The sequence below is a fragment of the Papio anubis genome, chromosome 6 (genome assembly GCF_008728515.1).
Source record: "Papio anubis isolate 15944 chromosome 6, Panubis1.0, whole genome shotgun sequence".
In the NCBI taxonomy this organism is placed as follows: Eukaryota; Metazoa; Chordata; class Mammalia; order Primates; family Cercopithecidae; genus Papio; species Papio anubis.
The window spans coordinates 128,013,713-128,157,891 of record NC_044981.1 but is presented as its reverse complement, the minus strand read 5'-3'; the positions used below and the strand labels follow the sequence as shown (position 1 = coordinate 128,157,891).

Below are 144,179 nucleotides of genomic sequence, written 5' to 3'. Positions count from 1 at the left end.
GAGCAGAGGCATGAGCTGCTCAACTGAGTATACTTAAGTTATTTCTTGATGATATGCTAAACAAGGGGTGGGTTATTCATGAGTTTTCCAGGAAAGGGGCGAGTATTACTCAGAATCGAGGGTCCCTCCCTATTTTGGACTACATAGGGCAATTTCCGAATGTTTGCCATGGCATTTGTAAACTGTCATGGCGCTGGTGGGAATGTCTTTTAACATGCTAATGAATTATAATTAGAATATAATGAGCAGTGAGGATGACCAAAGGTCACTTTCATCACTATCTTGGTTTTGGTGGGTTTTGGCCGGCTTCTTTACCACATCCTGTTTTATCGGCAGGGTCTTTGTGACCTGTATCTCGTGCCCACCTCCTATCTCATCCTGTGACTGAAAATACCTAACCTCCTGGAAATGTACCCCAGTAAATCTCAGTCTTGTTTTACCTAGCCCCTGTTCAAGATGGAATCACTCTGGGTCGAATGCCTCTGAAATATTTCCCCCCTCCCTTTTACAAGGGAATCCTTAACCCTAAAGGTGGTGAGAGACAGATACATCTTCTGTATCTTCTTCAGGTTGAATAAGGCCAATGATATAGCAGAATGAGCTTTTAAAAACAAATAACCTGATACATTTTCTCTTATGTCTATATATACAAGTTTCTAACTGACATAGTTATAATCTCCTTCACATAAGTTATAATATTCTGTTATTGTTGTAATGCTATATATGTATGTGTGTAGTATATCTCTCTACCTACATCAGTAATATTGAGTAACTGTTAGGTTTGGGGGAGTGCATGGCAGTGGACCTCTAAGTCATTAGAATAGTTTGCAAATATTCCTATTGCCCTTCTGGACATATAGAATTGAACTTCCATGCTTCTTTGTCCTTGAAACTAAAGTATGGCCATTTTCTTGCTTTGGCCAATAAAACGGGAAGAAAAGTGACACATGCAACTTCTGGCAGGAAAGCATCAATAGCAACCACAGCATTTACCATGTTCTCTTTCCTATATCTTGGTTCTAGGTCCCTGAATGACTAGGGGAGCTGAACTCCCTATGGATGTGAATTAAGTATAAATATGGGAGGGAAATAAGCATTAAGTATAAGTATGGGAGGGAATTATGCAAAGATATTGTTTTTTTTCTTTTTCTATCATATTACTAGTAGGTTATCCCCACAACTACAATAAAATTCCAAGTAATGTAAGAGTATGTCTGCTGGCCGGGCGCAGTGGCTCACACCTGTAATCCCAACACTTCGGGAGGCTGAGGCGGGCAGATCACAAGGTCAGGAGATTGAGACCATCCTGGCTAACATGGTGAAACCCCGTCACTACTAAAAATACAAAAAAACTAGCCAGGCATGGTGGCAGGCGCCTGTAGTCCCAGCTACTAGGGAGGCTGAGGAAGGAGAATGTTGTGAACCCTGGAGGCAGAGCTTGCAGTGAGCCAAGACTGTGCCACTGCACTCCAGCCTGAGCAACAGAGCGAGACTCCATCTTAAAAACAAAGAAAAAAAAGAAAGCATATGTCTCCTGAAGTTCTGAAGCCCCTTGTATCAAGGGAGTAATAGAAAGTTAATGATCTCAAATACCTAAGCTAACTAAGCACTGCTTATGTATATATAGACCCTCCTAGGTAATACATACTGTGATGGTTAATACTGAGTGTCAACATGATTAGACTGAGGGATACAATGTGTTAACTCTGGGTGTGTCTGTGTTGGTGTTGCCAAAAGAGATTAACATTTGAGTCAGTGGGCTGGGGAAGGCAGATCCACCCTTAATCTGGTGAGCACAATCTAAGCAGCTGCTAGCAAATATAAAGTAGGCAGAAAAATGTGAAAAAGAGAGATGGGCCTAGCCTCCCAGCCTACATCTTTCTTCCATGCTGTATGCTTCCTACCCTCAAACATTGGACTCCAAGTTCATCAGTTTTGGGACTCGGACTGCTCTCCTTGCTCCTCAGCTTGCAGACAGCCTATTGTGGGACCTTGTGATCGTGTGAGTTAATACTTAATAAACTCCCCTTTATATCCTATTAGTTCTGTCCCTCTAAGAGAACCCTGACTAATACGCATACCAATCCCAGGAGCGGTAGCTGAAGACTTCCTCCTCCTGTTTTCACACTTAAATAAGAGATAATTAGTTGGTTTAAAGTTATTTTTTTCAATTTCAATTTTAAAACTTAGGCCAAGTACACAGAATACTTGAAACCTCTTTGGAACATCCTCTGGGCTCTCAAAAATACATGAAATTTTCAGGAGGACACCATCTAAATGTGCAAGATTGTTTAAAGGATATAGTAAAACATTTAGTTCCTTGGTGGTAGTGGGATCAAGCTATGAAATAACCAAAAGAACCTAATTTTAATATAGTCCTTCTATTATCTCTATGTATTTATTAAATACCACTATTTTATGACAAGTTGCTTTTTTTTTTTTTTTTTTAAATTGAGACAGAGTCTCGCTCTGTCACCCAGGCTGGAGGGCAATGGCGCAATCTCGGCTCACTGCAATCTCCGCCTCCCGGGTTGAAGCAGTTCTCCCACCTCAGCCTCCTGAGTAGCTGGGCCTGCAGGCATGGACCACCACACCCAGCTAATTTTGTATTTTCAGTAGGGATGAGGTTTCACCACGTTGGCCAGACTGCTCTTGAACTCCTGACCTCAAGTGATCCACCCGTCTCAGCTTCCCAAAGTGCTGGGATTATGGGCATGAGCCACCACACCAGGCTGACAAGTTGCTATTATTAATTTTTTCTTAATCTAGGTAAACTTTGGATGATATTAACCCAGGAAAATGTGTAGAATACAGGTAGTTCATGTTAAAATCAGTTTTTCCAAGAGTTTACATATAATATTGCATGTATGCCATTTTAAATAAAAATCCTCTAAGAGTTTCTCAATTTGTTTCATTTCACCACTTCACCTTTTGACTATTCACATACAAGGGAATTATGGATGAGGGCAAAATTGATCAATAAGGGATCACTCAAGTAAATGAAATCTTTCCAGAATACTGATGGGATCTTCCATATGTCCATATCTTTCCTCAAATGGTTACATTAGCTACATTTTCCCAGAAGATTTTGAGAGAACTCTTAGATAGAATTTTTCAGCACTCTGAAGAACATATGATATGTGTCTTAGTCAGCTCAGGTGGCTTTAACACAGTAGCACAGACTGGGTAGCTTAAACAACAGACATGTATTTCTCACAATCATGGAGGCTGGGAAGTCCAAGATCAAGGTGCCAGTGTCATTGAGTTCTGGTGAGGGCTCTCTCCTGATAGTCACCTTCTGGCTGTGTGCTCACATGGCTTTTCTCTGATGCATATACAGGAAGATTGAGAGGGAAATTTCTCTCTTCCTCTTCTTTAACCCTTTTCCCACTTAGAAAAAAAAATGCAGCTTGCTGCCAGTGCTCATTGAATTTTATATAAACATGCTCTTTGAGACTGAAGCAAATCTGATTTTCAATGTGAAAATAAAATAGAAAAACTGTTCTTGGAGTTATTTCTAAACAGAACTAACATCAGAATCATCTGAATCATCAGAATTATCTATTTCGGAAAAATCAGTTTCATCAAATGAATCTACGGCCAACAACTGCTTGAGAATGATGTTAACATCACGCGTAGGAATGCTACGTTTTCTAGGATTTGACATTTTCAGCAATCGAGAATTACTATATTTGTAAATAGAAGTACCACTACTACAAACAGAATGCTATAAAAAGAATGATGTCTTTTGTTTCCAAAGTTGATATACTAGAGCAATGCAAAAATAACAATAAAAGTGAGATCTTTCGTGGCAAATTATCTTGGGGTAAATGTAGACACAAGCACTTCTGGTGAGTATTCTCAGGGCAAATGGGAAAAAGGTTAAGAATACTGACACCATTATGAGGATTCACCTTCATGACCTAATTTAAACCTAATTACCTCCCCAAAGCCCTGTTTTCAAGTATCATCCCACTGGGGGTGAGGGCTTTAATGTTGGTAGGGACACCAACATTCTGGTCATAAAATGGTATAACAGTCTTTAACAGTCATATTGTAGATCAACGTAGGCATTGTGAAGCAAAGAATTTAATATCTAGATAACTGAGGTAAAAAAAATACTTGAAAGAAAAAGTTGTCTTCTTTTTGTCTGAATTATTAGATTGCTTACTTACAATAAAACATATTGAATAGGTAATAAGCCAGCTCCACAACGAACCCATAAATGTGTGCAATAATAAAAAGGGCCTAGACAAGAAAGTTTCCAAACCCTAGAACTAGATCGAATGAGCTACATATGAGGGTATGTGGTTAGGGCAATCTAACCACGTGCAAACTCAACCCATAATGTCTTTTCTCATTACACAATTAAAGAAATGTTGCATAAAAAGTATCCATAATACAAAAGCTACCGTTAGGGAGCATGGTAGAACAATTGGTTTTAATTTAAATAATGCATAAGCTTATTATTAGAAATGAATCTTTGGTGTTCTGACAATTTATTACACTGTACTTGGTATTTGGTCCAATATACAAATTTCCTTTCTCTAGAAGATAAACAAGTCATTTCTCAACAAGGGATAAGATAGTGGACAAGATTCCATTCTATGGTGGCCCCAGGAAAATGAATAGACAGTCATGGTACAGCTACTAAATGCTCGAGGAGGGCAAATGTCGGGAGTTATGGACACATTCAGGGGGCACCTGACCCTGTCTAGAAGTTTTGGGAAAATCTTCCTGGAGGGAGTGCTATGCAACTGAGTATGGGGTAGTCATGTGAAGAAATGGGGGTGGGAGTAGGGTGTTCAAGAGGATGGCTGGAGTATTCTAAGCAGAAGAAAGGAGATAAGGCAAGTGGAGGGGAAGATCCCACACACTAAGGGAAAAGCACATGGTTGCATACTCCAGGAGCACAGCCTGAGAGCGGGGGAGCACCCAGAGATGAAACTGGAGGTATCCCATGTAAATGGTTCCTGTACATTCATGTTTGGTTTTTCAACATATCTAGGGTATTAGCTGAGTCATCCAATAAACTTTTGGTATTTTTAAAATGCTACCTTGATCTCAAGATGGAGGATACCAGAGGCTGAGGGGTGGGGGAGATTGAGGAGATGTTAGTCAAAGATTACAAAATGTCAGCTAGACAGGAGGAATAAGTTCAAGAAATCTACTGTACGTCATGGTAACTGCAGTCAATAACAGTACATTATATACTTGAAAATTGCTAAGAGAGTAGATTTTAAGTGTTCTCACACTCCAAAAATTATAAGGATGTGAGGTCATGCATATGTTAATTAGCCTGATCATGAATATGTTAATTAGCCTGATTTGGCCATTCCATAATATGTGTAGATATATCCAAACATCATGTTGTACGTTATAAATATGTAATTTTTTGTCAATTTAAAAAGATAAACATTTCTTAAAAGATCGAGAGTAGCTTCATTTTACTTCTATAACCGTAATATATTTGCCATTTAAAATCTGTCTAGTTTTTCTTAATAATATTTCCATTCATGTCTCAAGAGTTTAGGTACTAGTCTTTGATTTTTGTTTTTGTTCTTGTTTAATTTAACCCAACGTTATTGACATGTTGGAGCAATTGATCAACTGTCAGCTATAAATACTTTCTAGGTCTTAAATTCACATGAAATATTTAACATTTTATTGAATATCATCAGTAGTTGGTACAAAACAGAGAAAGAAAATATATTTATGTATTCATTCAACAAATATTTAGAGTGCTCACTATGTGCCAGGCACTGTGCTAACACCAGAGAAACAGCAGTAAACAAAAAAGAGCGAAATTATGGAGTTTACTTTTTAGAAGACAAACAAAAATATACAGACACACAAAACCAGGATTCATGAGTAAAATATATCATATGTGATGGCAAACACTATCTTAAGTATGGGATCAAGATGAACACCACCAGTGATATCACGTGGCTGGCAGGGATGTCCTGCTGTCAAGTAATAAGAAAGGGCACTTCACCACTGTGCTAGCTTTCTAAAATCCAGAGCCCCAGGCTAATCATAAGAAAATACACAGACCCAAATTGAGGGAGGTTTCTCAAAATACTTACTACTCATCAAAATTGTCAATGTCATGAAAAACAAGGAACGATTGATAATCATAAATCTCAAATCTTAAGAGACTATGGAAACATACAAACGTAATGCAACATGGTATCCTGGGTGGGACTCCGGAACAGAAAAAGGATAATGGAAAAATGGGTCAAATCCAAAGAAAGTCTGGGGTTTAGTTGAAAGAAATTTACTAATGTTGGTTTATTAGCTTTGACAAACATATCAGGGTATATGTGAAATAAAATTAGGGAAACTGAAGCTGGGTGAGGAGAGTCTGTGAGAATTCTCTGTACTATCTTCACAACTTTTCTATAAATCTAAGCCGTCCCCAAAGAAAAAAGTCTATTATTCCTATACAACCTCTACAACATAAAGAAAAATATATAATAAAAGAAAAAACATAACAAAAATGTACAAGATCACTATGAGAAAATTATAAAACTATCAGACAACATTAAATATGACCTAAATAAATGGAGAGAAATGCCATTTTATGCATAGAAACTTTCAATGTAATAAGAATGTCAATTCTCTCTAAATTAATCTATAAGTTCAATGTAATTTCAATCAAAATACTGATAAAATTTTTCACAGATCTCAAGAAACTGATTCTAAAAAGCATATGAAAAAGCAAAGAGACAACAAAAGCCAATTCCAATATCAAAGAATAGAAGTGATCATAAAGCTGCAGTAAGTAAAGCAGTGTGGCATTTTTTATAGATGTTAGTGAATAAAACCAGTAGAACAGAACTGGTGCTGTGGCTCACACCTGTAATCTCAGCATTTTGGGAGGCCGAGGTGGGTAGATCACCTGAGGTCAGGAGTTAGAGACTAGCCTGGCCAACATGGAGAAACCCCATCTCTACTAAAAATACAAAAATTAGCTGGGCCTGGTGGTGCACGCCTGTAGCCCAGCTACTCAGGAGGCTGAGGCAGGAAAATCACTTGAACCTGGGAGGCCGAGGTTGCAGTGAGCCGAGATTGTGCCACTGCACTCCAACCTGGGTAACAAAGCAAGACTCTGTCTCAAAAAAAAATTACAAAAATTATCTGGGCATGGTTGAGGGCTCCTGTAATCCCAGCTACTCAGGAAGCTGAGGCAGGCGAATTGCTTGAACCCAGGAGGCAGAGGCTGTAGTGAGCCGAGATTGTGCCACCACACTCCAGCCTGGGTGACAGAGTGAGACTCCATCTCAAAAACAAAACAAAACAAAATAAGCAAACAAACAAAAGCAAGTGGAACAGGATAAAAAGACCAGAAACAAATATGTATATGCATACATACATGAATACACATATAAATATATGCACATGTATGGCGAGAAAGCAGAGAAATTTAGATTTGCTAATAAATAAATAAGAGAAAAGAGGGTATGCAGTGGAGAAGGGGTGGAGGCAGGAGGTTCGATGGCAAGGCCAGGGAAGGCATCGGAGAAGGTGACTTGTGAGGAGAGACCTGAGTGGAAGGAGGTAGCCATACACAATGATCTGGGGGAAGAGCACTCGGGCAGAGAGACCAGCAAGTACCAAAGGGCAGAGAGACCAGCAAGTACAAAACGCCCTGAGGCAGAAGCTTGCCTGCTGTGTCTGAGGAACAGCAAAAAAGACAGTAAGGTTGGAGAAAAGTGAAAAAGGAGGAGAGAAGTCACCGAAGAGTCAGAGAGGTGGTGGAGGAAACCAGCCATGTGGGGTCTCACGGGTCAGACCCTAAGTGAGGCAGGAACATTAGAAGGCTTTGAACAGAGGAGTGACACGCTCTATCAAAATGTATTCCAGCTGTTATTTTCAAAATAGACAAGGGCAAGTGGGGAAGCAGAGTTGGTCCAAAGTAGCAGGAGTGATGAGAAGGGTTAAATCCTGATGACATTTCAAATGTAGAACTGACTAGATCTGTTGACAGACTAGATATGGGAAAAGCAAGGATGACTCTGAGCATTTTGGCCTCAGCAGTGGAAGAATGAAATTGCTATTAATGAAGAGGTGAAAGAATACTGGAGAAGCCGGTTTAGTGGAAAGAATGGAAGCTCAGTTTTGAACAGGTTCAGTTGGGAATGCCTGTAAGACACCCATATGAAAATGTGGATAGGCAGTCAGATGAATGAGTCTGTATTTTACCAGAGAATTTGACTAGAGATATAGATTTGGGAATCAAGTAAGCAAATAAGTGGAATTTAAAGCCATATGATTCCATAGCATTAGAGGGTGATTATAAATATTAATGTGTGAATGGATCACCTGGGAATCTTACTTAAATGCAGATTCTGAGTCAGTAGGTCTGGGGTAGGGCATGTCTAACACTCTACAAGGTGAAGCTGACATTGCTAGCTCCCAACTTTGGCTAATAGGAAGGACCTAAGAGGTGAGAGCAGATGAAGAAAAGAGATACATACTCTGGCCGGGCACAGTGGCTCATGCCTGTAATCCCAACACTTTGGTAGGCCAAGGTGGGTGGATTGCTTGAGCCCAAGAGTTTGAGACCAGCCTTTGCAACAAGGTGAAACCCCATCTCTACAAAAAATACAAAAGTTAGCCAGGCGTGGTGGCATGCACCTGTACTTTCAGCTACTCAGAAGGATGAAGTGGGAGGCTTGCTTTAACCTGGGAGGTGGTGGGTGCAGTGAGCCACGATCGTGCCACTGCACTCCAACCTGGGCTGGGCAATAGAGTGAGACTCTGTCTAGAAAAAAAAAAAAAAGAGCGAGAGAGATACTGAATCTGAATTCTGAGGTTCTCCCGCACTGAGAGGTTGGATAATCAGCAACGGAGATCGAGGATAAAGAGCCAGAGGCAAATGAAAAAGCAAGTATGTGCATTGTCCCAGAAGAAAGAGGAAGTGATCCACTCTGCACATGCTTCTGATAGGTCATGCAGGATGAGGACTGAGGACTCTGAGAACTGATCACTGGGTTTGGCAGTGCGTTTAAGTCATCAGTGACTGACAAGAACAACTGCAGGGGCGCATCTGATTGGGATGGGTTCAAGACAGAAGGGGAGAGGAGAAATTGGAGGCAGCTGATACAGTGACCTCTTTCAAGGAGCTTTGCTGTAAAGGGAATAAGAAAAATAAAGATATAACTGAAGGATAAAGAAAAGTCAAAATAAATTTTTTTTTTTTTTTTTTTTTTTTTTTTAGACAGAGTCTCACCCTGTCGCCCAGTCTGGAGTGCGGTGGCGCCATCTCGGCTCACTGCAAGCTCCGCTTCCCAGGTTCAGGCCATTCTCCTGCCTCAGCCTCCTAAGTAGCTGGGATTACAGGTGCCCGCCACTGCACCTGGCTAATTTTTTGTATTTTTAGTAGACACAGGGTTTCATCATGTTAGCCAGGATGGTCTCGATCTCCTGACCTCGTGATCCACCCACCTCGGCCTCCCAAAGTGCTGGGATTACAGGCATGAGCCACTGCGCCCAGCCCCAAAATAAGATCTTTTAAGGTGGGAGGAAAAAATATTTTTATGCCAATGGGAGCAATCAGCAGAGAGAAACATTGATGCAGGGAGACGGGGACAATGCTGGGACAATGTGCTAGAGTGGGCAAGAGGAAAATGGGAGCTTGTGCTTGAGTGGAGGCACTGGCTTTACCAGGTGAACAGCAGGCCATAGTTTCAAGCAATCTAGAATTCACAGGCTTCTAGACAGGTAGGTGAGGAGATTCAGGCAGGATGGGAGCAATCTCCTCTGATTGCATCTTTTTTTCTTTCCGTTGAAATAGAAGTAGGATTATTAGCTAAGAGTGAGAATGGGAGAGGTTTGAGGCTAGAGAAGAAGGAATGAACTACTCACCTTAGAGAGTGGGAAAATGACTGGATTAGAGAAATCCGGTGTGCCTACTGGGCAGGGCAGCATTAAGTGTCCACTTGAGGTTAACAGTTGGGAATTTAAAGTGAGGCCAGTCAGACTGGCTGTTGTTCTTCTCCAGCCACATTCAGCCCTGTGGGTCAAAACACAGAGAAAGCACGGAGCTGGGTCAGCAAGACTGTGGTTTAACCACAAAAATCAATTTTAAAAGTCTCATGTGAGTCAACAACCATGCCAGACACTGACATCACAATAATATAATAATAATAACAATTAGAGAACTTTTCCTGTATGCCAAACAACATGCTGAGCTCTCTATCAAAAAGAATATTCACAAAATAAAGCCTATGACAGAGAATGAATGCTATTAGCACCATTTTATAAGTGAAGGAACTGAGGTTAAAGTGAACAAACAGCTCGCTCAAACTCTTATGTTTAGTAACAGAAATAACTGAAAGTTGAACGCAGTTCTTGGTCAGCTCCGAGACTAGTGAGGACAGCCACTAGAAAAGGGGTTGGAGTCCTGAGCAAAATATGCTACAGGAAGTCCAGGAACACAGAGCAAGCTACTTTTATTTTAAAAACTAAGAAAATAAAACAAAAACCAAATTCATACATTTGTAGAAAAATCGGTGGATCTGAAGATTTAATGGAAAGTGCACATTTCCATATGTATGAATATATTAATCATTTGTGCTCTAGTTGAATGGCAGTTACCCCAGATATGACAGGAGGGATGCCCTCCCCGCACCTTGGGAGTGACCCAGAATGACTGTGCTTCTTATGCAGCAATTTCAGGACTCCACGACCTTGGCCACCCATGCAGGCTTCCCACAAATTCCCTCCTCAAAGATATTTTGGGAGAAAACAAATTTCAGGACTTCAAATGTGTGCCTTTATCTTGATGTCACTTCCATAGCTTTAGATACCAGAGCCTATAATGAGTAAAATAAGTGAAAAGAGGTTTTCTTATGTCAGGTTTATTTTAGGGATTCCTAATACAAAGGGTTGGAAGGTCCTTTCTTGAAATGGCTCTTATGGAAAGGAAACCCAGAAACTAATTCTGTAATGCTTTCTTTGGAAAAGTGGCTACTAACTTCTAGCACAAAAGACCAGACAGGTATCTGTATGTTCTGTTTGGGCCTATGATGTACCAGCTGGGCTAGCCAGTTTACAAATGTGTTCTTCTTTAGTCTGCTCATCGGCCCTGGGAAATGGCATTTGCGGCTTGATAAATTGCCCAAGGGCTCTCAGGTAGAAGAAGACTGAGCTAGGATTCTAACCCACCACTTAAATAAAGCCCTCAGCCAATCAACAGGAGACAAACTCTACCTCGATTAGCTTTTTTTTCCCCCCATTCCTTCTCCTTCTTCTTCTTTGCCTAGCAGAATCTCCTCTCAAAGCTTTAGAAATGACTCAACTTTTTCAACATAATTCAAAAATATGCTTCAAACCTTTACTCTTTTTCCCCTAAATCAGAAAACAAAACTTTATTAGCAGGTGAGTTTTCTCCTAGGCACTTTGTGGACTATAAATGAGGCCACGAATAATAATAATGGAAGAGAAAACAAATAGATAATGGCAACTGCCCAGGCTGCCAGGCAGCATGCAGTGGCCAGTTGAGCCTCGCCATTCTTTAAAGATATAGAGTCTTGCTCTCCAGATGCAGGAAAATTAATAAATACCCTTGGGGTAATTAAAGGCTGCTCCACTCACGTGATAAAGGGGTGCCATGAATTTCGTTCTCCAGGCCTCTCACCTAAGACACACTTACACTAGGTGTTCCATAAAAGTTTTATGAAGCTAATTCCCGTTACAAAGAAAGCTCCTGCAGATGGACAGGAATGTAATAGTGCTTTAGCTAAGATACCATATTCAAGGCAGCACACGGATATGTAAATTTATGCTTCCTTTGGGCAAGGCAAATAAAGCCATGATGCCATAAAGAATAGAAATACGCTCTGAAGGCCGAAGGAATCCCAGAAGTTCCTCCAGTTTGTCCGGAGCTGCTTTCCTGGAGTAGGTCTTTCGCAGTTCACAGGTGTGCACATTCTATGAACCTGAGAGTACTCGCTGGTCAGAGAGCTCCGGCAGCCCTTTCTACCAGGAACTGAGTTCTCCCCTAGTTCTTATAGACCTCTGAGTCAAGCCTTAGGGTAAGTCCAGGTGCCAAGAACATCCAGTCTCCACAGTGGGGAAATCACATCCTTAACATAACAAGATTAACTAGGAGGACAGGTGAGGTAAGCCATGCATTTGTGCCAACCTGGTGTACTAAAATGCCCTGCCCAGCAACAACTCTGATGCCATGTCAAACTGACTGGAGCTGCTTCCTGGCAGAAGTCCTCAGTGACTCAATTCAGAAGGAAGACTAACATAAGATGAGAGAGAAAAAGTCAGTTTCCAAACCTTCTTCAGGGGATCAAGAAGCTGAAGTCACAGAGTGTTAATAAAGCCCTTTGGGAAATCACAGAGAGCACAATAAACAAACAGGAGAGTCAGAGTGGAGTTTTCTTTTGCTGGTGTGTTTCAGTGTCATTGAAAAAAACCAGAGCCCACTCTCCAGGCACTGACAACCAAGGACTGACCCCCATGAGTCCACAGTGCACAGTGGCCAGCTTGCTATTGAGTTTGCGCGTCTTCCCCTCTGGGATTCCTGTGTGTCTGCCTGACTGACCTCCAGCGGAGCCTTTCAATCAGTAAGGTTCTCTTGATGAGAAAGGTTCCCTTGTGCTGCTCAGGATCTCAGGCTCCCAGGCGATTCTTGGTCTGATCCTCCCTAGTAAACTCATGTGACTGGGAGAACTTGCTAGCTCATTTTGTTTTCACAATAGGACAGCTTTCTCACAAAAGCATCCCAAAGACTCAATCATTTAGGATTCCAAGTTTTTATTCTTAAGGAGAATGGCAGCCCTTTAAAATGTGCCTTGCATCAGAGAGAGGTGACGAGAGAGGTGAGGGAGGTAATGGTGGGTAAAACCTTTAAAAAATGGACAAGTAATTCCATTAAAGTAATTAGGGCAAAGGTCCTAAAAGAGACCATGTTAAGAAACCTGATTCAAGTGCTGTAATTTAGCTAAGTGTGTTGCTAAGTAATTCCAGGATTACTCAGCAGCTTACTATCCTCTTCTGGAGTTTCCCTTGATAAGATGTTTCCTTAATGAACTTGCAGGTGCTCGTCTTCCTAAACCTGAGAAGGTCGGGGAAAAAAAGGTATCACAACCAGAGACAGTGAGATAATTTTCTCTGCTTTTACCTCTCTGTAAGAAATATCCCCCCACCCATCACCTCCCTTACCCTTTAGATACCTCTTCATTCTAGTTTAACAGTCTTTGATTTCAAGGAACAGAGATCCACTGAAATTAATTCAAACAAAGACAGGGAGAAGGAGAAAGAGGATTACATAAGATAAAAGACCGCCCACCAAGCTCAGCAGAATCACCTGCAAATTGGAACTGGAACCTCAGAGGGTCTCAGAAATGGGACTGCTCCTCTGCCCCCTCTCTCTGCACCACTGTGTCTTGTATTTCTGCTTCTTGTGCACATCCCTTCCATTCTCCTCACTGCCTCTGCTTCCTGAGCTTCCTGGGAGACAGAATAATGCCTGCAGATATTTCAAAAACTAGCTTGAGAATTGCCTTAGCTGCTCTGCCACTTACCAGCTGTGTGACCTTAGGAAAGTGATCGCATCTAAGACCTGGTTTCCTCATTTTCTATTGAAGATAGCGCTATTGCCCACCTGATAGGATTAGTCCGGTGCTTGGCACACAGGAAGCATGTCAGAAGTTGCAGCAACTAGCGTTATCATTGTGGCTGCTGCTGACAACATCTTTCTTTCTTTTCTTTCTCTCTCTTTCTTTTCTTTCTTTCTTTCTTTCATTCTTTCTTTCTTTCTCTCTCTCTTTTTCTTTCTTCTTTCTTTCTTTCTCTCTCTCTTTTTCTTTCTTCTTTCTTTCTTTCTTTCTTCCTTTCTTTCTTTCTTTCTCTCTCTCTCTTTCTCTTTTTCTTTCTTGCTATCTTTCTTCTTTTTGACAGAGTCTCACTCTGTCACTCAGGCTGGAGTGCAGTGGTGAGATCTCAGCTCACTGCCACCTCTGCCTCCCGGGTTCAAGCGATTCTTCTGCCTCAGCCTCCTGAGTGGCTGGGACTATAGGCACACACCACCACACTCGGCTACTTTTTGTGTTTTTAGTAGAGACGGAGTTTCATCATCTTGGCCAAGATGATCTCGAACTCCTGACCTCATGATCTGCCTGCCTGGGCCTCCCAAAGTGCTGGGATTACAGGTGTGAGCCACCACACCCAGCCACAACATCCTCTTTCTATACACTGGTTTCTTATATATGATCAGTACTTGGCTGTGCCCACACTTTCTGCTCACTGATCATAATGGATGCTTCACTTAAGTATTAAACCCAGAGCTCAGCCACATTTCCCCCTCCAATTTCCCTGATTTAAGTAGCCTGTTCAGACGTACTCTAACCGCAGGTGCCCACAGTGCTCTCCTGCACCTTAGTTACTCTTGACTTCGTGGCCACAGCTGACAAACAGCACCTGAACCTAGGATCATGGCAACTTAGAATGTTTGAGTCAGTTTCTATTATATTCACAACTACGGAGATGGTTAAAAGGACAGAAGCCTTCAGTGGGCAGTTGGTGTGGGGTGGCCTGGGCATTTTTTTCACTATATCAATATTCAAGAGATTTAAATTTTTTTAATTTAAAATTGAGATAATATGCCTACAGTAAGGTTCACTCTCTTCAGGGTACAGTTATCAGATTTTGACATCACATACAAGTCATGTAACCACCACTATAACAAGATGCAGAACAGTTTTATCACCCAGAAATGTTCCCCCATACTCCTTTGTGGCAGACACTCTATTCTAAAACACTCCCTAGGTGATTGTGACGGGCAGCCATGCAGGGGAATCACTGATATGACCCCAAACCTTTTATAAATGGAAAAGTTTCATGACTTGCCCAAGATCATGCTGCTTGACAGCTGGGGCTAAGACAGAACCTAGGTCATCATTTCTCAATTTTACTTTCTTCCAACACACACCACTTATTCTAAAATATCCGGGTCCATGGTGGTTTCTCCAAGTAAAAACATACCTATGAAATAAATAATAAAATAAAATAAACACAAACTGAGATGAAGAAACCCCAAATTAAAACAGAATGAAATAAAACAACCACAACAGATAATCCTAAGATTCCTTAAATTTACCTGAACATACTCAGAAGCAATAGCAAGATAGGAAAGAAGGATTGTACCTTATTTCCAGCACAAAATGCTGCTCTTTTCTTTCTTTTTCTCTTTGCAAACACTGTGTGTCCTACCCAGTGCTAAAACATACCTATGGCAAGTCACCTCTGGGTATAATGTGCAGAAAACTGAGAAACTGTGGGAAAATTAAAAACTTAACTACACAACTTAACTTCCTTCTTCTCTTTTTATGCCTCTAATCTGGACAATGAAAAGAGGCACACTTGGAGAAAAACATGCCACAAATATCTGAGGATGACTGGCAGACAGTCCTGATCCAATTATGGCCCTAATGATCAGCCTATAAATAAAGCAGCTTTGCCTCTTTTAGATGAGCTTGCCAAAGATAGAAGTCATTTTGTCTTGAGAAGCTCACAGCCCTACCCAGGGGTTGGGCCAAGTAAGGCCACAGAAGTTTCAAACCCTCTGTGTTTTTCAAGGGAAAACCACCAGAGCTTCAGGTGGGTGTGCCCACATATGGCAGGACAACGTGTGGGAAAGACCCATCCTGGGGGTAAAAAGCATTTGCTGCTTTGCTGTGTGTGTGCCAGAAGCCAAAGTCAAGAATCACTTGAAATCCTAGGCATGGACTCAAAAGAGAACAGCAAGCAAGAGTCATCACTTCTAACAATGTGAACCTTTCATGAAGTCTGAAGTAATTTTCCACCTGGAGATTTTTTTTTTTTTTTTTTTTCATCTTCTCTCCTGTCTGCCTCTCTGCAGGAAATGCCCCAGGAGGGCTCTCCATTCCCATGGGTCTTTAGGTGTTTCACAGAACCTCAGGCCTAAATCCTAAGCAGTTTGCTTTTCTTTCTTTTGTCTGTGACGCTACCAGCCCATTCCTGAGGTTAATGGCGATCTTATAAAGCCATGGCGGGAGACCTTTCTGTGACCTTGAACACAGAGTAGTACTCATTGAGAATTAACTTCCAACCATGTGCTGGCTCTCTCTGGCATTCGAGTGCTGTACCTGGATGCTAGCACCAAGCTACCAGGGTCTGAATCCTGATTCCACTATGTTTCTTTAAAGCATGTTAGTGGACAAGCTATTTAGCCTCCTTTGGGTCTCAGTTTACTCATCTGAAAATTGGGTGCAATCATATTACCAACCACAAAGCGGGGTTGTATGAAAAGGAAAATACCCAGCAAACTGAACACTATTATCTTGGGGGAAACTTCAAAAACTCTAGTCCATTCTGGCTTCCTTAAGTAATACTGTATTTGAAGTATATCTTGCTGGGGACAGGCAACTGAGAACAAACAGTTACAAGGAATTTATGAACACTCTTAAATATTTAACTTAAAAATCATTTTTTCTGTGCTTCACCAAACTATTCAAAAATATATAAAAATGAGCAATTTGCCCAGAATTTTAAAGAAAATGGCTAAAGAAAAACTCTTCTGAATGCCCATGCCCATATGTTTTTGCCGTTATTCAACCTACGAGACCACATCACCATTCCCAACATTCCTATCAAACTACGGGTTAATTTTAGAGTATCAGAGTTTAAAAACAGAGCATTTTTCCCCATTGTCCTTCCTGCCATTAACTGTGCCACACCGGACAAATGTGTTCCCCATCTGTGCTGATGAGGAGCACGTATGTGACTGTTATGTTTGTGCTATTTTTAATTTCCCTACAGTTTCTCAGTTTTCTGCACATTATATCTCAAGAATACCTAAAGAGGTACCTGTATGGAATGAAAAGCAAAACTTGCCCATCTTCAGGCTCTGCTTCTCCTTCAAAGTTGGTCTGAGAAGGGGAGAATCAGTTGTGCTATCAAAGCCTGGCAATTCTTGGTGAGGATGTGTTTCAAGAAGCACCACGTGAGACAACTGTGCAGGATGAGCTCTGTGCTCCGTTTTTCACCTAAAATTTCTTGCATTGCATCTTACACAACAACAGCATAAAGAGATGTGTGAAAAGTTTCAGAAGTGTCCCACAATGGACACAGCTCTGCCAACAACTAGCTGTATGACCTTGAGTAAGAAACATAGTCTCTCTAAGTCTCCGCTCTATCAGCTGTCAAAGAGTTTGCAGGACTGTTCCGAGCATTGACTAGCATATGTAAAGTATTGGCACATGTAAGTGCTTACAAAATTGAACTGTTTATTATTATGAGACTCCAACTCAGTCCACTAGCATCAAGCACTATTTCATAGGTATCAAGGGTTTTAACTACAAAGAAAAAGGCAACAATCTCTGTGTAGTTGGGTTCTTTCTGCTCTAACACAAGGGCAGAGCTAAGAGTGAACAGCTCCCAGGCCAGATTCACCATAAAGAGCCCAAGGGAAGGTTTTGTTTTGCTTTTGTTTTTGTTTTTTTGTAGTGGAGATGGCCACATATGAACAGACAGTAGCAAATAAGTATATTACAATTTAATTGTTCAAATATGTATTTAGAATTTCTGTATAAAGTAATATCCCTCTCAGAAAGAGACATAGGAATTTATTAACTAGATTGAAATGCCTTTTATAAAATCATCATCGACTTTTTAAGCCTTAAAGGACTTGTTGCTTCGCTTCTTCCGTTTTCACTTGACTTGGTTCTTTATTTGATCAGACTGCAAGCTAGTTGGAGCTGGTTTTCTAAGAGCTAGTACACCTTCCTACATCAACATGGAAAAGTGAATTAATCATGAAAGCTCTTTGAGACATTGTGTAGGCACCAAGTGAGAAGACCTGTTTGCTTAGTCAATGCCAAAGACCCATGTTTTTATGTACACTTGTCTCTGTATTCTCAATATCAATATTATCTGAATTCCTTTAATCCGGCCAAGTAATATAGAAGAGACAGGAATTCCAGGACAAATAGATGAATTGGTATAGTGTTTAAATGCACAAGCATCCCAGCTAATAGATGAGATATAAGGTCAATGTATTGCAGATGAGCAAACAAGTCTAAAACTAAAACTATAATGATGAATCCTGAGTACTTACTCAAAAATAAAATTTTGTTTCTCTTGGGGTTTATTCGATACTATCTGAAGAAAAGTATAACATTCATGCTATAGAAGAATGGGAAAATTACTTGGAGGGGAAATCTTATCTATAGTCAATTACAGAATTTTTCTGGCATGTTACTGGGCTCCACAAAGAGCTGTCAACAATTAACTTGACACACTTAGGGATCATCTAACTTTCAGTGCAGATATTCAGTATGCTAAATGTAAGACTCATTGTCATTACAACTCCACAAATGCTTATTTTGCAGTAATTACAGACGTAGGTGTTCAGCAAAGTGAGCAGAGTGGTGAAGATGAATATATGTTCCCAGCTCCTAAAGCAGCCCAAATCATGTGCTGGGAGATAAGGCCAACACGGAAATGGCAAAACAAGGAAGCAGGGAGCAGGAATAAAACTGGTGGAGAAGGCCAGGCACGGTAGCTCCAGCCTATAATCCCAGCACTTTGGGCGGCCAAGGCGGGTGGATCGCCTGAGGTCAGGAGTTCAAGACCAGCCTGGTCTTGACATGGTGAAACCCTGTCTCTACTAAAAATACAAAAATTAGCTGGGCGTGATGGTGGCCACCTGTAATCCCAACTACTTGGGAGGCTGAGGCAGGGGATTCTCTTAAACCCAGGGGTCAGAGGCTGCAGTGAGCCAAGATCGTGCCATTGCACTCCACTCTGAGCAACAAGAGAGAAACTTCGTCTAGAAGAAAAAAAAAAAAAGGCGGTGGAGAAAGTAAAAATTGGCATTAATCATACTTTTTCGGAATCTATCAGAATCCTTTAAAAGTTTGTACCTTTTACTCAGTAATTCCATATTTATAGAAATTTACAATAAGAATGATGATGTTTAAAACTTCACACACAAAAATATTTTAAACAAGGACAAATATTGAAATATAAAAATATTTATGTTTATATTATTATTATTAATTTATGCAAATATAAAAACAATTATAGCAAGGACAAATTAGAAACAATTAGAATTTCAAACAAGCAGCCATTAGTTAAATAAATTATGTCACATCCTAAAAAGGAATAGTATGCAACCTCGAAAAATTATGCTTCAGGAAAATATTTATTGACTCGAAGACAATATGATATATGTTTAAGGAAATAATATGAGATATAGAACACACTGTACTGTACACTATTAATCATATAATCCATAAATAAATATAAATATGATAAAACATATGGTCATAGCCTCAATACTTCTGAAGGACGCTGGATGAAGATGATGACAATGAACCATTAAAGGGATTTCATCTCCTTTTTCTGGCTCTGTGAGACCTGAAAACCAGGAACATAAATATCAGAAAGACTATACATAATTTTTTTTTCGCTTTTTTTTTTTTTTACTTTAAGTTCTGGGATACATGTGCAGAACGTGCAGGTTTGTTACATAGGTATACATGTGCCATGGTGGTTTGCTGCACCCATCAACCCTTCATCTAGGTTTTAAGCCCCACATGCATTAGGTATTTGTCCTAATGCTCTCCCTCACCTTTCCCCCCACCCCTGACAGGCCCCAGTGTGTGATGTTCCCCTCTCTGTCTCCATATGTTCTCATTGTTCAATAGAAAGACTATACATTTTTTTTTACAGATACTAAACGATTACAGTAGTGTCACCTTCTTAGTTCCCAGATTAAATAGATACATTTAAGGTCATAAAACATGTGCAAAAAGGAGGCCGTAAAAGAATAGCCCAATGTACTCCTGACATCATCACCTCACCAAAATTAATTTTGTACTGTAGGAACAATATTAATTACCATGACGTTTAACTGGAAAATAAACATGTTATTTAAAATCTAGGACATCTGTTAGGAACGCAAATTGAAAAAGTAAGCAGGCTAAGGGAAATGCCAAGATGTGCCCAGCTCTTGCCAAAGAGATCTTTAACCTTTATGTACAAACTCAAGTTCACGCTGATCTTTGATGCAATAAAAAATGTACTGTACACCATGAGACGAATCACCATAAACATTGTGGACTGTCATCCTGTGGAAGTGTGGGAGGCCACCTGTTCTTTGTACAAAGGACACAGACACTGGTGCTGGGACCTGAAACTCAGACGAGGAAGAGAACTCAATAGGGACGTTGCCCCAGACCCTGCCCGGCTGATTTTTGGTGCAATAAAAAATGTACTGTACATCATGAGACGAATTGCCGTAAATATTGTGGACTGTCATTCTGTGGAAGCATGGGAGGCCACCTGTTCTTTGTACAAAGGACACAGATGCTGGTGCTAGGAACTGAAACAAAGAAGAGGGAGAGAACTCAATAGGGACGCTGCCCTAGACAAATGTCAAATCATCCAGGACAGCACCAGATAACACAATCCTCTTATTGCTCAAGCTCCAGGGACACTTGCCCAAAATTAGAGCCCACAGTCAAATAGGTGGGGGTTCGGGAAGGACACTGTACTATAGGCTAAATGACTATTATCCTTGGCCTTCCAAGTCATCAGTAACTTTCCAAGGAGGAGAACTGAGAAAGAGCAGGAATATTACTACTGTATTGACAGTGGTGCTGTGTAAAGCTGCAGGCTGTTAAGACACAAAGACTTGGTCCAGCTCAGTCATTTATTAGCTGTTTGAGGACAAGTCTCTTGTCCTCTCTGAATGCATTTATTTGATCCATAAAACTGTGAATTATATCTCTTTGGCAAGGTTTTATGAGGATTAAAAGAAATGTTATAGGTAAAATGCCTAGAATAAATGCCTAGCATATAATAGAGGTTTAATAATAGACAAACTGTTTCTATTTCTCTCTTTTGAACTTCTTTTTTAGGTATAGTTCTATTTCTTAGTTGCTTTAAAATAGCAAAAAAGTGAAGGAGGAGGAGAAGGAAGAGAACAAAGGGAATTATTTTAGTGGGTTCAGACATTATAAAAATTGCTTAATAAAATAACAGGTTACTACCAACTCTAGTTTATGTCTAGGTGCCAGTTAATGCCATCTCTGTGTGTGTGTGTGTGTGTGTGTGTGTGTGTGTGTGTCTGCCTCTTTGCAAGAATTATGCTGTTCGCAGATTGTTTAACTGCAAATATTTCTGTGCATGTGTTTTGTGTTGACTTCTATATGTTCATTTTAATTTTGTTAATAGAATTAAGAAAATAAAACTTGGAAACCAAATTTCTAGGCATTTTCTAGAGATCACAAGAAACTTGAGACCTGTTGTTGTCAGTAAAACTATATCAGAACCACCTGAATAGATGGTTTAGTTTCATTTAATTAATTTGCATTAAAAAAAATGCACAAGGAGAGATTGGGAGAAAGTATATGTTTGCAAAAGGGTCCTAGAGCAGAAGACCTACACAACACATTCATTCGTTTACCAAATATTTGTTGGAAAATTTTCGCAGGACATGGATATTTCCCATGCTGCTAATTGCACATGGTCTCCTAAGTGAGGGCTGCAAAAGCCCAGAGTCACTTTTTAGCTGCTTTTCTGCTATTTCCCAATAAGTGTCAGATTGGGGACTAACCAAACCAGAAGTTTCCAGAATGTAATGCTCCACAGCTTGTAATGAGTAGCAACTAGAATGAACAACTGCAAGTTAGTCACTTTTACAAGCAATGAGGACTACAGACCATGCAACAATGTAACAAAGTGGTGGCTTGTTCTGGGGAAGACACAGTGAAATACACTCACCCAGTTTGAGATACATGTGATAATCTCAAATCATGACAAAATGTGTTTTCATGTTACCTATCCCTCATTGGAATGCTCATACAATGCGCAGCTGACCCTCTACACCAGTGGAAGATTTTTAAGCAAAGTGAGATATTTCTACACAACACTTACCCATTTTGTAAAGAAAACTTCTGTACATTGTCCAAATTTCTTATAATTATACCTGTTTTCCTGCAACTAGAAGTTGTCGGCATAGTAGTCAGGTAAATTGCAGGTAACATTTTCATGGACAGAAAATGTATCTGGCTTGTTTTTCCCATTCCTTTGGTCATGAAAGTCTGGCTTGCTATTTCTCTGTCTTTAAATATATGTTACCCTCTCTCCCTTATCTTTTTAAGTAGTATGTTGTAGCAAGAGTTTTCTTTAAAAGAAAGCAACTACTATGATTTGATAAGATGGAAAATAAGAGTTATGAATAGTCACAGTCTCAGAAATAATTCTTGTTTTTCTTTCCTTTTAGAATTTTTTTCAATGGAAAAATAAACAAAAAGAAAGCATTTTGAAAAATTAGTCATAATCCTAATCACTTCACCTAAAATACTGTTAACATTTTGGTGCATGTAGTTCTGGCTCTGTACATATACAAATTGATATGTATTTCCTTTAAGCTATATATTTCCTGTAACTCAGGCAGAGTCATACTCCCTGTCATGTTATATATCCTATTTCCCCACATTATTCAATGTTCTTCTACATCATCATTTTTAATGGCAAAATAGTACTCTACTATATTATGAATATTTGACCAATTGAGGCAAATATGTACGGACTCAGGAAAAATAATGCTTTTAGATCTTCAACTTTTAAACCACTTTCCTCACATTTGGTTGTCTTTGGAGTTATATTCTTCGCTGGTGTCTGAGTTTGTGCCTCTGCTGTCAGCTAACATATAGTCAGTCCCCAGGGTTAAACTTCTGGGAATTAATGGAGATCAAGAGTCTGGAACTCTCTGGGTGACCTAGTGTCATTTGGAAAGAAGAAAACTACAGCATATGTTAGAATATAACTTCCTTCTGACCAGAGTGAGATGAAAAGTGTGAAATTTAAGAGTCGATTTTCATCATTCAACGCATATTTATACAGTTCCTGCTACATGCATCAGTCGTCCTTCTATTATACATGCTAGAGACGCCCTGGGGAACTCAATGCTGTAGCCTTTTGGAGCCTATGTTGTGATGGATTCACAATTTTGAAAAATTAAGAAAACCAAAAAGCAGCCTCAAATCCTTTTTGTTGATGTTGTTGTTGTTGCATTACAATGGGGTATCATGTACTATAAATATACTATATTAGACACTATCACAAAAGATCTAAGATTCTTTGGTAAACTCAGAATATTCCATTTTCTAGTGAAGATATTATATTATCTGTATATCATACCTTACCAAAAAGACAACAGTGTCCAGAAAATATATACTCTAGCCTTAATTATGGAATAAAAAGGATACCTTAGGACGGGTATTTTAATTCATAGAAAACAAATTTCCTAGTGGCTTGGAGACATTTGCCCAAGGAGTGGATTACATCTTTTGGACATGGCCTGTCCTAGTTATAAAAAAGCAGAAGTTGATTGCAAGAGGCCAGGCAATGTGTTGATTAAATAAGAAGCTATTTAGAAGACAGTGGGAACCTGAGTATTCACTGACGTGGGAATGGTTGAGTAAATTATGATATATCCATTATAGGACTATTATGCAGCAATTAGAATAAATAAGCTGCATATTTACTGACTTGGAAAGTTGTCCAACATAAGTGAAAAAGCAACATAAGTGAAAAAACAAAGTTGCAGAGTAATGTATGTAGAATAATGCTGGTTTTGCTTTAAAAATAATACAGGTGAATACTGTGTGTGTGTCCATAGCTTGAATACGCTTGTATGAACATGGAAATAGATGTGGAAGACTAGCTACCTAACAGCATTAATTATTTTAAATATATAAAATGGGGCAGAGGTGGGAGATGATTATTTTATACTCAGGGCCTTTTTACGATGAGCAGTATTGACTCAGCAATTTTTTTAAAGTAGGAAAAATACAAATGTTGTAGGGTAGGCCAGGGCTGAAAGTATATCCTTGTAACCACCTTATTGTTATATTAATCAGCATTTATTCATGGAGCACTTACTGTTTGCAAAGATGAGAACACAAATATTGGACTTAACAATCTACCAGAGGGCCAATAATTTGACTGGGGAGGTAAAACCTCTTCACAGGAAAATAAAAGTATGTTCACGATGAGAACAGAGCTGGCTAATTTATATTTGCTTTTTGAAATGAATGTAGTGGAAGTGGTGTAATGAGTACAACTCAGACCTGGCAATGATTTCACTCTGCTACATACTTGTATAAACTTAGAGAAGCCTTTTAACATCTGTAACACCATCTCTCAGGCCCTCTGCCTCTGAAGTTGAGAAAGGAAACATCTGGATGCGATGCAATTACCAATACATTAATGGGCATGAAAGGATTCCCTCCCTTCCCCACTCCAGCCTCTATGTCCCACCTCTATCCCCCAACCCCCTGCCCAGAGCTTGAAATTCATTGGGGCTGTTTCTCCGAAACATTATTTGAAGTCGAGCCCTTAGCTCCACAGTCATTAGGGAGGCCTCTGAGAACCAAGTCAGCCCCAACAGCCAGTTCAGAATCTTGACTAAACATGAGCCCTTGTATTCAACGGTCAAAATGCAAAACCAGGCAACTTTTGCTCATAGCGCGAAGTTGCAAACCATCTGTCTCTAGTCTCTAGCGAATGCTATTGGGAAGCATCAGGACAAAAGTTGTCATCCAAAAATTCCAATTCTAGTTTTCTCTTGGTCTGGGCTTACAGCCAGAGGCGATTCTCCATAGGTGGCATGCCAGTGCCATCTGACTGCTGACATCTTCTGTGTGGTGGTTGAGAAAACTGGAGAAGAAAGAGCCAGGGTAGTCAAAGGACTGCTTGTTAATTTTAAGATGCGCAGGATGAAGAGGAGAAGAATGCAAGGGCAGGCACTTGGGAAAATTTGTGTTATTGACAGCATCCACCAAAAATAACCAGCTGGCTCTCAGCCAGGGAGTTCCCCATCCAGCTGCTGTGTGAGCATCACAGGTCTAAAGAGCGCCCACAGCCCACAACACTGATCAGTCTGAGTCTCGGTCTGTCCTGCCGTGGGTTGCAGACCATGTTTCATGGGCCTCCTATTTTAGAAGAAATGTTGAGGAGAAAGAAAGTTACATCCAGTCCTTCTGTGTCACCTGATATATTTAACAGCAAGGAAGGACAGGAGGAAGGGAGGGAAGGAAAGGAGGGAGGGAAGGAGGGAAGGTGAGGGAAGGAGGGAAGATAAGGGAAGGAAGGATCCCAGTACTTTGGGAGTCCAAAGCACAAGTATTGCTTGAGACCAGGAGTTTGAGACTAGCTGAGCAACATAATGAGACCCTGACTCTACAGATTTTTTTTTTTAATTAGCCAGGCATGTATGGTAGTACATGCCTCTAGTACCAGCTACTTAGGAGGCTGAAGCAGGAGGATAGTTTGAGTTCAGGAGTTCAGAGTTACAGTGATCAAGTCACTGCATTCCAGCCTGGGAGACAGAGTAACAGTTTGTTTCTAAAAATCATAATACTAATAACAAAATGAAAAGAGCAAATTTTGTTTCTTAACTGTTTCGTGGGCCTGTGTTGTCTACTTTCCCTCCATCCTCAGTTTTGTATTTCACAGTGTTAGGTGATATATGGAAAAAAACGAAGACACAGTTCTTTAGAAATTGCCAAAACTCCTATCTAAATGTGAGCGAGCAATGGAAAATAAGATACATGAAATATGAGGGCTGAGAAAGTGTGTTTTAGGGATGGGGGTGGGAGCTCCTTGTACTGTGTGGGTAGACTAAAGTAAGCTGCCAGTCAAGATCTCCTTAAGATTATTTAGCAGAGGGAAGGAGAGAAGAGGGGGCGATCACTTAGTGAGTTGAGTACAAGAGGAATACCTTGCAGCTTTAGAGAATGTTTCGAGGTAGAAGCGCGAGTGGGCAGCCGACATTTCTTCTTCTCCCACTACCGCCATCACACTATCTCCTTGTCTGCTAAAATTTCATTATTTTTCCATCAAGCACTTACTCTCCAAATTAGGCAATCCTAAAATGCATTTAATTCCATACACCTAGGATCTGTTCAGTAGGCAAATGCTCTCACAGAAAAATATTTTTGCAAGAATTGAAACTTGACTGTCTAATCAGGCCAGTGATATTCTCGTAAACTAGTCTGTGCTTTCCATTTAAATCGTACCCAGAGAGGAAGTATCCTGTGGTGGAAAAAGCATTCCCCTGAGAATCTAAAGACCTGCCCTCTAGTTCCCCATTTCAGACTCAGAAATTCTGTGACCTTGAGTAAGTTTTGGCCCTTAGTGTCTTCACTGGGATAAAATAATGGAGAAAAGTCACCTTTAAAATCCCTTCTCACTTCAGAATGCTCTGTTTTGCCAAACCTATTAGAGGAGAACTAACATTTTAATACGTCAGTTCTATTGAGTCAGCACATGTTTATTGAGCATCTAGTGTTATGCCCTAGTGGCTTAAAAGCATCCAGGTCATTGATAAAAGTGCATTCTTAGAAACATGCAATGCACTGGGAGAATCCTACTCATTTTATGAACATGCTGTGACGGTGTTTTTACCTAATCCACAGACCATGAAACCTCCCAGGCAGGTAGCTCAGTGTAGTGGCGGTTTTAAAATGACAAAGACCTCTTTCTTGAAAACTGACTCAGCTATAATCAGTGTGCTTGTGACAAGACACCTCACTTTTCTTGGTCTTGATTTTCTTCTCTGTGGATCTGGGACAATGAAGCCCACGGTAAATGGCTATGGTGAGGCACAAGAACCCTACCTTTCAGTAGAACAGCTGAGCAGAATAATCTAGTAGGAATATATGAAGTTTTGAGCTCAGCAGACCAAGTTCAAGGGCTGGCTTTATGATTTCTTAGATGTGTTACTGTTTGAAAGTCAGTTAATTTCTCCAGGCCTCAGCTTCTTGTGTGAGATGGGATAATAACATTTACCACACACAATTACTGTATGTGAAGAGTTTAGCATAGTTTGTAACACTGGGTAAGAATTCGCTTAATAAGAACAATTACTGTGAATTACCTACAAATTCAGAATCTGCCTATCCAGACACAGTAAGCAGCTGGAGTTTACTTTTGTATTACAAAGGGAAGGAATCATGTTAGAATAGAGTATAAATGGGCTAAGGGCAGTGGCTCACGCCTGTAATTCCAGCACTTTGGGAGGCCAAGGCAGGTGGATCACTTGAGGTCAGAAGTTCGAGACCAGCCTGACCAACATGATGAAACCCTGTCTCTACTAAAACAAAACAAACAAACAAACAAACAAACAAAAAATACAAAAGTTAGCCGAGTGTGGTGGCAGGCACCTGTAGTCCCAGCTACTCAGGAGGCTGAGGCATGAGAATCACTTGAGCCTGGGAGGCAGACATTGCAGTGAGCCGAGATCACACCACTACAACAGACTGAGCAACAGAGTGAGACTCCACTTCAAAAAAAAAAAAAAAATAGAAAAAAGTATAAATGGTAGTCTAAGAAAAAATTCTAATCTACCTAAAAGATAAGCTATTGTTACATAGATATAACCAACTCCATGTATTGAATTTACACATAAATAATGATTGCGATGAAAACAAAGGTCAACATTGCTTTGATTTGCAAATTATTCTATTTGTGACAAAGACTTCTACCTAATCTATTATTTGTGAAGTTATTTCGGTATTTGAAATATAGATTAAAAATATTGTATTTTCTTGGCATGATCCAAGTTTGGAGGGGTTGAAAGTGAATTTACTTTGAGGCATTAGGTTCTTTGGTATGGGCAACTAAGATTCAATTTATTAGAAGGATATTGGTGAGCACAACACATCAAACTAATGGAAGTCTGGAGAAGCAGTTCCAGAAGTAGAATAGGAACCAGGAAAGAGACTTTTGGCAGGGACAGTTTCTTCCCTCCTTGTATCAGGGTTGAAAGTCCAGTTGACCAGGCTTAGATCTTAGAAGGCCTTCCCTCCAGATCCTTCCCACAGGAAGAATCTATCCAGAGGCTACGCTGGGAACCTCTTTACCTTCACTGAGGAAGAACAGATTATCTGAATTTTCTGATCTGCTAGGACTCTCCACAATGGGGGAAAAGCAAATCATCCAAAGGAAATGGAAGACGTTGATAGGAAGTGGAGATGGATGTTGGGTGACCAATATTAACACAGGTCACTACAGAGTTGGACAGACTTGTTTCCACATCTGACGCTGCCACTTGCTATACAAATTACTCCACTTTCCCAAGTCTATTGTAAAATGAAGATAATAGTAAATCCAACTCCACAGGATTGCTATGAAATATAAATATAGCAATGTTTATAAAGTGCCCAGCATAATAACTGTCACATAGTAAGTATGTCTATTAAGTTTCAGTAAATCAAACTTTCCTTTCTTATTTCAGTGATGCCTGTGTTAGGCTTTCCTATGTTAGCTCCATGTATATTTACTTATATATTCCTTACATTCATGTGTATTAGTATTTTATTATCAAAGTGCGTACTTCCAGAGAAGAAAGATCACGTCTCACTTTAACCATTGCCATGTGCTTTTGATGATGACAACGACAATAACAATAATAACAGGGAGGCATTGACCTAGTAATTAGTTTTAAGTACTTTCTGAGACTTTAAAAATATCTACATAACATGATATTTATACACATAGTCAATGCTTATAGTTATGCTTGACATATAGGTATCCATTTTCTTTTTCATGGTCACGCTGAGGGACCCTGATGACACATAGACCATATTGCCCTTACAAGGCTCTTGATGACAGAATGGTTGGCACAGCCTTACTTTCCTAAATAGTTTGCTGATTCACTTGTTCCATTTTTAGACATCAGCAGATTGGCATTGGTGACATCTGCTCATTATTTGGTTTGACTTGTGGCTGGCATGAGACTTCCGTGTGCATCAATCAGTAAGACATGATCAGTGTGAGGTTAATACCACCCAATCCACGACCAATTTGTTGTAATGAGAAGCCTTGTTTATTTTTCAGTTTTCCCCAGAGGTAATCATGTGTTGGAAGCATAGCTGCCAGAAGTCGCATTGTCTTTGTATTAATAGCTTATCAACTCTCAAATTGCATTGACCCACCCAATTACATATTTAAGACCTTCTGCATCTCTCTTAGGGTTTCCAGCTCTCATTTCTATCTGGAAACAGTCTTGGAAGACAGCTGAAGACTGTGCTTTTATGGTTTGTCCTTCCTTGTTTCCTTAGTACAATATTTTGAGACATCCCCTCAAATGGCCCTCTTCTTTCTAAACCATCATCATGTGACGGTCACAGCTTCATTAAGACATGTTAGTTACGCTTCCTGGTTTAATTCAGAGTGAATTAAATCATACTCCATAAACTCACCAAGAGTTTTGTTGGTTGCTTGTGTAATGCTTGGCTAAGATTAGAAAGGCAATGGCCTCCAATCATGGTAGTGGCTAATTCCTTGTTTAATTCTTTAGGTCAAAGTGAGTGCACATTTCACCATTTTGTGGTCTACCAGAGCAAACACAGAAGAATACTTTCTGCCCCCTGGTGCTCATTGTCTGCTACTGCAGTAGATGAGTCAGCTGAGATACGTTCCCCGACAGAAGTAGAAGCATTTGTGTCTCTACTGCTTATAGCACATGAGCAAAGCCACAACTTTTGAGTGTGTCACATGTCAGATACCTCCTAAATATGCAAGTGTCAGGAAAATGAATGAAGAGAATCTCTCAATTCTGTAACAGGAAGCACCACTGGGGAGAATGGCAGAGGCTCTGGGCTCTGGCTCTTGTTGCCTCATTAGCCTCTCATCTGGGAGCCCTCTGGGGTGCTGGCTGAGCCACCCAGGCCATGTCTGGGTCTCTTGATTATGCCAGGTTATTCCCTGACTCAACACACTGACACTTGCTTCTCTCTCTGCCTAAAAATTTCCTCACCCCCTTCACCCACTAAATCGTGTCTCTGCTTCAGAATATAGCTGAAGGGCCACCTTCACAGGAAAGTCTCAATCAGGACCCCCTTAAATCTTTCCATACCACCTGATTCTTCTCCTTCAAGGCACCCATTATGATTGTAATTGAATAACTAAATTGTTTAATGAATGTACGATCTGCTAAAATGTAAGCCCCTCTAGGGTCTTATTTACATTTGCCTCTCCCGTAGGCGTACAACATAATTTTTAAATGAATGAATGAATTCTGAAGTGAAAACATAACATTCTTAAATTTGACAACCCTTTTGTTTGCAGATAAACCAAAGCCAGGCTTATCCTGGAGTACAATTTGAAAGATAACCAGGGGAAGAAGAGAGGAGAAGATAGGGAAGGAGTGGGACTGAACTGGGTCAAGGTTCTCTTCATTCTGTCTCACCAAGGAATAGTTGTACGCTAATGTAATGAAATGCCAAAACAAGCTTGCAGATACTTTTCTCTTTTCTCAAAGTTCTCTAAATTTACAAAGAGTAAGCATGCTTTTCAAATCCCACTTATTTTTTATCTTTTGCCTATAATATGGATCCACCCTCCAAGACTCTAAAAGTTTTTAATTGTGATATCTGTGCATGGAACATAAGCTTAGTTACTAAGGCAATGCCCATTGCTTTGTAGGGCCATGAGCAATGCTTTTCTTTACTGGGCATAAAGTACTGTGTGGTTATTTTCTCTAGAGCCTTATATTGGAATAAGCAATAATTGTAGTTTGTTCTTTACAGCTGGAGGCAATAAGCACAGACAGATCTGGAACCCTTGCCTACTGTGACATAGAGCCCCAGTAGCAGCAAGCCTGGGTCAGCTCCAGAGCGGCATTGGAGGGAAATTCCCAGGACTCTGGGTCTCTTGGAAGTTTCCAAGGCCTGCAACTGATCACAGATCCTGGTGTTCCTCCCATTGGCTAAAAAGATAATAAATACAAGTTACAGCTTGATTACTGTCTGAAAAAATGTTGTAGGTTAATAATGGAAAGAAGAGAAAGTCCAGATGTTTGTTGTCTTCCCTGCTTAGTGTGAGTTGAACGCTAACTTGAGACTAGGTCTAAAGTAGATCAGAAAATGCTTTCTCTTCATAAGTCAATTCATATCAGAAAAAATGTAGGACCCAGACAATGCGCAATAGTTACACTGGGACATGGAAAAGGAGAGGAAGGGGAGTAACACTTGTGGGGTTGATATTGTCATTTCATCTTCTATCTGAACTATCGCACAAGGGAGGGAACACTGAAACAGTAAAAGCCACATACAGATTCCACTGTTTTTAATATTACATTTGTTTCTCATTCATTTAACTTTCAATAAATATTTATTGAAAACTGGCAATATACTAAGCTTTGCAAACACAACAAAGAATACAATGAAGCCCTTGGTCTTTTGGACTTTACTTTTCATGGGCAGGGGACAGACAGAGAACAAGGGGGAATAATGTGGCAATGTAATTGAGAGTGGCTGGAGGTGGGGGTTTGTTTTAGATCTGTGCTGTCCAACACAGTAGCCACTAGCCACATGTGCCTCCTGAGCATTTGAAATGTGACCAGTCCATGTTGAGATGTGCTGTAAGAGATGAACTGAATTTCAAAAACTTAGTGTGAGAAAAAGAATAGAAAATTATCTCATTAACATTTTTATACTAGTCATTGAAATGAAAATATCTTAGATATCCTGGATTAAATAAAAATATCATTAAGATGGATTTAACCTCTTTTTATGTGTTTTCACCATGGTTACCTGAACATCTGAAATTGCCCTCACACTTGTTCTTTACCTTTTTTATACTGGGCAGCACTGTGGATGGATAGTGTGGTCAGGGTAGGCCATCCAGCCACTTAAGAAGATGATAACACACTTAGGAGGAACTGGGCATGCAAAGGTCTCAGGGCAGAGTAGTGCAGGCAAGGAGAACAGCAATTGCAAAGAACCTGAGGTGGGAACCAGCTTGGTGAACTGGAAAAGAAAGACAGAAAGCCAGTGTGCCTGGAGAGAAGGCTAGGAGAGAGGGAGATCAGAGATAAGGTAAACCCCCGAGACCAAGGCTTGCTCATGCAGGGCTTTGGAAATGAGAGTAAGAAGTTAAAAATACAAGGCTGAGCACAGTGGCTTGCACCTGTAATGTCAGCACTTTGGGAGGCTGAGGTGGGAGCATCACTTGAGGCCAGGAGTTCAAGACCAGCCTGGCCAGCATGGCAAAACCCCATCTCTGCTAAAAATACAAAAATTAGCCAGGTGTGGTGGCACACTGCACCCCTGTAATCGTAGCTATTGGGGAGGCTGAGGCAGGAGAATCGCTTGAACCCGGGAGGTGGAGGTTGCAGTGAGTGGAGATTGCACCCCTGCCCTCCAGCCAGGGGGACAGAGCTTTCTATAAAATATTGAATATTAGAGCAGATTTGTTCCTGTGTAATTTCCCAGGAGCTGTTCCAAAATATTAATATTCAGCATGAAACCCTGGTTTAAAAATGCGAAGAAACCCATTCAGCTTAGAACAGCTCCATGCTAATGAAGGTTTAGACTGGAATATGCATTTACTAAACTTGTTTATTTTCGTATAATCGTTACAATGTTTCTGTATAGCTGCTTCCTTGTAAGGAGGAAGAACTTAGGTAAATAGAGAATGTACTCAAATTAATTAAATAAGAATCTCAGGTTCATCTTTTTCTGCTTTACTCATTGCAAGCTCAAACTCTGAGGGTGTGTGTAATAGAGGAAGGCAGGCAAACCTGAGTCTACCCAGAAAGTATAGGGTGCAGGTTGGGAGATAAATATTAAAGTTTTCCCGTCTTTACACATGAGTGTGTCCACCATATACAGATTTTCTACTGGGCTACTCCCAGGAAAAAGAAAATAAACTGAGTATGTTCTTCTTTCTTTCCCTGGGGGAGTGGTTCAAAAAGAAAAAAAAGTAGTGAATCATTTAATAATCAAATATTTCTGATGTATTTTAGAGTTCATACAATGAATGTATTTGTCATAAAAGCAAAATTTTGAGTTTCACAAGTAGAAACACTTTGTTCCCAAATCTCAAAGTGAAACTGACATCCATAATTATCACGCAGCTCTCTCTCTCGCTCTCTCTCTCTCTCTCTCTCTCACACACACACACACACACACACACACACACAAAGGCAAAGTAAAATGTGTCCTCACAAGGGATATATGGTTACCAAATTTAAAGGGAATGGCCCAAGTATTTGAGATTATCTAGGAACAATGTCAAGACTGGTGCCTTGTCAGAATATGTCCAACTCTGTATGTCACTGGTTGTAAGTCATCAAAAGCAGGGCAGAGCTCTTGCTGCACCCAGGTCATTAGAAACTCATGTGTGGGCAGAGCTCTGGGTTACAAGGCACAGGTGGGGCAAGGTGAGTCAGCCAGGTATGTTCCTTTTCTTTGAGAGTCCTTACTCGACCAGGCACAGTGACTCATGCTTGTAATCCCAGCACTTTGGGAGGCCGAGACAAGTGGATCACCTGAGGTCTGGAGTTTGAGACTAGCCTGGCCATGGCAAAACGCCGTCTCTACTAAAAATAAAAAAAATTAGCCAGGTGTAGTGGCAGGCACCTATAATCCCAGCTAGTTGGGAGGCTGAGGCAGGAGAATCGCTTGAAACTTGGAGGAAAGATTGCAGTGAGCCGAGACTGCGCCACTGCACTCCAGCCTGGGTAACACAGCAAGACTCAAAAAAAAGTCAGAGTCCTTACTCTCTGATATTATGGATGGATGGGGTCACAGTGCTTTGTTCTCATTACTAAGATTCTACATTCACAAGTAGTCTGCAGACCTAGAACCTAGATTTAGACTTATGGATGTTTCAACAACAAGTGAACACTTACGAGTTGTGATGGCTTAAATGAATCCTCAGTGCATTACTGACTAAACTTTCTCAAAAATAAAAGCCTCTATTTAAACAAAATAGAAAAAAAAAAAATGTGATAGCATAAATCAGTGCCTGGCACACAGTCTGTAGTCAATAAATCTTTGCTGAATGTTAGAATGTACAAATATTACTTAAGATTTGGGGGAGACTTATCATGAGATGATGCCTATTTTGGCCTAATCAGTTTCTCCTAGTGAGCTTCCTGGGGAGTTATACATATAAAGAACAAAGAAAAGTGGAAAATAAAAATACATGTTATTTGCAAGCAATCCCAATGGAGGCCTCTCTGGTAAGTTGAACTGGAGCCCTTGTTGTAGGTTCCAGCTCGCCATGTTCATTACATCTCTGAGTCCTAGTTTTCCTACAGGCTAACTCCAGAACCTGAAGAGATGAGTTCTCCGGAGCTCAGAAAGCTAGTCCTACAATAAGAGACAGAGAAAACAAGACAGCTGGGCCTACACTTTTGACACAGTGACCCTACCAGACAAATGGCATGGCCTAAACGGTGCCCTTCAGATCAACAATCAGATTTGTAACTCCTCCTTTCTGGGACATGAGGGTTCCAGGGATAACAATGGCCTCCATAGGGAGAAAACTAAAATGGAAATCAAGAATAGGTAGGCATGATCTGTAACCGACAAATTTGAAAACCTCAAGAATGAAAACGAATGCAATTTTGAAAATGTGGGTGCATATGGTAATTACCATTACTAAGCATAAACCCTGCAGATTAAGTTTTATGCAACCAATTTAAAATTTAATCAAATTGAGCCTCATGCTAGTTAAGCCACTTGCTGGGGCCCAGTGGTAACCAAGTGGAGGAGCAGATATTTGAGCCAAGACTGTGTTACTTCTTCTCTGCTATACTGTACACGGGCACATTTCTGTGAATTGAAGTAATAGCAGAACACTTTTACCAACATTAGTTGTGAAAGTACTGATGGAATTTTCCAAATAAGAAATTGCTTGTTGATTACATTTTGTGTTATCCATTACTGTTGTGAATATAAATTGCATTAATTATACTTATGAAAACATAAATAATGAAAAGTAGAAGACACAGCAAGAAGCAAGCATTCATAATTTAAGAATTCCTCCAGGCCTATGGAAAGGAAAATAACTGTGTTTGGCTTGTGGTCTCATTTCTCAGTTTGTCAACCCCGAACTTTGTAGAGACTTCTTCACTTTACAATCAATATCCATCCATAAAATCTGGCTTATTAACTTCTTTCCCAATATGGTTCACCTTTTAAGTCTCTGTTTCTGTGTTTGTCACTCTACTCTTGCAATGACCCAAGCAGCCCTAGAACCTTCGTCGTAGTTCTCCTTTCCATTGATACTCAGTTGTCTAATCCCACCAACCCTAATGCAAAGATTTACTTCTGGGTCCCATACGTTTGTTCTCTACTACTTCCCTTCTTCTTCAGCTCTAATTCACAAACTCTTATTACTTTCCGCATTAGTGTGAATGCTTTCTGCTGCATATATCATAAAATCTCAACTCATGTTGATATAGACAGTAAGAATATTAATTATCTCATATAACAAGATGTCTGAAGGGAAGGCAGTTCCAGGTTTGTTTAAATCATAATCAAGGAATCCCGTTCCTTGAATATTGGCTTTGTCCACAGACTAACTCCTCCTATCATAGCAAAATGGTGGCATGGTATTTCAAAGTGTCACATGGAGACAACTTCCAGCAGAAGAAAAGATGATCTCTTTTTTTGTTTCCCTTTTTCAAAAGGAGAAGACACTTCCAAGAAGGCACCTAAAGGACTTCCTTCACATCTCATTGGCTAGAAATAGACTCTAAGGACTCATCCTAGAGTGGATTCCTCCTCTGGGCAGGGGATGGTGCCTCCTCTTCTGAAGGCTATAGCTAGGAGGAGATGGGGGTACCATGGACTAAAGTCTTTCTATAATTTACCCCAGACTTCCCTACTCCTGGTGTCATCCCATGCAAGATACTTTCTCTTGAGGGTGCCTTCTCTTTACTACCCACCCTTGCCATATCTCATGAATTTACCTCTATCCTTTCAGCAAAGTGATATTCCTAAAAACAAAAATCTAAACTGCACTGTTGTACTTAACTTGGTATAGGATTCGTTTAAATTCCTTAGCAGGGCATACATAGCCTTTTACAAATTAGTCCCCATATGTCTTTCAAGCTAATTTTTCTATTAAACTTCATTTTCTCCCCACCCTACCCCAACTCCAACCACAAAGAAAGGTCTCACCCTTCCCAAACACATCACTGTCTTTTATGTCTTCATGCCTTGTCCTATGTTATGCTCACTGCCTGGAATATATTTCTCATCTTTTTTCCATCTGGTAAAATTCCATTCATTATTCAAAGCCCAGATAAAAGCTCATTTCCTTCATAAATGCTTTCCAATTCCCCAGACAGAACTAGTTTCTTCCTCCCCTGATGCTTCCAAAGAGTTCTATTACAGCCATCAACACATTGTATAGTAATGATTTGTTTATATCCATGTCCTCTACCAATGTATTTTTCTATGAGACTTTTTTATTGTTATAATTATATTATTTTTTCCCCCAGTTGCTGGTACAGAGCAAATCCTCAATGAAAGATTGAGGATAATTTATTTAGAATGACCCTTCTGTTTAAATTCTACTCATACCTCATGGCCTATAATCCCAGCACTTTGGGAGGCCGAGGTGGGCGGATCACGAGGTCAGGAGATGGAGACCATTCTGGCCAACATGGTAAAACCCCGTCTCACTAAAATACAAACAGTTAGCCAGGCATGGTGTTGTGTGCCTGTAGTTCCAGCTACTTGGGAGACGGAAGCAGGGGAATTGCTTGAACCCGGGAGGCAGAGGTTCTAGTGAGCTGAGATCGTGCCACTGCACTCCAGCCTGGAGAGAGAACAAGACTCTGTCTTAAAAAAAAAAAAAAAAATTTTACTCATACCTCAATGCCCATCTCAAATGCCATCTCTTATAGGTCTTTATTTTTATTCTCCTACTGATGAGCAGTTTTCTTCATTCAAATCGCCATAACTGATTTGTGTGCTTAAAGGCTTCAATCGTGTCTCATCTTGTCTCAGGATCCTGTCCTCCTCTCCTGGCCCCTTGCCATGATGTCTGTCTGTAAGGCTTGTGTTTTATGGTTCTGTCCTCTGTTCCACTGAACCCACTGGCACACGCACTACTAGTAGTGGCACCAACTCATAACAGTGTGGTTTGTTAGCACATGTTCAGATATCATCAGGGAAGAAAAGTTGTGTGTCTCTTTTTTTTTTTTTTGAGACAGAGTCTTGCACTGGCTCACTGCAACCTCTGCCTCCCAGGTTCAAGCGATTCTCCTGCCTCAGCCTCCTGAGTAACTGGGATTACAGGTGCCTGCCACCATGCCCAACTAATTTTTTGTATTTTTAGTACAGACGGGGTTTCACCATGTTGGCCAGGCTGGTCTCGAACTCCTGACCTCGCGATTCACCCGCCTCGGCCTCCCAAAGTGCTGGGATTACAGGCATGAGCCACCATGCCTGACCCAGTTGTGTCTCTTTTATCTCAGCTTTAGGGTCTATATTATTTGGGGATTCTTAGGAATCTTTAGAAATTCTATAAGAATTTTTAAAATTTGCTATATTATATAGACAATAATTTTTTTAAGTACACATTCTTGGTCACATACACACACACACACATATATATACACATATATATATATATATATATTTTTTTTTTTTTTAACTGAGCCCTATGACAAGATTCCTTTCTCTCAATGACATTGCATTTGTGATCTTGTTGATGCCGGGAGATACGCTCCATAGACTTCCCTCGAGTTTAAAGATAAATAGGAACTAGCAATGGATATTTTTCTTTCAGGGGGTTTAAAGATTTTATTTCCTTCCAAAACCAACATTAGGCCTAAATGCCACAAGACCAGTTGCATTTTATTAACGTAAGTGGTAAGTTTATAATCACAAGTGATTATATCTATCTGACATAAAACAGTAAATGGACTTGTTTGATTCAGTGAAAAAAATCAACCAACAATAGTTCAAGTTTGAGAAACTCTGAAACTTTGCACTTCCCAGAAATCAGTGGTTCCCAAGTGTCTATCATTAACATACCACATGCCCAAAATGAACTGTATCTGTGTGCCAAATGCCATATATCATGCCATACACAAGTAAACTTAATACTTGTGATAAACCAATCCCAAATTAAATGCCAACATAGTTTATCATAAATAAGAGGTAATTATTTTAAAAATATAAAAGCATAATGAGGTGATTCTAATTCCAGCTGGAAAGTAGGAAAGCCTTGGTGCCTGAGGCCTAATCGCTGTCTCTTTTTTTTTTTTTTTTAAAGCGAGATTAACAAATGTTAAAGAGTTGGAAAAAAAAAAAAACGTTAGCGCTGGCTGGGCATGGTGGCTCACGCCTATAATCCCAGCACTTTGGGAGGCCGAGGTGGGCAGATCACAATGTCACAAGTTTGAGACCAGCCTGGCCAATATGGTGAAACCCTGTGTCTATTAAAAATACAAAAATTAGCCTGGCTTGGTGACGGGTGCCTGTAGTCCCAGCTACTCAGGAGGCTAAGGCAGGAGAATTGCTTGAACCCGGGAGGCGGAGGTTGCAGTGAGCAGAGATCGTGCCACTGCACTCCAGCCTGGGCGACAGAGTGAAACGCCATCTAAAAAAAAAAAAAAAGCACTAAAAGAAAAGATGAAAAGAAATGTTAAAAGCACGTAGTTTTGTCTCTGTGTAATTTATTTACTATTAACCATTTTTATTACATTCCTTAAAAAATCACCTTTATACCATGGATGGCACCAGACTACATTTAAGAATTACAACCAGGTCAGGCACCGTGGCTCACGTCTGTAACCCCAGCACTTAGGGAGGCAAAGGTGGGCAGATCACAAGGTCAGGAATTCAAGACCAGCCTAACCAATATGGTGAAACCTGTTTCTACTAAAAATAAAAAAATTAGCCGGGCATGGTGGCACACTCCTGTAATCCCAGCTACCTGGGAGGCTGAGGTAGGAGAATCACTTGAGGTTGCAGTGAGCTGAGATCGCGCCACTGCACTCCAGCCTAGCGACAGAGTGCGAGTCCATCTCAAAAAAAAAAAAAAAAAAAAAAAAAAAAGAACTACAACCACAATCAAAACAATCAACTTGTGGACTAAAATGAACATTTTAAGTCAGTGTTCTGATTTATGACCATGTGTTTTGCTTTGTGACAACATGTTTCACTAAAGACAATACTTCATCATTTTTAAAGGATTTATAACATCTGACTAAGTAGGTAACTTTCAGAAGCTAAAATACGAACTCAACAGTATGAGAAAAGTTACATTTAAAGAACTTTTGAAGAAAGAACAATGAAAAATGTAGGTGGCTTTAGAAGATCTCCCCATTTCAATTTACACTTTAAGACTATTTCTCTCATTACTGGGCACTTAATGGATTACCAACTGGAGCCCTACTTCTGAAAGATAAGTACAAAAAAAATTAAATAATGCCTTTTAATCTCCTTTATTTCTAACAGAACCTATAAAAAATTCAAAGATGATTACTTGAAGATCTCTTTGGGGAGTATATTTTCATGCATCAGCCCACATTTTAATCATTCTGAGATTTTTTCTTTTAGTTCAAACATTCACCTCCAAAGAAATTTCTTTCTTTCTTTCTTTTTTAAAGAGAATATTCAAAGCAGCAGCAGCAATTAACTATGACATTCTGGGAACAGAGACCTCCAGAGACTTCACTCAGCATCCAGGTGGGCTAGAAGAAAGTAACACTAGGTGCTCAGGACAGCGTGGTTAGGGCTTCATGGCTGTGGACGCTGAGATGGCAGAGCATGGTTTACCTGGTGGAGTCAGACAGTAGGGACAGGTCTCTACCGCTAACTTATGCCACAGAGCGACCCAGGCAATCAGAATTTCAACTTGCAGGGAGAGAATTAAGAATAATAGAGATCCTTTCTTCATTCAACCAAGTTACTGTGTCTTTTTAACTTGGCAACTTTGGGCCAACCTATGCCCTAGACTAGGGAATAGTAGATGACTCGTAGGTGCCCAAACCATTTTGTTACTTAGTACTCAGTTAAGGACTCAGTAGGATGGCTCAGCCTTAGAGGGGCCAGGAACAGAAAACAACACATATCCAATGGAGTAAGTTAAGTTCTTAGGGATCAGACGCAGGTGTAGGCAATGGGAGAAGACCAGCTAACATCCTGAAGGTTGGAGATAGGCAGGAGAGGAAGGCATAGGCAGCCAGTAGACGACAGCAGGACCAGCAAAGTTCCAGCATTACAGGAGGCAAGTGGAGCAAAACAATGGAAGGTCTAAGCTCTTGCAAGCAGGTGGACGGGTCAGAGACAACCATGAGCAGGGAACAAGGTCAATGCTACAAAGGTGGGTTTCTGGGTCAGGAATTGACTATACACGGGACAATTTACCTAGATGTGTCTAGGAATGGTGGTTAGAACAGGGCAAAGCTCAGGTCTGGGAGGAAGTGAGTGCTGGGCGGGTTATCAAGGCAGTCCCGGGTATGAGAAAGCAAGACAGAAACCCCCAGAAGAGGTACAAGTGTAGAACTCTTGTTTAAAGAGAAAAGCAGCGAAAACCATTTATCAGAACTGGAGCAGGACTAGCAGTAAATGGAAGGCAGTAGAAAAATAAAGCCATTTTCTAAATGATCTGAATTTCTGATTTTTGTTTCCTTTTCTGTTTATATACTTGATTTTTCTGTTTCATACTAGAAGCTTTCTTGAAATGGCTGATAATCCCTGCCTATTAATTAACATTTAAGAACAATGCACTAAAAAGTTCTGTGTAAACATGAGCTTATTAACTGATGAGACTAGTAGAATAATCGGATGGGGGTCAGATACTTGGAATGAAACTCCCAAATAGTAGGATGCGGAAATCAGTCTCTCCTTAGATGGCATTTATTTTCTTCAAACAGGAACCCTCTGTCTTCTGCCTAAGAAGTAAATGTCTGGAACATAAAAATATAGTGCAGGAGGGAGAAGGCTTCTACTATTCAACATGCAGACTCTTTCAATCCTTCCATGATCAGCCCAGTATTTCATCCCATCTTTCTGGTGCATCCATGTCTGAAGTCCTCCTATTTAATGCTGCTTGAAACTAAACCTCAGATTTTTTTTGCCTGTGATGGGGTGTAATTTAATCCCAGGTTATATGTAAGTACAAAAAGAGGCGTAAGGGTCCAGTCACTAAATAGCATGACTTACAGCCAATTCCTTTGTTTTAAGTTCTTGTCCTCTGCAGAACCTGGTATCTCTGGTGTTAGACCTCTTAAGAGTTCCATGATAGGAATAAGCTCATTTTTCATTAATACTCGACTTTAGAGGCCATATAAGTTATAGCCCCCTACTCTCTGTTGAGTCAGTTACCACTTCATCCTCTTTCCATCTCACAAAAAGGTTGAGATCTTACATTTCCTGATTTTTCTTCTCCTGTGTTTATTTTATTTTTTTTAATCTTTGAGACTTTTTAGTTTAGTTTTTTTAACTAGCATATTATGATATTGCTGAGAAAGATTCAAGGAGTCATCTTTAAGGAAAAATTCCTGTAAGTTACTATTGACAACATGAAAAATGGGGTGCATATTTGATACTTAGAATGTCAAAGGTAGCCTTCTGGCTGGGTGTGGTGGCTCACATCTGTACTCGCAGCACTTTGGGAGGCCTAGGTGGGTGGATCACTTGAACTCAGGAGCTCAAGACTAGCCTGGCCAACATGATGAAACCCCATCTCTACTAAAAATACAAAAAATTCGCTGGGTATGGTAGTCCATGCCTGTAGTCCCAGCTACTCAGGAGGCTGAGGCAGGAGAATTGCTTGAACCTGGGGGTCAGAGGTTGCAGTGAGCCAAGATTGCACTACTGCCCTCCGGCCTAGGCAACAGAGCAAGACTCCATCTCAAAAAAAAAAAAAAAAAAGGAATGTCAAAGGTATCAAAGGTAACCTTCATATATAGATAAATTATTGTAACAGGTCTTGATGGAAAGAAAGGAGAATGACTCATAATTATCCTGATGGTTTACAGAGAACAGGAAAGATAGTACTCTGGAGTCTAGTTAGTGGTCTTAATTTAACTCTCCATTTGGGGGTGAATGGGACTGAGCTTGCTAAGCAGAACTGACTCAGAAGTTTCTCAGATTAGTTTTACCCAAATTACCAATCTATCTCGCCTCTAGTTGACACATTCCATTTCTTACTTTTGAAATCATGTATTCTCTCCCCCCCAAAGCAGTTTACCCATCATCTGCTAATTATCCATGCTTATGGTGAACATTGCTCTCACATTAAGATGAATTGTATATCTGGCTCATTTGTTGATGAGTGATTCCCAAATGTGGCTGGTGCCAGGTGCCTGGCAGGCTTTGTGTGAATAACTTAGGGGGTTTGCTTAAAAAATAATGGATTTGCAGATCCCACCATCACACCTTGAGGAACCAACTCAACTGGTAGATTAAGGAGGGTCTGATGAAGGTAATTCTGTGTTATTATTATAGAATAGTCATTATAGTTATTTATTTATTCTATGTCTATCCATATCTATTTGCTTACATGTATACTGGCCACTTGTAGTTATCTAGTACGGGAAGCATATGAAGATGTAAAAATGAATAGACAGTCTTGGCCTTTGAAAAATTAAAATTTAGGCTGGGCACAGTGGCTCATGCCTGTAATTCAGCACTTTGGGAGGTTGAGGAGGGTGGATCACCTGAGGTCAGGAGTTCAAGACCAACTGTGTGAAACCCCATCTCTACTAAAAATACAAAAAATTAGCTGGGTGTGGTGGCACACAGCTGTAATCCCAGCTACTCGGGAGGCTGAGGCAGGAGAATCACTTGAACTCGGGAGGCGGAGGTTGCAGTGAGCCGAGATCGTGCCATTGCACTCTAGCCTGGGCAGCAGGAGCAAGACTCCGTCTCAAAAAAAAAGAAAGAAAAATTAAAATGTAGTAGATGACATAGACATAGAATTCTAATTAAAGTCAATAATGTGACTCTAAAGACAATGTGAATTATCTAAAGTGTAGAAATTCAGAAGAGTCAGAAGTGACTTTTAGGATCAGGGAAGGTCTTACGAGGATGTAGTCACTAAGTTGGGTTATGAAGAATGGGTGAGATTTCCAAGGGCAGGAATGGAGGAGAGCATTTGAGTAGGTTTTCAGGCATTTGCCTAAAATATCCAAAATCAAAATTGTGGTATACTAGATTCACTTTAATTTTGATATATTTTGTGTCAAACATAAATAAATATTCTAAGTTAAATATCTAAGTTTGTTGATAGGGGCACAATGAAATATTTTCAACTGGCTTAATTAGTACTAATAATTGTTATCATATATTTACTAAGTACCTGCTGCGTATTGATATTTAACAGGTATTGGGCGAAATATATCAATAACATAAAACTCACCTACCTTGAAGAAGCTAAAAAATATAAAATGTGGAAATATTAAGATACAAAATGCTCAATATTTCTTAATAGATATATTGATAATGGTCCATATTCTTTCAACTTGATTTACCTCCCTTCTAATTAATGTATGGTTTGAGTCTTTGCATAGGTCAGTTTTGGGGAAAAAATAAAGAAATGTTTTATTTCTATTTTGAACACTTAGTCTTAGCCAAAAGGCCAAGAAGCGACGTGTTTCTATTTTAGTATCATCAATCAGCAGTACTTTCTTGTGTAATAATGGGGAAACAGTTTATTTCTCCTTTCCTTGTTCTATTTATAGCTGAAAATAATTTTTAAACTTACTTTTTCTTCTCAAATATTCCATTTTATCTCTTGTGTTGCTTTTTCAACTTTATGTTAATATGCCTTTGCTGTTTCTTGGTAATCTTCATTTTCCTATTAGTTTCAAATATAATGTGCTCTTTATATTCGCCTCAAGCTCTTCTTTCAGTTAAAGTACAAAATTAGGTTGGAATTTTTCCAGAATATTTTCAAGAAAAATGTTAATAATAGCCATATGCTGCACTCTGTATATTGTCTTTAAAATGATTAAAACTGTTATAAAGCACCTATTTGTGCTCAGTGGTTTATAAAAAGATGGAAATTATTGCTACTCTCCAGGGAATCTAATATTGAGGAAGATCAATCAGTAAACGACATAAATTACAAGCAGCAGATACAAATACATAAAGAAACAAGGTGACATAGAAGATAAACTCTAGACACTAATAAAGAGATCATGTTATGATCATCATCTTCTTCTTCCCGTTGCCTCTGAGCCACATTATCTCCTTCTTTTCTCTACGTTCTGCCCTCTTTGTTCTTCCCATTTCTTACCCATTTCTTTCTTTTCTTTTCTCCAATTTCTTAGTTTAATGGAAGAAGAGTTCCTCAGCCGTTTTCTGGTCTTACAAAAAGCATTTACTTATCTCTTGGGATGGTTCTTGCCCAGTAACACTAAGGACAAACAGCCCTCCTTGCTCCTAAATGGCCACTTTGGATATGACTGGTCAGTCTCACTCTCAGTTGGCTAGGATCTCTGCCATGGCTCTCCCAGAGGAGATCTGTTCTTCAAAGAGCACCACCGATTCCTCATGGAAAGCATGAAAGATTGACATCACGGGAGTCAGAAACAGTGAGCTATGTAGGCTCAGCTCTGTCACGACTTGTATGGTCTTATACCAACGTGGGCATGAAATTTCTTGTCTGTAAAATAGGGAGATTTGTGGCAAGCTAAATAATGAACCCCTAAACATGCCCGGTTTCTAATCCTTGAAACCTATGAATGTTAACTTATGTGTCAATAGAGACTTTGCAGATGTGATTAGCTTAAGGATCCTGAGACAAGGAAGGTATTACTAGACTAGTTGAGTAGACTTGATGTAATTATGACTGTCCTTAGAAAAGGGACCCAACTGTCCTTATATAAAGGAGTCAGAGTCAGAGAAGGCAATATGATAATGGAAGCAGGGATTGGAGTGACGTGATTTGAGGATGAAGGAAGTGACCACAAGCCAACAAAGACACGCATCTGCTAGAAGCTGAAAAGGTCAAGAAAATGGATTCTCCCCTCAGATTATCCAGAAGGAACTAACCTTGTAGACACCTTGACTTTACCCCAGTGGAATTGATTTTGGACTTTTAGAACTATGAGAGAATAAATTTGGGCTGCTTTAAGCTACTAAATTTGTGGTAATTTGTTACAGCAGCAATAAGAAGCGAATACAAGATTGTACCCGGTGACTTCTGTGGTTGCTTCCATCTCTAACTGCTGCTTCACAGCTATGACCCAGTGCTAAATGGCCTAGACTTTGCAACACTAGAGTGCACTAAAGGATCTTGTTAAAAGGAACATTGGCAAGACTTTTTGTTGCTGTTGTTGTTGTTACCTTTTTGAGACAGGTTCTTGCTCTGTCACCCTGGCTGCAGTGCAGTGGCACAGTCATAGCTCACTGCAGCCTCAAACTCCTAGGTTCAATCTCTCTTCCCATCTTGGTCTTTAAAAATGCTGGGATTATAGGCATGAGCTGCCACACCCAGGCAAGACTGTTAATCAGGTGTTGCTTGTTCTAAAGAATAAGTGAATTTGAAGAAAGGCAATTGAAGAAGGGTCTCTGCAGTTTCATGTGAGGTTTTGTTCTAAAAACAATTAGTAGTAGGAGAAGAGCATCAGTCTTCCAGCATTAACCCCAAACTACGATTCCAACTTCTTCTACTACATCCTACTCTCTAGCCCCATCAGTTTTCTCATCAATTCCCAAATGGGCTCCTCTGTTACTCAATTTCATTGTCAGTGCTCATCAGGAAATGCTGTTTGCCAAATCTGTCCTAAGCTCCAACCCCGTGCAAAGTCTTCTCAAAAGCTCTCCTGACCACTGAGTCACACTTAATCGTATCTTCCTGTATTTTCCCCAAGCATATAATTTGTCCTACTTCCAGTCAGACACTTAAATCCACCTTCTGTGTTGTGCTATGTATGTATCTGTCTCCTCCCTTAGACAGAAGAATTGTGAGGGGAGCGTCTGTAGCTTATTCATTTTGGTGGCTCCTGAGGCCTAGGACAAGTACCTACATGTAATTGATGTTTCTTGAATTAAAGTCACAGAGGACTAAGGAATCTAGGAACCAAGGAACTAAGTATCTTTTCTTCTCATAAAATTTTGCATATTAGTGCAAAGAATACTGCAAGAATTTTGCATCTTAGTGCAAAATTCTTCCATAGGAAAAACTGCAGAGGAACATGTATTCCTAAGTGCTCCTCAACTTTTCTCCTTACTTTCCACAGTGTTTTACTTTAGTATAAACCTCCTAGGCTTTCCCGTCCTCTGACATGCCACAGACAAATAGGAAAATGTTAAACACATCTTACTTGCACAATTTTTTCCAGTAAGAAGGTCAAAAGTTAATTCAGAGCCTAAAGTGGTTTGTTAACTCACCCTACATTGCAATTTGTAGGAAGGGCATAATCCATTCTGATTTACCATCACCCCATTATTCTTTCTATTCTTTGAAATTCAGGATTCGATGTATTTTAAGAACTTAGAAACTGTTTAAAAGTGTCAGGAATAATCACTAATAATGCCTCTTTACCACCTTGTTCCCAACCAAATCCTAATTAGGTAAAGCTCTTCCGTATGTGAACAGTAAAGGCAATGTATTCGATCTGCTTAATATTAAGCCGTATCCAAGTATGAATTTCATGATGAAGAACTGAAAGGTAAAATCAGTTCACTCCAGAAATACCTTCTGGTGGTAGAATGCCTGTCACTTTAGTCATTTCCTTAATGATAGTTGGTGCTTATGCCAAACCTTTCATTTGGATAACTAAGGGAGTTTAACTCCTAAATCCTCTGTATACCAAAAAAAAAAAAAAAAAATAGGTAGTTCCAAAGTGCCTATTACTGTTATTTTTCAGACAGGTAAATAGGCCCAAAGGTCAAATTCTCATACTTCTGTCTGTGGAAGAACCATGAAGAGAATGAAGCTCATAGATGCCCAATTTTGTGTTATCATCACTTGCCCAATCTAACATGTTTGACAGAAAACCTCTGCCTCATTTGACCAGAATTAGATGGGCTAATGAATATTGGATTCAATTGGCAATGATACTGGAGGAGATTCTACGTAACAACTGCTTAGATTTGGCAGCACTATAAGCAATTTTATCTTTATAAACAGCAAACGGATGCTGGTTCTTTAAAGAAGAAAAAATTTGCTAATTCCTCTGTCTGAAAAAGAACATCTATGGTATGCTCCTATCTACAAGTAAATCAACAAACCTCCCAGGCGGAATCCAGGTCATCCACACACGCTAATGTCTTCTTTCATTATTGATCCTCAGGGACACAGCGGATGTTCTACAGGGTTTTCCAGGCTCTTCTCCATCTTTAGGATATAGCTCAGGACACCACAATCACAATAAGACTTGGGTAAATATGTTTATACTGCAGTTCCCAGTTTCCATTAAACAAATTACAATCACATTACAGTCTGAATATTTTTGGAAAAGACACAGGGGGAGAGATCTTTGCTCCAAAAAGAATTGGTAGCTAAAGCAGGATGGAATAAAGAATGCCTACTTCAGAAAATTCTGGCGAATTCAGTGTTCTGTGTAAAATTAAGTACATGTGTTCTCTGCCTAAAAATAAAAAATGTAGTAACTGGTTGTACATAAAACTTTTGAATAAAGATGACGCCGGGCGTGGTGGCTCATGCCTGTAATCTCAGCACTTTGGGAGGCCGAGACGGGCGGATCAGGAGGTCAGGAGATCGAGACCATCCTGGCTAACACAGTGAAACCCTGTCTCTACTAAAAAATACAAAAAACTAGCCGGGCGTGGTGGCAGGCGCCTGTAGTCCCAGCTACTCGGGAGGCTGAGGCAGGAGAATGGCGTGAACCCAGTAGGCGGAGCTTGCAGTGAGCCGAGATGGCGCCACCGCACTCCAGCCCGGTGACAGAGCGAGACTTCGTCTCAAAAAAAAAAAATTTTTTTTTGAATAAAGCCCAGATTCTGGGTTAGTTAATTATTAGATTGCTTTTGAATACTTTATTTTTTGTTACTTTTATAGAGAGAGAGTTTTGCTATGTTGACCAGGTTGGTCTCAAACTCCTGGCCTCAAGCAATCCTCCCAATTTAGCCTTCCAAAGTACTGGGATTACAGGTATGAGCTACCATGTCCACCCTTGCTCTTGAATACTTTAAAGGGCAAATTTAAAGTAAACATTTGATTGTATATTTTGAAGATGGAAAGGCCAATAGCTGGGATAGGAAACTTCCAGGCTAGATTTGGTTCTTGGCAAAATTTCACTTGGCTATGGGCTGGTGTTCTAAAATTAAGTGTTCCTTGCTTCTATCCCTAATTATTTGGATGAATCGAATTTTAGAGAAAATAAGCATGTCATCTCAGACTTCATAATACTGGCTGTAGTCAGACATGTAATTTGCAATAGGAGTACATCTTAAACTTTTGTACAAAGTACAAACTGAAGTCAGGCCAAGGTAAATTCAAATTCTGATTGTGTTACTCGGTCTGTATGCCCTAGGACAAACATCTTAAACTCTCTGTACCTCAGTCTTACCATTCATAAAATGCAAATAATAAGCTGGGTGTGGTGGCTCACGCCTGTAATCCCAGCACTTTGGGAGGCTGAGGCGGTTGGATCACAAGGTCAGGAGATCGAGACCATCCTGGCTAACATGGTGAAACCCCATTTCTACTAAAAATACAAAAAAATAGCTGGGCATGGTGGCTGGTACCTGTAATCCCAGCTACTTAGGAGGCGGAGGCAGGAGAATGGTGTGAACCCGGGAGGTGGAGCTTGCAGTGAGCCAAGATCGAGCCACAGCACTCCAGCCTGGGCAACAGAAAAGAGAGTGAGACACCATCTCAAAAAACAAACAAACAAAATAAAATGATAGTAATTATTTGTAATGATGTAATGATAAATAAGATGAAATATGTTATCAAGTCCACCATCTGTCGACACTTTAAAAATGGTGGCAATTATTACTAGTTAAGGGAAAAGTAGCATTATTTATCTAATTGATATATAAAATATCCTGTAGAATACTGTAAATTCCAGGAGATGGATTCTATTATACTTCCTTGAATATCCCTTTCAAAGACTGGTGAACCTCATATCTAATAGGCCCTGATTAAATATTTGTTAATTTGACTTAAATATATGTTTTCTGCAAAATGAACAGGTTATTCCAGCTTTCCTCCACAGCTTCCATTTCCCATGATTATTTATTAATTTCACGGATGTCTTTTGAATTAGTTTGCCACTAAATGGCAGACAGCTAAAGAATGGGAGGCTCAAAAAAAAAAAAAAAAAAAAAAAAAAGCACAAAACAAAAAACTAAAAACAAAACCACTCTGACCATAGAACAACAAATGAGCCTCAATTGAACAGAAAAGGAGACTCTAAAGCAGGCAAACCAGTTTCCAGAAGGTTGATCATGGCTGTCTGGGATACTGTGTTGAGAAGGGATGGGAAAAGAGCATGGTGTGGCTACACCTGCAGTTGGGAATTGTGGACAATGTAATTGTAGAGTAATTTCAAATTCAACCCTGAGGAAGTCATAACTAGTTAGTAGCAGAGCTAAATCTAGAACCAAGTTTATCAAATTTGCATAGTAATGGTTCAGCTAACAGGTTACTCACTATTCATAGTGTTCTAAACTCTCTACCATTGGGTCTCCAGCTGAGAACTTCGAAAAGTTCCTTCACCTCTCCAGCTCTGTTTCCCATCTGTAAATTGGGAGTGTTGGACTTCATGAACTCCCAGGTCATTTCCAACATTAACCATGTATGAACATATGCTTCTGTAAAGTACTATTTGGTTACCTCGATTATATGACCTTACATTCCTGACAGTGCTTTAGTGCTTACCAAAACCTTTTGCAGTAATCATTCTATTTGACCTTCACACTTACTTTGTAAGTCATGCATTCTCATCCCCATTTTACAGGTGAGGGAATGAAATCAAGAAATCTGGCTGGGTGTGGTGGCTCACACCTGTAATCCCAGCACTTTGGGAGGCTGAAGCGGGTAGATCATGAGGTCAGGAGTTCAAAACCAGCCAGGTCAACATGGTGAACCCCCATCTCTACTAAAAATGCAAAAAATAGCTGGGCGTGGTGGCAAGTGCCTGTAATCCCAGCTACTCGGGAAGCTGAGGCAGAGAATTGCTTGAATCCAGGAGGCAGAGCTCTCAGTGAGCTGAGAGTGCACCACTGCACTCTAGCCTGGGTGAAAGAGCAAGACTCCATCTCAAAAAAAAAAAAAAAAGAAATCAAGGAAGTTGGCCAGTGTCACAAGATTTGCTGGCAATGGAATTGGGTCCAAACCCCATACTTCACAAGAAGCTTTCTGAGAAGTTTAGTATTAAAAAAAAAAGTATATAATATTTATATTTTTAAAAGGGTGTAAGTAAGTAAGATAGAAGCAGGGGAGGGGGAGGATGGCACAAGTTGAAATGGAGGCTAGAGGCCAGAAGCATGTGTGCAAATTCCCAAGGACAGGCAAAGGCTTTTTTTAAAAACAGAAGAAATAGACCCACTGCTTGAGCAGATGGCACAAAATTAACAGATGAAAAATGACAGAACTACTTCCTTCCTGTTTTGTTTCTGCCTTTGAAAGAGAATATCTTCAAACTTGAAAGTATAGAACAAACATGGTCAGGCTTTGGGATTAAAATAGTAAAGAAAATAATAAGTTCATGTTTTAATCTTCCTTACTGATCCAGCAACAAGTTCCCAGGCTCAGATGAAGTAACTCAAGCTTCTGAAAGGGTCCACATTTTGATTGAAATGCCAATTTCAGTAATTTCTGCATTAATATAAACAGAAGAGAGGTTGGAAACCCCGAGATGAACAAACATCCTATCTTTTCAAGAAGGCAGCTTCTAGAAATTACAGATGAAAGAGGCTGACATTAATCTTTAGCAAATTCATCCAAGATGGGTTGATTAAACAGATGCAATTTAAAACTTAGAAAAGGAAGGGCATGGCTAATTAGCCTCATATCCTTATGTGATGAAATTATTAGAATATCAGTTTAGAAATGCTATAAATGTGATACATATTTAAGGTATTTAACAAATTTTTCCGTATCTTCCTAGAATCACCTACATTATAGTACAATTACTGGATTCATAATAACTTGAACAATCCAGAGAGAACTGATAAATACTGTTTGAGTAATTGGATTTGCAAGTGACTCAAAACTGAAAAGAATAGCCAATATGTCAAAAGGCAGTCGGACCTGATGGTTGTCTTGAGAAATCTGAACATTTCTCATGTAGTGAGAGCTTCGTGACCTTCAGCCCTGAGTTCTTCTATTACATGAAGTGTAGTTGCATACCTATGCATAGAAGAGTACCGGTGCTGAGAGCCACAGAGAGCCACAGGTTCCACTTTCTGTTAAGGACTGCTGACTGAGATACTGCACTCCCCAAACAGAGGGTCAAGGAGACAGCCAGCAGTAAATCCTCACCACGGGTTTTGGTGGTGAGACTTTTTTTATTCTTTCTTTCTTTCTTTTTTTTTTTGAGACAGAGTCTCTCTCTGTCACCCAGGCTAGAGTACGGTGGCATGATCTGCACTGGATAGGCTGGAGAGTAGAATGGGCCTGTCACAGGATGAGTGATGAAGGTCTGTGGCCTCTGTTAGAAAATATGCCCATTCTTCACAAACAAGAGGAAGATTTCTGTCGGGAAGAAAAGAAGAAAGTGATAGCTGAGGACAGGGTAAAGGTATCAGGCCTTTCCCCTTTCCCTAGGGTGTGTTAGTAATCACCAGAGTGGGTGAAAGAATACCCACCATCCCACCATCTTCTAGAAACCCAAACTTTAATGAGAAGGCTTGCTCTCTCGTTTCAACACTCCCTTAATATTGTCCTTCAACTCTCTGACCCTCAATACTTTGGACTAGTTGTCTTTGTTTTTGTTTCTATTGTTTTGAGTTTTTTTTCAATGTAAATAAGAGTTTCTAAGTACAGTACTCAGTGTTCTCCTAAAAATGTTTGCTGCTGGTACATATTTTATGTTGACATGTTTGTGGGAGGTAAGGCCAGTGAAGCTGTGATGTGCCGAGTGTGGGAGTCCCAGCGAGAACTAGGCTGGGTATCAAGGTCTTGTACCATCCATAGCAGAGGAGTGCATGGGAGGCCAGTAATTCCCAAGAAGACAATAAGCACACAGTGTGGGAGGAACATTTGGTGGGTATGACTCTATGTTTACAAAAAGCAGATTATATATTTTATTTCAATGTATAGTAGTAACTGTGTTTGCTTGTTCTTCCCCCAATAGAGAAATCTGACCAAAAGATCCCCAGGGAAAAGCTACAGGCGTATTTATATAGATGAGGAATCATCTTCATGAAGGATCAGAAATAGAAAGTGTTTACAAAGTTCATTTCTAAGACTCTTCTCCCTGTGGCTGTTTTGGAGGTCATGGGATCTGCCACTTTGTAAACACACATAGAAATGCCCACACATAGGCATACATACCACACATATTCTCCTTATGACCATCCATAGATTTTATTTATGTTTAAGTGTCCTAAAAATCTAATTTCATAACCCAAATATTTCAAATTTCAGGATATAATTAATGGCACTGCCCAATATACACAACCGTAATAAATAAATGTGTAACTACAAAAACTTGGAGCTATACGAAAAGATGAAATAATGAGAAATTAATTCAGTTTTTTCTTTTTAAAGCCATGGTGTCCGGTGAGCAGGAAATCAGAATCAACACCCTCCTATGACTCAGACCTTGAATAATAGTGAACCCTTGCTCGTACAAAAGTACTAGCCTACCTTTCTGTTTTCGTTTTTTCACATATGCTGTGCAACTAGGAAATAAAATACAATTCATACTTTTCGATTAGGAATAATTACATAAAGACAGTATTTCGAACAAAGCAAAAACCAAACAAGGAGTAATTTACAGCAATTAGGCTGAGAAAAGTGTACATATAACTTGTTTTTATTTATTTATTTATTAATTTTTGAGATGGAATCTTACTCTGTCACCCAGGCTGGAGTGCAGTGGTGTGATCTCTGCTCACTGCAAGTTCTGCCTCCCGGGTTCACGCCATTCTCCTGGCTCAGCAGGCTAATTTTTTGTAATTTTTAGTAGAGACGGGGTTTCACCGTTAGCCAAGATGGTCTTGATCTCCTGACCTTGTGATCCGCCCGCCTCAGCCTCCCAAAGTGCTGGGATTACAGGCTTGAGCCACTGTGCCTGGCCATGCGTAGCTTGGTTTTCAAGATTTTATAAGGTTGTAGTCATAGAACCAGATTCTGAAGGCATCCTTTGATCTTTAGGGCTAAATAAAATTTAGGTTAAAGGTCCCTTCATCTACTACCTGTGTCCTTTTTATAATCAACCAAGACAAACGTTATCAGTTATTCTAAAGTGAAACCCACAAGACTGTAAAGAAGCTTGTCTAGTTTGAAAGGGTAATGTTTGCAATAATTGCTGGAAGAGGGAGGGGAAGGGGATGGGTTTTGGTGGAAAGGAAGAGAGAAGATTTAGACCAGTAGTACAAGGGAATGTGTACTCATCAGATGATACCAAGGCTCACACAAGAATGCTGATTTTGGAAGAGTTGCTAGGTGACAAGATGCCAGGTTAAGGTGAAGTTCCTTTGGGCTCCTCAAGCCTCCCATCATTGGGATAGGTTTATTGTTTATAGGCTGTCTTCATTAAGATCGTCACCTCACAAGTGAAGGTACAGTAAATGCTCATGTCTACTTGAAAATATGTAATAATTAGTCTTGAAATTACATAATAATCAATTTGTTTTGGTTAATATCTGAGTGCAGGACAAAAGCATCAATTGTGCCAAGAGTTCATCTTGCTTCCTCTCTGCCAGATGGACAAGAATTGAATCAGTCAATAAGACAGATATCTGCATGGTCCTTCCTGAGATGGGGGATAACCAGTCAAGTTACCCCAAGCAGGAATATCTCTCTTGCAGTGGTTCAGGATTCCCTGGATCACATCGATACTCCGTGGCATATGCAAGCTTCCCCTTCTGTCTCTGGGAATACAGGGAGCTTCTCAGGCTGCCGTGGCCCTCACACCCAGCCAACTCCAATCTTCTCATGTTAACTGAGCCTGACACAGGTGGCAGAGTGACTCAGTGACTCCTTCTGCACACATTGCAGCCCGTCATGGAGAAGAGGGCTTTGTCCCTCCTCTTTAGGCAGAAAGCACTAGAAAGAGAGCTTGCTCCCTCTCTGCACCCCCTTACCAGCACTTCCCACAGGAGGCGAAGCTCATCTGATTGCTCAGCATGTGACATTTGCTGGGACATATTTCCTCATGGAAGTCTGTCAGATATGAGAAGTGTCCCCTTCCCTTCCTCTTTGCTTTCCTATGATCCGCAGGCCCTCTGAGTCCGAAGAAAAGCTGGGAGGAACCTCCCTGCAGGCAGAGAGGAAGTCCCTTCTCACTGTCTTTGCTAGCTTTACTCTTATGCGTGGGAGGGCGAGTTTGTGTCTGCCCTTTGGTGTTTCCAATTCACAGAATATGGAGTAGGAAGACCCCCTCTGGCCTCAGGCGTACACTCTATTAACCAACACAGTTTACCACAGTTTAACTAAACTGCCTTGCAGTTTAGGGATTATAACATGCTTTCCCAGATTAATAAAAAGGAAGCTGAATGTCTACTTGACTAGAAATTTGTTTGTGTGCTCCCCTAGCCAGTTATCCAGAGGGAAACAGAGTCTCTTGAACCCTGAAGAGACAAGTAGGTCAGGACTTTGAATCTGGGTATTTTGCCACCTGCAGAAACCTGGGTCTAAAGGAAAAAGGAGGAGAACCAACAACAACAGTACTAGGATTGAGAATGTCTCAAATATGCCCTCGTCACTAATAACCCTGTGACCTTTTCATTTCTACCAGCCTCTGAGGTGGCCTTCGTGTTATGAAGAGTAAACTGAGTCTTACACAAGGAGGTATTTCAAGCCCAAATCACATTCTCATAATTGTTTCTCTATATGTGTTTTGATGAATACACCATTTTTCTCTTTTAAATAATAGGCCATTAGCAGGGAATGGTTGATGTGTGCCTGTAGTCTCAGCTACTGGGGAGGCTGAAATGGGAGGACTGCTCAAGCCCGGGAGGTTGAGGCTGCAGTGGGCCATAATCATGCCACTGCCCTCCAGCCTGGGCAACAGAGCAAGACCATGTCTTAAAAACAAACAAACAAAAAAAGAGACAAAAACCAAAACCAAAAAATAAACAATAATAGGCCAGATGAGGAAGAAGATAAAGAATGTGTGAAAATTTTCCATCAGAACATTGCAGTAGAATTACATTGTATGTTTCCGGTGACTTTTCTCATGTACTCACTCTTCAATATTATTGGATGCTCTATATCAGGTTTATTTTCTTAGGTACTATTTTGGCTGCCATTGCCTAGGAGTGAACTTTTTTTTAATGAAGAGAGATTTTTCTAACCAGCCTTTTACTCATTCTCTTTAGTGCATGTTATTCCTTCACTCTTAACCTCCCCCCCCACCATACACACACCCCAGAACACATACATGCAGATTCTGCTTGCAGTTTAGGGCCCCCGACAAGTTGGGGAGGCTTGGAGGTGCGAGTTAATCATAGTGGAACAATCTAGCAAGTGCATCTCTCAGATTTGCACAAGGTATCATTATGTTTGTTTATTTACTTTATTTTACGTTTAATATTTTATTTTAGACAGGATTCCACTTCCATCACCCAGGCTGGAGTACAGTGGCACAATCTCAGCTCACTGCAACCTCTGTCTCCCAGGTCTAAGCGATTCTCTTGCCTCAGCCTCCCGAGTAGCCAGGACTACAGGCATGCACCACAGCCCCCAGCTAATTTTTGTATTTTTGGAGAAATGGGGTATCACTATGTTGCCCAGGCTGGTCTCAAATGCGTAGGCTTCAGTGATCCTCCCCCCTTGGCCTCCCAAAGTGCTTGGATTACAGGTATGAGCCACCATACCTGACCTATTATTGTGTTTTTAAAGTCTAAGCAGTTCCTTCCAAGTGGATCATTTTTTCACTGCCCTTTTGTCCACAGGCTTCTTTTACAGGTATGGATTACCTGGTTGGTGCAACTTTCAGATTTAAGTATGCCTGTGGTCTCTGTAAGAGTGAGGAAATTTCCTATTTGGGTCCAGGTATGTGGTCTACCTCCTTGCCATCTGAACCAGTGTGTCCTTGGTTTTTCCCACCTTAAGAAATCTAGTTTCTCTCTTTCCCTCAATTTAATTTCATGGTCTATAGAAGACCCTCTTTAAAAAATTTATTGAGACTTGCTTTAAGTGTTAGAACATCATAAATTTTCATACATGTTTCATATGTGCTTGAAATAAATTTCCATTTGCTGGTTATTGGGTACAGTGTTATATAAATGTTCATTAGATCAAGTTTATAAATTTCATTATTCAAACATTGTATATATTTACAGATTCATTAAATAAATCAGTAGTTAAGAGTATAAAAGTCTTCTCCTGTGATGATGAATTTGTCTATTTCTTATTTTAGTTCCATGAATTTTTGCTTATTTTTTAAGGCTATGCAATTGGGGTATTAAAGTTTCAAATTGTAATTTCCTCCTGGTGATTTACTTTGATAGGCAACTAGAAATCACTGAAGTTTGCAGAGCACAGAAATAACAGGATTAGAACCACTCATCCCTATATAGCCTGATTTAATAGAGACATTCTTTGTTTGCATTTTCATTAATTTGGTTTTCATCTGTTTTACTGGCTTAGTAAGTCCGGTTTGGGAATGAGATTATTTCACCTTCAGTTAGTATTTTGAGACCTAATTTTTCTGGCTTCAGGGAAAGAACCAAACTGATTTGGTTGCTAATAACTTAGACTTTGGATTTGAAAACTGTAAAGTTTCATTGTAAAATGAAAGATAATAGGTCTCATTGTGGTAGTAGTACTGGTGGATGATAAAGGGGTTACAGGATGAGAGGACAAAGAAGTTTGATTTTTGTTTTTTCTGCTTTGGTTTGTGAGGCCAGAAAGGAAATCAGTAGATAAGAATTCAGTTTTGTACACATCACTTCAAGGCTTGAGATACTCATAAGATATCCAAGCAGCACTATCCAGCAAATAGTTAAAATGTAGCAGAAGCTTAGGGGAAAGTTCGGGAAAATTACAAAATCAAAATAACAAATATTTTCTTCTACAATGATCGTTAGTAACAATAATGAGGACAGCAGTGACTTGGAATGTGGGTTGGACATAGCCAAATTCAGGTTTTAGGAGGAATAACTCTGGCTATAGGGTGAAAGAAGGCCTGAGATGGGAAAGAATCTAGAGGTGGGAAAAGCACGTTATTACAAATGTCTATCTCAAAGCAGTGAGGAACTACATTCAGAAAATAGCCATGGGAATAAAGTGGGGTGGTTGAATTCAAGGTTTATTTTAAGGCAAAATTTCTATGTTGTGGCAATGAAAATATTAGGCTAGGAAGTAACAGAAAGAGAAACTTGAAGATGTTTTTAAGATTCTAACTTAGGAGACCAGGTGGTACACACTATTAATCAGCCTGGGGGCATGTCAGGATTTTTCTTTATTTTCTTTGTTTTCTCTTTTTACGTGTATACCACATTCTCCCTAGGCTCTGACAGGTTTCAAAGATATTGGGCCTAACATAAACTTGCTGGTAAGAAGAGACTAAATCACTTGCCTTTTAGGTACTTACAATTCCTAGTCCATGAGTAAATTTTTTGCAGCAGTTGAAAAGGAGATTTAATTAATTGCATCCTGAGACAGAGAGCAGTAATTCACTACCAATACTCTGTTGTTTATTTAACTCTATCACTCATTGACTCATAAACCTTCGCAACATCTCTTACAGCTCTCTACTTTCCTAAGTGGAAGGTAATACAGGTTGGCTCCTTCCACTCCATTTTAGCCTATCCATCTCCACTCCAACCCCCTTGTGGCAGATTTTGTAGCATCTCAGAGGCCAAAAAGCTGAATCCCTTATGCCATTTATCAGATTTCTTATAGCACTACTTCCTTCCACCAAGCAGATCTAACCACACAAGATTTAGAAGGCAGAGGTGAAAATCACAATGTGAAGACCATTCTGCCACCTCTGCTATTTCTCAGTTTTGTTGTGTTTTCTGCAGTGATTGTTGCATAGGTCCTGTCATAGGTTGAATTGCGTCCCTCCAAACTATTGAAATCCTAATCCCCTAGAAATTCTTAGGTCATATACCTATATATGTGACCGTATCTGAGAATAGAGTCTTTGCAGACAGTCCAGTCAAGATGAAGTCAGTAGGGTGGGCTTTAATCTACTATGACTGTTGACCTTAAAAAAAAAAAGGGAAAATTTGAGCAGATACAGACATGTGCACAAGGAGAATGTCATGTGAACATGGAAGTAGAGACTGGGGAGATGCATCTACAAGACAAGAAAAAACAGAGATTGCCACCAAATCACCGGAAGTTCAGAGAGAGGCATAGAACAGACACTCCCTCACAGCCCTCAGAAAGAACCAACCCTGCCGACACCTTGCTCTTGGACTTCTAGCCTCCAGAACCAGGAGACAATACATTTATGTTTTTAAGCCATGGCATTTGTGGTACTTTGCTACAATAGTCCTGACAAGACAATACAGGTCTCATGGTCTGGTCCCCAGCTATGTAGGTGTTGAGAGGCAGAGGATGGGGACAGAGTAACATCGATTTTGATGATGCACATTATAGCCTAGTGGAGTGTTCCTAGAGTCAGCAGTTATGATTTCAGTTTCATGATTTCCTCTCTTTCTTATCTTAAAGTCAGCAGCTACCTACGTATGTCTATTCAGTGGTGGCTTCTTAAAACTCAGCCTACAGATCTTGCTCTTGCCCTTCCCCAAATTAAGTCCCTTTCTGCTTAAACTAGGTCCAGTGAAGTCTGTTGCCTGCAATCTGTGTCCTTTGTCCCGACTAAAGAACACAATGGCACTCCAAAGTGCATCAAGGATTCTTGCCCAGAGAAAACTAACACAAATTCTATTTTTTTATTTGAGCAATGCAAGTATGTGAATCCATCGTAAGTATGAAATAAACAAAACAGAGTGAAATTAGGTAATGGACCTAATTGAAATTAGGTCACAAATCTCTAAATAAAAATCTACTCCCTTTATAAATGTCCGTATTCATAGAATGAACTCTGACTTGACTGCAGCAGTAAGCTAGCTGTTCTTCACTAACTAGGTGAATGCAGGAATTTAGACAGACGGAAGGGTGGGTGGGTGGTTAGAGATGGAATTTGTAAATGTGAGCATAGACATTGTAAATTTTGCTGGTCAAATATTTTTGGCAGTCTAATGATTTTGGAAAGCTCCTTTTAAGACTATGTAATATAAAATTTCAAAGAGAAACAAATCACTAAAACTCAGGCCTAAGTCCTACATAATTCATACTCAACTCTTTATAAACAATGTGAATGAGGTACAAACTAACACTTATAACACTATTGTTAATAATCACAATCACAATAATTTAAAGTTGGTTTAAAAAAAGAAAGGTCACAGTCAGGCACAGTGGCTCACACCTGTAATCCCAGCACTTTGGGAGGCTGAGGCAGGTGGGTCACCTGAGGTCAGGAGTTCAAGACCAGCCTGGCCAACATGGTGAAAACCCATTTCTACAAAAATACAAAAATTAGCTGGGCATGGTGGTGGACACCTGTAACCCCAGCTACTCGGGAGGCTGAGGCAAGAGAATGACTTGAACACAGGAGGTGGAGGTTGCAGTGAGCCGAGACCATGCCATTGCACTCCAACCTGGGCAACAAGAGCAAAACTCCGTCAAAAAAAGAAAAAAAAGAAAAAGAAAAGACCAGGATGCAAAATGCTTACTGAGTTCAGATCTTTTCTACTTCAAATGGATGAACTAAGTTTCAGAGAGACTAAGTGACTTACCCAAAGTCAAGCAATAGTAGTTTGATTATTTGAAGGACAAATAACTAACCCTGTGTAAGAAAATAATTCTTTTCTAGGACATCCTCAGAATGTATGTTTAAAAAGCCGGTTGTACATTAAACTCTGATAGACCTACACAGAGAAATTTGGGCAAAGTCCCACTTACGTAATAATGCTGGTAGCACTGACTCAGACGAACAAAGAACGTTGTATAGAAAGTTAAGCCAAGTCTCAGAAGGCGGAGGCAAGAGAATCGCTTAAACCTGGGAGGCGGAGGTTGCAGTGAGCCAAGATCGCGCCACTGCACTCCAACCTGGGTGACAGAGCAAGACTCCATCTCAAAAAAAAAAAAAAAAAAGAAAGAAAGAAAAAAGAAAAGAAAGGTTAAGCCAAGCCTTCAAGTCTTGCTCAAATGCCATCTCTGTCATGAGCCTTTTCCACTCTCTCAGAAGACATGTCTGCCTCTGAACTTCCAGAGAACTTCATTTATTTCTCTGTTAGGATAGTTGTCACTTATTTGTTTAGGAAACTCTTATGTAGCACTTACCAATCACTGTTCCAAGTGTTTCCCTCAGAAGAATCTCATATGATAGGTACTGTTATTTTCCTGATTTTACAGATAAGAACCTGCAGGGTAGAGATGGGAGATAACTCTGACGAGGTAATACAGAATTCAAACCAAGGGAGTCTAGGGCAGGGTGCAAGCTCTCACTTCCACCCTGCACCCTCTAACTGTGCTAAAGCTATAGGCCTCCATACCCAATCTTCTCATCTATGCTGATAGTTCCTGGAGAATAGAGTTCATTCTGATTCATGTTTATATTCCACGTAACACTTATAAACAGTGCCTGCAGGCCGGGTGCGGTGGTTCACGCCTGTAATCCCAGCACTTGGGGAGGCCGAGGCAGGTGGATCACCTGAGGTCAGGACTTCGAGACCAACCTGATCAACATGGCAAAACCCTGTCTCTACTAAAAATACAAAAATTAGCCGGGTGTGGTGGCAGGTGCCTGTAATCCCAGATACTTGGGAGGCTGAGGCAGGATAATCACTTGAACGCAGGAGGCGGAGGTTGCAGTGAGCCGAGATCATGCCACTGCACTACAGCCTGGGCGACAGAGTGAGACTCTGTATCAAAAATAAATAAATAAAGAGTGCCTGCAGAAGCTTAGAAACCAATCAGCAACTAAATAAATGAATAAGTAAATGTGAATAAGGTGGAAGGACATCTAGGGTTAGTCAGTGAGAATACATCTGTGGCAAACGTGTCTGGTGCTGAGCTGGGAGAAAGAGCATTTTTTCTCTTTGCTCACTTCATTCCCAAGTATCCTCTGCATGCTCCTTTGCTCAGGCTGCTGTGCTAAGATTTGTTAAATGAATAACTTGTAGGAAAAAGCAGTCAATTGCAGGATGTGAGCTGGCTCTTGATGAAACTCTGAAGAAGAAACGGGAACTTGCAGCTCTCTTTCTTCCCTGTCTTCCCAGTAATGGGTGCTTCACTAGGGCTCACTTAATGTGGTTAGAGAGGTCACCACGGGGCCTACAGGAAGAGAACAGTCTGAGTAAAGCACTGGGACAATTATGTTAAGAATCTACAAGCACACTCTATAAAATATATATTCACTCAGACCCATGATTCAACCTCTCCAATGTTCCCCTTAGTTTAGATTTGTACATTTGATTTGCCCTTTCTTCATAACCATCATAAAATCGCACTAGTGCGTGACTCTCTTTCATTTACTCACATTTCAGTCATGATAATTAACCTTCGCTAATAGCTCTCTTCACTGGAGTGACTCAGGGATTCCTAAAAGCAACAAGCTCACTTAATAGACGGGAGAAGATGGAGACATGAAATGCAATTTGGCTCATATACTCTTGCATTATAATCTCATGCACTCTTATTTATTAGAGCTCTCTGTTGGGAGACCCCTCTGTTGGTCAGAGGTGGGGGCTCTGGAGTTCAAGTTCTCGATTTTGGTCAGTCTCCAGATAGCAGCAGTTCAATAATTGGCAGCTGGGACAGAAAGGCAAGACAAAGTATAAAAATGTTTTCTTCTTATTGTATTTTATGATAAAATAATCTATATTATTACTTTTGCCTTAAAATTGCATAATTTTCGGCCGGGCGCGGTGGCTCAAGCCTGTAATCCCAGCACTTTGGGAGGCCGAGGCGGGTGGATCACGAGGTCAGGAGATCGAGACCATGCTGGCTAACATGGTGAAACCCCGTCTCTACTAAAAATACAAAAAACTAGCCGGGCGTGGTGGCGGGCACCTGTAGTCCCAGCTACTCGGAGGCTGAGGCGGGAGAATGGCGTGAACCCGGGAGGCGGAGCTTGCAGTGAGCCGAGATCGCGCCACTGCACTCCAGCCTGGGCGACACAGCGAGACTCCGTCTCAAAAAAAAAAAAAAAAAAAAAAATTGCATAATTTTTCTTTGAAAAGTTAAATGTAGAATCACCATATGACCCAGGATTTTACTCCAAGGCATCTACCCAGAAGAACTGAAAACAAGTATTGAAACAGATACATGTACGTGTATGTTCAAAGCAGCATTGTTCACAATAGCCAAAAGATAGAAAATGCTCAATGTCGGTCAACAGATGAATAGATAAACAGTTTGTGGTAGAAAGATCATGCAGCAGAAACTTATCATAAAAAGAAATGAGTACTCATACATGCCATAGCACAGATGTACCTTGTAAATATTATGTTAAATGAAAGACACCAGACACAAAATGTGAGCGATATATGGTATAATTCCATTTATATGAAATACCCAGAATAGGCAAATCCATACAGACAGAAGGCAGATTAATGATTTCCGGGGGTTGAGAGGAAGAGAAAATGAGGAATGCCTGTCTAATCGGTGCAAGCTTTCATTTAAGATGACAAAAATGTTTTGGAACTAGATAGAAGTGATGATTGCATAACACTGTGAATGTACTAAATGCCACTGAATTGTTCACTTTAAAATGGCTAATTTCACAAAGGCTTGTAGCAGGTGAATTGATATAATACAATTTCTGCCCAGTGCTCTGAATGTCAACATGAAGAAATTCAATGAAGGGTAGGTAAACACGTGGGAGTAACTTTGACTCTCTTAAGGTAGCTAAATGCCTCATCATCTAATTAGTAATGCACATGAATGGATGAATGAGATTCCCACTGCCCCTACCTACCGTCCAGGGTAATGGACAAGAGAATGGACTACAGCCAGGAGAATGGGCTTGGCAGAGTCAGCAAGGAAAGAAGGCCCTGTTGAGCTTGGTGATGGACATGTTAATTAGCTTGATTGTGGTCATTATTTCTCAATGTATACATATAACAAAACATCTTTTTATATACCTTAAATATATACCATTTTTCTTTGTCAATCATACCTCAATAAAACTGGGGAATATGTATAATCTGAATCTCACCTCAATTTTTAAAATTGCATGTTTTCCAATAGATATGTTGTTAATACACTAAATAAAATGGTAAATTTGTTGTTCTTCTGCAAAGCAGGGTAGTACAAATCCTACCATTCAAGCATGAGGTTCAAAATATTTAATAACCAGCAAGAAACACGGGCCCCCCCCAATCAGAGATAACACCTGCCATTAACAACGAGTGGAAGCCATCTGAAAGTGCCCCCTGCCAGGCGTCAGGCAGAACACCACTCAAGAGTCATTGTCTCCAAGCGCTACACGCTGCAGGTGACCACTCATGATCTCACTGAATCCAACAACCTCGACACATATATAAAGGGATATTTCTCCAGTTTTGTACAAGAAACTAAACTTCAGAGGTACTAAGTGATTTACCCCAGGTCATGCACATAGTAAATGGCAGAACCAGGACTCACATTTAGATGTTCCTATTTTAAAACAAGAGCACTTTCCCGCACGAAAGTTGTTTGCCAAGACAACTTGCAGCAAACCAACTCGACTTCTACAGATTTTTGGCAAAGATATTGGCCTTCTAAGTGCTCTCACAGATTTTTAAATTATTGAAAGAAGGAGGTAGAAAACACCAAATGAAAAACAGACCAGATTTCCCATAATAAGACTTAATGGTATAGTCATATTAATAAAAGTAGTATTTGACAATTTAGTATTTTGCAGAAATATGTAACTTGGCTATAAAGGCAGCAACAAAATGACACACACACACGCCACCAACAAATCTGATGACAGTGCAATATCCAGGCCAGCCTTCGTGAACATACAACCTGTCCCTGCTCCAGGGGCACTGTGCTTGATTTAATGCTCTATCATTGCCTTCTTGAAATTCTTAAGCGTTTCTTAACAAGGGGCCCTGCTTTTCAATTTTACACTGGGTACCACAAATTATGTAGCCAGAACTGCCAGCATCCAACTTATTTCAATCCTTATCTTACCTACCTAGAAGAGTTATTACGAAGATCACATGGTGTAATATTGGGTAACTCTTTATAGTTTACAAGGTACTATCACATAAAAGTCATTGTTCTTCAGTTAACTGGTTAGTAATTATTTAGATTTGCACATTGCTCTGTTTGCCTCTGGGGAAATTGATGAGAAAGGGTAGGAGACCTGTAGAGTCAGAAGCCATATCCCAGCAAGGTACCTACACCTAGGTCTCCTGATGCCCAGGGAAGGGTACTTCCCATAGCTTTTGCTGCTTGTCACCCTTCAGCAGTAAGCTCCAGTGACAGCTCCCCAGGGAAGCTTCACTTACTCCTAAACCATATGAAGAGCTCCATTCACTCACTCCCACTCACACTCTGTCATGTCACCCTATTCATATCCTTCATAGCATTGTCACACTCTGTAATTATTTCTTTTTTGTTTGTTCATCATCTGCCAACTCTACCAGAATGTAAACCCTACAAAGGCAGGAACGTGTCTGTCGGTTTTGAGCAGTGTGTATTCCTAGCACAACACCTGCCATGCCGTAGGCACTCAACAAGTTATTTCTTGAATGAATGAATGAGTGAAAGAATATTCTTTTCCAGTAGGCTGGAAAATGCTGCTTTCTGTGCTGACTCTAAAGCACCGAAATGTCCTCTGGTCACATAGCCAATGGGTGAATTTCGTTGGAATGCATTGGTTTACAAATGTTTAACTATACACTTACTTATCTACCTACTCTGAAAATGAGATTCTAAGTGATTAAAAAAAAATGACTTTGGAATTTGTACTAAGCCAACTGTGCACATGGTACAGAATGTTCTCAGAAGCACCAAGACTCATGAATAATAAGGCAGCCCATTTCCTGGACTTTACAGCCTTCCTTGCCCAGTGTGCTCCCTCACCCACAGCCTTTGGCCTGCTGACGGGAATCTGGATTCACTTCTCCCAAGTGAGATACCAGATGAAATGCAAGGGGGTTACCTTTATCCTGAATTTTGGCTGTCACTTGTACTCAGCCCCCCTCCATACATAGAGTATTGCTATTTTATGGAAAGAATATAATTAACACCATATACCACAAATCTGGCTACCAGCAGAGACTCTGACCAAAGCAGCGTTTTTCCATTCAGACTGTGAATGCGAGATTGCTCCAGATGGCAAAGCTGAATCAACAGACCCCAGCAGGAAGGTTGGGTTTATTTCACAGCAGGTAGGAATGTGCAGTTGCAGCACAAACAGAACATTTCTCTGGCCTTCCATGAATTATGTGCTTGTCATGCTTAATAAAATGAAGATCCACTAGGCTATGTGTTCCAGACACAAATATTTTTTTGATTAAAAAATCTGTATATAACATTACTTATATGAACTGGTATCATTTACACATATACATATGCACACACATGCACACAAAAATCACCTAAACACATGCTCCTTGTAAAAAAATCAAATAGAAAAGTATATGGAATAAAAATGTAGGGGACATCTTTATCTATCTCAGCTTGCTCCCCTCTCCCAGGGGTATGCTGTTAACATTTTCAAGTATATTTCTCTCTGAACTGTTTTAAAGTATGTAGTTCTGAGACATTGTGCATTAAAAAACATTTATTTAAATGCATGTATAAAAAGCATTTATAAAAACATTTATTGATTTTAAAATACATATGTTTTCACATATGAACATTTCTGAAACTAGGCTGTCTTACATTTGATGGCTTGCTAGATTCAGTGAAACTCCAAGTTTTTAAGTTTTTAATGAAATGGCTTGTACGTTATGTATTGTTCTGAAACTTGCGTTTCAAGAGAGCCTAAATAAGTTATTTACATAATATTTAACATTCTCACTGCATTTATATCCACATTATTGTGTGATATTTTTAAGCTGCAAGATATATGGCTATAGCTCTCACATCTTCAAATCGCTTCTAAATTTATTCCTGACCCTCCCACATTGCCATGAGCATAAATGTCCAAGTTCTTTACAAAAGCTTTATGCAGGTTAGATAAAGGATTTGGATCATACTCTTGGAAGTATCTACATAACTTGTAGCTAAAATGAATACAAAATAAAAATATCTTATAACACTGAGGGTAATAGGTGTGTCACTTGACTTACACACTGGTTTATTGATGGTGTTTTTTTGTTTTGTTTGTTTGTTTGGTTGGTTGGTTGGTTGGTTTTGAGATGGAGTCTCGCTCTGTCACCCAGGCTGGATCGCAGTGGTGCCATCTCAGTTCACTGCAGCCTCCACCTCCCAGGTTCAAGCTATTCTTCAGCTTCAGCCTCCTGAGTAGCTGGGATTATGGGTACCCACCATCATGCCCAGCTTTTTTTCTTTTCTTTTCTTTTTTTTATATTTTTGGGGAGACAGGGTTTCACCATGTTGGCCAGGCTGGTCTTGAACTCCAGACCTCAGGTGATCTGCCCACCTCAGCCTCCCAAAGTGCTGGAATTACAAGCGTGAACCACCGCACCCAGCCTTGTTTTCTTTAGGGATGTGCAATTAAGAATGTTCTGCTATGTCATACCTCAAATAAGAGTTGTGGAGTCATGTAGTCTCTCACCATTTCTCCTGATGGGAAGTGGGGAAGTGAGATGCGCTAACTCCATCCCGCTTTCCTTCACAGCTCTCCCAGCCTTCGGTTACACTCCCTCCCCCAGCGCCATCCCATAGTCATTATGCAGCCTAGATTCTCTGGAGCTATTCCAGGAGGCTGGGCAGGAATTCAAGACTACAGCCACATAGAATAAGACTGCAGAGAGAGGTGGACTCTGACCTGGACTCAGGTTGGCTTTTGTTCACAATAAGCCTTTGAGAAGAAGATTCACTCTAAAGCCTCACGAGGGGGAGGTCCCAAAGGTTTGGGTGAGGTCAGGACGCCTCAGTGCTGTGTGGAACTAACTATATTTTAGGCCTAGAGATTACTCAGCATTTTTGCCATTTATCTTCTCAGGAAAAAGATGCTACAGTGGCTTTTGACCCAATAGCCTGTTCTAAATCTGTCACATAGCCAGTCAGAATCCATGAATCTGCCACAAATATCCTAGCTGCCTTCTACCTCCAAATGGACCCTCAACCAGTCCACCCCATCATCTCCTCTGCAAGCTGTCGCCATGTCTGACTTAGGTTCTTGAAGTGGCCTCCTGTTGGTTTTCTCCATTCTGCAGTTAACTTCTACCAATGAATCTTCAAATGTAAGCCAGAGTGATCTTTGAAAACATAAATTCTCTTAAGGGAATATGTCACCTCACCCTGCCCCATTTTAAAGCCTTCTATGGCTTTCTGTTGCATGTAGAAGAAAACCTAAAATCCTTGGCTTGGACAACAAGTGCTTAGGCATCTACCTTCCAGAATTTTCTATATGCCACTCTGTCTCTTACATGGAATGTTTCAGACACATCAACCTTGAACATCCTGAGTTCTTTTCTGTTGCAGAGCATGGGTTGTTGCTTTGTGTCTGGACAATCTTCACTTCAGTGATGAGGCTGGCCTACTCCCTCTTATCCTCCAAGTCTTCTCTCTCCAAGCCCAGCTAGCTTTTCCATGGCACTGTCTATAGACTACTCTCCTGTTACTCTATCATATCATTCTGTTTATTTCTCTTTTAAGGGCACTATCTATAGACTCTATAATACTCGTGTGGTAACGTGTTCATCTTCATTTTCTGCCTCCCTATATAAACGTTTAAACTTCTAAGAATAAGAAGTTTAAACTTCTGTGTTCCCAATTTCTGTGTTCTGTGTTCTGTGGTGTTCCCAATTTCTCATCTAGAGCATTTTCTGAACAATTGGACCAACAGACATTTTTGAATGAAAGAGTGGGCATTACCTACATATTTAAAATTAATTGAGAAGTGCTGCAGGCCTGCACTAGCCAGAGCTGCCTGTACCAAGGTTGAGTGACAACAGAATAAAGCAGCTGTTCACCACTCAGGTGCCCACCAGTATCACAATCTGAAGGCCCACTCTGACCTGCCAATCACAGTCTCTTGTGGCAGGTCAGAGTGGGCCTTCAGATTGTGATACTGATGGGCACAGTCTCTTGTGGCATCCTTGGTTTGGAGGTGCCATGAGGGATTCCGATGCATCTGTGTCTAAAAATGTCTAGGAGGAGCCTGTCCCTCGCCTTGGAAATCACTAGTACCCAAAGTGGACTGTTGTGGGATGGGGGGGATGACATGTGTTTAGAGTCAATGCTTGCCATGTCCTGCCTTAGAAGAAGCAGCAAACGTGGAGCCACCTAGCAGGCGAGAGCAGAGTCTCGGAAGAGGTGCTCTGCGCACAACCAAAGCTTCCAGGAAGTTTATGGAGTCAACCTGAATCAAAGCCTTGAGCTTTTGTGGAAGGGTGTGTGTGTGCGTGCGTGTGTGTGTGTGTGTGTAACACCTCCTTTTATAAAAGTAAAACAGTGTGAAATTTGGAATATGCAGAATATAAAGAAGAACTTAAAAACCACCTGTGAATCTACTCAAAGATCACCATGTTAACATTCTGATTTTTAAAAACTACCATGGCCACTAATACTTACTGAGTGCTTATAATCTACCAGGCATTGTCATGCATGACATGAATTTACTTCTTGAACCTTCACAACAACCCAGTGAGGTAGGTGCTATTGTTCTTGCCCATTTTACAGATGAGAAAACTGAGGCACAGGGAAGGAGGCTAGAAAATTTGTACCAAATCATACAATCCTAGGATTTTAATTTAACAATCTGCCTCCAGAACTGATGCTCTTAACTACTGTGCGATGAAGACTTGCCTTCCATGGATGTCTCTTTGTGTGATTATATATATTTATATTTGTACAAACACACACACATGTATGTAATAGGGAAAATGGTTTAAATATTAACAACTTTTCTTCTTCTCCTACTGAGGAAGAAAGCTCATTATTGGCTATCAGATTTCTGAGAAATAAATAAAAATTTCAAGACTCACTTTTTTCCAATTAAGCGATCATCTTTCTATTGCAAGAAGTTTCATTTGTTGGTTTGTTAAACCATGAACAGGTGCATTTTTAGTTTGTTTGTTTGTTTGTTTTTGAGATGGTGTCTCACTCTGTCACCCAGGCTGGCGTGCAATGGCACGATCTCAGTTCACTGCAACCTCTGCCTCCCAGGGTCAAGCGATTCTCATGCCTCAGCATCCCGAGTAGTTGGGGCTACCGGTGCCCGCCACCACACCTGGCTAATTTTTGTGTTTTTAGTAGAGACAGGGTTTCATTGTGTTGGCCAGGCTGGTCTCGAAATCCTGACCTCAAGTGATCGGCCTGTCTCGGCCTCCCAAAGTGCTGGGATTACAGGCATAAGCCACCACACCTGGCCGGGTGTGTTTTATCAAATGTTTTTTCTATGATTGTAGAGATGCCCATGTTTCCCTCCCACTTCCCACCTCCTTTAACCTACCAGCTAAACTAGACTTTCTATTTGGCCATGATTTTTTCCCTAAACAATGGCTAAATTTTGTTTGCTGATATTTTCTTTCAGATTTTTGCCTCTATTGTAAATAGTCAGGTTGGCTTTCAATTCTTTTCTCATACTGTTCTTGTCTGATTTTGGTATCAGGATAATAATAGACATCGAAGGAGCCAAAGAGAGCTCATCTCTGTTCTCTGAAAGAGTTTAAGTTTGGAATTACTAATATCTTGAACTAACCTATAAAAGTAAGCTGGGCTCAGCAGAGGTGGTGGCACACACCTGTAATCCCAGCACTTTGGGAGGCCGAGGTGGGCAGATCCCCTGAGGTCAGGAGTTCAAGATCAGCCTGACCAATATGATGAAACCCTGTCTCTACTAAAAATACAAAAATTAGCTGGACGTGGTGGCCTGCACCTGTAATACCAGCTACTCACTAGGCTGAGACAGGAGAATCGCTTGAACCCAAGAGGCTGAGGTTGCAGCGAACTGAGATCATGTCATTGCACTCCAGCCTAGGCAACAAGAGTGAAACTCTGTCTCAAAAATCATAATAATAATAATAATAATAATAATAATCTGGGCTCAAATTTTTGCTCACAAGGTGATTTTTAATTTTTAATTCAATTCCTTTAACGGTTATAGCACTAATCAGGTTTTGTCTTATTTCTTGAGTCAGTTTTGATAATTTTTATTTTCTTAGACATGTATCCATTTCTCAGAAGTCGGTTGTTTTGTTTTGCTTTTTTCGTTATTGTTGTTGTTTCTGAGATGGAGTCTCTCTGTGTTGCCCAGGCTGTAGTGCAGTGGCTTAGTCTCAGCTGACTGCAACCTCCGAGTTCCAGGTTCATGTGATTCTTGTGCCTCGGCCTCCCAAGTAGCTGGGATTACAGGCGCCCGCCACCACGCTCGGCTAATTTTTTTGTATTTTTAGTAGAGACAGGGTTTCACCATGTTCGCCAGGGTGGTCTCGATCTCCTGACCTTGTGATCTGCCCGCCTCAGCCTCCCAAAGTGCTGGGATTACAGGCGTGAGCCACCACGCCTGGCCTCTCAGAAGTTTTAAACTTATTGGTATAAACTTGTTTTCTCTCATTTATCTCATCTCATAATGCTGCATGTATAGTAACATTCTCTTTTAAATTGTTAATATTATTTGTTTGTGACTTCTTTTTCATCTTGATAAATCTTCACAGAAACGTGCCATTTTTATTACTCTTTTAAAAACAAATTTTATTCCTATTTGCATTTGTGTCTTTGATTTCTACTTTATTGATTTTTGTCTCTTAGAGTTTCTTTGAACTATTCAGTGAGTTTCTTCCCCTTACTTCTAAAATTGAATATTTCGTTCATACTTTTTTTTTTTGAGACGGATTCTCACTCTGTCTCCCAGGCTGGAGTGCAGTGGCGCAATCTCCGCTCACTGCAAGCTCCGTTGCCTCCCGGGTTCATGCCGTTCTCCTGCCTCAGCCTCCCGAGAAGCTGGGACTACAGGCGCCCGCCACCAAGCCCGGCTAATTTTTTTGTATTTTTAGTAGAGATGGGGTTTCACCGTGTTCGCCAGGGTGGTCTCGATCTCCTGACCTTGTGATCCGCCCATCTCGGCCTCCCAAAGTGCTGGGATTACAGGTGTGAGCCACCGCGCCCGGCCTGCTCATACTTTCATATACAAGAATTTAAGGCTATAATTTTTTTTGAGAGGGAGTCTAGCTCTGTCGCCCATGCTGGAGGGCAGTGGCATGACCTCAGCTCTCTGCAACCTCCGCCTCCCAGGTTCAAGTGACTCTCCTGCCTCAGCTTCCCGAACAGCTGGGACTACAGGCACGTGCCACCACGCCCAGCTAATTTATTTGTATTTTTAGTAATGACAGGGTGTGCCATGTTGGCCAGCCTGGTCTCGAACTCCTAACTTTGTGATCCACCTGCCTTGGCCTCCCAAAGTGCTGGGGTTACAAGCATGAGCCACTGTGCCCGGCCAAGGCTATAAATTTATTTAGCAGCACAGTCTTAGCTACATCCCAGATTTGACATACAGCATTTTTGTTATTACCCATTTCTAAGAATTTCCTAATTTTTATTCATTCTTCTTTTATTTAGAAGTGCGTTTTTAACTTTCTGAATGTATAGAACATTTTCAGTAATCTATCTTAATTGCATTGTAGTGAGAAAATATAATAGATATATTACCAATCTTTCAAGAAAATTTTGAGATATTCTTTAAGGCCTAATATATTTAATAAATTTTCAGAAATGTCCCTTTTCTTTCTTTCTTTCTTTTTTTTTCCCCGAGACGGGATCTCGCTCTTTCACCCAGGCTTGAGTGCAGTGGTATGATCTTGGCTCACTGCAACTTCCACCTCCCAGGTTCAAGCTATTCTTCCACCTCAGCCTTCCAAGTAGCTGGGACTACAGGTGCTCACCACCACGCCCAGTTAATTTTTCTTTTTTTTTTAGTAGAAACGTGGTTTCACCATATTGGCCAGCCTGGTCTCTAACTCCTGACCTCGTGATCTGTCTGCCTTGGCCTCCCAAAGCGTTGGGATTACAGGCGTGAGCCACCACGCCTGGCTCCATGTTTATTTTTTTAAATGTAAATTTTGTGCCCATAACACCATGGAAGTCAGTTTCAAAATGTTTGTCAAATATATTTTATACAAAATTTTTACATGTGCTAGACTATGAAGGGTACTTACTTTTGGAAATGAAAAAATCTATAAATTTAATAGGAATTATTTTCTCTCTTCATGCAATTTTGTCTCTACTGTAGCTCTGATGATATCATATTATAATTGGGTAGTCAGAAATCTGCTTTCTCTTTTGACATTAAACAACTTGGAGGAAATGCCTGTGTCATGCTCATTTTGTAAGCCTTCCCTTGCCTCGAATTGAATTTTATTAATAAATTTATCTTAAATAGATGTAATTCATCAGTAGAAAACCTGCAAATGGGTAAGCTCCTCAAGACAGACCTTCTTCTCCATCTTTGTGCTCCTCTGAACCCAACATGGTAACTTCCACGCAGTAAGGGCTCAAGGGTTCCACTGATCAACCCAAGAAAAGTCACTTTTCAAATCTGCTTAGAGGATATTTATATTACAAATACTAAAGAACACATGTGAGTCAGCCTTTGAAACATTTAATTCTGTGGTTTGTTGGGAAACCCAAAAGGAAGTCTGAATTTATTTCCTGAAAGCATTTTAATTGGGTTCAAGTGTCTAATTCTTGCTGCCTCTCCAAGTACTTTTACTTGAATTTATTAAATAATTCATTTCTATATTTCTAGAAATAATTATCATAGAAACTAACATATAGAATCAAACTTCTAATACTTGGCATTCTATGTAACAACATAGAATTATAAATTTTCTTTTCCGTGAGTCAGATTATGCATGTCAGAATCCAAGAAACTCAATTGTGGTGCACAGTTTCTGAAAATTTGTCATTTAGTGAGGCATTGCTTGAAGTCAGAGTGGTGGACCACTGTTCCCTTTTCTGCTGAAATTATTTAGTTCCTTAAATTAGCTCCCAGAAAGAGAAACTTGATTTCTCTTTTAGCCGTACTAAGCCTAATATAATTGAGTGGACACTCTACAGGACAGGGATCCAAAACCCCGAATACATTTTTCCATTTATTCAACATGTATTGAACTCTTTATGTATAACACTGTACATCCTCGGTTATCCATTGAGCTGTCATCTATCATTTTACCTTCTTTTGAGTTTCTATCACTCTTCTTTCATCCATAATATAGGCATGCTGAAGAGCAAGAGCATCCTAGGTCAAAGCTAAGGATTCATAACTCAACAGCCAGGAGAAACATACCAGATACTTCCTCCAGTAAAATGTGTTACACTGTTAAATCTTATTAAATGATTACACAGAAAAAGGGTCTACTAACTCAGTAATTAAAGCCATAAAATAGAAAAGCTGTGTTTATTATAAGAGAGAAATTATCAAATGAATGAAAGGCTAGTGTTTAATAGTTTGCCTTGCACTGTCCAGTATAGATTAATTAAAATGACTTAGAAAGAAAGATTCAATTAATAAGTTCCTAGCCCTACACTTGGTTTCAGGCAAAGATGTAAAAACTAGGTTTTTTTTATAAACTAAAAATATTCATTTAGGGGAACTGAGAGGAAGTGACTTATATCAAAAAAAAAAGGAGGACCATAAGCCCATATCTAATCACAAAGCTACATTTATCTTATTTCCATAAAACTATGCAAAATGAATATCCCAAAACTAGGAACCTCAGAAGTAGGGGAAAAGTCAAATATATTTGATTTTAGGTTGGCTGAGTTAACTTGGATTAATATTTTTCTGCAGCCATTTACATAAATATTATTGAAATAATTTTCCAAGAATTTTTATTCCATCTAAAGATAGAGACATGCTGTTCTTCCTGTCCAAGATTTCATTGCCAAGACAGCTGAAAAGGACTTTGGATTTTATCCTTTTGTATTAGCCTTGATTTTTCTTTAAATTCTATTTTCAGGCTGACTTCAAATGATGAGAAATAAAACGAAATGTATGAGCTTAGTTTACAAATCCTAAAAGAAAAGAGGTATAGCTCTGGCAATTCAGGGAGTCAGGGAAATCCACTTTCCTTGACTTCCAAATGACTTTATCATGATAGAAAAGCCATTTTACAGTTTCTTTTCTAAGTATAAGTGTACTTGAGACTGGATTTCTAAATATATCCATTAAAAGAAAAAAGTCTACTGCCAAAAAGAGTGGGTCATGTCCTCTGGCCCTGGCGGACTACAAGGGTAATATCTCCTTTCTAAATTGACAATTGCTCACATCCCCTCCATCAATCTCCTCCATCTGTGTGGGTGTGTGGTGGATTCAAGAGCTTGTTCGTACTCCCTTTAATAATTGACTCAGGGTTATTGCTCTCCTGCAACACCCCTTACCTCTTTCTGCCCATTAATAACATGTGCTCAACAAAGCCTTGGGGAATGAATCACCCCGTAGTGTAAGATGGTGACATCCTGGGAAGTGGAGATTTTGATTGGCATACTGCTTGATGGCTTTCTGAGTTCATCTGAATCGAGTTCTTACTTTATTCCAAAAGAGAGTTTCATTGCCATAAATTATCCATAGCAACCAATTTTACTGCAATAGCAATAATAATAACACATTTAGAAATAATACATACTTGAGAATGTATCCTCAAGTAACTTGCCTCCCTTTTTGCTGCATCTGTTACTCTTTGTTATGCAAAACATTATTAGTGTACATAGGCTACTGTCAAAATATTTATACTGGGCAATGAAAACATGCTTAGGAAGTCATAACTTGTAAATTCCTGCTTGCCTAATGATAGATATTTTGGGGTGCTGAGACACACAATTCCAAACTCTGGATTATTCAGGTAGAGTGCTGGAGTACACTTTCTTAAAGGAATAAAATAATTACAGCTGTGAACACAAGGACCTTAAAAGCATCAAGTCATAATTGCCAAGCTCTCTGGTCCTGGCTGAGACATATGTACTTTCATAGTGGCCTTAAATAAAATGCACTGACTTGATGATTTTTTTTTTTTTTTTTTTTGACAAAGTCTCACTCTGTCGCCCAGGCTGGAGTGCAGTGGTGCAATCTCGGCTCCCTGCAACCTCTGCCTCCCTGGTTCCAGCAATTCTCCTGCCTCAGCCTCCCAAGTAGCTGGGACTACAGGAGTGTGCCACCACACCCGGCTAATTTTTTGTATTTTTAGTAGAGAAGGGGTTTCACCACATTGGCCAGGTTGGTCTTGAACTCCTGACCTCATGATCTGCCCTCCTTGGCCTCCCAAAGTGCTGGGACTACAGGCGTCAGCCACCGTGCCCGGCCGATGATGGTTTTAGAATATAGTGTTTATTTTGACAAAATCCATCTATTATGTTGGTAATTTTTTTTTTAATTACAGAAGTATTGCATGTGTATTGTTATATATATATGTGTGTGTTTCTATATATGTGTGTGTGGTCTATATATATTTATATTATATAGCATATTATATATACCATTCATATATAGTATTTTATATAGTATATGTAATATATACTATATATTATATATACCATATTATATATACTATATATACATACATATATTATATATTACATAGACACTATACTATGTATAGTATATTATATAGTAAATATATAATATGTAAATATATGTGTATATTATATGATATATAAATATATGATATATAAATACATATTGTATATAATATATTTATATATTATATATAATATATGTGTTTTATAAATAATAATATATAATATATTGATATAGTTTATATATGTATATTATATATAAAACAATGGTATAAAATAGAAATAAATGGTATAAAAAGGAAAATATGTAATTTTTGCCTTCCTACATTCTACTTCCACCATTATTTACCCATCCCTAAACATGTGTACACACCACACTGCTACACCTTGTAAAGTATATATGTGTTCACATACTTGTATGAACATACAGTATATATATGTAGATTGTTTTTACCAAAATGGAATTATGATTTACATATGGTTATGTAATTATCCCCACTTTTTTCAACATGGACATTTTTCTAAGTCAATACCTCCGCCTTACTCGATTATTATATACTGAATAACATTTGACTGAATATATCATTGTCTATTTAACTATTTCAAATATTTAAATTGTTTCTAATCTTTCCTATTATAGACAATATTGTAACAAACAACTCATTTTCACCATGAGTACACTTAGTTTAGAAGAAAGTATATTGTTCAATTTTACCTTCCTTAGACAGCAAATTCAACAATCCCCAAATTACCAGAATCCGAAAAGCTGGAAACCACTTTTTGAACTGCCACTGATTCTGTCATATTGCAAATCAAATCAGGTCATCGTTGGAAAGCATCCCTACTCAGCCACCCCTCTTTCCCCTACAGGAACAATGGAGGTCTATATTATGTATTAAGCTTGTCTCTTTTAACGTTGTTACAACTTGTTTCCATTGTATTAAAATACTTTCTTTTGCAAGGGAAATAAAAACATAAGCTTTAAAAAGTCATACAAATGAAAGAACTGCTACATCTATTTCTTCATTAGAATGCTATTCAGGGTGTGGTGGTACCAGGAAATTAAGAACCCACCCAGTTAAGGTTACTGAGTGACCGGTTCGTTAGGAATTTCCAACAATTTAATGAATTTCGTCTAAGAATTTGAATGTTCCCCTGAAAGAGAGTAATCAGGCATCAAAAACACAATGAAACCTGCCCATCTCCCCAGAGAAAAATGAAAGTTGCTGGTGAAGACAAGTAATATCAGAATCACATCTTTTCTTCACCTATTTCTGGTTTTCAAAAGGGACAGTAAATTCCTAAAAGCTAAGGTATCAGGAGCAACCTGATAAAAATATTTGCTGTTTCAAATTCTATAATCTGTGAGGCTATAAATGATTTTATTAGTCTATTCCCAAGCAAGTACCTTAAAAGTTTTACAAGCAGAGAAGTGGAGACTGCACTGTGTGATGAATCAGTTGCCCAGGAAGAGGTGCCTGTCTCAGCCTTCCCAGGCTTTGCTAATTCCTAGTCATTGCCAGTTGCCCCACCATGAGACAAGCATGACTGAGATAAAGTGTCCTTTCACAGCCACTGAACAAACCCAACGTTGTCCCTTCCAGTCCTTAGAACGTGCTATTTTTAATTTAGCAGACTAGCCTTTATCTTGCTAAATGGAAGGTATTCTATACACCCTCCGGAATTTTTTTTTTTCTCTTGCAGTTTCTTCTCCCAGGAAATTGAAAGATTTTTTTGAAATGATATCCAAAGGATACAACTTTGCCTATTACTTCCCCTGGAGAGGAAACAAGGCTCAGAGATTCAAGCCATAGTTTTCTTTACACTTGACAAGATTTCAAATGCCCAGGATATTCTTAAAAGTGTGGATACTGTTACACCGTACTAAGAATGCCTAGCCATGGCAGGGTGGCGGGGAGCGCTGGCACTTGGCAAAGGAGCTGGGGTTTTACTAATGTCAGATCCCAATAGCAGGAGTCAGGTCAGCTCTGGCTGCATGCACTGCCCTGGGGCCCTGGGACCGGAGGTACCTCTGCCAGGCTCCAGCTCTCTGCCTGCCAGCACACAGTCCTGTGATGATTGAGGATTAAGAAGACCAGGAACCCAGGAACCACAGATCCCAGAGAGATTCTGAGAGTGGGAGGAAGACAGCTAAGAATGGGCTCCTTGCAAAGCCTTTCTTGTTGCCCCCTCCCCAGTCCCCTCCCACCCACTCGACTGCTGCCCCTATATACTTAATGAGTACAGCAATGAAATTGATCTACCGTACTGCATACCCTGAGTAGATTCTTTCAGGAAATGTTTAATCCCAACTGACCCCATCCTGTATCTCTGATTCAATCGATGCTAACTCCCATGGCCACCATCACCATCCCCTTAACACCCCTCCACCTGCCTCCACCCCCAGCTACCTGGTGGACTTAGTGGTAATATTTTGTCTTTCTCATCACACAGCCTTCCTGGATGGAATGTACACTCCCTCATTTGTGTCTCTTTTGTGTTCTGTGCACACTTCTATTGTGCACCTGTAATGTTAGTCTCCCCTCTTCAAATACAGAGACTGGGTCCTGTCTACCTCTGTCTGCCCCGTCCCTGCACCAGGAACATGGCACTCAGTGAACGAATGATTGCTGACTGACTAAAGAATGATTACGTGTCTGGCCAGTGCTGGGAGGAGCCAAGCATATGAGCAAGACGTCTTCCTCTCCAGGCATTCTCTCATCCCAGGTTGGCCCCTCTGTTATTGTAGCTACTGCTGTTGTGGTTACGGTGGTGGTTGCCGCAGATGTCCTCAACTCTGCTGCCTCCACAGCCCTGCTCAGTTGTCTACTGTTAAGCTTGTGCTCTTCTTCTTAATACCTTGGCATGGGCTTCTCAACCTTTGGAACTCTTACCTCTATTAGAATCAGCTGGATCACTTTTACAAAATCTGTACAGATGTCCAGGCTCTACCCCAGACCAATTAATCAGAACCTCTTGGCTGGGCATGGTGGCTCACACCTGTAATTCCAGCACTTTGGGAGGCCAAGGTGAGCGGATCACCTGAGGTTAGGAGTTCGAGATCAGCCTGGACAACATGGTGAAACCCTGTCTCTACTAAAAATACAAAAATCAGCTGGGTGTCGTGGCAAATACCTGTAATCTCGGCTACTTGGGAGGCTGAGGCACACGAATCACTTGAACCCGGGAGGCAGAGTTAGAAGTGAGCCGAGATTGTGCCACTGCACTCCGGCCTGGGCAACAGAGTAAGACTCTGTCTCAAAAAAAAAAAAAGAAGAAGAAAAGAGGAGGAGGAGGAGAAAGAAGGAGGGAGAAGGAGAAGGAGGAGGAAGATGAGGAGGAGGAGGAGGAGGAGGAAAAGGAGGAGGAGGAGGAGAAGGAGAGGGAGAAGGAGAAGAAGCTCTTGAGGGAAAACTCAGGCACCATGTATGCATTTTCTGAGTTCCCCAGGAGATGCGAGAATACAGCCTGGGTTGCCTGTATTGACTTAGTGACTCCAGGGGCTACCAATAGTGGGACAGGGCAACAAGATGATCCATAAGACCGCCTATGTAAGGAACTGAAACACCAAAGCATACCACAGTGAGTTCTGTGCCGAGTCAAGGAAAAAAAAAGTGGCTCAGAAGTTTTCCTGCCCCTGAGTTCAATGCAAAAGAGATGACTCACGTGGTTTCTGGGTGGGACTGTGTTTTTTCAGTTTACAACACATATTTCTGGTGCCTGGACATAGACATCTCTACACTTCAAATCACTGTTGACACTCTTACAGATAGGGGTATAATTCCCCAGACATTGCTTCTTCAGGACAGTTCAGTCTATGAGATTCACTTGTTTGTTCACTATGTAGTATTTGATCCTGCCATTTCATAAGCTAGATTTTCCAGGGCAGTTAACAGCAAGCAGCTTTACACTCCCACTAACAGCATATATAGGTCCCCTTTTCTTCACATCCTCACTAACATTTGTTATTGTCTGTCTTTTGGACATAAAACATTTTAACCGGGGTGAGATGATAACTCATTGTAATTTTGATTTGCATTTCTCTGATGATCAATGATGTCGAGCACCTTTATATTATGCCTGTTTGCTATTTGTGTGTCTTCTTTTGAGAAATGTCTGTTCAGATCTTTAGATATTTGTTGTTGTTGTGGTGGTGGTGGTGGTGGTGGTGGTGGTTTTTTTATTTTTTTCGAGACAGAGTCTTGTCACCGAGTGCAGTGGTGCGACCTCAGCTCACTGCAACCTCCACTTCACGGGTTCAAGTGAGTCTCCTGCCTCACCTCCCAAGTGAGGGAGACAACATGTGCACACCATGACGCCCAGATAATTTTTCATATTTTAGTAGAGACAGGGTTTCACCACGTTTCATTTTTTTTTATTGGATTGTTTCAAAATACAAAAAGATTCTTCTTGTGGCTCTAATCCTAATCTCCTGAACACAGTCCTTCTTAGAAAACCAAAATGGAATTGTCCTCCCTGAGAGCTAGTTTTCTCTGAAGGTCTGAAATGCTGAACTCAAGACAAGAGATCATAACTGATCATCTACCATGGGCACTGGCTAAATATCCGGGGGTGAAAACACTCAGACATGGTCCCTACTTTCCAAGGAATCCCTATTAAGTGTACTAGAAAGACACATACAATAATATTTCACATCAGATTATGATAATAAATATAGGTTTAAGAAAGTACAATGTAGGTAAGGACAGAATGATTAATTTTGACCAGAAGAACAATAGATTGATATATTACTTATATTTGTATCTAAATATGGTTTCTGAGAAAATAAATATCTTTTAAGATAAATTTTGTTCCTCTTGTCTTTATATATTTCTTTTCTTTCCTATCACATAAACAAACACACATCATATCACAATCATGGATTTCCTTTGGAAAAGCACCATGAAGAACTTGCCATACAGGGGATGGTGGGAGGGTAAGCATTCAAGCAGGTTAAAATTAATTTTTAAAGAAACCTCAGCCTCAGGGCATCTACAGATACACAGAGCACACAATCTGTTCAGAAGGAAAGTTACCACTGTTACCTCCATCTCTCAAACATGTCTTCCAAAGGTACAAATCAGGCTATGCATTATTGTATATGGGGAACAAATTTTTTAAAAACCTAGTGAGAAAATCATCCCCTTGTAAGATTAGCTATCCACATACATACCGTTTATAAAGTACTGGACACTGGAAATATTTTTATGTAGTTTCATTCAAGGAGACAATACCCTTAGATGTCCACATATAACCAGCTCTCTTTTGGACAATAATTGGCTTATGTGAAATGATTCTGTAATATAGATGTACATCTACTTTTTCACTTGGCTATAACCAAGAGGCAGGATCCCTGTCTTGCATATTCAAATGACCAGTATAGCAGAGCATCAAAGTACAAAGTACACAGGGTCCACCGGCATATCTGTCTCAGTTCATTGAAATGCCTAAAAATATCCAGTTATTTAGTAACTAAAGATATGTGAAGATCAGTTTTTCTTCTTTCCTTCCTTCCTTCCTTTTTTTTTTTTTTTTTTTTCTGAGACGGAGTCTCGCTCTGTCACCCAGGCTGGAGTGTAGTGGCACGATCTTGGCTCACTGCAACCTCAGCCTTTCAGGTTCAAGCGATTCTCATGCCTCAGCCTCCCAAGTAGCTGGGATTACAGGCATCTGCCACCTCGCCGAGCTACTTTTTGTATTTTTAGTGGAGACGGGGTTTCATCATGTTGTCCAGGCTGGTTTCGAACTCCTGACCTCAAGCAATCCGCCCTCCTCAGCCTCCCAAAGTGCTGGGATTACAGCCATGAGCCACCGCACCCAGCCCCAGTTTTTCTATAACAGGACAAGGGCAGGAACAAAGAATGTGAGCAAAAGATACACTGTCTGGGATATGGACAGCATAGACCAAAATGCTGAACACTGTTCATTATATTTTACTCAGAAAATCTGAGTAAGTCAGATGGCTATTTTGCTCTGACTGGACTGTATTTTTTTATTTTTAATTTTTGTAGGTGCATAGTGGTATATATATTTACAGAGTACGTGAGATATTTTGCTACAGGCATACAATACATAATAATTACACGGAGTAAATGGAGTATCCATCACCTCAAGCATTTATCTTTTCTTTGTATTACAAACAACCCAATTATACTCTTATTTATTTAAAAATGTGCAATCAATTATTGTTGACTGTGGTCACCCTGGTGTGCTATCAAATACCAGATATTATTCATTCTATCTAACTATATTTTTGTAGCCATTAACCATTCCTCCCACCAACCTTCCCCTCGCACCCTGCCACACTACCCTTCCTAGCATCTGGTAACTTTGTCTCCATGAGTGCAATTGTTTTAATTTTTAGCTCCCATCAGTAAGTGGGAATATGTGAAGTTTGCCTTTCTGTGCCTGGCTTATTTCAGTTAACATAATGACCTCATGTTGTTGGCAAATGACAGAATGTCATTCTTTTCTATGGCTGAGTAGAACTCTGCATATATAGAGTTCTATTGTTAAATGCTGTGTGTATATATGATATATACATATATATAGGCATATATATCATATATACACACACATATATAAATGTGTGTATATAAGATAGATACACATATACATACACCTATATATCTCATATATACACACATACAACATTTTCTTTATCCATTCCTTGGTTGATGGACACTTAGATTGCTTCCAAATCTTGCTATTGTGAATAGTGCTGCAATAAACATGGGAGTATGGGTATCTCTTCAATATACTGATTTCTTTTTTTTTTTTTTTTTTTTTTGGTATATACCTCGCAGTGGAATGCCTGGATCATATGGTAGCTCCATGTTTCGTTTTTTGAGGAACCTTCAAACTGTTCTTCATAGTGGTTGTACCAATTTACATTCTCACTAACAGTGTATGAGGGTTCCTTTTCCTCTACATCCTCACCAGCATATGTTATTGCCTGTCTTTTGGATAAAAGTCATTTCTAACTGGGGTGAGACAATATCTCATTGTAGTTTTGATTTGCATTTCTCTGATGATCAAAGATGTTGAACACTGGTTCATATGCCTGTTTGCCATGTGTGTGTTTTCTTTTGAGAAATGTCTATTCAATCTTTTGCCCATCTTTAATTGGATTATTAGGATAGTTTCCTAGAGAGTTGTTTGAGCTCCTTATCTATTTTAGTTATTAATCCCTTGTCAGATGGACAGTTCATAAATATTTTCTCCCATTCTGTGGATTGTCTCTTCACTTTGTTGATTGTTTCCTTTGCTGTGCAGAAGGTTTTCAACTTAATGTGATCCCATTTGTCCATTTTTGCTTTGGTTGCCTGTGCTGCTGGGGTATTACTCAAGAAATCCTTGCACCATCCAATGTCCTGGAGAGTTTCCCCAATGCTTTCTTTTAGTAATTTCATACTTTGAGGTCTTATATTTAAGTCTTTAATCCATTTGGACTTGATTTTTGTAAATGATGAGAGATAGGGGGCTAGTTTTATTCTTCTTCATATGAATATCCAGTTTTCCCAGCACCATTTATTGAAGAGACAGCTCTTTTCCCAATGTATGTTCTCTTTGTCAAAAATGGGTTCATAGATGTATGGATTTGTTTCTGGGTTCTCTATTGTGTTCCATTAGTCTGTGTGTTTGTTTTTATGTCAGTATCATACTGTTTTGCTTACTACAGCTCTGTTGCGTAATTTGAAGTCAGGTAATGTGATTCCTTCCCTTTTTTTTCCTCAGGAAAACTTTGGCTATTTTGGGTGGTTCCATATAAATTTTTGGATTGTTTTTGCTATTTCTGTGAAGAATGTTATTGGTATTTTGATAGGGATTGCATTGAATCTGTAGATTGCTTTAGGTAGTATGAACATTTTACCAATATTGATTCTTCTAATCCATGAACATGGAATCGTTTTCCATTTTTTTCATATCCTTTTCAATTTCTTTCATCAGTATTTTACAGTTCACATTGTTGAAATCTTTCATTTCTGTAGTTAATTCCTAAGTATTTTATTTTATTTATAGCTATTGTAAATGTAATTCCTTTCTTGATTTCTTTTTCAGATTCTTCACTGTTGTCATATAAAAATGCTACTTTTTGTTTTGTTTTGTTTTTTGAGATGGAGTCTCGCCCTGTCACCCAGACTGGAGTGCAATGGCACAATCTTGGCTCACTGCAACCTCCGCCTCCCAGGTTCAAGCAATTCCCCTGCCTCAGTCTTCTAAGTAGCTAGGCTTATAGGCATGCGCCTCCACACCCAGCTAATTTTTTCTATCTTTAGTAGAAATGGGGGTTTCACCATGTTGGCCAGGCTGGTCTCAAACTCCTGACCTCATGATCTGCCCACCTTGGCCTCCCAAACTGCTGGGATTACAGGCATGAGCCACCATGCCTGGCCAGATATACTACTAATTTTTTATATTGACTTTATATCCTGCCACTTTAATAAATTTTTAAATCAGTTCTCATAGTTTTTTGATGGAGTCTTTACATTTTTCCAAATATAAGATCATATTATCTGCAAACAAGGATAATTTGATATCTTCCTTTCCAATCTGTATATCTTTTACTTCTTTCTCTTGTCTGATTGCTCTAGCTGTGACTTCCAGTACTATGCTGAATAACGGTGGTGAAAGTAGGCATCTTTGTTATGTTCCAAATGTTAGAGGAAAGGCCTTCAGTTTTCCCCCCATTTAGTATGATACTAGCCATGGGTCTGTCATATATGGCTTTTATTGTATTGAGGTAAGTTCCTTCTATACCTAGTTTTTTGAGGATTTTTATTTAAAATGATGTTAGATTTTATCAAATGCTTTCTCAGCATCAGTTGGAATGAGCATATGGTTTTTGTCCCTCATTCTATTTATATGATGTATCACGTTGGTTGATTTGCACATGTTGAACCATCCTTGCATCCTTGGGATAAATCCCACTTGGTCTTGATGAATGATCTTTTAAATGTGTTGTTGAATTGGGTTTGCTAATATTTTGTTGAGGAATTTTTGCATCAATGTTTATCAGGAATGTTGGCCTGTTGTTTTCTTTTCTTCGCATTTTTAAAAAAAATTTTAACGTGTCTGTCTGGTTTTTCTATCAGGTAATACTGGCCTCATAGAATGAGTTTGGAAGTATCCCTCCTCCTCTATTTTTTGGATTAGTTTGAGTAGGATTGGTATTAGTTCTTCTTTAAATGTTTGTTATAATTCACCTGTGAATTTTCTCTGCTGGGAGACATTTTATTATGGCTTCAGTCTTATTACTTATTATTGGTCTGTTCAGGTTTTGGATTTCTTCATGGCTCAATCTTGATACGTTTTATGTGTCTATGAATTTATCCATTTCTTCTAGGTTTTCAAATTTATTCACACTTAGTTGCTTATAGTAGCTTCTACTGAGTTTCTGCAGTATCCTTTGTAATGTCTCCTGGTTTTTTTTGTTTTGTTTTTTTTGGTTTTTTTTTTTTTTTGAGATGGAGTCTAGCTCTATCATCCAGGCTGGAGTGCAATGGGGTGATCTTCGCTCACTGGAACCTCCGCCTCCCAGGTTCAAGCAATTCTTGTGCCTCAGCCTCCCAAATAGCTGATATTACAGGTGCATGCCACTACATCTGGTTAATTTTTGTATTTTCAGTAGAGACGGGGTTTCACCATGTTGGCCACGCTAATCTCGAAATTGTCTCCCTTTTTTTATCTCTGATTTTATTTGGGTCTTCTCTCTTCTTTCTCAGTCTGGTTAAAGGTTTGCCAATTTTGTGGCTGGCACGGTGGCTCACGCCTGTAATCCCAGCACTTTGGGAGGCTGAGGCGGGTGGATCACGAGGTCAGGAGACAGAGACGATCCGGGCTAACACGGTGAAACCCCGTCTCTACTAAAAATACCAGAAAAATTAGCCAGATGTGGTTGCGGGCGCCTGTAGTTCAGCTACTCGGGAAGCTGAGGCAGGAGAATGACGTGAACCCAGGAGGGGGAACTTGCAGTGACCCGAGATCGCGCCACTGCAATGCAGACTGGGCGACAGAGCCAGACTCTGTCTCAAACAAAAAAAAAAAGTTTGTCAATTTTGTTCATCTTTTCAAAAAACAAATTTTTCATTTTTTTTTTTTATTTTTAGTGTTGTTTTCATTTCAGTTTCATTTATTTCTGCTCTGATATTTATTATTTCTTTTCTTCTACTAATTTTGGATTTGGTTTGCTCTTGCTTTTTTAGTCTTTAGAATGAATCATTAGGTTATTTATTTGAAGGATTTCTAATTTTTTTTCATCTAAGAAGAGACTTTTTTGATGTAGGTGCTTATAGCTATAAACTTTTCTGTTAGTACTGCTTTTGATATATCCTATAGGTTTTGGAATGCTGTGTTTCTATTAGCATTTGTTTCAAAAAAATTTTTTAATTACCTTCTTAATTTCTTCATTAACCCACTGCTCATTCAGGAGCATATCACTTAATTTCCATGTGTTTGTATAGTTTCCAAAATTTCTCATTATTTATTTATTTATTTATTTTTGAGACCGAGCCTCGCTCTTTTGCCCAGGCTAACGTGCAGTGGTGCGATCTCGGCTCACTGCAAGCTCTGTCTCTGGGGTTCACGCCATTCTCCTGCCTCAGCCTCCCGAGTAGCTGGGACTACAGGCGCCCGCCACCACACCCGGCTAATTTTTTGTATTTTTTTTAGTAGAGATGGGGTTTCGCCATGTTAGCCAGGATGGTCTTGGTCTCCTGACCTCGTGATCCACCCGCCTCGGCCTCCCAAAGTGCTAGGATTACAGGCGTGAGCCACCGCACCCAGCCCAAAATTCCTTGTTATTAATTTCTAGTTTTATTCCACTGCAGTCAGATATTAGACATAATTTCATTCAAAAAATATTTTTAAGACTTGTTTTGTAATCTAAAACATGGCCTATTCTTGAGAACAATCCATGTGCTGAGGAGTAGAATGTGTATTCTCCAGCTCTTGCATGAAATGTTCTGTAAATATCCCTTAGGCCCATTTGGTCTACAGCACAGATTAAGTTCATTATTTCTTTGATTTTCGAGGGAAAAAAAAGGGGGCCATTTTTAATCCACTTAGAAGACACAGGGGCTCTTTCAAGGTATGTGAATAATGACCCCAGGCTCTCTGACTCAACGCCAGGCACACCCGGCCAACAGGTCTCATCTGCAGAAGTTAGTGGTGGCCACTAGAAAGCCAGTGCTGAGGGAGATTCTGAGTGAACACACAGGTGACATGAAGAAGCCTGTCATAGTGACAGCCAACAGCAGGGGGAGAGGCCACGAGGGCATAATGACTCTTATTCAGTGTATTTTTCTTCCCTGGTCTGGTCTAGCACCTAGTATCTCTCATGCACAATTTTTTAGTTTCATGAGTGAAAATGAATGTCATACTTCACTAAATACTCTGAAGAATTATGTTTACCCACTGACACCAACGATTGTTCTATCTTTCATGATTTTTCCTTCATAGTTACAGGAGAAACTATAGGGCTATAGGATGATAGTTATGTGTTTAATGACATTAAAATGTCTCCCTTCAGCAGAATATTGGGAATGCTTTAATATGGAGATATATAGAGATGAGTAATATGTGGTTCCTGACCTCATGAAGCTCACCACCAAATGCAGAATAGACACACACATGGAGATTAATTGCATTATGTAGTGTGTTTTGTGCAATGTTAGACCATGGGCACCAAACACAGTCCAGTGAGGGGAGGTCGGGAGGAAGTGAGGGCATCAAAGAAAGCTGCCTGGTGGAGAAAATGCATGAACTGATCTCCAAAGAATGACTGTGTATTGTTCAAGAAGAGACCAAATCCTTTTCCCAACTTTTGAGGTCCTGTGGGTTCTAGCCCTGCCTCCCCCATCAGACTGGGCTTTTCTTGCCTCTTTTCTTGCTCCAGCATCATTGTCATTCTTAGCTTCTCCAGCTCTCCTTCATACTGAAGGACTACCTGGAATGCTCCTCCCTGTGCCCAAAGCTTCTCTCTACACCAGGTTAACTCTTTTTTTCTTGAGACAGAGTTTCTCTCTGTTGCCCAGGCTGGAGTGCTGTGGTGTGATCTCAGCTCACTGCAACCTCTGCCTCCCAGGTTCAAGTGATTCTCCTGTCTCAGTCCCCCAAGTAGCTGGGATTACAGGCGCCCCCCACCAGGCCTGGCTAATTTTTGTATTTTTAGTAGAGACGGGGTTTCACCATGTTGGCCAGGCTGGTCTCGAACTCCTGACCTCGTGATCTGCTACACCAAGTTAATTCTTACCTATGCTTCAAAGCTCAGCCCATATATTAACTTCTAAAGGAAGAATGTTGGGGGCACGGTATGCTCTCTAGCACCCTTTGTTTTGTCTTTAATGCATTCTTCACCACTGTAATAATGAATTGTGTAATTGGTTGTTCACTTTGTTTTCCCCACGGAAACTATAAGCTCCATGAAGGCAGGCACCCATGTGTATCTTTTCTCACTCTATTTGAGCACAGAGCATAGGATAATACACAAGGCAGACATTCAACAGCTATTTCATGGTATATCTGTCTGGAATAGAGAGGATGAAAACTAGGGCAGTGGGAGTCAGGAGGGAGAGAGAGGAGACACTGGAAATAAGTATGAAATGCACATTGGTGTGGCCAGGTTGTACATTTGACGGGAGAGGAGGAATAAAGGATGGATTATAGATTTACTGTCTCACCTGTCACTTTTACTTTCCAAAGATGAAACAGTAGTGCCTTATAGACCTCTGTACTATTTCACTGAAGACACGTTCCACAGCAATTTACTTAAAGCTTTTTGATGCTGCACATGGAGATCTGAGAGCTAAATGTAAAGTTATCTATTAAAAAGTGAATCTTCAGATGGAAACATCCTATCTTTGCATTGGTCCAAATGCAAATATTCAGTGGCTTGACAACCTTCTTGCTGTGACCATCAGTAGTGAAGGAATTCATAGTAATCCCAGGCACAGTATGGGGGGACTTAGAACAATGCTCTGTGAAGCTGCTCCCTCTCCACCTTATGCACCCATCCTTATCCCTTCTCTTCTCACTGTGCTCCCAGAATGTTCCACCTTCTTCCTGGGAGGGAGCTAGAGCTGTGACTTGTGTCCCTGTCTGAACGCAGAACAGGACTAATTCCACTGCCCACTCCAACCCCAGGCTTCGCGTAATGGGGATCTGCAGTTTCTCCTTTCCCTTCCTCAATTTCAGGAGCTCCTCAACCAAGAAAGAAATTCTTCTCACGTTAAGAGTCTACCTTCATTTATTATGTTTAGATGCAAGGAAAGACTGAATAAAAGTTGAAGCTCGCAGTTAATTCATTACACTGCATTTTCAAGCATTTGAAACATTTCTTCCTAAACTATATTCTTTCCTGCAAACATCTAAAGCTCTAGTATTTTTTAAATTATATATATGCATATACACACACACATATATACATACGTATGTGTATATACACTCATCTTTTTCCTTTATAGACTTGATTAATACCTTGATTCTCAAGTAAAATTGTCAGTCTTCAGAGGAGCATCTTGTCACATAACACATGCTTTCTTTGTTTTCACAGCCTCACCCATGATCCTGGAAAGAATGTCAAGAATCATATCTGTAACTAGAGAGATATCCCAAGGACGAAGCTTATCTCCTTAAGGAAAAGAAATCTGACTTGCTTTCAGAGCCTTACATATAACCACTGTTTAGCTATGTGGAAAGAATTTATATGTTTGACCTAATTGATAAAGAACCCCTGGAATGCTCCTAAATCCCTGAGCAACTACATTCCAGAGTGCAGGAATCACTTGGGAATTCATTTGAATTGTCGTATCTTAACTGCTCGAGTCTATCCACTGAGAAACCCCTGGTGCATCTCAGTAGCTGCATCTTATTGTGGTCATATTTTGTTTCTTTTATTGCTTCCATTGCCCTTCCTCTCTCCCCCACTATCTTACCTCTCCCCTTCTCTCTATTTTCCTCCCTCTCCCGCTCTCTTCTCTTCTCCCTATCCCTCTCCCTCTCGCCTTTTGTTCTCTCAAATGCTTCTTCATGTTTTTATTCCAGATCCTCAGTAATTCTTATTGCAACATGCCCAGAACTAAAAAGGCTGCTGACCAGTGCTAGAACATAGAGTCTAGGACCTGTAAATCCCATATAGCTCCTCCTACAGAGCTCTAGGTAATGCCCAAGCTGAGGAGGTAACCACGGTGATGACCTGGATCAACAAACAATGTGCAAAGAGGCTTAAGCAGCAAGTTATGTAACTCTTCATGTGGGTCTAGAGGCGAAGCTCTACTTAGATTAAGGGATAAAGGTTCAAGGTTCATGTTACCTAACAATATGTCGTCTAGATACAAACACTAGTGATTTATTTCACTTACATGGTAAGATTTTATGTGCTTGGCACAAAATGGCATTGAACATTGCTAGTTGTAAGGTGAAAGAGTAGAATCAATCAACAATGGAGAATGCTGTGCCTAGAAGACACCCCACCCACCCTGCTGTTGTATTATCTAATACTCCTTGACTTTGGAGGAACAGCTTATCATCTCAAAGTTCCCCCACCTTTGACTTTGCTCCTCTGATGTGGAAAGTACCAGTGACCCTGTTTGTTCCAGGTAACTTTGCTGTGAAGTTCAGTTCTCCCTGACCTTTGGCCAATAGCAAGGAGTTCAGGCTGTTTGTCAAGATCATGACTATTACTTATGAAAATCAGAAAAGTATTCCCAGATACTAACCCACCGTTGCCCTGCCAATCCATGCTAAGAAGCCTGCTGTAGAGAAATGTAATGCAAATTATCAAAACTAAGTGGGTATGACAGCCTCTTTCCTCATCCATGCACATCCTCAGGCTTCTCTGATGTGATTTTTCTTGTTCTTCAAGGCTGCTTTTGCTATATGTTTTATTTTGTCTCACTAGAATAAGGGTATTACACAATACAGGTTACTTCATAGCTGATTTCCTCCCCATGTTCCCAGAATAGCCCAGAATGAGATTAAGAACCAAGCAAGTAATAGAGGCAAGAGCATATTTAGGGCATGGAAAGCTCTGGGTGGCTTTGTCTTTTGCTTTCATTGCTATCTCATCAGCTATTCTGTCCTCCCCCCAAGAATAAATTGAACAAGGATGTAACCGAGGAAAATCAAATTCTCCTCTATTAGACAATTCATTACATGTGAATAATTTTTGAGAAACAAGAAACCTCTTCATCCTCCAGTATATACATTTTTCTTTTTTTTTTAATTTTAGTGGCATCAAGAAATGCATATCTAATATTTTTGCAAAATAAACCCAAGGTCCATTCAAAAGGAAGGTGACCTCTGGATGATAGTCTCATTGTGATGAGAATAAACGTGAGATGTTACAGATACCCAACAAATATACAGAGGACAAGATTTTGCACTGCTTTTTTAGCAGGAAAGATAAATCGTAACTCATCCACCCACCCTCCATTGCCTACTTTTCACTCTGCACATGCTCAGTGAAGAAGGTTGCAGTTTTCAATAAAGTTTATATCATAAAATAGTGATGTGCTTGCACTGAGGTACATCAAACCTCTCAGAGCTAACGAGCTCTTACCAAGATCAAACCAAGGAACTCTCAGTATTAGGTCCCAAGCCTTAACCACTGACACTCCAGTCCTAAGAAGGGAATTCATGAAAACACCACTAGTAAATCACTTAAAAAGAAGAAAATATTGAATGCATTCCAGATTCTTGTATAACGAGTATTACACTTCTCTCTTCATTTCTGAAGTTCGTCATGAAAGGGCAATAATATTGGTAATCTCAGTTTTCCTCTTTCTTATGGAAAATTGCTTTTTCTCAGAATCATAGGAGCACAGATGAGAAGGGATCTTAAAAGCCATCGAGCCCCACACTACAGCAACTACAAAAACAAATCGTCTTTTTGTCACATCCGAGGATCAGCGCCTGCTCTCAGCCTCAACCACCCTAGCAACAAGGAACTAAACTGCATCACAACATTGCATTTTCTGTTCCATTTTTGGACAAGTAAAATTGATGAAAAATTCTGTATCTTGTATGAGCTTAAGACTTTAAAAACCTAAGCATTTTAAAAAATGATGATGCTCCCTGCCTTTCAGGCAATATGTCATTCAAAATTTTAAATTACCAATTTATAAAATAGGAGAAAAAAACTAAGATTCTGAATTTCGTCATAAAAACATTTGATATTTTCTTTCTAAATTTCAAATGGTAGACTCTTAAAAAAAAAAAGCAAATAAAAAAGTCTTCCTTAGTTTCTTTCTGGCCTTTGATGTGCTTGCTTGCTGGCATCTTGAATCCATGGTTAATTTCATTACCATTCTACATCTTCCATTTTGCAGGTTAAACATTCTCTCTTTTCACTATTCCTCAGAAATCATAGTTTCTGGCCGGGCACAGTGGCTCACACCTGTAATCCCAGCACTTTGAGAGGCTGAGGAGGGCGTATCACGAGGTCAGGAGTTTGAGACCAGCCTGGTCAATATGATGAAACGCTGCCTCTACTAAAAATACAAAAATTAGCTGGGCATGGTGGCACGCACCTGTAGTCCCAGCTACTTGGGAGGCTGAGGGGCAGGAGAATCGCTTGAACCCGGGAGGCAGAGGTTGCAGAGAGCTGAGATCACACCACTGCACTCCAGTCTGGGCAACAGAGCAAGACTCTGTCTTAAAAAAAAAAAAAAAAAAAAAAGTCATAGTTTCCAGATTTTCACCTTTCTCTTCTGTTGTGCCCTAATTTACTACTGTTCTTTTCTCCACTCTCAATATGTCCAGCTCAGCTTGAACCAGACACTAACCACCCTTGCTCAGACATGGTGCTTTGGGGAATGCACTCTCCAACTCTTGGCAACCACACAGTAGCAGTCATTCACTGAGTTCCTAGTTAAAAACCTTAACTTGCATTTTTTTCAAGCATACACCTTTCTGCTTTATGGCACCTTTCTGCAAATTAGGAAGAGGTGCCGTCTTTGTATGGACAGAGTCCTTACTCAAGCCCTCAGCCAGGAACCTGTATGCAGCATGCAAACTGTGGAAGCCCACCAGTGGGATTTGCAATCTGCCCACCCCTCCTGTGTTTGTGTTGCTAATTTTCTGGAACTGAGGGCAACCTTTATATATCTCCCTTTTACTTTTTATCCTGTTAGATTTGGTCCATTGTTCCATCCTGTCAAGTTATTTTGGGTTCCAACATATTTGCCCTCCCACCCAGCTGCAGAGTCATCAAGAGACCATCTTCATCTGGCAGCTCAGTGGCCCTATCAAAAGGAAATGAGATCTGGCAAGGGAGCTATTATTCATCTCATTCTGACTTTAGTGATGGCCTCTTCCCTCTCTATTATTCATCTCGTTCTGACTTTAGTGATGGCCTCTTCCCATGATGGCCTCATCATGACAATATATTTCAGAGTTTTTTCAGCATCAATATCAAATTTTCTGTTTTGTGGACTGAAGAGTCTAAACTTCTTCCCATTTCTGAAAACTAGGACATTTTCTGATCTCCATCCAGTCTCAGGACGCATCTCCTGTGCTCCACAATTCCGTAACCATTACTGACAGCCATTTTCAATTGAAATCACACAGAGCCAAGGGCAGAGGTCTCATGAAATTTCTTTTGAAGTAGTTTAACTGTGGATTTTTACAGATAAATGGAAAAAATTCTATAATACAGTTTTTTTTTTTTTTTTTACTTTTGTTTTACTGCAGTTTAGAAGTTTCTTTATTCGCCTTTTTCCAGGGCAAACTGCCATCTTTTAGTTTAACGTAAAATTTTTTTTAATGCAACAATAAAATTCCAGCAACTACAAAAAGATGATTCTTTAAAAATATATATAATTTTCTATTCCTTTTCATTTTTGCCATATGATTTTGCCATTCACCATAGGATCTTTTCTCATTTGGAACTTCACACTATTAAAAAATATAATTAATATCCCATTTTGCACGTGGGTTAAAATTTCAGTACAAAAATCTTATTTGTAATTTTACATAACTATATAGCTACAGTTATACAACACTATTATCTATGAATTATTTTAATCTGTATTTTAATGTTTATTAAAAAGTATAGAGTATACTAAGTTATTTAGATCAAAGTTGTATCACTAGATAGAAAATCTAGTCTCTATTTAGCATTGTTTCTGACTGGCATGGAGAAAAATGTGGAGATACATGGTTTTTTGCCATATATGAGCTCTGTCAGACTTTTTAAAAGAAGTATTATACCTACAGAAAGAAACCATTTCAGCCAGCACAGTTTTATTTTCCACACTTACATTGTCAAAAGCCATACTATCTTTCCCATTTTTGCATTTCTGTGATTGTCCAATTTGCCTAAATAAGAAAGTGTAAGCATCTGCCAGCACCCTATATAGTCAAAGCCTTCTCAGCGGATTCCATTTGCACAGGGTCTGCAGATTTAGAGACAGCAAGAAGCCAAAGGAAGGGATCGGCAGTTCAAACAGGGAAGAATCTTTCTTCTCCAAAGTTGGCATGGGATGGAGACTCAAGCCTAACCTGGGAATAAAAACTGAAAATAGAATACAGTGATTAGAAGAACTAGGAAAGGCCTGTAAATTAGAACAGAACTACATAAAGGAGAAGCTGAATGTTTAATCAGTCCAAGTAATATGAGACTACTGAAACTACTATTGATAATATTATCATGCTTACCTGTCCCAGGCACTGTGCTAAATTCATTACATTTTATAAGTGTGATCCTAATGAATTGTCTTCCTGACACTATCATAAAAACACTAATGGAATCTGCATTTCACAGATGAAAAAACTGAAGCTCCAAGATGTTAGGTAACTTGCTCAAGATGATGAATTGAGTAAGAGGCAGAGTCAGATTTTAAACCTGTCGTAACCCTGTACTTCTGACTTCTTTCTAAATTTCCTATATGGTTCACCTCAGAAATAAAAAATGTTCTTTGTTTTTGCTCTTCAACACTAGACTCAGGTGGAGAGAATGGGATTGATCATAATTAGATTTATCACTGATAATATATAGCCTGATTTTATTGGTTTATCAGTAAGTTATCTCTAAAAAATTATCATAATTACCCACAAACGCACCACCAAAACCAAAGGCCAGAACCTTGACAACAAACTCCATCTAACCCCACAGTCTCCGGCATCCCAAACCCAAGCTCAGCTCATCCGGGATAAATATTATCCTGAATCCTGTGTTCCTTACTTCCTTGATTCATTTTAAAGTAGTATTTGTTGCATCTATATGAACTATAAAGGACATATTTTTAGTTCTGTTCTTTTTAACTTTGATTCATCTCTGTTGTTTCATGTCTCTGTAGTTCATTATTTTTGATTGATGTACAATATTCCCCAGTCTTGTTGATGGGCATTTGAGCTATTTCCTAGTTTGTTTGGTTTTTTTTCTATAATAAACACTGCCACTATACATTTTAAATCTTTGTATCCTGTTATTGGTATATAACTTTCCTTTGAGTATCTACTCAGGGGCAGTATTTCTGGGGTGTAGGAGACATAGGAGATGTTCAACTCCAGGAGAAAATGTCAAACCAATACATGAACCTATCAACAGTATTGAGATCCTGTTGATTCTTAATCATTTCTAATACTTGATAATATCAGACACTAAAATTTTTGCCTACAATCTAAGTATAAAATAGTATTTGTTGGCCGGGTGTGGTGGCTCACACTTGTAATCCCAGCACTTTGGGAGGCCGAGGCAGGTGGATCACAAGGTCAGGAGTTCGAGACCAGCCTGGCCAATATGGTGAAACCCTGTATCTACTAAAAATACAAAAATTAGCCAAGCGTGGTTGTGGGCACCTATAGTCCCAGCTACTTGGGAGGCTGAGGCAGGAGAATCACTTGAACCCAAGAGGTAGAGGTTGCAGTGAGCTGAGACTGTGCCACTGCACTCCAGCCTGGGTGACAGAGGGAGACTCCATCTCAAAAAAAAAAAAAAATAGTATTTGTTGTAGTTTGGATTTGCTTTCCCTGACCACTAATGATGTTGTGTATCTCATCATTTATGTATTAGCTAAATATTTTTCTTCTTCTGTGGAAGACCCTAACCCTGTCCACAGAGGAGGTAAAATTAAAGGAAAAAAAAAAAAAAAGAATAACCTAACCCAAGGGCCAAATCCTTGCCAGAGAAATTGACCTTATTTTAGCCTTGGTTTTTAGTAACTCAAGAGTTAATTCAAGATCTAATAGAAATGGGATGGTAATCCTATTTTATGACAACATCTAATACATGCTTAAGGGTTGACTTACTGCCTTTAATTTTTTTTACTGTCTTTTTGCAAAATATCATCCCCATATGACATAATCAGACACAGAGGACTCTTTTACATTGTAAAATTATATTGCAAAGAATCCTCACTTCTTAGTACCAAATTTCCCCAGAGCACACGAATTTCTAGGGGCTGCAGCAGTCCTGACTACCTGTTGCACAGATCAGAAGCATGCTGCCTGACTACAAAGGCTAACATGTGAAGAAGGGCTTTTGCCTTTATAAGGATGTCATAAGCAGTCTTTCATATAACAGGAAGTTATTAGTGCATACAAATGCTATTTTAAAGTCTGGGAATATTTAATCATACCCTAATCTTTATTATTTATATTTCCCAATGCCAGTGTCCACAACTATTGTCCAAAGTGTGACAGAAACAAATCCTGTAGCAGGAAGCCCAGAGCCCACTCATGGACACCTGTTGCAACTTGAATCGCAACCAGTACTTGCAAAACAATGCATATATGTGAACAAGTAAGTGTAGCCACTGGCCCTGCCTTACTAATATAGAAGGAGATTACAACTCCACCTGCTGCCCCTGATATTTTAGGTGACTCTGGAAGCAGAGGAAGAAATGGAAAAAGGACATAGGTAGTAAGAAATATTAGTGGCGGCAAATCCATACGGATCTGCAACAACCTCAATTCTTGCTTCCTCAGAAGAAAGAATTCGACCAAGGGGCATAAGGCAGAGGGAGAGTCTGAAGAAAGTTTTAGAGGAGGAGTGAAAGCTTATTCGAAAGTTTTTAGCAGGAGTGAAAAGAAGCACAGTACCTGGAAGAGGGCCAAATGAGCAACTTGAGAGATTCAAGTGTGTGCTTTAGCCTTTCACTTGGGGTTTCATACGTTCGCATGCTTCCAGGGGTTGCGTCTCTTCTCCCGTAAGTCTTCCTTGGAGTAGGCTGTCCGCATGCGTAGTGGCCTGCCAGCGCTTGGGAGGGGCCGCATGTGGTGTGTTTACTAGGGTTGTGCACATGCTCACTTGAGTAGTTCTTCTTTCACCAATGGAATGTTTCCAGAGGATGGTCATATGCCAGTTAAACGCTCCCATTTTGCTCCCTAGTGCGCATGCGTGAGCCCACTTGGCCAACTCCTGAGATCTTGTCAGGAAGCTGCCGATCACCAACTTTAGATGTTTTGTTAATCTATTAGGAGACTGCCTTTCCCCTGGCACTGGCTGCAACCAATTATTTGGTTGGTGCAAAAGTAATTGCCGTTACTTCCAATGGCAAAAATGGCAATTACTTTTGCACCAACCCAATATTATTTTAGAGAGACAGTTTAACAACCACCTGACCACCACATGATGATTGCCTGACATTCCTGGTGGTGGGGGCACCTCTCTGCCCTACTCATGTTTAACTATCTATTGTAACAGAAACAGAGTACAACCATAGAGGAAAAAATAAATAAGGAAAGAGACTTCTAGAAGATAGCCAGAAAATTATCATTTTCCCACCTAAAATAACAGATGCCTATAAAATTATTCTTATTACAATAATACACAGCAGGGAGCATTTGCAAGAGACTGAAACATGTAGGAGAAATTCCCCTCTGAATTCCCTTATACTGGAAAACTGGGCTTCAACGATTGAACTTGGAGAAACAGACATATCTCTGTAATTAATGTAATTCAGTTTTTTCCCAATGGTGTTTGTTAATAATGTAGTCCAATCAGTGGTATTTTCTCCCAACTGTCGAAAAGACTCAGGCCCTTTACATATCACCTGGCTGTTCGGGGAGTTTCTAGGAGTACATAATCAAATCTGGTTGGAAAACTGTTAAGTTACTGAATCGGGATGTAATTCTTTCTTCTACTCCTAATCAGGGCCCTGTCACCTGTGTACCACAGGAAAACATTACCACCCTTACTGGGTACCTTATATTGTAAGGCCCTGCTGCTCTTTCTCCTGCATTCTGTCAGACACTACTGACACTACTCTGGATCTTGAAGTACCAGTGTTAAACTTGGCTTGCATTAAAGCAAAAGAAAACATTTCTCTCTCTCTCAATGTCAAAAATCAATGTTTAGAACTCTTAGGAGGAGCTATCAGTCAATGGTTTTTAGCCTTTGGAGTAGGAAATAATATATGAAACACACAACAAGTTAACTTTTAAAAGCAAAAGAAAAAAAAAACCTGCACAAATGTGACCTTATTAAAATTAAGGTGTTACAATTAAGAAATTTGTCAACAGACACCTTAAATAGAATGGACAAATTATAAACTGAAAGAAGCTATTTGAAAGATACACAACCAACTAGGATTTGTTTAGAAATATGTATATAGAAAAGTTCAATAAGTCAATAAGGAAAGCACAAACAACCAAATAGAAAAATAGACAAAAAACATGATCATTTCACAGAGGAAGAATCATATATGGGCAATAAACACATGAATTGATGTTCAATCTCAGTGATCAGGAATTATAAATTAATGCTACAATGAAGTACTATTGTGTACCCATTTGGTTGGCAACAATTGAAGAGTCTGATAATACCTCATGTTGGAAAAGATGTACATCCACAAGGCATTTCATAAAGTTGCTGGTAGGAGTAAAAACTGATAAAACTATTTAGACTATTTTAGCATTAGCTCCTAAAGTTGAACACTCACATACCCTTTGATCCAGCAATTTCATTGAGCATAAACATATACTCAGTTTCTCTTGAGTACAACCATATACTCAAGAGAAAGTCTGCATGTGTTCACCAGGATATGTGTGTGTGTGTGTGTGTGTGTGTGTATGAGTGTTCATGGTTCACAATAATGAAAACCCGTGTATTAGTCTGTTTTCATGCTGCTATAAAGAACTGCCCAAGACTGGATAATTTCTAAAGGAAAGAGGTTTAATTGACTCACAGTTCATCATGGCTCACACCTGTAATCCCAGCACTTTGGGAGGCCAAGGCAGGGGGATCACCTGAGGTCAGGAGTTCGAGACTAGCCTGGCCAACATGGTGAGACCCCTTCTCTACTAAAAAATACAAAAATTAGCCCGGCGTGGTGATGTGTGTGTGTAGTCCCAGCTACTTGGGAGGCTAAGGCATGAGAATCACTTGAACCCAGGAGGCGGAGGTTGCAGTGAGCTGAGATCACATCATTGCACTCCAGCCTGGGTGACAGAGCGAGAAAAAAAATGAATTTTTTCTTTTTTTTTTTTTTTTTTTTTTTGTTGTTTTGAGATGGAGTTTTACTCTTGTCACCCAGGCTGGAGTGCAGTGGTGTGATCTCGGCTCACTGTAAGTTCCGCCTCCCGGGTTCAACCGATTCTCCTGCCTCAGCCTTTCAAGTAGCTGGGATTACAGGAGCCCGCCACCACACCCGGCTAATTTTTTTTATGTTTAGTAGAGACAGGGTTTCACCATGTTGAGCAGGCTGGTCTCGAACTCCTGACCTCAGGTGATCTGCCCTCCTCGGCCTCCCAAAGTGCTGAGATTACAGGCGTGAACCACCGCGCCGGGCCCAATTCATATTTTTAAATAAACATATAAAGTTTCTGAATGTTTTAAAATTTACATTGTCAAATGTGACAACCTTCCCTTTGAGGTTTCTTTTCTTAAAAATCTTATTCCATAACAAGATCAAATAAATAAGAATCTATATTTTCTGTCATTTGCTTCATGATTTCTTTTTAGTGTATAACTATTTTACCCATCTTGATTTATTTTGGTATATGATATTAAATGGAAATCTAGTGAGGTTTTTATTCAAATAAATAACCAATTTTTCTGACATCATTTATTGGATATTCTCTTTCCAATGCGATTTGTGATATCACCTTGATATATACTATATAATCTTTTATAGTATGATCTATTTCTGGGCTATCTTGATTCACTGAGCAGTCTATACTTCTGTCAGCACCACACTGATTTAGGTGGCTCACATCTGTAATCTCAGCACTTTGGGAGGCTGAGGAGGATGGATCACCTGGGGTCAGGAGTTACCAGCCTGACCAACATGGTGAAACCCCGTCTCTACTAAAAAAATACAAAATTTAGCTGGGTGTGGTGGTGGGTGCCTGTAATCCCAGCTACTAGGGAGGCTGAGGCAGGAGAATTGATTGAACCTGGGAGGTGGAGGTTGCAGTGAGCTGAGATCGTGTTACTGCACTCTGCCTGGGCAACAGAGGGAGACTCTGTCTCAAAATAATTAATAAATAAATAAATAAATAAATAAATAAATAAACAAACAAATAAAATAGCTTTAAAATACAATTTCATATGTAGAAAGTTCTTCCTCTCCTCCCACAATTACTTTCCTTTTTCAGAAGGTGTTTTTCCATTTATTCTTCCAGATGAGACCTGTTCTTTAGTTTAAATTAGTCCTCTGGAGAATATCAGATACAAATAAGAAAGAAATTCAAAATGCAGGTTAAGACACTATAAAATTTATATCCATGTCATATTTGCAAGCTGAACTATCCATTTTATTTAGAAATGTTTCCTCCTTTATTTGAATATACACTGGATATAATGAATAATTAATTTTATTCATTATTGATTTATACTAAAATTGATTATCTCTTAACTATGTTAATAAAGTAACATAGCATGCCTGGATAAAAGTATTACCAGAACCTTATTTTAGTTAGTATCTATGACTTCCCTCTTAAACTTTTCACCAGAGCTATCAGAAAAAAAGCCAAAGATAAAGTTGCAATTTTTTTCTCTCTTTTTTTTTAACCTTCTTTTGCAGAGGTGACAACAAATCCCCAAATCAGTTTATGATACAGCCAGTGACCTGTCAGTCCTGTATAATTCTCCTACTGAAAAATATTCCCTAAAAAAGTACACAGTAGAAACTGTGGACAGAATCTGAGACAGGATCTCGCTCTGCCGCCCAGGCTGGAGTGTAGTGGCGCAATCTCTGCTCTTTGCAACCTCCACCTCCCAGATTCAAGCAATTCTCCTGCCTCAGCCTCCCGATTAGCTGGGATTACAGGCGCCCATCAGCACGTCCAGCTAATTTTTGTATTTTTAGTAGAGACAGGATTTCACCATGTTGGCCAGGTTGGTCTTGAACTCCTGACCTCAGGTGATCCGCCCATCTCGGCCTCCCAAAGTGCTGGGATTACAGGCATGAGTCACTGCACCCGGGCAGAGCAGAAACTTTAAAGCCACCTGTCAAATATTTATTTATATTCTTTTTTTGGAATTAAAGAAATACCAAATATAAGAATAAGTTTTAGAACTTCCATTGCAAATTCATTGCCAAGGGAAAAATATGATGGGATAGTTTAAAAGGAACATCTAGTCAACTAGCCATTCTCTCCTCCAGGGAAGGAATTTCTTCTACAACACCTCGTGGCCAGTAGATGTTTTTCTTCTACACAAACACTTTTAGGAACTGGTGACTTTCTAGCCAACACCCAGCTGTTGGAGTGAAAAATCTAAAAACAAATTATTCAACAAAATCACTCCAAATTTGCTTAAATGCAAATAACCTGAGATGCTCTGTAACCCAAAATAACAACTCTGGAAATAATTGCTGATATGTTTATTGATGCTACAATATTGGGGGATCCAAGGTAGAACCCTGTGGAAAAGAAGAAACTCAACCATCACCAGTCAATACTAGCAAACATTTAAGCAGCACAGGCTACAAATAAAGCTCTGAACAAGAAACGAACTTGAAAGAAGCCCATGGCAGAAGGCTTGCTCTTGAGATGCTTACAGCCTGAGAGGTCAGGGCACACAGACACTGACCCAAGGTCACACAACATTGATGCCAAACAAGTATCAGAAGAAATAAATCTTTGCTCTATGTTTTGTGAACCCATTCATTTGTGGTTCCATTTTGCCTCCTATTCTTGTTTTCCTTTTGCCTGAATGTTCTGAGCTTTTTATTTATTTAGCCTTGCTGGATTGTATGCATCTTATTCAGCCACTTTAGAGAGAAAGTGGAGGCACTACTCCAGAGTACAGCAAAGTAGTCAGGAGCTGAGATACAGCTTATCCACCAGTTTCTATAAAATGTGCATTCTGGCTCAGGGTCAACTGAATTGTCCCTAGCCAACTGCTATGTCTTCTCAAAGTCACCACTCACTGACATCAGACTGCTTAGCTGCATCATATTCACTTGGCAAATACTCATCTCATCACTCAAAATTCAGTTCTGAAAAACTGTACTGGGACTGAAGCAGGGCTCTTTGTGCAAAAATAAACCAGGCATTTCAAAACATTTAAAATAAAATAGATGAAAATGTTGCAATATTACTTTTCAGACATTTCCTTTGTCTAATTTGCTTTTCATCACTAGTTTACATTTTCTAAAAGGACTTGTATTTTTATGACGCGCATGACTTCCACACTGCCCACAATCAATGTCAAATGAAAGACCTAACTTGTTACCTAGTCCTCTGCCTACTAAAATAGTGCTGTCTAATCAGGCATCTCTCTGCAGGAAACAGGCCTTCCTACAGCAGGAAGCAGAGGAAAGAGGACTGGAGACAGCAATCCCAGCGGCTTTTTTGCCAGAAAGGACAAAATGGCTCTTCTGGCAACTCCTGACTCAGGAAATCGCTGAATTAAGTAGTCAATCTGCAGAGTAATTTAGCATGTCATCTGCTTCCTGGCAACAGATATTTGGAAGCATTTTTATTTTAATTCATCTCTGTCATCATCGGGGTTAGAGCTGCTTCTCTCTGAGGACCTCAAGGTCAGAGATTTGGGACCTCAAGGTCAGAGATTTTTCTGTAGTTCCTATAGAGCCAGTTCTTTGAGCTTCTTCCTGCCCTGTCTAGGCCCCAATAGGCTCACTTCTCCTTTGATTTTGGTCAGGTCAAGCAAACCCCTGTCATCAGAGCTAAATATAAGTTGTATGTAGGTGGGTGGAGGCCCTTGCAGTGGATTCCCTGGAAAATACACTTGTAAGTGTGCAAAAGAATGAAGGTGCAATTGCCTGCCCAGGAGCTGCAGAAGCATCATTGTCTGTGGAAGACAGGAAAGGAATTAAGAGGTCAGAAACTCAGGCTCTCATTCCTGCTTCATCAAGGACTTTCTGTGTCATGTTGCACAAATAATTTTCCTTCCCACTCCTCCACTTCTCTATTTTAGGCATGAACAAACATCAGTCATCTTCCTCATTCGCAGACATTAAAGAGAGTTAATGTGAGCATGTCACAAACAAATAGCCCTAACTTCACACATTGGGGAGACCAGTAAACCCATGCTGTGGGTGATCATTCTTTATGTGGATAGAGCAATTTCTTACAGCTGGTGAACACATGTGTCCACAAAATCCCTAAAAGGAATGTGTGTAAAATAGAGGTACCAGGACCATGCAATTCTTACTGTACAAATACATTTGCAGATTGTTACTATTTAGGAATAATGATGGCTAAATCCAGGTGAGGGTAATAATGCATCAGGAAGGCAATAATTTTTATCTGGGGCAGAAGTCACTTTGCTCCTGTCTTAGCAGGGCCTCTCTATGGCTTTGGCAACAGGGCCCAGAAATGCATGTCCTGACATGGCAAAAGGCAAAATGGAGACCTCAACCAAATATTCATGAAGCACTCTGTTTGGAGTCTCCCAGCATCAAGCTCCATATCTTCAAGAAAAAGCTAAACTAAGCTTTTTACATACCTTTATTGCCTTTGACCCTCACAGCAACTCTGTAAAGTCAACAGAATTATCCCAGTTTCACAGATAATGAAAATGAAGCCTATGAAGGCCAAATAATATTTCCATAGATCATGTAGGCATTAAGGGGTGGGACTGGGATTTTTAATCTGTCTGATCCCAAAGTCCATCCTCTCACCCTGTTTCCATTAGATGATGCTATCTTCCATGTACTGTATCTGTTATGCTCTAATATGCCTAAGTTTTCTAATCTGTAAAATGGGAATAATATCTAACTAATGAAAATCAAGATATTACCTACATGAGGGCATTTGACAGAAATGTAAATTGTTATTCTAATAGTAATTCCACGTTCATCTCTTCTACTGTCAGCCTCACTATTATAAACACATGTGAAAAGTTTATACTGGACCAGTTATATGGACCTTGCTTGGCACATAACTGAAATGTAACTTTACATTTCATTGACTTTAAGGAATTTACATATTTTAACCCAGTTCAACTATATTTTGAAGTGCTGCATCTCAGGAGTTCTTGTAGATATCTAATTCCATATTAATCACTGATCTACCTTTATATTATTGTTTCAAAAGTCTTATTTAAAAATTCACATATTTTTAAGCACTGTCATATTCTTTACGAAAAATCTTGCATAGAAATCAGATGATAGCTAGGTAGATGTGACTTCAAATTCATGGATAAATATCAAAACAGGAGACTAGTGGAATACATAGAGAGATCTGTTCATGCCCTGACTTTCTTCTAATTGTCTGTAATCCTGACCTTCCCAGTAGACAGAGAGGAATGATATACACAGAACTTGCCCTGCCCTTCAGGAAACATGGGTAAAACCTAAATAAAGATTGTTTGTGTATGATTATAAACAATTTGCTATTCAAATTCAATAATGGCACTCGGTAGGCAAACTATCCTAAAAACTTTCCTATTAACAACTAAATTCCAAAGTTTAGCATTTCAAAACCACATAATCTGAATACATTTTTGAACCATGTGATGGAAAATTATATTGATTCCACATGTGCAGAGCTTGTAAGTAGCTCGATAATTCCTTCACTCTTTTCAGACACACGCTAACGGCCTCTTTTTCTTTCCCTTGCAGAAAAGTAGGCTATTTTTCCAGGGTTGGGAGAATGTGGAGGAGGGAGGGCTGTAATGAAAGTATGTAATTCACTCAGGATTTGTGGGGCAGTATGAGAGATTATGGAAAGATTTGCTTCACAGAATACAGTTCCTGTGGAGAAAAAAGACTCCTACTGCATCAGGAATTAGCACACAGCCATAAAACAAGCTGAACTTTTTGTTTTTTTGTTTTTTTAAAAATCACTGAGTTATACTGCATGCTTTCCTAATACTGATAGAAAACAGTTTTGGCAAAGTGGACTAAATAAATAGAACAGTACCTTATCTTTAAAAAAAAAAAATCTATATTCAGGAGCTATTCTCCTTCACATTTTGAAATTCTTTAGCTGGAGAAATGCTGGGTCAGGAGATACAGGGTCATAGCATCTGGGTTTGATCCAGACATTGTGATCTCTAAATCATCTTATGCCTTTGAATACATTCCAGCACCACTGACTCTACCAAGTATTTTCTAACTTATGGGTTCCCGCCACCCAGGCTCTGGGACTGAGTTAATAATGGTACTTACAGTGTTGTTGGGAGGATGAATCCAGTAATGCCTAACATGTAAAGCATAGAACCTTGCCAGAATGTAATAAATGTCAGGTAAACATTCATTTTTAGTTTTGCTGTTATCATTGTTTAGATAATGGTTGCTAAATAATGGAATCTTCCATTTCAATGTCAGTGTCATATCATTTAAAGGTAATCAGAGTGGAACTAATTACATAGCCTCCTGAGATATGAACACACAAATATCTTCAAAATCTTTTTCATTTACTCTCTAGCATCTGAGCTCATGTGCTATCATAAATCAGTTTAATTTCCTTTATTAAGAAAGGCCAGTGGACAGCCCCAGTGTGGAAACATTCCCTACAGGCTTTCTAGGTACTATGAGTGGATGAGGGCACTGGTGAGTTTCATAAGTCAACCTTGTAAAACCCCTGCAGATGAAAAAAGTATATAACAAAGGGTTACGGATCTTCTCTCTGTCCTTGAGGCTCCTCCACGCTTATGAAAACACTTTCTGTAACAGATACTTAAATATTATTCACACTGTAAACAAAAATCTTTTGAAATTGTTTTAATTAGGCTTGGGGTGATTTTTTTCTTTTTTTTTTTTTTTCCATCTTAAGATGGAAACAGAGAGATTTCTGTTCAAAGAAATTATTGTTCTCCTTCAGAAGTCATGGGAAGTACAGGGTCAAATGACGAAAAAACCACAGTCCCAGTCTCAAGGTTTTCTAAGTCTTATTCCTTAGACAAGATACTTAGCATAAAATTTTACTGACACTGAACCAGGTTTAATTTCAGAAAAGTAATCATCCACATACAAACATTGTTTCAGCAGGTTTTCTTGCTCAATCGAAATTCATTCCACAACTATTTGACTCTCTCTGAAGGACCAAAAATCCAAGCAACTGACATGTAAAACGAATGCTTACTATGGGCCAGGCACTGTTCCAGGTGTTTTATTATGTTACATAATTTAATCCTCACAACAGTTCTATGAATGTCATTATTGTCTCCATTTTATAGGTGAGGAAGAAATACAGACACCTTAAATAACTTGCTCCAAATTACAGAGATAGTACATGATGGAGTTAGCATTTAAACCCAAAAAGTCTAGCTCGAGAGTCTTTAATGTTAACCACTCGATGGTATTTTCTCTTTTTATTTTATAAAATGAAAGTTAATATCTTCAACATTGGGGACATCACATGGCATGCTTCCACTATAATAAAACTTTTAATGTGTCCCTTTAGAATGCAGTTGAAGGTATCCCAGGAGCCTAACTTATTAACTTAACAAGGTTTGAGTCCAAGACCTTTCTGTGTCTACATCACATCAGTCAATCCATAAATGTTTATTTTCAGCTGTTTTAAATGTTTCAGAGAACATTGCTTAGTCTAACCTTTTCTTCGCAACAAATATTTTTAACTAGGGTAATAACTACCAAGGATCTTTAAAAGGTACACTTTTAAAGGCATTTGATGCTGGCCTTTACAGATGCAGTGGAGTTAAACGAGTTAACTTTTACACTCTGTCACCTTCTCCTTCAGAGTATTAGTACTATAAGTCGGTGGCTTGAAACATATTGCTATTTATACAGTAGGAAGTTATGTTGCTCAGTCTATAATTATTTCTGCAGAAACTCTAAGTACAATAGACAGCTGCAGGGGTGTCAAACCAATGATTATAATACATAATAGAAAATATTTATTGGTGAATAGTTTTTATCAAATGTTAGAAATAACCTGCCAGGCTATTTATAGGCACCAGCATCCCCTACTTACTTCAGAGGTTAGGGCTTCCCTTTCAGTTGCTATAAACACAGCTTCCTCCCAAGACTCTGTTTATATGTCTGCTTGTCAACCCCGCGCCAGACACTGGCGCTCCCTTTTTTACCGTCACTGCTCCCTCATCCTGTTTATAGGACTGGGAGGATGACCACGGATGCAGAATTATTTTAACTCACCAAAGCCTTGGAGAAACTAGCCAATTTTGTTTGTTTTAAGATGACTCATTTTTCAATTGAGTCTTTAACTTAATATTGCTGTTCCAACAGCTAGTCACATAAAATGCATTGGCCTAAGCAAAGTTGTTACCATTATTTTAAGACAAATATACCAAGCCTGGATACCAAGAGTCACAAAGCTCCCTTGATGTCCTCGAAGAATAATTTACACTATAAACTAGGGGCAAAACACCCTTTTATTTTTCCCAGTGAGTCTTGTTAGAATTGCCTGTGGAGTATTTTTCTTTAAAGAAATTAGTACCTGCTCGGGCCCCACGTCAGACCAATTAAACCAGGATCTCTTTTCAAAAGATTCCCTTTGATTCTACGGTGCAACAAGGATTATAAACCACTTCTCAAATGTCATTATTTATTGCAAACCACTAAACAAATGGGTTAGGTATGATTGGATCAAGTAGATGCAGTGCTGATTTTTACCGAAACCTTCCAAACAGTGTTGATGTCATGAAATGACCACACTGGTTGAATATAGAAAGCAGTCCTCAGGCATAGAGGACTGCATTGTTTTCAGCTCACCCTCACTGCAGCCTAGACCTTTTAAAGAATGAGGTAAACATGTTAAAGGTTAGCTTCCAGAGCCTCGTTAGCATAAAGAAGAAATTAGGTTTTGATTCTGATGATGAAATTCCATTTAAAGGAAAGAATTAGGACACGCCCTTGAAGTTAAAGGCAACTCCCTCTACAGATCAAAAGGCAACCTTGAAAAGAAATTATATAATGTCTTCAGTGTAAGTAAGACAGGGCTGATCAGATATTAGAGTTCAGAGGTCCTGTCTCTCGGGATGCCTTCCACCTACCCTTGTGTATGAAACAAGGATGTTTAATGAAGCACACTGCAGCTGAAAATCAATTCAATTCAATACTGAGAAAGAGCATGGCAGCCCTCAACAGCAGGTGCTAGTCTGGTGCTCATAGCTAGCCTTGGTGCCCTCCTGTTGGATGCAAACAGTTCCACAGAACATCAACACTAGACAAGGCCACTCTGTGACCGTGATGGATCAGGACAAAAATAAGACCACTCCATAATAATATCTAAACACAAAAACATGAACCTTGTCGCAGCAACAAAAATAACCCAAATTCCCCTATCCTAATGAATCTGAGGGACAGCTGCTGTTTTACCAACCACAGCTTTAGCCTCAGTCTAGTTGTCCTTCCTTCTAGATAAGATGTGTTAAAATATCCAAACACAGAATTAACTGTACTTCCTGGCACTGTTCAATCCAGAGCAAAGCCTCATTTTCTAAAACTCTCCCTCAAGTCACCTAATACAAGCTCAGATCATACAATTAGTCATTCCCAACACCCTCCATAGCTCACATGGTATGCGTTCTCCCTCATTGCAGGGAATCATGAACTGACCTTGCTCTGGAGGGCATTGGCAATGTTTTCATTAGACATCTAGTATATGCCCCCTTCAAGAATAAAAACATATAAGATAGACCTTAGTATTCGAAGTTTTCAAATGGGTTGGGAAGATATCAAAGGAGTGGAACATAATCACATAAACAAGGCTATGTGTGTACACTGGCAGGGAGGTGTTAGATATTCTTGGAAATTGTTAGGAAAGCAAGACAAAAGCTTGCTTTGAGAGGGGGACAGAATTAGAAGGAAAGAGAGGAACAGAGGGAATGGTATTACACTCTGTACCGTTTCACAATTTAGGGACCTAGATTTACTCTTGGTTCAACAATTTCATCTGTTAGCATTTTACCCCATATTTTTCTTGAGAGTGAATAATTTTGGTTGAAGAAAGGCATCTAATATGGTCTTCTAACTTTTCAAATTCTTCTTCCATGTTCTGAAGAAAGAGAAATGATGTCCACTTCATTGTTTAGCCAAGTCCTGGAAACACAGTAGAGGAATAAAATAATGTCTGTATTCTAAGATTGTACTGGATTCATGACACATAGAATAAAAAAAAATAATACATGAAAAGGTCACTGTTGACGTCATCTAGGGAGATGCATATAGTGTTTGATTATTCAGTTGACTAGTGAATTAGGCCAATGAAATAATCCCACTACCAACTGCAGTTGTGTGACAGTTTTGTTCCTCTCTCTCCCTCTGTCTTCCATTCCAGAGATTCATTGGTTTAGACGATCTGTCAAACAATACATCCTTATGTTTCTCAAACACATAACATCTACATATTTTATATATTCAGACACTACTTTATCCTTTCTGCAATTCAGTGGATTTTTAAAAAAATTAAGTTATGGAAATGTCTCTCTTTTTTTCCTTCAAATGAAGCTTCATGGAAGCCATGATAGCAAACAGAATAAAAAGTGCTCTGGTTGAAACAGAGTAGGGTGGGAAGACCCAAAGTCACTCTCCCACCCCACCTCGCTGCTCTGGAAGCCCTCTGAGAAGTTTCTAAGACTTCAAAGAACACGGTGCTAAAGGAGTTGTTCTGCTCAATCACCTTCATAGCTCAAGGCTATGGTGTCTATACTTGCATGTCAAATTGGTGTCTCATACTTTTATACCTACAGAAGAACATCTGTTCATCCTACTTGTCTCCCTAGCCCCAGCATCCCTGCTTTCAGTAAATAACACTATGCTAGCATCCTCATGGTTATTAGGACCCAAGACCCTGAAGCAGAGAAAATTTGGAAGACCACAAGTCAAGAGCCTCTACTGTGTCATATGATTTGTTGTGACAGTGTATCAAACTGATTTTCATCTCAATCTTTCTGGTAAAACTTAAGGTGATGGAGTCGCCTAAAGCCAAAGTAAAGCAGTATATGAAATCCCCTCTTAAAATAATGATGAGATTTTGGTGCAAGTATGCTTCTTTTAGGGTAGAGAGGCAGTAAGAAGAATCTCAAAGACGCCATGAAGAAAACAATAAACTTTAAAGTGTGCATTTTTAAAATCAAGTGTCTCCTTTTCTAAAAGTATTTTTTCTGCCAGGTCTCAAAAGTAAATGCTGAATATACTTCAAATTGGTTGGTCCATCAAAGCCCAAAAGAATGAAAATAATGTTCTAAAACACAAGAATTTTCTTTTAAAAATTTTTTTAATTTTTATGGGTACATAGTAAGTGTATACCTTTATGGGGGATATGGGATATTTTGACACAGGCATATAACGTGCAATAATTACATCAGGGTAAATGGGGTATCCATCACCTCAAACATTTATCCTTTGTGTTATGAAAAATCCAATTTTACTATTTTAATTATTTTTAAATGTACAATTAAATTATTATTGACTATAGTCACTCTGTTGTGCTATTAACTACTAGATCTTATACATGCTTTCTTTTCATCAGTACCATTTCAAGCCTAGGACGATTATTTTGGCCAAATAACAACAGCAGCAGATATCATTTGTTATTATTCTCCCCATTTACAGGGAAAGAAAATGAGACTTAAATATGTTCAATGTCTTGCCCAAGCCCAAACAGCCAGTAAACGACATGGCCCCTGGCCATCTGTGGCACCATCACCTACGCAAATCATGTTCTCTTCGGTTCCCCTCTGGTTTGAGCCTCCTTGATCTGCACCTATTGGATCAGCTGTTACTTCTCAGTCCCTTTGGGAAAGCTACAGAAAATTGTTATTTTTCCTGTATTATTTCTTTGTATTTCTAATCTCCTTCCAAAGATTTGGCCAGTTACAAGAAATTGGGAAGTTACAAAGAAATAAACCCCAGATGAATCCCACAAAACATGTATCCTTCAAGTTATTTGCTCTACTATTAAAAAAAAAAAAAAATGCCCGGTGCAGTGGCTCATGCCTGTAACCCCAGCACTTTGGGAGGCTGAGGCAGGCAGACCACCTGAGGTTAGGAGTTCAAGAGAAGCCTGGCCACTGTGGTGAAACCCCGTCTCTACTCAAACTACAAAAAAAAAAAAAAAAAAAATTAGCCTGGTGTGGTGGTGGGTGCCTGTAGTCCCAGCTGCTCGGGAGGCTGAGGCAGAATTGCTTGAACCCAGGAGGCAGAGGTTGCGGTGAGCCAAGATCACGCTATTGCACTCCAGCCTGGGGAACAAGAGCGAAACTCAATCTCAAAAAAAAAAAAAAAAGAAAAAGAAAAGAGGAATAATAGTGGTCTAGCATAGCATGCTGGTTTAAAGGATTTAACGTCATGTCAAACTGAGATATCTTCTCAGCTAGTTCTTAAAGAAATGTCTGTGAGGTAACAGGAGGGACATTGAACTGCTGTTCCCTTACTCAACACTCATTGTGCAGGAGCATATCTGGAGATGCATTCATCACTCGGTGGTGGCCTGATTTACATTTCTATTGGAGGATATCTTGGAGCATTAGCTAAAAGAAAGGATAAACCACTGGTTCCAGGAGAGTGAGTGAGTGAGGAAATAGTTGAATCACATCAAATTGCTAGTTGTTTTTTTTTCTACTGAATTCAACCATCTATGGGTTTTACTTCTCTAAATCTGTTCCTGTGCATAGTCACAGCCATATTTAGGAATCAAATCCATTTTTCATTTCGAGGCTCTTGATTCCTGATTCATCTCAGTCCACATACCCTGGCAGGAATCCACTTACACACACAGGCAGTGCTGCAAATGTTGCTTAGTAAATTAGATGTTTGGAGTGCCAAACACACTTTCCCCATACAAATTGAGTTACAGATGGTGGTTCGTTATCCAGTCCAGGTAGCAAATGGCTATATAGACAAAATTCAGGTGAACGATGATCTTAAGACACTCATAGATGCTAAGCTTGCTTTCTAACAGTTTCTACAGAAAAGAGAATCGGAGGTGGGGGCCTGGAGCACATCTCCCACCTTGCGGACACAGAGACGTCTCTGCTTCTCAGCATGCTGGGGCTCCAGGATGCTGGTGGGAGCTTTGTCAACGGAGACGACTTGCTTCTCTGGGGTTTCTGAACACGGTGACAAGCAGCAGTAGTCTGTCGCCAGGGCTGGAGGGCACCACAGGGGTGATGCTCACTCCAGAGCGAGGCAGGAGTGGGCGGTGAAGGGAGATGCTGTGGTATGTGGCCATTCTCCAGCTGCTCAGTGTGCTAAAGACTGCAGGAGAGAGAGGCCACCTCAAATCAGGTCACAGTTCTGTCCTTGAGGAGAAGGGGATGCAGAATATCAGTAGGCAAATAGCAGTCTCCAACCCCACACGTGTAATTACAAAAAGATTAACTCAAATCTAGATGTCATTCAGAGGGCAACACAAGTCCTAGAATAAGAAAATTCAACGTAAACTTTTGCTCCTGAAAGCATATAGCTTTAAGAATCAAGAAATAACAACATCCAGTAAACTCCCAAAGTATTACAGATAGTTCCTTTTCGTACTGGTCAGAAGGTATGGCAGGGTGAATACATTTTTGCCATCTCTTGCATTAAGAGAGGCCCTCCGCGTCCACTCTTAATTGACTTGTTTAGGATTCAGTTCTTCCTCTACTCTGATTTCAAACTATTAGAAGCAAATGAAAAGAGCTAGGTTGTACCAAATTTGCAAGTGTTTTCCAATGGAAACACTGCATGCTTTCTCATTCTTTCTCTCAGGAATCTGCAAGCAAATCACATCTGACAGCCGACCTGAACTGAATTTTTCTGTTTCTTATTTTGGGTGAAAGGAAGGGGAAAATTTGACTTATGATAAAAGAGGAGCATTTAATTTCAAATTTTCCCATGGTATTCTAAATAGCGGATGCTTCTCTATTAGTATATTCTACCACTGATGGGAGAAGGAGGAATCAAGGATAATGGGTTTCTGGTTTGAGTGCCTAGGCAGATAGAGGAGAAAATGAAAATTAGTACAATATTAGACATATTTAGTTCATGGTGCCTATGGGATATGAAAGCAGTTAAGCAAATCTGAATAAATGCCTGGCACTCAAAAGATATATCTAGCTGGAGTTACTCTGAAAGTCATAAGGATGTAAATATCAAAGTCTGGTGCAGATGTGACTGCCCATAAAAAGAGAGAAATAGGGCCGGGAGCTGTGGCTCACACCTGTAATCCCAGTACTTTGGGAGGCTGAGGAGGGCGGATATCCTGAGGTCGGGAGTTCGAGACCAGCCTGGCTAACAAGGTTAAAACTTGTTTCTACTAAAAATACAATCGTGCCATTGCACTCCAGCTTGGGCAATAAGAGCGAAACTCCATCTCAAAAAAAAAAAAAAAAAAAAAAAGAAGAGAGAGAGAGAAACAGACAGACAGAACCTTAAAAAAGAGAGAGAGAGTGAGAGAAACAGACAAACAGAACCTCAGAGAGCACCAGCATCTAGAACACTGCTCCTCAAACCTGAATGTGCAAGTGGATCATGTGAGGATCTTTTTAAAATGCTTGCAGGTTCTGATTCAGTAGATCTGGGGTGAGGCCTGAATTCTGCATTTATAATAAGAGCTCTCAGTGTTGCTGATGCAGCTTGTTCTTGGGCCACACTTGGAGTCCTATGGAATTTGAGGACAGCAAGTACAGAAAACACAGGAAAATTGACCTGAAGAAGGATTAGAGATGTGAAAAAGAAAAACAAATAATCAAATGAAGCAAACCCAGAGACTGGGGCTGTGGAAGCTAGAAGAAGAAAGGGCTCTAATAGGAATGTGACCATATGGGGAGCCAAATAGAATCCCAAAAAACACAATCCTGAACGCCATTATCCTTAATGCTGAAATCCCAAAAGATCAACATCCCGAAAATGTAATTCTGAAAAAACTTTAAAAAAACTTTAAAAGATTTATTTATATTTTTAAAAAGGGATTTATTTGAGAACATATAAAAACATGACAAAACACTTCATAGGCCACTTTACACAATAAAATAGGCAATAATAACATATGTATTTTTGCAAGCATAAATACTCAGGTATGCCATGACAGTTGCACTGGGATAAGAGTTATGAGCAGAGAAACCATATTCATAAACAGATCAAAAAGGGAAATGTATAAATACACAATCATTATGGTTGGAAATTGTGTGTACTCAGCTTTATAACTGTGGTCATCTAAAATATTGTGATGAGCAATCTAAGTCTTTTGATGAGATTGATCAAAAACCGAGGTGAGTCTCACCATGTACGCAATCGCCCAAAGAGCCAAGATCTCGAGAAAATTTATCTTGTATAAATGCAGATGTACGAAAAGGACAGCTCTTCATTGCTGAGGAAGTTTCAACATCTATACATGCACAATACTTACACAAAGTCAACATTGTAGTAACATACTTTGGTGGAGTCAAATTTGCAAAAAGTGCATAAAATAAATTCAAACTCTCTAAGAGTCTCCACACGATTTCTACCACCAGTATTGGAAATGATGCAAAGATGAACACACACCAAATAGTAAAAAAATATATATATATATTTCTGAAAACTTACAGTCAGTAACTTTGCTGGCTTCTTCAGGCAAATGCAGTTTTAATTCATAAAAACCTCCTGGAATGTCATCAGCTAGAAGGAATGCCAATGAAGGCAAATGACTCATTTTTAAACTGACGTTTTCGTCATTGTCATTTTGCATGACCAATAAACTCATCTGGATTGTCCACAAAATGCATTGGCCTAAATAGAAAAATCAAACTATTTGGTAACACTTTGAAACTCAATTTTAGGAGCCTTGATCGTACCTAATTCCAAATCAGTCATTATGGTTTGGAGATTCAATTGAAATATATTTTCTTCTGCAAAGTCCACCAAGTCTTTAAATAACTACTTATAAAGTGTTTCAATTTTTCCAGTCGTTAATATCTATATGAGTTAATAAGTTCTAGAATTTTCTAATCCAACAGGGGCATGAATTGTATATACTTGATTAAATAAAAAAAAAAAAAAAAAAAAAAAAAAAAAAACTGGGGACAGTTTTGAAAGTACCATCCATTCGCCAAAGTGAGGCATGTGCTAGTTTTTCTATGTTACATTTAGTGGTGATTATAAGAAGTCTATTTTCTTTGACAGTCAAATCCCTAATCAAAAATAGTTCACCATTTAATGTACTTTGCAACACTGGAGGAACCTTATAACACAAGTATCTTCAGTTCAGAAGGTCACTGTGCTTGCCAAGTTCTTTTTATTCTCTTATGATGAGTGTCTTTCAAAGGCAAACATGGTGCTATGTGTGAAGGGGCAGAAGTTGTACCTGATGGAGTAATTTGGCAAAGGAGATTTATTATATTTTTTATCTGCATTTTCACTTCTTCTATGATCTTCAAAACACTCTCTGCACTTGTATTTGAAGATTGGTTGTGGTCTACAAATTTTATATGTATATGCTGTCCATTTAAAAGTCTGGCTATTGCTTGGCTGTCATAGTTAAGTGATTTTCTGCTTTCATGGCACCAATAATGATTAGCTTTTAAACTTTTTTCTTTCATCATTAAGTAGCCTCATATACTTATCACAGCCTTCCTACAAAGGAACAGTTTCACAAATCTCTTTCATTGTGTTGTAAGAAAAATATAAAAAGTAGATTGTGAAAGCTGTCAGAATCAAATGGAGTCACTCATGTCAGCAAAACCCTAACAAACACAGCCAGGGTTCTCAAGCTTGTACGCCTGATCATGGAAAAGACTACAAAACCCACAAAGTTGCACAAAAGTCATTACAACTTTAAACAAAAAGTACTTCTGCAAGGACATCTGCCCAGAAATTGCCTTGACTTCAGACTGGCATCACACTTGTTATTGATCTTTGTAGTCAAGGATAATTATTTCAAAACAATTATGTAAACCTCCACATTTTTTTCCTTTAAAAATCTGTGTCTTCCTTTACTTCCCTGAATACACACATAGTATTCTGTGGCATGCATGTTCACATTGCCAAGCTCTATTCCCAAATGAACATCTTTTCTTTCAGAGAGCCTCTCTCTGTTACTTAGGTTGACAAAGAAATGGTATTTGCTTTCCCTAGTACCAAATTTGTATTAGTCAGGGTTCTCCAGAGAGACAGAACCAATAGGATAGGAATGTATATATATGAGAGAGGGTTTATTAGGGGAATTGGCGGCTCATGTGATTGTGGTGGCTGCAAAGTTCGATGACAGGCCATCTAAAAGCTGGAGACCCTGGGATGCTGGTAGCATAGCTCAGGCCAAAAGCCTCAGGATCAGAGTGGCCACTGATGTAAGTCCTGGAGTTCAAAGGCCGGCAAGTCAATCCCGGCTCTCAAACAGAGACTAATTCACCTCTTGTATTTGTTTTTCCAGGCTCCCAGACAACTGAATGGTGCCCAGCAACACTGCAGCGAGATCTTCCCTACTTAATCTACTCAGACTTACACACCAATCTCCTCCAGAAACACCCTCACAGACACACCCAAAATAATGCTTTACCAGATTTCCAGATATTCCTTAATCCAGTCAAATTGACACTTAAAAATTAAATCCACTGGCAGGGGCCTGCGGTCCTAGTTACTTGGGAAGCTGAGGTGGGAGGATCGCTTGAGCCCAGGAGATTGAGGCTGCAGTGAGCCCTTATCGCACCACTGCATTCCACCCTGGGCGATGACAGACTGAGACCCTGTCTTAAAAAAAAAAAAGAAAAAGTATTCCTTTCCTTTCGCAAATAAACATGGAGCAATATGATACTAATCATATTCTGGACATATTCTGGAGTGATATATATGGACTCATTTGTTTCAGTAAGTATTATTTTCTTTCTATATTTATTCATTGCCAAGAAAATAAAGTTAAAGATTCTATTTATAAAAGAATGAATGTGCTCACTTGATAAATGTAGATAACACCCATTACAATTTACTCTTGGAGTCCTTCCCTTTCTCATCCAGTCATTAAAATATAATGCATTTCTGATTTTCTCCCACTCAGAAAGCCATATTTGGGAATCAATTAATGAACTAAGCAAATCTGCAAAATTGGTTTTAAATGCATAAGGAAAAAACCCTTTGGCACCATCATATTAACAACAGAAACTATTTTTATTCCAGTGCAATGGCACAAATGTTTCTTTCTGAATCATATCTGAAAGTAAATTATTTAAGCAATTTCCTTAATAATTAGAAAATGGTATTTGTGAAGCCATTTATTTAATCACAGACAATTTAATGGAGGCCATTACAATTCTCTATCTACTTTATTCTGTTAGAACCAAAAGCCTAAAGAGAAATGTGTTCCTAAGGCTCTAAATGCTTTCAAGAAACTGAGTCTGACTCACAGTGCTTTCTACAGAGAAGCTGAAGAAGCACACAGCACAGTCATCTACCACATGTGAAAATCAGTTAATATTTCTCCCAGTTATAGACATGTCATTATTCATAAAGCACTGTTAAATATATGAAAAGATCAAACAAAAGCATCTGCTTTGGTAAAGCTCTGACCTAAATTTCTGCCTGGGATAATGCATAGAGAAATCGTTTACTTCTAACTTTCTATCGTGTATAAAAGAAGTGTTATCAAAGAAAATTGAAAGGAAACAAAAGGATTACAAAGCAAACCCATGAATTAGCTGTGAAGAAGAGTTCCTCTTACCATACCCTTCGCCAAATTGAGTATTATTACTTCTTGAATCTTTGTCAATTGGTAAGTGAATAACGGTGGATCATCAATCCTTTTATAATTGCAAGACCCAGGAATGACTGACTCCTATACCCCGAGTCTCACCTCCAATATATATCCTGCCTCCCACTCCCTTCCTCTTGATCTGTCTCAGCTGGTCTCTCTCAAACACTCCCTCTTTCTCCCCTCCCAGCTGTCTCTAGATTTATGTTCTAAGATTAATATTCCCGAAACATTTTTGATCTTTCAGGTGCCATTATCGCAGAACACTCTTCTGCTTCTCTGCCGTATGCTTCACCACCTTTACAGATGACATCTTTTTTCTTCATTTCTCTATTTATCCTTGTATAAGAAGGGGGCTTCAGATTGTATTATAAATTGTCTGCTTCCATGAATTTCAGACACATTATCCACGTCTGTGGACTGGGAAGAAGGGTATGCCTCAAATTTATGTGACTGGGGACCTGAGAAGCCTCCAAATCTAAGAGAAGAGTTAGGTGTGACAATGATTTGGTTGTCAGAGAGGAGAAACAGTTTTCGACTCTAACACAGCATATACCTCTCAGCCTAATCCCTGGTAGACTTGTGCCCGAGTCTTATAGTGAAAGGTAGCACTCAAGAAATTAAAAAATACTTTTTTTTTTTACCAAGAGTTCTGTTGGGGCACAAGCAGCGGTGATTTTGTACCAGTTTAACAGACAGTAACATCCACAGAGGCATGCCTTAGTCCACTGGGACTGCTTTGACAAATTACCATAGACTGGTGGCTTAAAAAGAACAGAAATTTATTTCTCACAGGTCTGGAGGCTGGAAGTCCAAGATCAGGGTGCCAGCATGGTCAGGTTCTAGTGAGGGCTCTCTTTTGGGTTGCAGACTGCCACGTACTCCTTGTATCTTCACATGGCAGAAAGAGACTTAGCTAGCTCCCTGGCATCTTCTTACAATGACACAGACCTCATTCATGAGCACTCCATACTCATGGCCTAATCAACTCCCAAAGGTCCCACCTCCAAATATCCATTATATTGGGATTAGGTTTCAACATATAAATTCTCGAAGACACAAACATTTAGACCATAAAAGGAAAATAGCACTCTCTGACATCTGATCACAACAGAACACCACCTCCTGCAGCACCTATGGGGCTCCAGTAATTCAGCAAAGGCAGTGCCCAACAGAAGACCATCATCCTCCCAGGAGTAGCAAAAGTGACTAAGAGGCCTCACAATATCAAACACAGTGGCTGTCAGAGATGGAGATACCCAGCACGAAGATGTTGGAATAGGAAAAAAAAAAAAAAGAAAGAAAAAAGAAAAAAGAAGAAAAGATGAGAATCAGGGAGAAAGACACATGGGAACTGAACACAACATATATAAGTAACTCCCCTCGGGGACTACCAGAAATAGTTGGGAGGACAGGGAATCAACTTTCCAGAAGTTTAAAGTCAAGGGAGGAAAAGCTAGTAAAGCATGTGCTTCACCTCTCACAGGAGAGATTTTTATCTTGTGCAATTAATATCTTTTGGAACCAAAATTCTCTTGGGTACTGAAAAGGTATATAGAAGTAAATTTCATTATACTTAGATTTTGAATAAAGCAAATTTGCAATTCCAGGGAAAAAAAATGCAGCCTGCCAAGTCCTATACATAGCGAACTTAAAGAGAACAAAAGTATCCGCAAGAGAATACTATTTAGAGTGATAAATAAACACTAAAAGATAAAAATGGATGCTTATTTTACTTTAGTAATTACTCTCAAATTTTCATTTGTGGCTAGTTATAAATCTATGTTATTTATCTAATTAAAATCTACTGGATCTCTCTTTCTCACTTAAATTTTCATTGACACCATTTTTTTGTTTGTTTTGTTTGTTTGTTTGTTTGTTTTTGTTTTTTTTGAGACGGATTCTCACTCTGTTGCCCAGGCTGGAGTGCAGTGGTGCGTGATCTCGGCTCACTGCAATCTCCGCCTCCCAGGTTCAAGCAATTCTTCTGCCTCAGCCTCCTGAATAGCTGGGACTACAGGCATGTGCACCAGGCCCAGCTAATGTTTGTATTTTTAGTAGAGATGGAGTTTCACCATATTGGCCAGGCTGGACTTAAATTCCTGACCTCGTGATCTGTCCACCTTGGCCTCCCAAAGTGCTGGGATTACAGGCAACCAGTAAGATTCTCAGTATGATACTTTCTACTAAAACTTAGACCTATTTGCATGTGAATATTTATGCCCTGGATCTCATCTGAAATGAGAAATTGTGACAAAATAAATATTATACATGCAATTTCAATCTCTGAGGAAATCAGCGTGTTTTTTTGTTTGTTTGTTTTTTGTCTATTAGAAGAACAATACAGATTTCTCACTGGCCATATAGAGAGCAAATCTGGAAATTGTGTAGCTCTATTTGCCACACAGCCACATAGTTGTGCTGAAAAACAAAAGTTACAGAAATCTTGACGATCATTCTCCTTGGATCTCCTTATCTCATAAGCAGGAAGTTAGGGCTCACAGTTAGCCAGTGGTAGATCCAGGACTAGAATCTTAGCCTCCTAAGTGCCAAGCCCAGAGCTTTCCCCACCCAACGAGAAAACTCTGGGCTTCTCCAACATCAGTCTCTAGCATAATGTTTTAAGTGTTTTTCCCTAAACTCAGAGAAGGAATCAAGTTCTCCTCCTAAACTCCTACCTCCTTTTCACTGTCCTGCCCAACCTTCAAGCATTGCCTTAAGGCAGATTCTCTTCTTAGCCATTCGAGTAATACCAGGAATACTTATCTTCAAATATGCAGGAACCGGGTTGATAGGTGCAGCAAACCACCATGGCACATGTATACCTATGTAACAAACCTGCATGTTCTGCACATGTACCCCAGAACTTAAGGTATAATTTAAAAATAAGAAAAAAAAATTATTCCCTATATTTATCTACAGAATGCTCTATCTTCTATGTAAAATCCCAGGAAATAATTAAAGGTTGGCAAAACTTGTCAGTTAAATAAATAAATAAATAAATAAATATGCAGAAATATGAAGCAGACACTACAACTCATGATGGGAACTGAGTGCTCATTCATTCCCATCATTACTATCCATGTTTGAGGTTCTACCTCAAATACAGATGGTCCCCGACTTACAATGGATTGATAGGAGTTTTCAACTTTACAATGGTGTGAAAGCAAAATGTGCTCAGTAGAAATTGTACTTTGAACACCCATACAACTTCTATTTTTCACTTTCAGTACAGTGACTTAACATTCAAAACTTTATTATAACATAAGCTTTGTGTTAGATGACTTTGCCCAATTGTAGGCTAGTGTAAGCATTCCAAGCACATTTAAGGTAGGCTAGGCTAAACTATGCTTTTCAGTAGGTTAGGTGTATTAAATGCATATTTTACTTACAATGTGTTCAACTTACAAATGGTTCTATCAAGACATAACTGATAAGGCAAGGAACATTTGTACTTCTTAAGAGGAAGTATATTTCCCTCCTACAGACTGGAAGAATTCTTAACACCATTTGAGTCACCTCCTGCCAAACTCCGCTCTCTTCACAGTAATTGAATAAGGCTGACCACACACCACTCAAGAAAGAATTCCCTCTAGGCTCCATATCTCCTCTTTCTCTGCTCAGCAAAATGGACTTTTTTCACCTGCACTGTAAAATGTTACTGTGTAGGTAAGTGAAAATCTCTAAAGCTACGTATTAAGTGAGAAAAGATTTCTATATGTTAACATTGAAGAGGAAAGAAAACTTATTTTTCTTAGTCTGAACCATGCTCATGCCAAATTTCTAGGAAATTGACCAAGTACATGATTTCATAATCATTAGCTATGAAGAGGGAAACTAGAGATGCAAAACATAAAGCCGCTAATAATATGATAGCAGTGAAAAAAGAACCAAAGGAAAAACTCAGGTTGAGTTATGACAAGGCCTTCTCACTGCACCTGGTGAGCAAGGGCTCAAATGGGAAATCCCATATCAAATTCCATATTTCACTGGATCATGTTACGTGGAGTGCTAGGGGCACTTGCAGACTGAAACAAACTTCCATTGCTTTTCTTTTCATTCTGTATCAGAAGGGGAAGAAAACTGTGACAGAGAGCCCCAGGCATCTCCAACTTGGTGTATGGATACAAACAAGTAATCAGATGGTTTATTACTATGGTTGAAGTTCCTACCAAGACCGGTTTTGCAGGTGATATTTCTAAAACAGCAAGCACTGAGATTGGTTGACATCGCAACCTCAGTTTTCATTCAAGCAGACACAGCATTCGACACTGCCTATGGGTCAGCGTTAGATTACATAATACTTGCAGGTTACCAAATTTTTTACACAACTTCCAATTTTTGACATTTCCTACTTCCCTCCCAATCTTTACATATGTTGATGCTATTTTAATTCCTTCTTCAGCTTATTTGATTCTTAAAATTGATGCTTAAGATAATTTTCTTGTTAATAGGAGAAAGAAAAAAAAAAGAAACTCTCAGATGAATCCTTCTAGCTAGATTTAGTCAAATGGAGCTTTGAGAGAGAGCTCCACGGTGCCAGACACTTTCTCACTTGAAAAAATACTAAGTGTATGATTTATAACGTCTGTTATCTGTGAGTCATAGCTATGCCTTGGCAGAGACATCAAAACAAGATTTTTAGTGGGCTGGTCCAGGAAAGTGATGGATAATGAGATGGGATATCTGTCTGAAGATCACAGCAGAAAGAGTGATGGAAGGGACTTTTTAGAGGTCAGAGAGTGAAGATGACAAGGGAAATCCGGTGGCTTACGTAGGTCCTCACAGTTAGATACTTCCTGTCCATCACCCCTTCTTGGTTTCTTTGGCCACTTCCCTAACACAGCCCATCCTGCCAAAAGCCAGTGGAGGATACCCCAGGGGTGGACACACACAGACGCTGTGTGGAGGTCCTGGCAGCGGCAAGACCAGGCTAGATTTCAGTCAGGCCACTTAAATCTCAATGGAAAGGGATTTTTGTTGGTGATTTTTGTTGTTGTTTCTTTTGCGTCTTTTTTTTCTGCTCAATAGCATATTCATACCAACTGAACAGGAAGCGGACAAGTTCAGTACAAGTTCAGCTTCCACCCCACCTCTTCGGGCTGCAGGACCGAAGCTTAGTGTCACATTATACTCACGCACACTTCCGCCTAATTGTAAAGTGAGGTCAGCAGACAACATATAAAACATGAAATTCAAATCAGAGTTGTTTTATATGTATTGCCAGGAGCTCTAACCACAGCGAATGCCGCCTCTCAGGATATAATCTGGGGCTCACCTCTGCTGCCTGCCTCAGATGGCCAGTAGGTGGGGAGCACAGGGCCAGGCGTTCTGCAGCACCAGCTGAGTATGCTCATCACGTTCCCAGTGACAAACAGTCTCCAGTGACAGTGTGACAGCAAAAGCAGATGGGAGTCAGAGTTTTTGTCATTTCCCATATTTTTCCATTTTTTACGAGCCAAAAAGACTGCTGATATTTGAAAGAAGATGTCAGCGGCCAGCAGGGAACTCACATTGAGGAAAGTGCGCATCTTAGTGCATGATCTATTGAAGAAGAATGTCATTTTAGGGGTAGTGATGGGACGAGGGTGAGGGAGGACAGCTGGACACAAAAAATGTCAGACTAGATCAGCAGTCGAGTCATAATGCATGATAAATGGACATGGTAGCAGAATATACGGAAGACTGCAGATATTTACACTTAATGAGACCACAGCATGTTTCCAAAAGCTTTCCTGATGCAGAAAAGGATTTCCATGGTAGGCCAGGTGCAGTGGCTCACACCTGTAATCTCAGGCACTTTGGGAGGCCGAGGTGGATGGATCACTTGAGTTCAGGAATTCAAGACCAGCCAGGACAACATGGCGAAATCCCGTCTCTACTAAAAGTCCAAAATAAAATTAGCCAGGCATGGTGGCAGGCACCTGTAATCCCAGCTATCAAGAGGCTGAGGCAGGAGAATCTCTTGAATCTGAGAGGCAAAGGTTGCAGTGAGCCCAGATTGCACCACTGCACTCCAGCCTGGGCGACAGAGCAAGACTTTGTCTCAAAAAAAAAAAAAGAAAAAGGAAAAAAGAAAAGAAAAAAAGACAAGGATTTCCATGGCCAAATAAATACGAAGAAAATTCAGTTAAACAAAGATTGATTTCTTTGTACAGAATATCTCAGCACCTTTAGTATGCTATTGTGAATTTCAAATTGGCAAGAGACAATTTCACCATGAAACTCTTTTATTATGGACACTTATTAACAACTCGTAAGATATATGCTCCACAATAAATGTTAGATTAGACAATTACTATCTGTGTGGTTTCTATTCAAGGTGAGGCTTTAAGAAAAGAATTCTTAACATTTTCTTCAGTTCCATTATTTTTAGGTTGTACTACTTACTCAGCTAATGATAGTACTAAATGACAAATCAGACTACATCAGAAAAACTGAACCAAAAATGGGAAATGATATGAAGCAATTAAACTTTGGTCTAATAATTGACCAGAAAACCATCATTTGCCTGAGGTCAGTGCTTCCAAAAACAGTAGTTTCTGGAAAGTACTGAATGTGGTTGAGTAAAACTTTGCAGATATGCGAGAACCCAGGGCAAATTGCAATTGAGATTTTGATGTGCTTAATCAACTTATATATAGCTTCAGAAAAATTACATATTTGATATAAGATTATAAATAAGAATTATTTACTTTATTCTACTATTCCCAGTGATAGGTCCTTCCTCATTAGTTCACGTATTAATATGCTCCCTTCCTTAAGATGGTCACCGACATCTCATTTCACATATCAGCAGATAGAGTCTTTCTGGCTTATTTTTTAAAATGTAGCAATATGAGAAGAAAAAAAAAAAAAAACTAAGCCACATAAACAGGCTGAGTAATGTGATTTTGAAATCTTAAAATCTACAAAAGGAAATATGAAAAACAACAAACTTTAAAGGATAATAAATTGTTCTCTTGCAAAAAAATGGGAAATGTTTTTAATCTCTTAACAAAGAAGTATTTTCAGAAATGTAGATACAAACATTTTCCAGTGTTTTTGCTATTTAATATATGTTATAAACCAAGATAAACCCATAATGTAAGCATTGTTACTTGAAATATTTATATAAGCTTGAAATTTTTAACAAGGCAAATTTGCTTCATCTCTTTGAAATATAAATATACTTACATATTTAGTTACCAGCCCAAAGGTGTGAGATTCAGGGGTAGAGAACAAGAATGGCTGGCTGTGAACTAGAGGCTTTTGCTAGAGCTATCAAAAGGAAATTCCTAGGAATGTTTTAAACTCATTTCATCTTAGAACAGGAAAGTCCGACTGCCTTAAACACACACATGTATATATTTGTGTGTATATGTATATATGTATGTGTATGTATATATATGTCTGCGTGTGTGTGTTTCTTTTTATATGTTCTGCTCCTTGGTTTGTTCACTGAAACTTTCTTGGCAGTTAAGCCATATCAATGTCTGTAAAGCTGCCTCATAAATTATTAAATGGCTGCTTAATATACCATCGTATGGCTATTTCATCATTTACTTAACTGTTTAACCTAATTGTTGTCTGCTTTAGGACATTTACATTTTGTTGGCTTTTATTTTTGTTTTTGTTATTTTGCTATTACAAAAATATTATAACAAATACATCTGTACATACTAGACATATTTGAATGTTTCTGAGTATACGTATATGAAAAATTCCTAAAAATAAAACTGCTAAACAGAACATGTACATTTTTAAGTTAGCTAGATATTGCTTAAAAACAAACAACAAAAAAAAACAAACAAACAACAAAAAAAAAAACAACAAGAAACTGTCCTCCAAAAAGGTTGTCTCAGTTTGCATCAGGACCAGCCACACTTAAAAGGGCTTATTTCCCCCACATGGATCTGACTTTATTTCTGGACTCTTGCCTGTTCTGCCAGCATGTATCACACTACTAAATGACTGTAACTTTGGGACGAGCTTTATTTTTTCTAGGTTGCGTGAGTTTTCTTATGCCTTCCCGTCCAAATTATCCTGGCAATTCTTGAATGTTTGTTTTCTCACATGAACTTTGGAATTAGTTTGAATAGATCCAAAAATGTAGAGAGAATTGATCTTTTTGTGATATGGAGTTTTTGCTCCTCTTTTCTAGATTACTTTCTCATCCTACCTTTGAGGAGAAAAGGAACAGAGAAGCAGTTCTTCCCTATGCAAGAGGTTTGCCTTTAGCCAGCTTTGGCAAATTACATTTAAAGTTTCTATTTCCATAGAGAAAGTACACATTTTTGAGTCCCAGAAAGCTAGGGAAAACTCCTGGCACTTTTGAAGCATTCTGTGGGATTTAAATGAATTTCTTTTATTCATCAGTTGCTTGCATTCCTATGTGGGGCACTGAAACAGAGAGCTGCTCATATAGCAAGATAATCAAAGGAGAAATTCTTTTCTGTTGTATTCTCAGAGATATAAGAAACAAGTATTTTTTCCCTTCTTCACCTTAAGACAATGTTTAAGCTTGAGTCCCAAGTCTGATCTTCTCTACCACAAGAAGTAATTCATGACTTTGGTGCTCAGCGGTAAAAATAGATCGTGTGAAGTCCCTTGATGACAAGTCTTCACCCAGGCTTTTTTTGGGAATCTGAATTCATTAAGAAAGGCTGGTGCTGAGGGTTCAGGTAGAGGAAAGAACCTGTCCTACTCTTGGAAAGATAAACATTCTTTTTTTAAAAAAAAATTATTTCCATAGGTTATTGGGGAACAGGAGGTGTTTGGTTACATATGTTCTTTAGTGGTGATTTGTGAGATTTGGGTGCACCTATCACCTGAGCAGTATATACTGCACCCAATTTATAGTCTTTTATCCCTCACCCCGTTCCCACCCTTTCCCCCTGAGTCCCCAAAGTCCATTGCATCATTCTTATGTCTTTGCATCCTCATAGCTTAGCTCCCACTTATGAGTGAAAATATACTGTGTTTGGTTTTCCATTCCTGAATTACTTCACTTAGAATAAAAGTCTCCAATCTCATCCAGGTAGCTACAAATGCCATTTTTTATGGCTGAGTAGTATTCCATCATATATAGATAGATGGATATAGATAGATAGATATAGATAGATAGACCACAGCTTCTTTTTTTTTAGACAGAGTCTTGCTCTGTTGCCTAGACTGGAGTGCAGTGGCACAATCTCAGCTCACTGCAAACTCTGCCTCCCAGGTTCAAGTGATTCTCCTGTCTCATCCTCTGAGTAGCTGGAATTACAGGCAGCCACCACCACACCCAGCTAATTTTTGTATTTTTAGTAGAGATGGGGTTTGGCCATGTTGGCCAGGCTGGTCTTGAACTCTTGACCTCAGGTGATCTGCCTGCCTCAGCCTCCCAAAGTGCTGGGATTACAGGCATGAGCCACTGTGCCCAGCCACACCACAGTTTCTTTATCCGTTCATTGATTGCTGGGCATTTGGGTTGGTTCCACACTTTTGCAATTGTGAATTGTGCCGCTATAAACATGCGTGTACAAGTATCTTTTTCGTATAATGGCTTCTTTTCCTCTGGGTAGATACCCAGTAGTGGGATTGCTGGATCAAATGGTAGTTCTACTTTTAGTTCTTTAAGGAATCTCCACACTGTTTTCCACAGCTGCCGTACTAGTTTACATTTCCACTGGCAGTGTAGCAGTGTTCCCTGTTTACTGCATCCATGCCAACATCTATTTTTAAAAAAATTTTTTTTATTATGACCTTTCTTGCAGGAGTAAGGTGGTATTGCATTGTGGTTTTGATTTGCATTTCCCTGATCATTAGTGACGTTGAGCATTTTTTCATAAGTTTCTTAGCCATTTGTATATCTTCTTTTGAGAATTATCTATTCATGTCGGAAGGATGAATATTCCAAGACTAGGAAGGGAGCAACTCAGAGGGAGGCATTCCCTGTTATAGCGAAGATTCATGCCCCACTTCCCTGTTGCACTTGATAGGGCAATGACTGTGGGATGTCATGTCTTAGCCCAGTTTTCCATAGAGCAGAACCTAAGACAAAGATTAAGGTGGTAAGACTTTATTTAGGAGATGTAAATAAAGGTAAAGAAAACAGGGAGAGGAGGCTGGGAAAGATGTGAAACCACATAATGCCATAAGTTAATAGCTGGATACCATTTCATAAATCATGAAGAGAGATTGCAGGCTGCTCTGCAAGTTTGTTCATTTGGTATGAGGGTCTTTTCCAATATGGTCTGCAAAGAAGGAATTGTACCTTATAGCCATCCATAAGAACCAAAGAACAAAAACAAAAGCAAAAAACAGGTTGTTTTTCCTGGCTGCTCCTGTCTCTTACTTACCATTGGTCAAGGTTCACTCCATAAGGAGCTAACACTCCTGAACTTCGGTATTTCACCACCGTCTAGCCTGTCGGTGGCACTCAGGCAATCAAATCCCACACACTGCCAGATGGTGTACCATTCAAACCTGAAACGGAGGGGCAATGAGGTTCAGGTGAGGCACCAGCCAAGCGAGATAAAGGAGAAGACAATTGGGAGAATCTGAAAAGTTAAGGTTTAGTTCCCATAGAGAGGAAGGCAGAGCCTGAAAGCAGCCGTGGCAAACACAGTTGCAACCACGCTTCAAAGTCTCATTTTTTTATATAGGTCCGTGGATGATCCTATAGATTCACAGCCTGCCAACCTTAGAGACTGGAGGCTCGAAACCATATTTAATTTGACGTTTTTAAAGTAAAGTAATGTAGGATCTCTTACTATTAAAACGTAGAAAGGAAAATTCTATCAGAAAGGAAAAATACAGCATAATAATATAGCATATAGCAATCACACATTTTGCTACTTTAAATTTCTTTCAAATCCTCATTAACCTTCCTGAAATTAAGTGTGTAAAGACAGTTATAATCTTGTTGACAGTTCCCACTTTAGAGGAAAGGAACAAAAACATCATATCATGAAAAGAACTTAATGTCTGTCACCATTCTTACCTTCACTTAACTTTGAGATGTTACCTCTGCTTTCTAAAGAACAGTGACTTAGTTTATGTGCCACTGAGAACTTAATATATGCCCAATATTGTGTAAAATGTTTTCACTCATATTATCTTTTTTTATTATACTTTAAGTTCTGGGACACACGTGCAGAATGTGCAAGTTTGTTACATAGGTATACATGTGCTATGGTGGTCTGCTGCACCCATCAACCTGCCATCTACATTAGGTATTTCTCCTGCTGCTATCCCACCCCTGGGCCCCCATCCCCCAACAGGCCTGGGTGTGTGATGTTCCCCTCCCTGTGTCCATGTGTTCTCATTGTTCAACTCCCACTTATGAGTGAGAACATGCAGTGTTTGGTTTTCTGTTCATGTGTTCATTTGCTGAGGATGATGGTTTCCAGCTTCATCCATGTCCCTGCAAAGGACATGAACTCATCCTTTTTTATGGCTGCATAGTATTCCATGGTGTATATATGCCTTGATCTTCATAACAATCCCTTGCGGTAGAATTACTTGCCTACATTTTATAGATTCTAAATGTAGAAAATGGGATCTTAGGGAGAATGAATAACTCAAAGTCACACTGATGCTAAATGGCACAGACAGATCTTAAGAAGAAAAGGGAAGAGGAGGAGGAAGAGGAAGAAGAAGAAAAGCACTAAAAATAATAAATCATTACTGTTCACAGTGAAGAATAGGAACCACATACACTATTTTCATTTACCAGCTATGAACTTTAAGAAAAATTCACTAATTTAACAATAACTTTGCATTCAATAGAGTTAATCACATGGAACTACTTTTTCCTCTCAACAAGGTAACAGCATTTTAAAAAATAGAGGCCTGCCGTGGTGTAATCCCAGCACTTTGGGAGGCCAAGGCGGGTGGATCACGAGGGCAGGAGTTCGAGACCAGCCTGGCCAACGTAGTGAAACCCCATCTCTACTAAAAAAAAATACAAAAATTAGCTGGGCATGGTGCCGGGTACCTGTAATCCCAGCTACTCAGGAGGCTGAGGCAGGAGAATTGCTCAAACCCAGGAGACGAAGGCTGCAGTGAGCCGAGATCATACCACTGCACTCCAACCTAGGTGACAGAGCAAGACTCCATCCCGAAAAAAAAAAAATAGAATTAACTCACGACTTTTTCTAATACTCTAAGTAATTGATAAATGTGTCATCTGGAGAAGTCAAATGTAGATCACAATCAGACTCAGGAATTGAAATCTTGGAATTCGATCAAGTTAAATGTTCTCTATTTGTTGCAAATAAATTCAGTATTAATGAGTAAAAAGAGACTCATCTTTTCAGCATGACTATTTTTTTTTAATATTTATTGCATATGTACTTTGTGTCATATTCTGAACCCTATTGCAGAGACTCATTATTATCGGAGATGATGCTGAAAGTGGGGCTTATTCTTCCTCCACATTTGTCTAGAAAGGGCAGTCACAAACATGTTAATGGATCTGAGCACAAAAATGAATCAAAGAACACAAGGACCATCATTAATATTTAGCACAATTGGAGGAGCTTCCATTTACATAATTACCTGCCATTATGTTTGTGTCACAACTTTAATGTGGCACAGAGCAGTCGCTGCAATGTTTTTTATATTTTTAGAAAAATGCTTTCAACTGTGGTAAAATTGGCTTGTAATTGGGCTTAGAGAGATGTCCTTCAGAGTGGCGCCTTTGACATTCTAGAAAGGGCAGGAACAGTTTTAGTTTTGTATGTATAAGCCCAGGAAATGAAGTGCATTATTTGTCAGCACAAACTCTATTGCACATCCTACTCAGCCATAAAAGGTTTTCAACAAACACAGGCAGATGCACACGAATGCAGTAAATTCAACATATTGCTCTGTTTCAAATCCAAAATAAGAATACTTCTTTTTTTTTTTTTTGAGAGTCTCACTCTGTCGCCCAGGCTGGAGTGCAGTGGTATGATCTCGGTTCACTATAACCTCCATCTCCCGGGTTTAAGTGATCCTCCCCTCAGCCTCCTGAGTAGCTGGGACTATGGGAACATGCCACCATGCCCTAATTATCTGTAGTTTTGGTAGAGACGGAGCTTCACCATGTTGCCCAGACTAGTCTTGAACTCCTGAGCTCAGATGATTCACTCGCCCAGAACTCCCAAAGTGCTGGGATCATAGGCATGAGCCACCACGCCCAACCATTGCCTGTTTACTTCTCACCCTCTACCAATAGACTGTAAGTCTCTCGAAGGAAAGAATTGGAACTTGTATCGTGTTGTATTCCCAGGGCCTGGCTTAATACCTGAAATATAATAGCCTCACATTTGTTGAGTGAATGAATAAAAATCCTACTGCCCTCAAACTACCTATAAGTGATTAATATGTGACCGAATAATTTTTTAAAATTTTTATTGATCTGTGATAAACTAATTATACATTATTTCCATCTCCTTTTTTTTTTTTTTTTTTTTTTTTTTAATTGAGACAGAGTCTTATTCTGTTGCCTAGGCTTGAGTGCAGTGGCACGATCTTGGCTCACTGCAAACTCCATCTCCCAGCAATTCTTCTGCCTCAGCCTCCCAAGTAGCTGAGATTACAGGTATGCACCGCCACACCCTGCTAATTTTTGTATATTTTGTAGAGACGGGGTTTCTCCATGTTGCCCAAGCTGATCTCGAACACCTGAGCTCAAGCAATTCTCCCGCCTCAGCCTCCCAAAATGCTGGGATTACAGGCATGAGCCACCACACCCGGCTTCAGTCTCCATTCTGACAAATGCCATGGGTTGATTTGCTTGACATCCTTCATGCTGAAGGCTGAGCAACTTACTACTCCACCTCTCAGCCTCTCCTGAAGGGAAGCAGATCTAGGTATGTGACCTTGAGAAGTTATTTCACCTTTCTGTGCCTGAGTTTCCTCATCTGTAAAATGAAGATGCTTATGAGTCCTTCCTCATGGTGGTGTTGGGAGGATTAAATATTGATAAAGCATAAATGATGTCTAGCACTAGGTCTGGCATATAGAAAATGTGCCATAAATGTTTACCTTTGTAATTTGTGTTTGTTACACACAATTGACTGCCAACAAGTCTTGCTATATTTAAAGTTTCCAACTGGGCAATTTTTTTTACTATCTTTTCTTCTTGTTTCCTCTTCAGTGAAATGATTGACAGAATTGAAGTAAACCATCTCTCAGGTTTTTCAGCTCTAAAATAGACTGTAAGGTCAGTTATGGTGGCTCATGCCTATAATCCCAGCACTTTGGGAGGCCAAGGCAGGCAGATCACCTGAGGTCAGGAGTTCAAGACCAGCCTGGCCAACATGGTGAAACCCTATCTCTACTAAAAGATACAAAAATTATCCAGGTGTGGCGGCACACCTGTAGTCCCAGCTACTTGGGAGGCTGAGGCAGGAGACTCGCTTGGACCCAGGAAGCAGCGGTTGCAGTGAGCCGAGATCATGCCACTGCACTCCAGCCTGGGTGACAGAGTGAGAATCTGTCTCAAAAAAATAATAACAAAATAAAACAATATAAAAATAGATTGTAAGATGTGTCCAGAGAGCTGTGCATCTGTGGTAACCCATAGTGAAAGGCAGGCAGGATGGGAGGGGGTGTTGAGGATGGCATATGGTAGATATGAACAGGGAAGGAGTAAACCCCACAGCATTTTCCAAAAGAGCAGTTAAGGGGCATTAAAGGCAGGAAATGGATCAAACAATGACCAACAGAAAGCATTGCTTCTCCATTTCTTCCTACCAAATATTTTAGCCTACCTGAGAGGAGATACCCCTCAAGATAACTTTAACCTTTTAATATTTATAATGCCAATTCTAAGCACCGATAAAAGCAGACAATATACAACAGTTGGTCTCCAGTCTCACCATGGAAGTAGCTGGAAGGATTCGAATGAGGGATTTAGAAAACCACTGTCTAATTAAGCTAGGTATTTTAGGATTGCATTTGGCTGCATGGAGCAAAAATGAACCAGAGTGGCCTAAACAAACAGGAAGCCCTGAATCACATTTTACCAGGACGCTAAGGGTGAGGAGACCAGAGATGAGACAACTGTTCAGGGAACCAAGCTCTTTCTGTATCATGCTTTGTCGACCTTAACATGTGACCTTTCTCTTTATGATCACAAGATAGCCTCTGTATTTTCAGGCATAAATTTATCATTCCAGGAAGAAAGAAGGGGGAAGGGTAAAGAACAAAAAATACATATCAGCAGAGTTTCCCTCCTTTTATTAGAAAAAGGAGGGTTTTATTCACTGGATTCATTCTTACATTTTATTGGCTAAAATTGAGTAAAATGGCCAACCTCACCTGCAAGCAATTCTAGGCACATAGCCAATTAAGCAAAACGATGAAATTCACTAAAAAAAAATATGGAGGAAATAGACATAGCATAAGAAACGAGCATGTTTACCATCGACCTTCTAGTCAATAAAGTAAATTAGGCTTGACTAGCACACAATGAAACATATACTATATGTTTTGTCTGGTGATAGCTAAAATTAGATTAAGATGAATAGGCTGACAGTAATCTTACACAACAAGACAACAATCTTATATTGCTTAGAAAGTAGCTAGGTCTCATCTTCCCCTTCTAGTCCTTGATCTCCCTTCCATCTGCTGTTCTCCATCTAAAAAAAAAATGTTGTATCTAGCACATCAAAAAATCCATAATCTCTGAGTCATAAAACATTTTCAAATAGACTTGTATGTTGTGTTATTTATCATTTTTCAACAGCTTTAAAGTTTTTCTATTCATTTTCATCAGAGTTTCATCACATAACACATTTCTATGTTAAATGTATCACATTGTTTCTCAATTTTTCTTTTCTTTTCACCATCACTATTCTGAGGCTGAGAAAAGTAAATGTGCCCTATCTTTAGGTCCCTGGGGATTCCAGATTGTGGCCTATCACAATTACTTTTTCTTTCTGATAGCTCGTGATACATGCTCTAAAATACAGATGGTTCAATGTAGAGAATACACATGATAGAGGAAATCTCCAGAAGTAAGAATATTGTGTTGACTTTAAAAAGGAAAATAAGTGAAAAAACATGAAAGCCAGCAAGTTTTCTATGTATAGACATGCATCTAATTCAAAATATTTGTACAAGTTCATCTAGAAGATATTCAAAACATAACCAAAAGAGATAGCCCTGAGTATCCAAGGCTCAAAATTGTTTTAAACAAGAAAATATCCAGAAAGTTTAAAGCCAAAATTCTTACAGCAAAAATTGTTGTTGGTCTTGGAAAGTCAAAGTAACATCACACAAACAGGAGAAAGGCTTTCTGCAAAGGCTTGCTGCAAAGCAGGAAAAGAAGTTGGCAGTTTACCCTTATACTTTAGGTCGTTGATCATTTCCCAAATCATTAACTTAGGCAAAGTTTCCTGTGCAAATCAGATTTTCTCAATTTCAGGGACTATCTAAAAGGCTCTAAGTGCTTCTTTACACAATCAGTAAAATTATACAGAAGGTAAAGGGATGATGATCACATCATAATTTGATCAAGATTTTGCTTAGATGAGGAAATATGTTTAATCTCCATTGGAAATCAGTCCCATTAATATAGAAAACAAGTTTTCAGATTGTTGATAAAAAGACAAAGCAACCTGTAAAACCATAGTTTGAGGCTGAGATAGATATCAGTTAGGAAACCACTCACACCATTTTATTCAGTATATAACACGATAAGCAGTTACTTGAACACCAGGGAAGGTGTGCCCTGACTTCATGCCTTCAAGAACTAAGAAATATATGTTCTTGTTGTTCTTGTTCCTGCTGCTATTATTAACCTTTGAATATTCGTTTCAGTTGCTGAGTAAAATGCTCTTAGTTTCTCATTCCAGAATCTCGAGGCAAAGTATATCTACTTTGAAAACATAATTAGTCAATGTTGAGAATCAGTTAAAGGAAACTAATGACACATTTGTCCAGATTGCATGCCAGGATGGCTGGTTGAAACCAGCATCAAGGAAATCAAAGAACTTACTCTGTTAATAAATAGAGGAAAAACAATGAGAAATGCTATTAAGCCACTAACCCACTGGGAGGAATACATTGAACAGGACCAAAAGAAATGCCAATCAGAGGGAATAAAAATCCACAATCATTTTTAATTGGCTGAAGAAAATGAAATATAGTAGTAGATTACAAATGATACAGTATTTCTCCTTGCCCACTACCAGATTTCCTCCCTCAAAATGCAACCATTTATATTTTAAACCACATATTAACATCAAATCCGTGCTCCCAAGTTACCCATGCTCACTGTGGAAGAGACAATTAACGTTCATTGCATTTCCCAGCCTCCCTTGCAGTCAGGCAGAAATCACGTGACTGAGTCCTCACCAATGGGGACGTGAGTTGAAGTGGTGTGCCCTGCTGGTCCAAGGCATTTAAAAGTGTTTGTGTATTCAAGCAAATGAAATGGCAAAAATAAGCAAATAAATTTTTAAAAAGTAAAAAAATTAAAATTAACAAAACTTAAAAGTATTTGTGAAGCCCAGCACGGTGGCTCACACCTGTAATCTTAGCACTTTGGTAGGCTGAGGCAAACAGATCGCTTGTCACCAGGAGTTCAAGACCAGCCTGTTCAAGAGAGTGGGATGCCATTTCTATGAAAAATGAAAAAATTAGACAAGTGTGGTGGCACACACCTGTAGTCCCTGCTACCTGGGAGGCTGAGAAGGGAGAATCACCTGAGCCCAGGAGATTGAGGCTGCAGTGAGCCATGATCACACCACTGCACTCCATCCTGAGCGACAGAGCAAGACCCTGTCTCAAAACAATAAAAATAAATAAAAAATAAGAGTGTTTGTGAGTTCTCCACACTCTCTGCTATCTGTATGATTAGAAGCAAAGATCATCCAAGATTGAGCAGAGTTTTAAGGTAAAAGCGGCTCAGATCCTTGAGTCACCATTGGAGGAGAGGCTCTGAGGAGACTTGCCCAACTTGTCTCATACCTGCCAAGGGAAGAATGAAGTTGCACAATGAGATTTGAACTTATATGAGTGTGTCCTCACGTTTCTCTTCATTTAGAAGAATGAATGTTGGCATTATATGTATGAAAATGGACACTGCTTTTTTCCCTCTCTTTTTAGGAAAAGAGTAAAAGAATCTACCAATTTGGCAAGTGGGAAATGGATTAAATGCTCTTTGCCTTAAAATGATTAAACAATAATAAATTCTTGCTTTGGTAATGTATTTAATAGCATGACTGGTCATATACAAAACATTGGTATGTGAATTCATTAAGCAAATATCTATTCAGTGCCTGCTGTGTGTCAGGTTCTGTTCTAGGCAGTTCTAGAGAACAAAATGAAGTAAGATCCCTGCCCTAAAGGAGCACACATTTTTGCCAACTGTCAAATTATCTTTCTTTTTTCTTTGAGATGGAAGTCTTGCTCTGTCGCCCAGGCTGGAGTGCAGTGGTGCGATCTCGGCTCACTGCAAGCTCCGCCTCCCGCGTTCACGCCATTCTCCCGCCTCAGCCTCCCGAGTAGCTGGGACTACAGGCGCCGCCACCACGCCCGGCTAGTTTTTTGTATTTTTAGTAGAGACGGGGTTTCACCGTGTTAGCCAGGATGGTCTCGATTTCCTGACCTCGCGATCCGCCCGCCTGCACCTCCCAAAGTGCTGGGATTACAAGCTTGAGCCACCGTGCCCGGCCGCCAACTGTCAAATTATCTTAAATCAACTCCTTTTAAATTGTTTTCTCTTGAAGAAATTTTTTTTAATAAGCTATTTTTCCAATCGTTCAAATGTTTATATTCAGCATGATCTTTATCAAATGTCACTACCCTCTCTATCCTTACCCCCAAAAAGAAAATGTGTTAAATATAGATGTCTTTTAATTTTCTATGAAATTACAGCTTTGAATCTGAGTAGTTACAACCATTGATATTTAGTGACTCAAAATTCTTTTTTGTTTTTTTTTTTTTTTTGAGACGCAGTCTCACTCTGTTGCCCAGGCTGGAGTCAGTGGCACGCTCTCAGCTCACTGCAACCTCCGTCTCCTGGGTTCAAGCAATTCTCCTGCCTCAGCCTCCTGATTAGCTGGACTACAGGCGCATGCCACCACGCCTGGCTAATTTTTTTGTTTTTTTAGTAGAGATGGGGTTTCACCATCTTGGCCAGGCTGGTCTTGAACTCCTGGCCTAGTGACCGGCCCGCCTCAGCCTCCCAAAGTGCTGGGACTACAGGCGTGAGCCACCGCGCCCAGCCCAACTCAAAAGTTTTTAATAGTCAGTGCTATCATTGGTTCCCATGGGTGTTCTTTACCATGAAGATGGGGTAGCAGCAAAGTACTGACCCATGAACCTGACCTAGAAAATGAAAACTCCGAAGGAGTGTGATACAGTTTGCATCTGTGTCCTCACCCAAATCTCATGCTGAATTGTAATCTTCAGTATTGATAGTGGGGCCTGGTGGGAGGTGATTGAATCATGGGGGTGAATTTTTCATGAATGGTTTAGCCTCTTCCCTTTGGTGCTGTCCTCATCATGGTGAGTGGCTTCTTCCAAGATATGTCTGTTTAAAACCTTGTGGCACTTCACTCTCTCTCTCTGTCTTGGTCCTGCTTTTGCCATCTGATGTGCCTGCTCCCACTTCACCTTCTGCCATGAATATAAGCCTCCTGAGGCCTCCCCAGAAGCAGATGCTGCTGTGTCTTCTGTACAGCTTGCAGAACCGTGAGCCAAATTAAACCTCTCTTCTTATAAATTACCCAGTCTCAGTTATTTATTTATAGCAATTCAAGACTAGCCTTACACAGGGTGCAACAAGAGGATGGGCGCCTCACTTCATGAATCATGAGTAAGTCTCTGGTTGCACTATGTAAAGAAAGGGACTGGCCGGGCACGGTGACTCACACCTGTAATCCCAGCACTTTGGGAGGTCAAGGCAGGAGGATCACATGAGGCCAGGAGTTGGAGAGCAGCCTGGGCAACATGGAGAAACCCAGTCTCTACTAAAAATACAAAAATTAGCCAGGCATGGTGGCACACACCTGTAGTGCCAGCTACTCAGGAGGCTGAAGCAGGAGAATTGCTAGAACCTGGGAGGTGGAGGTTGCAGTGAGCTAATCGTACCACTGCACTCCAGCCTGGGTGATAGAGAGAGACTCCATCTTGAAAACAAGAAAGAAAGGAAGGAAGAAAGAAAGAAAGAAAGGAAGGAAGGAAGGAAGGAAGGAAGGAAGGAAGGAAGGAAGGAAGGAAGGAAGGAAGGAAGGAAGGAAGGAAGGAAGGAAGGAAGGAAGGGAGGGACCTTTGAAGTAATGCCTTGCAATAGCAAGGCTGCTGGCCATTCCTGGTTTTATTTCAAAACCACGGATACCTCCAGGAAACCTAGACAAGCTAAGGTGGCTTTAAGTTTTCTTGTTCAGCTCTGGTCCCCTCAAACATCATCATCTCTCTCTTTCTCTCTCTCCTAACTCCTCCATGATGGGAGATCCAGAGTTGCAGGGAAGGAGTCCTGGTGTAATCAGAAACTTCCAAAAGAATCTCAGAACCTACTTTCTGTACTCATCTTAAAATGTTACCTGCTCTATTCATTTTCAAGATCTGGGGCAAAAACTCTGGAAAGAAACAAATTCCCTAGGTGATTTCAAGCTAGAGAGGATCTTTGGAGCAATCCTGGACCCAGACCTAGCTCCTGGAACTGTAAAGATGCAAAGGGAGTTGCTTCTGTGCTGACAGGACCCTTTGCATAAGAGACGGGAGCAGGGTCTGGCGTCTTCACCAGCCTCCATTAGCACAGGCATCAGGAGTACTCAATTATGGTAATATCTCATTTTAAAGAGGCATTAATCTGGAAGACAAGTAAATACTAGCTGGCTTTTGTGCCATGCCTTCCAAATGCTCTCTAAGGAATTGAAACAAATAAAGAGTTTGGAAGAGTGGATATGTAACTTCCTTATAAACTGTGCTTAAAGAAGGAAAAGAAAGATGTGGCTTACTGTAACACACTACTTTGCCTATTACTATAAAACCTGCCAGGTCACACCTTAATGATCTTAGTACCTCCCTCATGTTTTCTATCATAAGAAGTAACATCCTATTACCAAGCTTGAGTGTCTGTTCTGTTTCAATGTGGAAGGATCCAAATGATCTTGGTGAGTGAGTTTGTTCATCTCAATCGGCTACCTATTAAGATTCAAGTTCATAGGCTTGCTCTTGACCGCAAATGCTAAGTCCTCAGAGACACCTTGCATACGTTTACCCTACATCAAAGATCAGGAGAGTGGAGGAGAACGCCAGAACTCTTAATACAACAGAGAATCCCAAATTGTGTACGTGATGTTTTGAAGCACATTGACTTTATTTTTGTAAGTTAATATTAAAATTGGTAGGAAATGGAATTAAGATGTGTGCATGTGTGTGTTATCCTGGCGATTATAGCAGAAAGTAGATATTGTAGACAATGCTCTCTGAAAGCATGCAGAAGAGCAAGAAGTGAAGATTGAGTATGATATGCCATAGTATTAATAATAGTGGCCATCATTTATTTGGCCAGCACTTTATTTATGCTATCTTGTTTAACCCTAGCCATTTTTCTCACCTTTAGATAAGTAAGTGGGAGCTCAGAGAGGTTAAATACGTTCTAGACTCTGAAGCACCCAGCTAGGAATTGACAGGGCTGATATCTGAATGTTGGTCTTTCTAATCCTATAGCCAATACTCTTTCAAATACTCCGTAAATCCTTGCATTCCAAGCTCATTCAAGCCAACATAATTCCCATAAAAGATAATACAAAATTGAGCAATTAGTGATGGTTGCCTCAGGTCTAGACTTTTGGTCAGACAAGGGTTAATAGCAACATCACCATGTGAAGTAAAGCGGCTGGCAAACTTGCAAGCTGGTGGAGAAGGAATAATTGCACATTGCAAGGCATTCAAAGAGAAGAGCCAATGGGATCAAAATAAAACCGGACGCATTGTTGTTATGGCCCAACTCACCAAAGACTGATGAAGCCAACCTATGGAGCCCCTAACCTCCTTAAAATAGCCTCCTGCAGCGGGAGTGGTGGCTCACACCTGTAATCCAACACTTTGGGAGGCTGAAGCAGGAAGATCGCTTGAGGCTAGGAATTTGAGGCCAGCTATGGCAACACAGCAAGATCCCATCTCTACAAAAAATGAAAAAGAAGCCAGGCATAGTGGTGCCTTCCTGTAGTCATAGCTACTCCAGAGGCTGAGGGGGAAGGATCACTAGTGCCCAGTTCAAGGGTGCAGTGAGTCATGATTGTACCACTGCACTCTAGCCTGGGTGATAGAGCAAGACTCTGTCGCTAAAAATAATAATAAATAGCATCCTGTTCTCCCCTAGACAGAAGCCACAAACCCAATGGCTTTGCCAGAAAGTCCATAGGTCAAACAGGCTCTCTTTTGATCTGAATTCCAGTATTCTAAATAGAACCTAAACCAGCTCAACAGGTTCTGACAATGTAGCAATCCCAGCAACAAAGTTGTGTAGTGTACCCCTTTTTAAAAACCCTATACAAAATAACCCTCATCCTTGCCTTCTCCATGACACTGATGGGAAAAAGGAGCCAAAGATCTCTGACAGTAGATAATCTACCCTCTCATCTCCCAGAGGCCACAAGGAGCGCCTGTATCAGAAGGCAGATGTTTCAACAGTATGGATTGGAATTAAAAGGACAAATTACCCTTATCTCCCTACCAGGTTCAGAACAAACTGAGAAACATATACAAGATTCCAATGAAGGATCAAAAGATCAGTTTTATTGCTGGTGGAGCTGGATGAAGAACAGTTATTTAGACTTGATGCCAAAGGGGCTTCCTAATGGGCAGCCTCACCAAATGGACCGACTTTCTCCACCTGACTCTGCCCTAGGCCCAGCTGCAGGTTTCCCGCACCCACAGGCAGAAACTGCATGGGAGGTCTGCCAGATGGAGATGAAAGCTACCACTCCTAGGCAGGGCAGCTGCAAAGGAAGAGGGAGGCACAGGTGGGCCACATGCAAAAAGTGGCTTCTGCCCCCATAGCTCCCTTCACAGGAGAATCATGGATAAGTGTCACTTTCTTGCTATCTCATCAATTAGATAAATCAGTCTTCCTCCTATGAGGTAGAGTAAATGGCGGGAAAAGCACTCAGAGTTTATTGCCTTGCTATTATATTTAAAGTACACTCTTGGGCCAGGTGTGGTGGCTCACACTTGTAATTCCAACACTCTGGGAGGCCGAGGTGGGTGGATCACCTGAGTTCAGGGGTTTAAGACCAGCTTGACCAACATGGCAAAACCCTGTCTCTACTAAAAAATAAAAAAATTAGCTGGGCATGGTGGCGGGTGCCTGTAATCCCAGCTACTCCAGAGGCTGAGGCAGGGAGAACTGCTTGAACCTGGGAGGTAGATGTTGCCACGAGCCAAGATTGTGCCACTGCACTCCAGCTTAGGCGACAGAGCAAGAACCCATCTCAGAAAAATAAAATAAAGCACACTCTTGGACCAGCATGATCCCCTAGAAGCTTCTTAGAGAAGTAGACTCTTAGACCCATCCATACTGACTTACAAGCTTCCTTTTAACAAAAGCCTCAGGAGATACGTATGCACATGAAAGTTCGAGAAGCAATGCTTTAGGAGAAGTTTTGTCATAGAAATCCCAGGACAAGACAAAACAATTTCCCTGACAGAAGCTTGAATAAGGTGACCAGTGGGACCAAAGGCCATCTGCGGTATTCCATAATGAAGTTTCACTTGGTGTAAGTGGCATAGGATTTTAACAAATACGAGTATTTTAAACTAGAGGTATGGTTTCAACTATCTCAAACTAAATAAAGTAACTAAATTCCTGCTCTGCTTTTGGTGAGCCCTTGTCGAGGTGAAGACCAAAAACAAAACAAAACAAAAACAAGGAAGAAAGTAACAGAATATGACTCCGATTATACTTCTTTACTTCAGAGCCTCCGATTTCAATCATTTCAAGAATTGAGAATCACCATCCGGGGAAAGGATCCATCTAACAGATCTTGCTTAGTGTCCATCATATGGAAAGTTCTTGTGGCCAACTTCCCGGCCTCACTGAATTGCTCAAACATGGTCTTTATTTTTTGGCAGTTCAGAGTTGGGGATATAAGTTGAAAACCCAGGTTGGGCACAGTGGTTCACGCCTATAATCCCAGCACTTTGGGAAGCCGAGAAAGGTGGATTGCTTGAGGCCAGGAGTTCGGGACCAGCCTGGCCAACATGGAGAAACCCCATCTCCAATAAAAGTACAAAAAAATTAGCTGGGTGTGGTGACGTTCACCTGTAGTCCCAGCTACTTGGGAGGCTGAGGCAGGAGAATCACTTGAACCTGGGAGGCGGAGGTTGCAGCGAGCTGAGATGGAGACACTGCACCCCAGCCTGACCAACAGAGCAAAAAGCCATCTCAAAATAAAGAAGAAAACCTACTTGATGACAAGTTTAGTGCTTATCAGCAGATTTGGCCATATATTGAGTGAACCCCAGTTACTCAATTCTTTGACAAACCAAGTACTAATTTTCTATCCTGCAAAGTGGTCAGAGATGCATTCAGTTTTGTGATTTTCATGCATAGCCATGACCAAAGAGTACTTTTAGCCTTGCTTGTTTGTTCCTCCCCCAGATGCCAATTATTGCCAGCATGAGGCCTTTCCTCGCAACCATGACCTGCTTTGTGTTTGAGACATTCCTATCTCAGGCTGCCAGGGTCGATTTCCTGACTCTCAGTAAAAAGAAAAACTTCAGCCAAATTAAATTTAAAGGAGTTTTATTGAGCAATGACAAGAAGCGAATCGGGCGGCACCCAGAACCACAGCAGATGCAGAGAGACTCCAGTGCAGCCACGTGATAGAAGATTTACGGACAGCAAAAGGAAAGGGACACAGAGAAAATGGTAGTGAGGTACAGAAACACTGGATTGGTCGCAGCTCAGCGTTTGCCTTATTTAATCATGGTTCAAACAACTGACTACATTTGATTGCCCAAAATTCAGTGACTGGCACAGGTATGGGCAATGGTCGGTTTACACCTCTGCTTGTTATAATTCATGATGGACAGAGAAACATTTAGACTGAACTTAAATATGTAAGGAGGCAGCTTTAGGCTAAACTTGATTGAACACTCTTTTTAGCACTCAGCAAATGTTCCACTTTGTCACCAACATGTTCTACTCTGTTCTCTGAAGCCTGTACAGCTTGTGAATGGTTAGCTGACCATTGTTCGTGACCAAAGATGACACAGATGGGAGGATTGAGTCTCTATGACTGGTGCTTGCCTATTCAAGGGAGAGAGAGTGGAAAGAGGGTCTGGTTGATAAGAAGGGAGGTCATGGCTGGGAGCGGTGGCTCACGCCTATAATCCCAGCACTTTGGGAGGCCAAGGTGGGTGGATCACCCGAGGTCAGAAGTTCAAGACCAGCCTGGCCAATATGGTGAAATCCTATCTCTACTAAAAATACAAAAATTAGCCGGTTGTGGTGGTGGGTGCCTGTAGTCCCAGATACTGGGGAGGCTGAGACAGGAGAATTGGTTGAACTGGGAGGCAGAGGTTGCAGTGAGCCAAGATCATGCCACTGCACTTCAGCCTGGGTGACAGAGTGAGACTCCTTCTCAAAAAAAAAAAAAAGAAGGGAAATCACGAACTCCTTCTGTGAGAACTGAACTGGTACACACCGCCACATTCAAAACGAGCCCTTCAGTTTACTCGCTCCTCTGCTAAGAGTTCAGAACATTCTGATGCTGCTTGTGGCTTTTTCCTACAAAGTCCAGTGAAAATTAGTAAATAGCAGGGTGCTCACTATCATATAAGAATACAGCTTTTTTCAGTAACAGAACCTGTCAGCCTATTACCTTAGGGCATTTTCACAGTAAACTATTTTAGAAGCACACAGTGTAAAGAAGACTATGTAATTTTGATTTACTAACTTTTTTTTCTTAAAATGAAAATGTCAAAGGTCTAGAATATTTGGGAATAAACTTTTCTTTTTTGAGACAGAGTTTCCCTCTTGTTGCCCAGGCTGGAATGCAGTGGCATGATCTTGGCTCACTGCAACCTCCATCTCCCAGTTCAAGCCATTCTCCTGCCTCAGCCTCCCAAGTAGGTGAAATTACAGGCACCCTCCACCATCATGTCCAGCTAATTTTTTGTATTTAGTAGAGATGGGGTTTCACTACGTTGGTCAGGCTGGTCTCAAACTCCTGACCTCAGGTGATCCACCCGCCTCGGCATCCAAAAGTGCTGGGATTATAGGAGCGAGCCATTGTGCCCAGCCAACATTTTCTTTATGTGCTGTTCTTTCTGGGAGACTTTCTTTGTTCTAGAAGTTATATAGACAGTTATACAATTCACCTTTGAAGCGGTACGAGCACAGCACAAAGAAAATTTGATATTTGCTCACCAGGTATCTGATTTATTGGATCAATATAGGCTGTTTGAATAATCTGAAACCCAAAGAGCCATTTGAATGGTGGTTTGAATCAGTTATTCAGGCAACTAAACGAATGCTATAAACTTTAATAGGTGGAATACAGTGAGAAATTATTTAAATTAACTGCCTGTATTTTCTGAGGAATTGATCCTTTTTCATTTCATCTTAGGTTGTATAAAACAGCTAAGTTATCTAAACCAAACTGTTTTAAAGTTTGGAACTGATTGTTTAAGATATTGAACTTCAACCCCAAGAGATAATTTTTTATCCAGAGAAAGCTATTTTTAGCAATAATAACCAAGCA

General features: G+C 39.8%; 2 long non-coding RNA genes across 2 annotated transcripts; both read right to left on the bottom strand.

The window, feature by feature from the left end:
* Positions 1 to 49,982: 49,982 nt before the first annotated feature.
* Positions 49,983 to 77,693, bottom strand: LOC116275357. The gene is made up of 3 exons (XR_004184403.1): positions 76,925 to 77,693; positions 60,217 to 60,296; positions 49,983 to 51,438 (listed from the first exon to the last, which is right to left on the bottom strand). It is a non-coding gene; the product is annotated as an uncharacterized LOC116275357 (long non-coding RNA).
* Positions 77,694 to 93,738: 16,045 nt separating this feature from the next.
* Positions 93,739 to 98,593, bottom strand: LOC103884020. The gene is made up of 2 exons (XR_646460.4): positions 96,559 to 98,593; positions 93,739 to 94,030 (listed from the first exon to the last, which is right to left on the bottom strand). It is a non-coding gene; the product is annotated as an uncharacterized LOC103884020 (long non-coding RNA).
* Between the last annotated feature and the right edge of the window lie 45,586 nt (positions 98,594 to 144,179).